Consider the following 144,179-nt stretch of genomic DNA (forward strand, 5'->3'; position numbering starts at 1 on the left):
GGCAGAGGGCTACCTTCACTTTGCCCAGCATGTCAACAGATACTTTGGAGCCAAAACCGTTACAGACGAAACTGAACTACCACCACCTCAAACAGAACATCTGGTTGCGGACCACATGCCAAACAGCAGGACGTATCAACAGCAGTGTTCTAAATCTTCTACCTCCAGACATGAACAATCAGCCACAGGGCTAAAGCAGGAAGATCCACCCATCCGTCCCAAATCCCTTTTCCACATCAGTAACATCACAACCAGTTTCGGTGAGAACTATGCATACATGGCTAATTACGTCAACAGCTATTTCAAAGGCAGCTATGATGCCGTGGAGGAGGAGGAGTTAGAAAGAGGTCCCATTGAGGAACGCAGGGGAGAATGGGAGATGGAGTATGGATCCGTTAGGGTCCCGAAACCACAGCCTGCTGTATCCTTCATGGAGTGCCTTCTCAATCCCAGTAGTGCCATCCCCAGCCTCCTGGGGGGGTATCTGGGTGGCTCCTGGGCTCAGAGCAACCAGGCCCATTCTGCCTCTATGCTCAGTGAGGCCACACTTAGAAGAATGGTGAGTCACCTTCAACACAACCAGGAAATGCAAATTATCTGTGTGCTTGCTTCTGCTTTTAGATGAATTTACATCAACCAGGTTAACATGAACATGTTTTTTCTATTGTAGAACCAGATACTGAAATATTGATATTACCACATTTTACCTGATTGAATTTAAAACTAACAGAGACCATATCATCCTTTAGCTCTCAATGTGATCATTCCTTTCTCAGGTGATGGGCAGGAGACAGGCAGAGGAGATGACCCGTGCTTTGGTGTCCAGTCTACAACAGGCCTTCTCTCCTGAGGCCATCACCGAAGTTGTCGATGAGCTCAACACACACCTTATCCGACACCCAGGATGCAAAGCAGTGGTCTGGCAGGTTTGTACCTCATTGAATGTCTTTACAAGACTAGGTACTTTAAGAGTTTGCTGATCATTAGGCTGATCATTAGGCTGTGGAGAAGCTGATCATTAGGCTGTGGAGAGGCTGATCATTAGGCCATGGAGAGGCTGATCATTAGGCCGTGGAGAGGCTGATCGTTAGGCCGTGGAGAGACTGATCGTTAGGCCGTGGAGAGACTGATCGTTAGGCCGTGGAGAGGCTGATCGTTAGGCCATGGAGAGGCTGATCGTTAGGCCATGGAGAGGCTGATCGTTAGGCGATGGAGAGGCTGATCGTTAGGCCGTGGAGAGGCTGATCGTTAGGCCGTGGAGAGACTGATCGTTAGGCCGTGGAGAGACTGATCATTAGGCCGTGGAGAGACTGATCGTTAGGCCGTGGAGAGGCTGATCGTTAGGCCGTGGAGAGGCTGATCGTTAGGCCGTGGAGAGGCTGATCGTTAGGCCGTGGAGAGACTGATCGTTAGGCTGTGGAGAGGCTGATCATTAGGCCGTGGAGAGGCTGATCGTTAGGCCGTGGAGAGACTGATCATTAGGCTGTGGAGAGGCTGATCGTTAGGCCATGGAGAGACTGATCATTAGGCTGTGGAGAGGCTGATCGTTAGGCCATGGAGAGACTGATCATTAGGCTGTGGAGAGGCTGATCGTTAGGCTGTGGAGAGGCTGATCGTTAGGCCATGGAGAGACTGATCATTAGGCTGTGGAGAGGCTGATCGTTAGGCCGTGGAAAGACTGATCATTAGGCTGTGGAGAGGCTGATCGTTAGGCCATGGAGAGACTGATCATTAGGCTGTGGAGAGGCTGATCGTTAGGCCATGGAGAGACTGATCATTAGGCTGTGGAGAGGCTGATCGTTAGGCCGTGGAGAGACTGATCATTAGGCTGTGGAGAGACTGATCGTTAGGCCGTGGAGAGACTGATCGTTAGCCCGTGGAGAGGCTGATCGTTAGGCCGTGGAGAGACTGATCATTAGGCTGTGGAGAGGCTGATCGTTAGGCCGTGGAGAGACGGATCATTAGGCCGTGGAGAGGCTGATCGTTAGGCCGTGGAGAGGCTGATCGTTAGGCCGTGGAGAGGCTGATCATTAGGCCGTGGAGAGACTGATCATTAGGCTGTGGAGAGGCTGATCGTTAGGCTGTGGAGAGGCTGATCGTTAGGCCGTGGAGAGACTGATCGTTAGGCCGTGGAGAGACTGATCGTTAGGCCGTGGAGAGACTGATCATTAGGCCGTGGAGAGACTGATCGTTAGGCCGTGGAGAGGCTGATCGTTAGGCCGTGGAGAGGCTGATCGTTAGGCCGTGGAGAGGCTGATCGTTAGGCCGTGGAGAGACTGATCGTTAGGCCGTGGAGAGGCTGATCATTAGGCCGTGGAGAGGCTGATCATTAGGCCGTGGAGAGGCTGATCATTAGGCCGTGGAGAGGCGGATCATTGGGCTGTGGAGAGGCTGATCTTTAGGCTACGGACAGACTGATCTTAAGGCATTAGGGCCGGCTATGAAGAGGTTGCCTCCATGTTCTTCTATTTTCTAATGGTTGTCAATTTCATCTTCATATCCTGTATCACAGCTGCCTCTATCTCCCCTTTAAAACTTTCCTCGCCAATTTATATTATAGACTACATTGACTAAGCATCATCCTATAATGTAGACAATTTTTTTTAAATCCTACAGAACGGATATTTAATACGTTTTTAAATACATTTTTGGGAAAGGACAATTGTTATTTGCTTATGTGTCTGAGTGAGATGCTGTCCGTTGATTGATGGATTCTTTTAGGTCGGTGGGTTGGTGTGCGTGTATGAGTTCACAAATTCTTTATGTCCATTCAGAAATGTTCCTAACATAGGCCTTCATCTCTTTAATCAGGAAAAAACCTGTCTTATTGCAGTGGTGACATTTGTGCGAAGAATAACAGCAGGTGGCAGTTTTGCGTTTCCTTTCTTATTAAATGTTGTGCAACTGAATGAAACTTAGCCAAGCTCCTTTCATGATTCATCGAACTGTATCGGATGCATAGTCTATATCTTCATATTTTCAATAGCATATTATTTTTCCAGTAGTATATGATTTTTCGCTCATTACTGTGTCCTCTCTAGCCACTTTGAACAACATTTTGCCACAGAGAATGACTGCAGCAGCATTGGTGACGTTGTACGAATTGTTCGGAGAAGTGGATGGAAAAAGGCATCAGACTTGGTGTGAATGGCTTAGTGGCTTTAGTGCGTCAAAATCGGAATCTGAATTTTCTTTCTCAGAATTCTTCTCCAATATGACATTGTAACCGAGACTAATATTTAGACCTAATAATAACTTGAATACTAATAATGAAATGCTACTGATAGTGACATAGTGTAATGGTAATAGTGAAGTTGCAGAGACAAGCCACGTGCCCCCCCCCCCCCCCACCCTCACAACCCAGAGAAAAATAATTCAAGAAGATTATAGATGATGATGCCTATGTTGTGATTTTTATCAGTCATGTACTACTTCAATCATCTCTAATCAAATAATATGCCTTTCATTCCAGGAGAAAGCTGCTGTTCAGCTCTTAAGACAGCGGCGTAGCCATAGAGAAGACCAGGAACTTCAGTGTGTCATTAGGGAAACCTTGGCTCTGATTGGCTATGTGGATCCAGTCAAAGGTCGTGGAATCCGAGTGCTCTCAATCGATGGTGGTGGCACAAGGTACCGATCCTTCTCCTCATGGTTAACCTACTGAAGTATTACAATGAACTGTAACTGCTATAAAGGCGTACAAGCACATTTTTCTCTTGAATCACTGTTTTCTCCCCCGTCTCTTTTCAGAGGGGTGGTGCCACTGCAGGTCCTCAAGCAGCTGGAAGCGGAAACAGGCAAGCAGGTTCACCAGCTGTTTGACTACATCTGTGGAGTGAGCACAGGTAAGACAAACCCTGACTCACCTACACATCGAGGACTCAACACCTGAGCTTGAATCATTTAACCATTGTTATGCAACTCATTTGTCCTTTCCTGTCTGTTTGTCCTTCTTTTGTGTGACAGGGGCAGTGTTGGCCTTCATGCTTGGCCTGGCCCGTTTCTCTCTAGAGGAGTGTGCAGATATGTACCGTCGTTTTGGCTCGGATGTGTTCCGTCAGAACCCCTTGGTGGGCACAGTGAAGATGGGCTGGAGTCACTCCTACTACAGCACCGAGACCTGGGAGATGATACTGAGGTATGACAGTTTTTACTGTTCAGTCAACCGTGCTTGAATCATAATGAAGAATTCCTGAATTCTTAAAATGTCAAACCATGGTTCTGCTCTCATCTGTGTACTGTTTGTATTTCATTGGACCTTCTACAGAGAGAAGATGGGCGACCAAGTTCTGATTAAAACAGCCAGGGATGAGTTGAGCCCCAAGGTAATGTCACTACTCACTCCGCCCTTTTTTGTGTTACCTATTCTTACATTTATATGGTGAAAATTGACCATGGTGTTTTTCTAAATGGTTGTTCAGGTGTCAGCGGTGAGCGCCGTGGTGAACTGGGGGACCAGTCCCAAGGCCTTTATCTTCAGGAACTACAACCACAGCCCAGGCCGTCTCAGCCGCTACGCAGGGGGGTCTGGGTACCAGATGTGGCAGGCGGTGAGAGCGTCGTCCGCTGCCCCGGGATACTTCCAGGAATTCCCTTTACACAGTGACATCCATCAGGTAAGACTTTATTGGCTTCTTCTGTCTGTTTCTGACAGCCTTTGCTGACTGAGACTGTGGTTCTATAGAGGTGAAATCAGCTATAAAATCACTGCACAGATCAAGCTAATGCCCGTACACTTTCTGTTGTTTGAGAGGGGTGTGGAATTCAGGACCCTTGATAGGAAAGATACGTGCAAAACTGTCATGTTTTTTCATTCAGAGTGAGATGCCCCATGTACAATAAAATTCATTGCATACCATGCGTACCAACAAATCCTGACTCAAAATGTATGTCCCTTTGTAGGATGGTGGCCTCATTCTAAACAACCCTTGTGCCCTCGCCGTCCACGAGAGCCGCCTCCTGTGGCCCAACCAGCCTTACCAGTGTGTCCTGTCGCTCGGCACCGGTCGCTATGACAATGCTAAGCGGAGCCCGGGCACCTCCACCAGCCTGCGTGCCAAGATCAACCACCTGATCTGCAGTGCCACCGACACCGAGGGGGTCCACACCCTCCTGGACGACTTGTTGGCCCCAAACGTCTACTTTAGGTTCAACCCCATGCTGAGTGCCGAGGTATCCCTGGATGAGAGCAGCGTCAGGGCCATGGAGCAGCTGCAGGCTGACACCCAGGTCTACCTGGACAGGAACAAGCCCAAGATGGCCAGGCTGTGTAAGGTGCTGGGGCAGGAGCGCACTGCGCTGAGCCACACAAAGGACTGGGTCAGTGAGAGAGCCTGGGAGGTGCAGCAGAGCTGGGTTTGAGGGTCCTAGGTCACATGTCACAGGTTAGGTTTTATTACTCAGTGCCTGTAGTTTTACCCTGTTTTTATTTTTAAAACGTTTTAGCAAACTCTTCCTTCCTCCCAAATGCTCACATACACCTTTCTGTTTAAATGACTGTGTAAGTACGTGTTTCTATATATGTACACCAAAATGAGGAAATACATAGTTGGAGCTCTGTTACTCCATGCAAAGGGCTCTGTCTGTCATGCATTTATGGATGCAAAATCAAAACTACATAGTAATTTATATATATATTCAGTACTGTATATGTATTGGTATGAATGAGGATGCACTCCTTTATGGAATATTGTTAAGTGTATTTGCACTTTCAGACCTGGGTTCTAATACTATTTAGGGTATTTCAATTACTTTTAAAGACATGTGGAAGTAAGTATTTCATTTTTTGTAAAAACAAATTTAAGACAATTTATTTGGAAATACACTTGGAAAGTATTTGAAAATACTCCCATTCATTTAACTGAGGTATTTGAAAATACTTTAAAGCAGAAGGATATTTATATGGAATAATTTGAAAAATAATTCCAATAGAAGTAGTTGATTCTGGCCACGTTATTTGAAAATACTCAAATACACAGAAAATAAGTATTTAAATCACATGTATTTGAACCCAGGTCTAGCACTGACCGTATATTGAAGATGTTTGCACTGAGGGAATTCGTGTAGCTGCTAGTGATATGTGTTATCTCATATTATTACAAAATATTTGTTAATGTTAAACCTATTTATATATTTTTAAAAACACATTATTATTAAAAAATGATATGCTGTGTTTTGTAAGATGCCTCTTAAAAGCTCTGAAGTGTACAGCAAACTTGTCCCTCACATAATTGTGAAATATCTGATGATGTGCTCAGCTGAGGCCTTTACATTCAAGTAGTAAAATATCTATCTTCTCAGACCCAGTAATTCCCCACCCAGATTTGGATTGGTGATGTAACAATTGAGCAATTAAAAAGCAGCTTGTCATGTGTAGTATTGACTTTGTACTGCTGGAGTTTGCGGGGTTAATGGCAGCCTGCCTGCATCTAGAGGCTGTACCCACCCTGGTCAGTCACTATAAAGGACACACTTTGTTTGGGACAGAAATGCTTTGTTAGTGAGAATGAGTGTGCATGTGCCAGCCAGAGAGAAGACACAAGTTCAGTAACCCCCAGCCTTTCACTCAACAAAAGCACAGATAACAAAAGAAATGATCATCTTCGATCTATGCCATATGATAGTCCTCTTCCCCATTTTGACTGATTGTTGTATGAAGAAATGACATGTTATGAAGACATTCTGCCTCTTTTTCAGCTGATGGTGACAGCTGATCTGTCACAATGGATGGAGATGACGTTATGTTTGTTGTATCCACATTACACAAAGGACATCAGATGGTGCCCATTTGACAAGTCGTGGGACCAGAACAGAGTTTGACCTGATTTTAACCTCTGAAGTCCTCATGAAATATTGACACGTGTCCTGAATGTGGTTGGAAAGAATGCCCGTTTTTCCTGATAACACACATTAAACCATAGAAGATCAGAGTCCACTGAGAAACCGATGGAGGAAAAGGGCTGTTCAATGTAAGAACTAAATCTGTCAAAAAGGAAAGAGAGATGACAGGAAATACCGCAGGTAACTTTGTTTTATTTCCTTGAATTTCATCTGATTCTTTTGAATGCAGAGAAATCTTGATGAAACCTGTCAAATGTTCTGCTGCTCATCGGTAACTAACTAATGTAATACCCCATTTTGAAGAATGTGGACCATGCCTTAACAAGCTCAGTACAACACTATTGTTTAGGTTTTTGTTGTACTTTGTAAAGAAACTATTTATAGCTTGAAGAAAAAGTAATGTTTGTCTCATGGAATGTCTTTACTTGACCAGTAGATACATGCAAGGCTATTGACATGTGCACATAAGTCCTACATGGACATTATGTAAAGTTCTTATTCTCTGACGAACACACCATGACAACTGTTTGTTTCTGACTGAGACCTCTTATAGCCATAGGCAGGGTCAAGCTTTAGAAGACCTCATCCACTTTGGAGAAGAGGGTGGGTCCATCTTCCACTGAATCAGCACTTTTGTATCAGACAAACGGAGTGAATATTTAGCATAGTTCCCACCATTCTCCGTGTAGGTCTAAGCTGTTGGCGTGCTGTCAGAATTTTGCCAATGGTCTTTTTCTCAAGGGAGCTGTACTCCTCATTTGCAGAGATATTTTCTTTTGATTTGAAGATTTGTACTTCAAATGGAAACATTACATGCTCTTTATAATTTATACTTAAACAGATTTGCATGGCACATGGAATGGTCCAATACTCGGCAGATCTAAACCTCCAGTTATGTAAATGTGCAGTGCTGAGAGTCATTGATACTGGCAGTTAAAAGCAGTAATTGATTATGTATTTAATATGGCAATGAAGAGATACAGTAATTTGTAATATAACATAAGTTCTTGATTTCTATGCACTGTTACAGAGTCCAAATGAGAATGAAGAGAAAAATAGAGCGATCCCTCTTAAGTGGAATTTCTCTCCTCCCAACCCCTACTTCCTGCTGATGATGCTGTGTATTGAGTGACGGGTTGCCTCTGTCTCCATTCCTGAACAGGCAGCTTGTGTAGAGATGGAGAAATCCTCCCACATGCCATCTGCTCCTAGCCAAGCCCTGGCCACACATGCCAAAGGGGACCCACGGGACATAGAGACCTTGTTGTCCTCACGGAGCTGTGCGTCTCTCGAGCCCTTCACACCGTGCAGTCTGGTGCATGGCACTGGTCAGACTGAAATCCTGCTCAGGTCAAATACATGGGAAGAAGAAATCCAAGTAGCTGAACATTTTTCGCTTTTCTTTCCTTTTTGAGGGGCCTCAACTTCTGTTCAATCACAATGATGTGGTGGGAAAGATGAGTCTGAGCCACACTCAAGTTCTGTTCTCATCCCTGTGACATTGTTATATCTCTGTCACTGCGAAAACCTCAATGGTTTATGTCAAGGTCATCGTCAGAGCTGATTGTGACCTGTGACTCCAAGCCCCCTTTGCAAAAGATCCTTTAAAACCCTTTAGCGTCCTTTTGCACAAACCTGCAGATATAATTTATTGGTTTTCATGTCACCCTAGCCATTTGTCATGGTCCATTCTAGCATAGAGTGCAGTATGCTGTATATTCATGCTTTAGTGCTGTGTCTGGATTCCTTGGCACCTACACAGATCAGAACTATGTGGAGAGGCTTGAGATGGCTTTTGTTTCCCACAAAGAGAGAGGCCTCTTCAAGGGTCCTGTGCTGTTTCTAGAAAAGAAAGCATTTAGTTTGCCTGAAGGGTCCTCGGCTGACGGGCTTTGACCTTTCCCCTTTTTGAAGATGTCAGTCTGAATGTTTTATCTCGCTTGGGTGTACTGTATCAGAGTGGTCCAGAATGGGAATAGAACATGCTGATTAGCTACATATTGGAAGGAGAAAATAGTGGGAAGATGGACGGAGTGCCAACAAGTGTTTATCGCACAAAAGGAAGTTTGTTTGTCTGTATGTTTAGATACCATAAAATCACATTCAACACAGTTCACAATCAGACAAAACAGACACAGCTTGTTACAAATACACCTCTGATTTGGCTGTAAATCAACATAGTTCATCCCCTGTAACAGCCTTTGTGATAAGGTCATATGCCAGAGTTTTTTTCTTGCATGTAAAATTCATGTAAAATAGTTTTCAGTAGCCAACAGTAAGGCCCACATCACTGACATCATCAAAAACTATAAGCATGCAAACTATGTGCATACTATGGGCTGGCTGGTGAGTTACAGAGTATTTTGGTGTAAATACTAATAAGCCCATAAGAAGCATGTGGAACTGCAATGGAGATAAAGCATTGTTGTTTACACAGCTTTGAGTTTAATACAAAATAGGATGTCTGGCTTCCCTCATACTTTCCTCCACATAGGCATCATCATATTGAGTCAGTATACAAGGTTGTGACCACAGACCATAGACGGGTTAGCTGGCAACGTCACAGAAACTATGCACACGCTTCAGTGGGGCAGAAATGTGTGTGCTGTGATTCTAGATGGCCAGAAAGCAGGCAACAATGACAAGACGTAAGTGACTTGTTTCAGCTAGTTTTATTTTTGTTCTTGATACCATGCCATGTTATGACTGATGTCATGTCTATGCTAATACATGAGAGAGAGAGAAGCAAAGAGAGAGCGAGAGAAGAGAGAGGCAGAGAGAGAGAGGCAGAGAGAGAGAGAGAGAGAGGCAGAGAGAGAGAGGCAGAGAGAGAGAGAGGCAGAGAGAGAGAGAGGCAGAGAGAGAGAGGCAGAGAGAGAGAGGCAGAGAGAGAGAGGCAGAGAGAGGAGAGAGAGAGAGAGAGAGAGAGAGAGAGAGAGAGAGAGGCAGAGAGAGAGGCAGAGAGAGGCAGAGAGAGAGAGAGAGGAGAGAGAGAGAGAGAGAGAGAGAGAGAGAGAGAGAGAGAGAGAGAGAGAGAGAGAGAGAGAGAGAGGCAGAGAGAGAGAGAGAGAGAGAGAGAGAGGCAGGGACAGAGATGTGGTTGGTGAGGGAGGTGTAGGGAGCTCATTCATGAGATGGGTGGGGAGAATGGCCATGGCACAGACAGAAGTCTGTCCACTATGCTCTGTCTCTCCAGAATCCTGCTGTTCGATTGACCAAGAAAATAGAATTGACTGATTGTGCGCCAAGGATTTTATCCGTTTACTGCACTAACTGGACACTGGAATTGTGGAGAAACTCAATGCATTGGAAAGTCTTGTAGACGATTGGGAAGAGGGAACCCTATGCGATTTCACTTGAAGGATTGTACTTATGAAAGGTAACACAGATCTAATGAGCTAACGAGAGGAGGAAAAGTTTTGATAAGGGTTGTTGATGAGTTGATCAATGAATCTGATCAATGATCTGTTTTGCCGCGCTTTATGTTGAACAGTAAAATAGTAGCGACATTACATGATAACAACGTTTGTATTTCTTTGGGATTCAAATAAATCTATACAGCAACAAACAAGAGCTTTATAATGTAGTCCTGTGGAGGCTGGTTTTTCAGAATGGCTTGAGACTGGAGTTGAGTCCTGGCCATGTGTTAGTAGGTGGATCTATTGTGCGACAAAGAGACTCTGTCAGAGAATGTGCCAGTGCTGACTGTTGAGTGAGACAGAAATAAAATATTGCTGTTTGGAAACTAAATATTATTTCATTTTATTTGGTTGTTTTGTGCTGGAAAATATTGTCTTAGAAAACAATTGGTCCTATAAATGTCACAATATTTCATTTAATTTGAATTCATGAAACTTAAATTGCTTAATCGGTCACTTATAAAACAGTTTATAGATAAGTGCATCTAGCAGTTCAACAGGATCTCTGGAGGCCATTCACTGTAGAGATGAGGGCGCTGGTCAGATCAACTCTATTACTGCTGTTATGGCAACGGCTGACTGCCATCGATGTCCCACTGGAAAGTAAGTCAACACAACCTATTGTGGCCCTGCTAGATGGTGATATACTGTAACAGTGTACAGTGCTGTATATTTAAGCAATAAGGCACGAGGGGGTGTGGTATATGGCTAATGTCAATTAGAAACTTGGTTATTTGAGCCCGAATGATGATTGGCTGAAAGCCATGGTACTGTATATCAGACCGTATACCACAGGTATGACAAAAAAATATATTTTGACTGTTTTAATTATGTTGGTATCTAGTTTATAATAGTAATAAGGCACCTCTGGGGTTTGTGGTATGTGGCCAAAATACCATAGCTAATGGCTGTGTCCAGGCACAGCCCTTAGAAGTGGTTTGTTGTCCATATACCATGCATTCGGAAAGTATTCAGACCCCTTGACTTTTTCCACATTTTATTACGTTACAGCCTTATTCTAAAATGTATTACATAAAACAAATTCCTCATCAATCTACACACAATACCAAAATGACAAAGCAAAAATTGGTTTTTAGATTTTTTTTGCAAATGTATAAACAATTTAAAAAAAACAGAAACCCCTTATTTGCATAAATATTCAGACTTGAAATTGAGCTCAGATGCATCCTGTTTCCATTGACCATCATTGAGATTGTTGTGTAAATTCTACATAGGGACACTCAAAGTCAATCTTAAATGAATCATTGTTTATTAACAGCATGCTGGAGAGGTCAGAGTCAAACTTAGATGCATTAAGTACCGGTCTGAAGTGAGCTCCACCGGGGTAGTCCCGTTAGTTCTCTTATACTGTATACTGTTTACACAGACAAGTTATATTTGCATGATTTAGCTTATTCATCATTCATAAATAATTCATCATTAACATGTGGTTCATGCATGTGACAGACCAATACCTCATGAGGCTTCTTCTCTCCAAGCTGAGACCTTGAAACTGAGAGATCCTTTTCGTTCTCAAAACAAGGTTCTGGGCATTCTGCCAAATTGCTCACTGATAGTGAGGATTCCTCCCAGGTACGCTCAATCAGTCACTTGCATGAACATAGAAATTGGTTATTAGAAAAGCACAAACAGAATGTTCCTACAACTTGATTGGAGTCCACCTGTGGTAAATTCAATTGATTGGACATGATTTGGAAAGGCACATACCTGTCTATATAAGGTCCCATAGTTGACAGTGCATGTCAGAGCAAAAACAAAGCCATGAGGTCGAAGGAATTGTCCTTAGAGCTCGAAGACAGGATTGTGTCAAGGCACAGATCTGGGGAAGGGTACCAAACATTTATGCAGCATTGGAGGTCCCCAAGAAAACAGTGGCCTCCATCATTCTTAAATTAAAGAAATTTGGAACCACCAAGACCCTTCTTAGAGGTGGCCGCCTGGCCAAACTGAGCAAACGGGAAAGAAGGGCCTTGGTCAGGGAGGTGACCAAGAACCCAATGGTCACTCTGACAGAATTCCAGAGTTCCTTTATGGAGATGGGAGTACCTTCCAGATGGGCAACCATCTCTGCAGCACTCCACCAATCAGGCCTTTATGATAGAGTGGACAGACGGAAGCCACTCCTCAGTAAAATGCACATGACAGCCCGCTTGGAATTTGCCAAAGGCACCTAAAGGACTCTCACACCATGAGAAACAAGATTCTCTGGTCGGATAAAACCAAGATTGAACTCTTTGGCATGATTTCCTAGGGTCGTGTCTGGAGGAAACCTGGCGCCATCCCTACGGTGAAGCATGGTGGTGGCAACATCATGCTGAGGGAATGTTTTTCAGCAGCAGTGACAGGGAGAATAGTCAGGATTGAGGGAAAGATGAACAGAGCAAAGTACAGAGAGATCCTTGATGAAAATCTGCTCCAGAGCGCTCAGGAACTCAGACTGGTGCGAAGGTTCACCTTCTAACAGGACAACAACTTTAAGCAGACAGCCAAGACAACGCATGAATGGCTTCGGGACAAGTCTCTGAATGTCCCCACATCTCTGGAGAGACCTGAAAATAGCTGTGCAGCGACACTCCCCATCCAACCTGACAGAGTTTGATAAGATCTGCAGAGAATAATGGGAGAAACTCCACAAAAACAGGTGTGCCAAGCTTGTAGCATCATACCCAAGAAGACTCATGGCTGTAATAATTGCCAAAGGTGCTTCAACAAAGTACTGAGTAAAGGGTCTGAATACTATTGTAAATGTGAAATTTTCACATTTTTTATGAATTTGCAAATATTTCTAAAAACCTGTTTTTGCTTTGTCATTATTGGGTATATTGTGTAGATTGATAAGAAGAATTGAATTGAATCCATTTAAAAATAAGGCTGTAACGTAACAAAATCAAAAAAGTCAAGGGGGTCTGAATACTTTCCGATTGCACTGTACCAAACCCCCTCATGCCTTATTGCTTAAATACAGTATCTCAATTAAGGTACAATCCTAATCAGGTCTTTAATTTTGACCTACAGTCAGACAGCCCCCCACCATTCTAAAACAGTCGTCGAAGGAACATGTCGTGGATCCTAGAAACAACATGGTCGTGGAGTGTGAAGCCAAAGGCACCCCCCACCCAATGTAAGAACTGACACATCCAAAACACTTTCTTAATAGGTCAAAACCATGTACAATTTGTGAGCAGCTGTTGTAGAACACCTTTATTTACCTGATCCAAAAGACTTGCCTTTATCCCTAAGTTTCTCATGGATGCGTAATGGGAAGTACTTCAACGTGGCAAAGGACCCTCAGGCCTCAATGAGGAGACGTTCGGGGACGCTGGACATCTATGCCTGGACTGACCCAGGGGCCTATGAGGGGGAGTACCAGTGTGTTGCCACCAATGAGTATGGCACTGCATACTCAAACAAGATCAACCTACACATCTCGAGTAAGCTGCCCTCCATTCAGGCTTTTGAATCCATTGTCACAGAGTACATTAGAAAAGCCAGTGCCTCAAACCGTGATAATGCTTAAACGTTTGTGGTAGAAACAAGCAAAGCCTAAAGGGACAAATTACTCAAGTCCAATTCTGTCAGCCGTTTTCAGACCTCAAAAATAGTTCTAACGTTAAGATAAGTCCATGTCCCAGCAAGATTCTGCTCCCTGTGTTAAATGTATGTTACATCATCCTCTTAACCCAATGTAAAAAAAATGACCCCTATGTGTCCATGTCAGAGGCCACTCTGTGGCCCAGAGAGGTGTTGGAGCCTGTAACAGTAAGTGTTGGTCTCCCTCTGGTCCTGGACTGCAGCCCTCCTCCAGGCCCTCCCAAACCTGAGATCTACTGGATGAGCAAGTGTGAGTAGGCCTACCTCCTTTTCTCAAATCAGAAGAACATTGTGTCTAGGATTTTTGTTTGTTTAACCAGGCAAGTCAGTTAATAACAAATTCTTATTTACAATGACAGCCTAGGAACAGTGTGTTAACTGCCTTGTTCAGAGGCAGAACAACACATTTTTACCATGTCAGCTCAGGGATTAAATCTTGCAACCTTTCGGTTACTGGCCCAACACTCTAACCACTAGGCGACCTGCAGCCTCTACACTCTAACCACTAGGCTACCTGCAGCCTCTACACTCTAACCACTAGGCTACCTGCAGCCTCTACACTCTAACCACTAGGCGACCTGCAGCCTCTACACTCTAACCACTAGGCTACCTGCAGCCTCTACACTCTAACCACTAGGCTACCTGCAGCCTCTACACTCTAACCACTAGGTTACCTGCCACCCCAGGAATTAAATGCTATATTTTATAACTAATGACAACCATCTGTCTCTCTTTCTGAACTGATGAGCTTCTTTCTTTAAACTTATTTTTGCATTCTGATACTTATCCCAAACATATTGACTCAAGATGACCTTACCAGGAAATGCATACATAACTTAATATTCAATTTCAGGTTCATCTGGTAGACCTTTCAACTGGCCTCACCAGCCCCACCCCCCAGTCATGCTGCCTATCAAACAGGACCGTAGAGTGTCTATGGGGGTGAATGGAGATCTCTACTTCTCTCATGTCTACGTCAATGACTCTGCCACCGACTACTGCTGCAACGCACGCTTCCCCTACAAAAACATCATCCAGCAGAAGATGCCTATTACCGTCAGAGTCCTTACAAGTTAGTATTGGTTATTGCATAACATGCATCAACAGTATGTGACACAAGGGTCCCACCATTTTATTTACTACCATGTACTAACTTACCTACCTCATTAAAGGTAGGTTAGCTTGGCTCACCGCTTGGCTCACTGCTGTACGATTTAAGTTGTATTGTGCCGCATACTTACAGATTCCACGTTGTTTATTTCAGTCTATCACCTAAAAGGATTTACCGTTCTCCTCTGATCTAAGTGCTCTGCTTTTTGTTGTTCATTTTTTTATTTATATATATACAATCAGAAATGAACAATCGCCTCATCTTAACACGATATAACATTCTAGAGCATTCTTCTATAACATTAACATGTCTTGAAATAGAGATCAGACAGTGTTGTTGTGGAGTGAAAATATCAAAAACATTGCATTTGCTCCCAGTGTGGGTCCCAATAGTCAATCCACAGCCGTAGTCCCTGCTGTCAATCCACAGCCGTAGTCCCTGCTGTCAATCCACAGCCGTAGTCCCTGCTGTCAATCCACAGCCGTAGTCCCTGCTGTCAATCCACAGCCGTAGTCCCTGCTGTCAATCCACAGCCGTAGTCCCTGCTGTCAATCCACAGCCGTAGTCCCTGCTGTCAATCCACAGCCGTAGTCCCTGCTGTCAATCCACAGCCGTAGTCCCTGCTGTCAATCCACAGCCGTAGTCCCTGCTGTCAATCCACAGCCGTAGTCCCTGCTGTCAATCCACAGCCGTAGTCCCTGCTGTCAATCCACAGCCGTAGTCCCTGCTGTCAATCCACAGCCGTAGTCCCTGCTGTCAATCCACAGCCGTAGTCCCTGCTGTCAATCCACAGCCGTAGTCCCTGCTGTCAATCCACAGCCGTAGTCCCTGCTGTCAATCCACAGCCGTAGTCCCTGCTGTCATGATGTTTGACAGTGGGAAAAGTCTTCACTCCTGGATAATTAAATCATGTGTTCCCCCCTCAGCGCGCATGGTGTCTGAGGCCGCCCCCACCTTCTTGTCTCCAGACGGAAGGTCCAGCTCCCAGACTGTCCTGCAGGGGGAGGAGCTGCTCCTCGAGTGCATCGCTGCTGGAGTGTGAGTGATCCTCTCAATCACAAACATGAGTGTTCATCGAGTGTTTATCAAATGTTACCATTGGGGTTAGTCATTGTATTACTATTACTCCGTGTACTGTATGTGAATGTAGTGTCAGGTTTCAAATGAAACTAGATGGTCATTTTACATGAAGTAAAATTGTGTTTCTTGCTTTGGCTCTTTAAAAGTATTTTTGTGGTAGTGGAAAAAGTGTTCTGATTTCAGATTTAAATAGCAGAGAAGTAGACACAGATTTCCTACTCTCTAACTTTTTGACTAAACGGTTTGGAAAGTGGTCAAAGTAGCTGATTTTGTGTCAAACAACAAAGTTACCTTGTTTACAGTGAATAGAATAGAATGTTGGAAGTCATGATCACAATGAGCCCTTTAGAATGTTGAGGAAATCCCATGAAATTGTATGGAGGACAAAAAATACAAGTTTTATAGTTTAAAAATGATAAAAGATATCAAAAAGTTGTATGGAAGCAAACTATTCCAGACGTGTCTACACATTTTAAAGTGAATTGCGTTTCTAGCTTAAATGGTTTAAGAGGAGTAGCATTCCAAAGAATAATAATAAAAAGTCTGAAATCATTTGGACACTATTTAGTGTGTCTGCTTTCACAAGCCACAGTAATAAATCACTTCATGAAATTTGTAACCTCGCCACTATGTATGTTTTTTTGCTCAGGCTGTTAACTTTTATAAGAACCCTCAAATATCACCCTGAATTGACCTATTTCTTTTTACCATATTTGGCCATAGTCCAACCCCTGTCATCACATGGACCAAAGATGGAGATGAACTGGACACAACCAACATTAAGGTGAAGAACTACAACAAGTTGTTGCAGATCCCCAAGGCCTCGTTTGAGGACGCTGGTGAATACACCTGCACAGCTACTAACATGATGGGTTACCTGGAACACACCATCGCTGTCCAGATCAAAGGTCAGACAACATCTTCGTACCTACAGTGTTCTCCACTATTGGCACTCTTGGTATGAGCAAAATGGGTTGTGAAAAAAATGTCTTTGTTGTTTTTCCTCTTGGAGAATGTTCACAAAAATCTACATTTTAATTGAAGTAAAATGATTTTTTAAAATAAATATGAAATAAATATTTTTCTCAGAATCATGTGTGCCAGAATTATTGGCACCCCTAGAAATTCTTATGAGTCCAATTACAAAAGTATATTCCCATTCATATTTTAGGTTTTTATGTTGAGTGATTAGGAACACTTAAGCCATGACTTCCTGTTTCACTGGGGTATAAATATGTGGTGACCAGTGGTAATTTTAGCATGTAAATCTTGGTGGGGCAAAATAAATAATAAAGTAGGATGTACACCAGCAAAGCCACAACACTAAACAATACATTAATAGCACTATAATGGTGACAAACAGTGCTCACAAACTGTTAGGGCCTACATAAAGCTGCCCCAACATCTTACCACTGCTACACCTCGCTATCAGCAAAGCCTTGTCTGGCAGCGAAACAGTTAATTCAGCTTCATTTACTGCCGTAATTTCGATTAAGACATTCATGAGTGAGCTAGGACAGACATGGTCAATGTAACTATTTGTTTAGCACTTTTGAAATGTACAGCGACAGAATTCAGAACATGGACTGTTCTTATAGTATTCTCCCTGTTCACCAAGTCAGAACCATAGGATAAATTAAGGGGACATATAAGTAGACAATGAAAGCTCTTACAAAATGTAATTATTACATTACCAGCTGTCAGAGCAGCTCACAGATCACTGCACCTGTACATAGCTCATCTGTAAATAGCCCATCCAATCTACCTCATCCCAATACTGTATGTATTTATTTATCTTGCTCCTTTGCACCCCAGTATCTCCACTTGCACATTAATCTTCTGCACATTCTACCATTCCAGTGTTTAATTGCTATATTGTAATTACTCTGCCACCATGGCCCATTTATTGCCTTACCTCTCTTATCCTACCTCATTTGCACATGCTGTATTATTGATTGTATGTTTGTTTATTCCATGTGTAACTATGTGCTATTGTATGTGTTGAACTGCTTTGCTTTATCTTGGCCAGGTCACAGTTGCAAATGAGAACTTGTCCTCAGCTAGCCTACCTGGTTAAATAAAGGTGAAATAAATAAAAAACATTTCTCTAAAACAGGTTATAGGCTACATGTGCACCACCAAGTCAGAACAGTCAAAGAACAGGCTCCCTGCCTGTGCCATTAAACCCCTACAACTCATCCAGAACGCCGCAGCCCGTCTAGTGTTCAACCTTCCCAAGTTCTCTCACGTCACCCCGCTCCTCCGCTCTCTCCACTGGCTTCCAGTTGAAGCTCGCATCCGCTACAAGACCATGGTGCTTGCCTACGGAGCTGTGAGGGGAACGGCACCTCAGTACCTCCAGGCTCTGATCAGGCCCTACACCCAAATAAGGGCACTGCGTTCATCCACCTCTGGCCTGCTCACCTCCCTACCACTGAGGAAGTACAGTTCCCGCTCAGCCCAGTCAAAACTGTTCGCTGCTCTGGCTCCCCAATGGTGGAACAAACTCCCTCACGACGCCAGGACAGCGGAGTCAATCACCACCTTCCGGAGACACCTGAAACCCCACCTCTTTAAGGAATACCTAGGATAGGATAAAGTAATCCTTCTCACCCCCCCCCTTTAAGATTTAGATGCACTATTGTAAAGTGACTGTTCCACTGGATGCCATAAGGTGAATGCACCAATTTGTAAGTCGCTCTGGATAAGAGCGTCTGCTAAATGACTTAAATGTAATGTAAATGTAACTGACACATCTATGCAAACTTCCTAAATATTGTCAAAAGAATCACTGGACAAGTTAATGGAAACATAGCTACTGTTTGATTTAGGAAATAGCTCATTTGGTAACACTTTCTATGAACCACTCATATCGCAAATGTTCACTGGTGTAGCTTAGATTATTATTTTTTTCTAAAATGCTGACCTGAGCCGTGTATTTAACAGCGGCTCCATTCTGGTTGGAGAAACCCGGTAACCTGGTTCTGGCCCCAGAGGAGAATGCACGTTTAGTGTGCCGCTCTGACGGCACCCCTCGGCCCAGTATCCGCTGGTTTATCAACGGAGATTCAATCGAAGGTAAGCACAGCCAGCTAACCTAAGAATCCAAGTGCACTTTTGAAAATGACTGCAGGAGGTGACACTCAAATTGCTCAATTACCTATTTTATGTATAAAATCCACTGTTTTTGTCACTTAACTGAAAAGACTTTATAGTAAAGTAACAAACTGTTCCATAACTGCAAGGACACAGTATTTTACTTATTTACTGTACTATATGCTTTTTCCAGATGCCACTCTGGTTCCAAACAGGCAGGTGTCAGGTGATACAATTACCTTCCATTCAGTCACTGTGGCGAACACGGGTGTTTACCAATGCAATGCTTCCAACCAGTATGGCTACCTGTTTGCCAATGCTTACATCAGTGTACTGAGTAAGATACCATATTAATTTGCAGAAAATAACCATAATCCTCTCTGTTTATTGAAATGCGTGTAAACATTAACAGAAATTACAGTAGATCATCATGGAAGCATTGGTACAGTCATATGTTCTGTTTCTGTAGATGCAACACCACGTATCCTCAGGCCAAGGACTGACCTGGTGAAGGTGATTGAGGGCAGCTGCGCCTGGCTAGACTGCCTCTATTTTGGCTCGCCCGTGCCCAATCTGCGCTGGTGAGAACATGTTTATGATGCTCTTCTCTCAGGTGTGTGTGTGCATGCATGTGTCTAACTGCCTACCTCTTTTTGTACAGGTCTAAGTATGGACTTGGAAATCTAGAGGGAAATCGCTTTAAAGTACACAGCAACGGGACCCTGCAGATCAGAGGCACCTGTATGGACGACCAGGGGACATACCTGTGTATTGTCAGCAACGCCGCCGGACAAGACGAAAACCGGGTCACATTAGAGGTCAAAGGTGAATACCCAATAATAGCTTAACTGTAACGCTTCTTCATGTGGTTCAATATACATTGTAGGTGTTCTCATGATCCGTATCCTCTTTCTCCAGAGTCCACCAAAATACTTAAATGGCCAGACAATATGAGAGTCCTCCGAGGGACTGATGTCCGGTTGGAGTGTAAGGCCGAACATGACCCCACAGTCACAGTCACCACAGCCTGGATGAAGAACAAACAGTTCCTCATCATAGGCTGGAGGTGGGCCTGACTATGACTACTCGTCCTTGTAACCATTGAAACCATAGGGTTTCTGTTGCCACCCTAACGTCCTAGTTATGGTGATAGCTAACTTCAAACTAACAGAGTTATCGTCTATATGAGTATAACTAAAAGCTAAATGGCAAATTGTTCAACTGAATTTGTCAAGATGACTTCCTAATGTCATCAGCATGTCCTGTTAATTATCCACAGGCTGTCACTGGATGATTCAACGCTGGTCATTACCAACGTCAACAGAAAAGACGAAGGCAACTACACCTGCATCATCAAGACTGAGATAGACAAGACCTCTATCTCCACCCGCCTGGTGGTGATGGGTAGGACTCTAACGTGACGCTTAGTAAACATACACACAGTGCTTTCAGAAAGTATTCACATCCCTTGACTTATTCCACATTTTGTTTTACAGCCTGATTTCAAAATGTATTAAATTAAATACAAATCTCACCCATATACACACAATGCCCCATAATGGCAAAGTGAAAACATGTTTTTAGAAATGTTTGCAAATGTATTGAAAATTTAAATGGAGAAATATGTCATTTACATACTGTAAGTATTCACACCTCTGAGTTTGTTAGAATCACCATTGGCAGCGATTAAAGCTGTGAGTCTGTCTGGGTAAGTCTTCTAAGAGCTTTGCACACCTGGATGGAGCACAATTCTTCAAGCTCTGTCAAGTTGTTTGTTGGTCATTGCAAGACCGCCATCTTGCCATAGATTTTCAAGACGATTTAAGTCAAAACTGTAACTGTCACTCAGGAACATTCAATGTCATCTTGGTTATCAACTCCAGTGTAGATTTGGCCTTGCATTTTAGGTTATTGTCCTGCTGAAAGGTGAATTAATCTCTCAGTGTCTGGAGGAAAACTGGCTGAACTAGGTTTGCCTCTAGGATTTTGACTATGCCTAGCTCCATTCTGTAAAAGTTTTTTTTTTGTCCTGAAACTCCCCAGTCTTTATTGATTTAAAAGCATTCCAATAACCTGATGCAGCTGCCATTATGCTCAAAAAATATGGAAAGTGATACTCAGTAATTTGTTGTATTGGATTTGACTCAAACCTTACACTTTGCGGTATTCATTTGTGACTTGCTGCAAACAATATGCATGTTTTGGAACATTTTTATTCTGTAAAGGCTTCCTCCTTTTCACTCTGTCAATTAGGTTCGTTTTGTGGAGTAAGTACAATGTTGATCCCATCCTCAGTTTCCTCCTATCGCAGCCATTAAACTCTGCAACTGTTTTAAAGTCACCGTTCGCATGAGAGGTTTCCTTCCTCTCAAAATCAAATCCAATTTTATTAGTCACATACACGTGTTTAGCAGATGTTATTGCGGGTGTAGCGAAATGCTTGTGCTTCTAGTTCCGACAGTGCAGCAATATCTAACAATTTCACAACATATACACACAAATCTAAGTAAAGGACTGGAATTAAGAATATATTATGGATATGACATGTTATGGAATGTTAATTACATTGTATTGTGTGATAGGAGTAGATAGACAGCATGTGGATGCTGTATATATTTTGAATTTTCCACACCAGTTTCCTTCCCTTCCTCCCAGATCGTCCAGACCCTCCTACAAACTTGAAGTTGTCGGACTCCTTTGAGCGCAGTGTCAGGCTTTCCTGGACCCCTGGAGATGGCAATCACAGCCCTATCAAAGGTAACAACTCTACCCTACTGTCTCCACCTCAGGAGCAGAACACCCAGAGTAAACGTAGTCCTGATGTCATGCCACATGTGCACCAGACTTTCTTTGAAATGGTCAGAGTTAACCAAAATCAACTGAAGTAATCAGTGTTTTTTTTTTCCTCTGGGCTTTACCTCCAGAATACCTGGTGCAGTATGATGATGACGACTGGTTACCTTACAACTGGAGAAACCTTTCCACATACCCTGGAAACCTCAACTCTGTCATTCTGCAACTGTCACCATTCATTATCTATGAGTTTAGGGTCATTGCTATCAATGATATTGGAATGAGTAAACCCAGTCGCTCGTCCGCCAACTTCCAGACTGGTGGAGCGCGTGAGTATTTCATGCTTGATGCGTGTGATGATGTGTTATGAATAAGGGATATCTACTGTCTTCATTAATTGTATTGAACAGGAATACAGCTGACAACAATTACCTTTCATATTCAAACCATTGGACAAAGAGCTTTCAAAATCATTTGTATACTTGCTATGCTTCTCAGCCCCAGACACCATCCCTAAAAATATCAAAGGAGTGAGCACATGGAGAAACAACATGGAGATCAGCTGGGAGGTGATACGTTCAAATATACACTACCATTCAAAAGTTTGAGGTCACTTAGAAATGTCCTTGTTTTTGAAAGAAAATAATCAAACAAAATTGTCCATTAAAATAACATCAAATTGATCAGAAATACAGTGTGCACATTGTTAATGTTGTATATGTATATATGTTGTGTATGTATATATGTTGTGTATGTATATATGTTGTGTATGTATATATGTTGTGTATGTATATATGAAAATAATTGACGTTAACGTTTATTCAATGAAGAATAACAACTTTTATTATGTACAATTAAACTTCCTTGTCTGGTATGGGGAAAAGGCACTGAACAACAGAGAGTGGAATGGGCCCCACCTAAAGTACTTGGTGTGGTGGAAACGGAGGGATTCCAGGGAGGAGTGGAAGAACGCTACCACTTGGTGGTGTAAATACTACATTTACGATGCAGACACCTTCACACCATACGAGATAAAGGTCCAAGCTGTCAATGACTTTGGGCTGGGCCCTGAGTCCCCTGTCATCATAGGCTACTCTGGAGAAGACCGTGAGTATCACCACACAATCCCTTCCTGCAGATACACAGAGACCCCTTTACGGGTAAATATAGACCATCCCTACTTGACACCTGGCAGTCAGCCACACCATAATGAATTGCAACTTCCTCTTGGTGTCTACCAGGTCCCACTGCTGCCCCCGTCAAACTGCGTGTGTCCAGGATAGAGGCCACCAAGGTCACCGTTCACTGGGACCCTGTGGCTCGCAGCAGCATCATGGGTGAACTGAAGGAGTACAAGGTCAGACTATTGGGAATAAGTGACTTGTTTAGTTTCTGGTTTTCAATTCCAAGTGTAACAAACTGTTATGAGATCCAGGCTACATTTAGTATGCATTAGGAAAGCAGTAGATGGAAACACATCGGCTGAATGAACAAATGAGGGACTGAACGAGGGAACAAACATACAAATGAACGCATGTGCTGTGTCCCCCTATCCCAGGTGTACTTCTGGCGAGACAGTAGCCAGCTGAGGTGGCTGAGTGTGAGCAGGGCCATGAAGTCTAAAGCCTTTCCAGCCAGCGGGCCGCGTCTCTCTGGTGTCCTGCCGGGACTCATCCCTTACAGCAACTACAAGATGTACATAGTGGTGGCCAACAACCGATACGAGGGACACCCCAGTAACACCATAGAGTTCTCCACTCCAGAGGGAAGTAAGGAAAAACATTGTGATGCTGTATTAGATGTGCCAGTTTTTCTGTCAGCTCTTTTCCTAATCATGTATTTTCCTTAGTTTATTCTCAGACTTGACCTTTGATCTATGTCACTCGCCTGTTCCCTTCCATACTGCAGAGATAGAATGGCGCCAGAGGAAATAGTGGTTGTTTTACGGGCTCCTGACCAATTGTGTTATTTTGAGTATCATTTTGACTGAAACTTACAGCTATCACTAACCTTAATTTGGACTTCAATGAGTCGGAGGCCAAATATATATTGATTATCTCGGACCAAGCCCAAAACCCGGACAATCGAAGGATGCTTATAAGAAATCCTACTATGCCCTCCGACAAACTATCAAACAGGCAAACCATCTATACAGGACCAAGATTGAAACCTACAACACCGGCTCTGATGCTCGTCGGATGTGGCAAGGCTTGCAAACTATCATGGATTACAAAGGGAAACACAGTCGTGAGCTGTCCAGTGACACAAGCCTACCAGATGAGCTAAATACCTTCTATGCTCGCTTTGAGACTAGCAACACTGAACCATGCATGAGAGCACCAGCTGTTCCTGACGACTGTGTGATCATGCTCTCAGTAGCCGATGTGAGGGTCATTTAAACAGGTTAACATTCACAAGGCTGCAGGGCCAGACGGATTGCCAGGACAGGTACTCTGAGCATGGGCTGACACCTGGCAAGTGTCTTCACTGAAATGTTTGCCCTCTTCCTGACCCAGTCTGTAATACCTACATGTTTTAAGCAGACCACCATAGTCTCTGTGCCCAAGAACACCAAAGTAACCTGTAGCAATGAAATGCGTTGAAAGGCTGGTCATGGCTTACATCAACACCGTCATCCCAGACACTCTGGATCTACTCCAATTCACATACCGCCCCAACAGATCCACAGATGACACAATCTCTTTTGCACTCCACACTGCCCTTTCCCACATGGACAAAAGGAACACATTTGTGAGAATGCTGTTCATTGAAAACAGCTCAGCGTCCAACACAATTGTGCCCTCCAAGCTCATCGCTAAGGACCCTGCAATTAAACACCTCCCTCTGCAACTGGATCCTAGACTTCCTGACGGGCCACCCCTAGGTGGTGAGGGTAGGCAACAACACATTCACCACGGTGACCCTCAATAAGAGGGCCCTTAATGGGTGAGTGCTTAGTCCCCTCCTGTACACCCTGTTCACCCATGACTGCGTTGCCACACATGACTCCAACAGCATCATTAAATTTGCAGACAACACAACGAGTAGGCCTGATCATGGACGACGATGAGACAGCCTACGTGGAGGAGGTCAGAGACCTGGCAGTGTAGTGCAAGGACAACAACCTCTCCCTCAATGTCAGCAAGACAAAGGAGCTGATAGTGGACTACAGGAAACGGAGGGGCCGAGCACGCCCCCATACACATCGACAGGGCTGTAGTGGAGCAGATTGAAAGCGTCATGTTTCTGTGTCCATAATCACTAAGGAATGATCATGATCCACAGACACCAACACATTCGTGAAGAGAGAACGACAATGCCTCTTGCCCCTCAGGAGGCTGGAAAGATTTGGCATGGGCCCTCAGATCCTCAAAGTTCTACAGCTGCACCATTGAGAGCATTTGACTGGCTGCATCCGACGCAAGGCGCTACAGAGGGCAGGGTGTACGGCCCAGTACATCACGGGCCGAGCTCCCTACTACCCAGGACCTCTATACCAGGCGGTGTCAGAGGAAGGCCCTAAAATTGTCAAAGACTTCAGCCACTCAAGTCATAGACTGTTCTGTACTGCCGCAAGACAAAAGGTAGAGATGTTCCAAGTTTTGAACCAACAGAACCCAAAACAGCTTCCACCCCCAAGCTATGAGACTGATTAACACTGGAACCATCATAGGGCAACGGCCACTGATGTTTGATTTTGTCAATTTAAAAAATCTGCAAAAAAAGCTTGTCCTACTCTTTCCCTGACTTTTCCTAAATGTTTGTAATTTACACTACTCATTTGTCAGCGTTCTGAAATCACAAACCCGAAAAGTATAGAGCCTTTTTACCTGATTTGTGACAATGTGCTGTAGGACATTGGTACCCAGCCAGGTGCTAATGCGTCTCTCTCGCCTCTCTGAATTAATGACAAATGGGTGAATGGACGATAATTGTGCACCGTACTTTACAATTTAATCTACATGAGGATGATGAGGGTGAAAAGGATGATTTAATTTAGAAAGGCAATAGTGTAATTATGAGTTTGTTATGCCTGTTTATCAGCAGCACATTTGGCCACGTGTCTTGCGGTTTGATACCATTCTCTTTTACATTTTACTTTGTTAAAAGAAGCTGTAAACGGAATGTTTTATTAACTGTAGCTCTATTACTAACCTCATTTATTCTAAGGGAAATGAAAACATGCTACGTGTTTATTTAAATATTATGTTGTCAATGGATGAAGGACCAATAGAAACCTGATACAAACTGATAATGCTGCATGGGACTTCAATGAACTGAATGATGACGAGGGTGATTGAATTTGATTGATCTGAATGACGAGGGTGAATAGGATGATTGAATTTAGAACAATAGTGTAATGATATTGAAGAATTGTGGGCATTGTGGGTGGTCTAATTATTTTATTATGAAAGACTGGAAACTGGAAAATGTCATATAATTTCCACTCTGATAGTGAAATCAGACACTAAGTACAACATACAATGTTTGAAGTTCACAATGGCAAGCCGAACCAAAAGAATGGAAGCATGCACTGACAGCATTGCAAATGCTGCAGAATTTACTGTAAGGGAGTTGGAGTTAGATGCAGGATCAGATATTCAGCTTTAAATCGACGTTGCTAATGAAGTCTTCATCTGATTCTAATGTTGACCTCGAGCCTCTGTCTCTGATGCCTGAGCCTCCCCCCCGAAAAACCAGAACAGAGCCAACTGAGACCGTGATCCCAGCTGCCACCCTGAGACAGGAGGAGTTTGGGAGGGATGCCACGGTTTGAGTAGAAAAGAGTGATGAGTTTATGTGACATACAGATGTTGCAGCACATCAGACATTGTACTGTTGCGCATGCACACAGAAAAATAAACAGTACGTGGTGTGGGACATGTCTATGGATGAACTCAAAGCATGTATTGCCCACTTTATTGCATATGGCGGCAAGACCATGGATGTGAAGTCATTTTTGGTCTGATAGGTAGGGAGTGGACTTTTTCCGAGAGACCATGCCATGCAACCGCTTCAGAAAGATTATACAACACCTGTGGTGCACACGAAACAAGGCCCATGAAAACTGTGTGCAATGCAACCTATTATTTTGTGGTGCTTGCTCACACACAGCCCCGAAAGCTGTGTGCTGACTGTGGACCCGAAGCATAAAGAGAAGAAGAGATTGATTCATGCGTAAAGGCACAGGTATAAGGTCACAATACAGTGTACGATACAATCAACAAATGACTGTTTTTATTTCTTGCTTTTGTTTAAGAATACGGTAAATGATTTCACCTGTGACCTGGCTGGTTATATTCATTTTAGCTTTTTCGTTTCAACTTTGTCAAAAGAATCTGTAACTGTACTTTATTAATTACTTATAACTATATTACTAAACTAATCTACAAATAAAATTGATCAAATGGAGTACTTTAATGTTTTTATCATAAGGGAAACAAAAATAGGATATAGTCCTACGTTTTTTTCTAGGACTTTGTACAATTATACAAAAAATATCCTTAACTCTTCTCTAAACAAATAACTTTTATTTTTTTAATGTATATATTTCTTCATGCAATTAATCCTTTACAATCGTCTAGGTACTATTTGTCAAGCGTTGGTGCTTATGTTTGCACACCTTGATATGCATATGCTTAAGAGACGCCCGGGAACGTTCTCTAGAGGGTACTTATAGGCTGAAACGACAGGTGGTGATAGTGTTAATATTTAGTCCGGGTAGCTATTGGTAAACTCTTTATCTGCATTGACCCTTTTTACACTAAATCTGTTGACACATCACATACACTGCTGCTACTGTTTATTATTTATCCCGTTGCCTAGTCACTTTATCCCTTCCTATACAGTGCATTCAGGACGTATTCAGACCTCATCCCTTTTTCCACATGTTGTTATGTCACAGCCTTATTCTAAAATGGATTAAATACACATTTTTCCTGATCCATCTATACACAATACCCCATAATGACAAAACGAAAACAGGTTTTTCGAGAGCAAAAAAAGAGCCATGAGTTCGAAGGATTTGTAAAGCTCCGAGGCACAGATATCGAGGCACAGATATGAAGAAGGGTACCAAAAACTGTATTCAGCATTGGAGGTTCCCAAGAAGACAGTGGCCATCATTCTGAAATGGAAGAAGTTTGGACCACCAAGATTCTTTCTAGAGATGGCGGCCCGTCCAAACTGATCAATCAGGGGAGAAGGGTCTTGGTTAGGCAGGTGACCAAGAATCCAATGGCCACTCAAACAGTGCTCCAGAGCTCCTCTGTGGAGATGGGTGGACCTTCCAGAAGGACAACCATCTCTGCAGCACTCCACCAATCAGGCCTTTATGGTAGAGTGGCCAGACGGAAGCCAATCCTCAGTGAAAGGCAAATGACAGCCCAAAGGACTCTCAGACCATGAGAAACACGATTCTCTGGTCTGATGAAACCAAGATTGAAGTATTTGGCCTGAATGCCAAGCATCACATCTGGAGGAAACCTGGCACCATCCCTACGGTGAAGCACGGTGGTGGCAGCATCATGCTGTGGAGATGTTTTTCACTGTTTTTCACTGTGAGACAAGTCAGGATCGAGGGAAAGATGAACGGAGCAAAGTACAGAGAGATCCTTGATGAAAACCTGCTCCAGAGCGCTCAGGACCTCAGACTGGGTCGAAGGTTATCTTCCAACAGGACATTGATCCTAAGCACACAGTCAAGACAATGCAGGAGTGGCTTCAGAACAAGTCTCTGAATGTCCTTGAGTGGCCCAGCCAGAGCCCGGACTTGAACCCGATCGAACATCTCTGGAGAGACCTGAAAATGGCTGTGCAGCGACGCTCCCCATCCAATCCAGACAGAGCTTGAAAGGATCTGCAGAGAAGAATGGGAGAAACTCCGCAAATACAGGTGTGCTAAGCTTGTAGCGTCATACCCAAGAAGACTTGAGGCTGTAAACGCTGCCAAAGGTGTTAACTTAAGTAAATTATATTTCAGTTATATATTTTTACATTTCCCTAAATTCTAAACACCTGTTTTTGCTCTGTCATTATGGGATATTGTGTGTAGATTGATGATAGATTGACGGGAAAAAAACGATTTAATCAATTTTAGAATAAGGCTGTAACATAACAAAATGTGGAGAAAGTCAAGTGGTCTGAATACTTTCTGAATACACTGTATGAACACACAGTATCTTCCTCAATTACCCTGTACCCCTGCAAATTGACCATGTACCCCTGCAAATTGACTCTGTAGCAAAGTTATTGTTACTCATTATGTATTTCTTTCTTGTGTAATGTTTTTATTATTTCTCTTTTTTCTCTCTGCATTGTTATGAAGGGCCCTTAAGTAAGCATTTGACTGTTAGTCTACACCTGTTTAGAAAGCATGTGACAAATAAAATGAAATGTAATTGTATTTGTCTCTAGCACCCTCTGCTCCAAGATTCTTCAGAATCCAGCAGAGACATCTGGACACTATCTGGGTGGACTGGGACACTCCTGCAGAGCCCAATGGCATCATCACTGGATACATACTGAAATATCAGACAGGTAGGAAGACTTACTCATCGTCAGTCAGGTGAACAAAGTGGGTACAGTAGGTAAAACGGGTCTCTAAATCAACTTCTCTTGGCTCCCTGGTGTGCTCTCCCTCCACAGTGAACACAACCCGGGAGGAGGAACTGCGTGTTGAGGAATTTCCCGCAAACACCACCAGTTTTACAGTGCGCCGATATGATCGCTACACCCGCTATAGATTCGCCATAGCAGCACAGACTAGAATTGGGGTAGGAGAGTGGTACACAGAGGAATCACCCCATTATACAACTGAAGGTAAAACACCACAGGTCAACCACAACACACAATTACAAGCCATTAAACATCCACACACCTACAGATTTTATCATGACAATTAAACGTGTGTGTGTGTGTGTGTGTGTGTGTGTGTGTGTGTGTGTGTGTGTGTGTGTGTGTGTGTGTGTGTGTGTGTGTGTGTGTGTGTGTGTGTGTGTGTGTGTGTGTGTGTGTGTGTGTGTGTGTGTGTGTGTGTGTGTGTGTGTGTGTGTGTGTGTGTGTGTGTGTGTGTGTGTGTGTGTGTGTGGTGTTTACATACAGCTAATGCACGGGAGCAGGTGGACCTCTCCACTCAGGGCTGGGTCATTGGTGTGATGTCTGCTGCGGCCCTCTTCGTGCTCATCCTGCTGGTCGTCTGCTTTATCAAGAGGAGCCGAGGGGGGAAATACCCAGGTACTGTAGCAATACTGTAGTCCACAAGACTTCTCCATTAGAGGAGGAACATTCTTAGCTGGAGCGACAGATCCAACAGACCTAGTACTATAGTTCATTCACTAGCATAAAGCTTCTAATCTCACGATTGTGCTAACTTAGCTAATGGATAGGATATATTTACCCTAAGTATGCAGTGCTTATATAATATTTGGTCAGAGTAACAAGACAGAGATCTTTTTATTTTCAGTACGGGACAAGAAAGAAGTGACATTGGAGCCAATGGATGATAACGATCAGGAGGGATCATTTGACTATCGGTAGGCAATATAAAAGAACTGGCTGAAAATCAACTGAGAACCTTGAGTTGAGATAAGTATCAATATTTGTGTAGGTCAAAGTTAATCACGTACATCATGTTTAATCATTTTGTGAGGTAGTGCTGATCGTGTCAGTTTCCCTTCAAGCCAACTATGGTATCTAAAACCTTCCACATGAACAGCAATCTACAGTCATATGAAAATATATTCGGGTCTTTCTATAAATAAATGGGCCAATGTGTGACATCAGGGTCAACATTTCAAAATAGTTTGATATACATTTAAACGTGATTTTCTTGCACCTTCACATGTATAATTACAGGAATAAGAGTCTAGATGGGCACAATGAGACCATAACTCCTAGCAACAATAAAACATCTACATGTCATTCAAAATGTCACATGAAACATGGACACTGCATGTTTCTTTGTCATGCCTAGTAGCCAGGTCTGTTTGGGCTTTAGCCAGGTCTGTTTGGGCTTTAGCCGGATCTGTTTGGGCTTTAGCCGGGTCTGTTTGGGCTTTAGCCGGGTCTGTTTGGGCTTTAGCCGGGTCTGTTTGGGCTTTAGCCGGGTCTGTTTGGGCTTTAGCCGGGTCTGTTTGGTTTGGGCTTTAGCCGGGTCTGTTTGGGCTTTAGCCGGGTCTGTTTGGGCTTTAGCCGGGCCTGTTTGGGCTTTAGCCGGGCCTGTTTGTGCTTTAGCCGGGTCTGTGTTTGCTTTAGCCAGGTCTGTTTGTGCTTTAGTCAAATTCTCTATCATTTAAAGCCATGCTAAACATTCCAGAAAATTAAAAAGATAAACAGCATTTCTATATTTTTTTTAACAATAATGTAATATGTGTTTTGTCAGAAATCATTGACAATAATAATAACCAATAATCATAAAGTATTGGTGAAATCATTACAATTTTTAAGGTGTGTGTGTGTGTGTGTGTGTGTGTGTGTGTGTGTGTGTGTGTGTGTGTGTGTGTGTGTGTGTGTGTGTGTGTGTGTGTGTGTGTGTGTGTGTGTGTGTGTGTGTGTGTGTGTGTGTGTGTGTGTGTGTGTGTGTGTGTGTGTGTGTGTGTAAACAAACACAAATTTGACCGTGTTAGTCCCCAAGAGGTCAAATGCTATTTCTATGGGGTTTAGGGTTAAGGTTAGAATTAGTGTCAGGATTAGAATTACGTAAAGGGTTCGGGTTAGGGAATATAGTGTCCCTCCACAAGGTTAGCTGTACAAGACAGTGGGTGTGGGTGAAAACTAGACATCACATTCTTGCTTCCTCTGCCCTTGTTTCCTCCACTCCTTGCCTCTCCTTGAAAGTACATTGGAGGAAACGGGGAGAATCTCGATTGCATTTCCTTCATTCCTCATGTCCTCTCTCCCCGCCTCCTTAAAACCCATTAGATAAGAAGGTGAGAGAGGAGGGAACTCTGACGTTCTTGTCCAATGGGTTTTGAGAAGAAGCTGAGGAGAGAGGATGCAACAAATCAAGGAAATGTAATTGAGATTCTCCCAAGGATACAGGAAGCAAGCATTTGACAGTTATTACATTTTTTTTGATAGTGCCAGACTGACTGAGCTACCATAATACCCATGGTCCAGAAATAACCCCTAGCCCCTACTGCCCAGAGTCTAGACACATGTGGAGATCTGAGGGGGATGGATGGAGACATGGTGAGAGCGCCACCTTACCCTCTGATAGGCTTGGAGGAATTTTGATGGTATTGGGTACACCTGTCCAATCCTCTCAGACTCCACAAGTGTCTAGGGCTAGAGGCTAGGGGTAGTTTCTGGACAGGACGCCACAACCCTTTGGGTGAGTGGTGGATCTACAGCACGACACTTGGGGCATTGGCTGGATGTTTAATTCCATTGCTATACACACAGGCTGGACACACCCACGGCACCCTATCAGTCTGATCAGACAGGTCTGGGTAGCTAGAGACCTGCTGTAAACAGTGAAAGAACATATTTGCATGCCTACTATTCACACGCTTGCTTAATTTCAGCTAGTTAGATGTGCAACCATTGACTAACTATAGCTAGGGCATACCTCTAGTCTAGCAATAGGTACTGTTTTGGTTGTTTTGCATCATTTAAGATTACCAATGGTTAGCTAGGTAGCTAGGATATATCAGTCAGCTAACCATTTACAGTAACAGCAGTTCATAAGTCAATACACATTAAATCTTATGCAGAAATCAAGAAATCTTACTTTATCTTGGCACTGTGGCACGGTATGGGCAGCTATTAAGAAATTAATAGAATGGTGTTAGAAGGGTGACCTCTTCGGCCATGAAGTGTTGGCTCTGCACTTGATCCAGCATTTCATATTTAACCCCACACACATTTGAACATCAAAATATCATTTTTTTTTTAGTTTTACATGCAATTGTATCCGTTTTCTCTGTATTACCTAGGAAAATTAACTTTTTTTAAATATATGGACCGTAATCTTACCTCAGGAATATTGATTTAATGTTGTCCACGAAGTAGGCTAACAACATAGACATCAATTGTTCTGTCAATCCTACAGTTAATTCCCGCACTTTGGCTGTTAAGTCACGTGCAGTTTCACACAAGCTCTTATCATTTGACAGTCATTCAGAAAATTCATGAATCAGCTGATGTTGCGGAATTTGTCCAGGAATTTCACAGGATCAAGGTCAATGTAATTCAATTGTTAAATGCTTAGTATATGATACAAACTGTATCATAAATGTAAGGAAAGAAAGGTATTGTTATGTCACATGATTTTTGCCAAATCTGTGAAGACTCCAAACACAAAAAAAGGGTTTAAACGTTTGTTTTTAAACATTCGTTTTGATTCAAATCATGAATTATATAGAATGCATCTATGTTCCCCCTTCATTTATCCACATGAAAATAAAAGTGATGAATTTCTCTGTAACGGCTCCAAACAGTTGTACACTGCAGGGATTGCACACTGGTACCCTAGTTTACAGAAATACCCTTCCATACTATAATATGGTGTGGTAATAATAGTCAACAGTGAAACAAATCATTCAATTTCCTAACAATATTGTACCATCCAGTGTTGTCATTATTTCAGAACAATGTATTTTTCCTGATAACTCCCCCATCCTTAGAAATGATCTCTTTATTCTGACTACTAATGTTTTCACATTTTTCCTTTGGACTACTGAAGGTCTCTGGAAAGGTATGATAATATGAACACTAACACAAGTCTACACCATGTACACTATTTCTACTTTATTATTTTACTTATATATTGACTGTATTTTGTATTTATAACCAATAAATTGGAACTAAAAATAAATGTTTAGGTAGTCTGCATTTCAACATGCCATCGCTGTTGAAACAAGTTAATGGTTTAAGTGACGTGATTAAAATATCCTAAACATTGATAATTCATAGAAATGTTCTTCAAAAATGTAGCTCTCAACACAAATTATAACCAATAATTTTTGAACATTTCAGGATAAGCTGTGTCACCACCATTCCCTACTCTGCCCAACGGTAAGTGTTACAACCAGACAGTCTGTTTTTAATGTCTAGAACTGTATGGTGAAAGCTGGGAGCCATAACACAGCCTCTAATATTTTCACTTTTCTTCCAGGGAAAATGAGACTAAAGTCAGGAGGTGTCAAACGACAGTCGACACCATGATGAAATGAACAGAGAGTGGCGACAGTCTGGTGGAGTACGGTGATGGACGGGAGATTGAGTTCAACGAGGACGGCTCCTTCATTGGCCAGTACACTGGACACAAGGAGAGGGATGGCAGAGACCCAGCATTTAGGGAGAGTAGGAGCCAGGAGGCCCTCTCCCCCATGAGCACCATCTACTCATTTGCATAAGGAAACAGGACTTACAATGTGTGCTGTGGTGACCTGTCATTCAGGGCAGGTGGGGCAGAGCCTGTTTTGCATGTTATTTTGGCCTTAATACGTGTCACATTAGTTTGCAAACAAAGTTACAAAAAAAATTGTTAATAAAGCTGCATACAAACATGGTCTCTTTTTTGCTTTCTTGAGTAAGGCAGCTCCAAAATGCAGGTGTGTCAGCCTAGCTCAGTGCTTTCTGTGGTGGTGGGGCATTCAGCAGAAAACACGAAGCTTAGGGGTTGATAATGTTCTCTAGTTGCGCCATGATTGGCTCAGTATTCTGTCGCTCATGGGGACACAAAGTCACAGTGAAATCTACAGGGAGAGCTCGAAAATTCAAGCCCCCTGGGTGCTGCCATAGAGTTACATTTAGAAGTGGCCATCCAAGAAGACTCAAGGTTATTGGCCACAGTTAAAATGACATCAATTCATGTTATATCTACAGTAGCCTTGATTGGACTGATCATGTCAAAATCATACTTTCAAAATCTTAGCTAGCAAGCTAATAGTCATCATCATCAATCAAGTCTACAATCTACTGGCAAATCATTTTCAATCCTTGTCATATGAAGTGAAATTATAGATAAAAGGTATCAGTGCTCATTGGACATAAACATTACACAACAAGTTGGAAATCACAAATTAAACAATGGTTTGGAAGAAATCAGTGGCTAACTGCAAGCATTGCAAATCCATCACTAACCTGCTATTCAGTGGAGTGGATGTGTGGTCTAAGTCTGGGTTTAAGGGTCTCTTTTCCAAGCTTAAAATGATAAACATTCAGCATTGGTCATGCAGTCAATCCAGCATGACTTCTGCCACTTTAAAAACAACTGGAAACTCGCAACTGGGAAATCTCAGACTTTACTGGAAACTCTGATAAAAAAATAACTCAGACTGGGGAAATGCGTTTTCAACGATCATGCAACTCGGATTTTGAAGTCCGGAACTCAGGCCTCTTTCTAGAGCTCCAACCTAAAGATCAGTAACATCATCATTCGACCTTGTTTTTTTCTGAGTTCCCAGTTGTCTTGAAATCACCATAAATTCAGAGAATGCCAGATTTTGATGACACAATTTGCCCACGAAGGACCCCGCCACACCACCTTCCTGTTCAAGTGACCACAGCACAACAAGGTGAGTCCAGAAATGTATTGTATGTTGCTGCATAAATTATGTAATATGCCAGAAAGATATGTACAATGCATTCAGAAAGTATTCAGACCCCTTGACTTTTTCCACATTTTGTTACATTCCAGTCTCATTCTAAAATGTATTAAATATATTTTTCCCTCATCAATCTACACATAATACCCCATAAATACAAAGCAAGAAACAGTTGAAAAACTATTGCAAATGTATATTTAAAAAAAATATATATATATATATATACATCACATTTACATAAGTATTTGACCCTTTACTCAGTACTTTGTTGAAGCACCTTGGCAGCGATTACAGCCTCGAGTGTTCTTGGGTATGACGCTACAAGCTTGGCACACCTGTATTTAAGGGGTTTCTCCCAAGCGCCGCTGCACAGCTATTTTCAGGTCTTTCCAGAGATGTTCGCTCGGGTTCAAGTCCAGGCTCTGGCTGGGCCACTCAAGGACATTCAGAGACTTGTCCCGAAACCACTCCTGAGTTGTCTTGGCTGTGTGCTTAGGGTCATTGTCCTGTTGGAAGGTGAACCTTCGGCCCAGTCTGAGGTACTAAGCACTATGGAGCAGGTTTACATCAAGGATCTCTTTATACTTTGCTCCATTTATCTTTCCCTTGATCCTGACGAGTCTCCTAGTCCCTGCCACTGAAAAACAACTCCACAGCATGATGCTGCAACCACCATGCTTCAGCATAGGGATGGTGCCAGTTTTCCTCGACATGATGCTTGGCATTCAGGCCATAGAGTTAAATCTTGGTTTCATCAGACCAGAGAATCTTGTTTCTCATGGTCTGAGAGTCTTTCGGTACCTTTTGGCAAACTCCAAGCGAGCTGTCATGTGCCTTTTACTGAGGAGTGGCTTCCGTCTGGCCACTATACCATAAAGACCTGATTGGTGGAGTGCTGCAGAGATGGTTGTCCTTCTGGAAGGTCTCCCATCTCCACAGAGGAACTCTGGAGCTCTGTCAGATTGACCATCAGGTTCTTGATTACTTAACTGACCAAGGCCCTTCTCTCCCGATTGCTTCGTTTGGCCAGGCAGCAAGCTCTAGGAAAAGTCTTGGTGGTTCCAAACTTGATGGAGACAACTGTGTTCTTGGGGACCTTCAATGAGGCAGAAATGTGTTGCATACCCTTCCCCCAGATCTGTGCCTGATACAATCCTGTCTTGGAGCTCTTATGGAAAATTCTTTCAACCTCAAGGCTTGGTTTTTGCTCTTATGTAGACAGGTGTGTGCCCTTCCAAATCATGTCGAATCAATTTAATTTACCACAGGTGGAAATAAATAAAGTTGTAGAAACATCTCAAGGATGATCAATGGAAACAGGATGCACCTGAGCTCAATTTCGAGTCTCACAGCAAAGGGTCTGTATACTTGGGTAAATAAGGTATTTCTGTAATTTTCTTATTTTTATAAATTTGCTACAATTTCAAAAAACAGTTTTCACTTTGTCATTATGGGGTATTGTGTATAGATTAATGAGGATTTTATTTTATTTAATCCACTTTATAATAAGGCTGTAATGTAACAAAATGTGGAAAAAGTCAAGGGGTCTGAAAACTTCCCAAATGCACTGTATAATGTAGCTACGAAAGCAATACTAAGTGTATGTTGTGTAGTAAGGTGTTAGTAGCCCATGTGCCTCACCCTAATAATTTAGTCGCATTTCCCCTCATAATTTAGCCTACTGTTCTGACTTGTTGGTGCACATGTAGCCTGTTTTAGAGAAGTGTAAAAGCTTCCAATGTCTGCTTCTATGCCCCCTTAATTTATCCCATGGTTCTGACTTGGTGTACAGGGAGAATACTGTAAGGACAGTTCATGTTCTGAATTATGTCGCTGTACATTTCAAAAGTGCTGAACAAATAGTTATATTGACTATGTCCTTCCTAGCTCGCTCATTAATGTCTTAATTACGGATTACCTCTTATACGCTCGTCGTCCCTTTATGCTATATTTTGTACATCTCAATTGTCAATAGAAACCACATTTGTTTAAGCAAGTCGGCCATGTCAGCTATGTTTTTTTAAAGACATTAAATTAGCCTGAATAAACTGTTTCGCTGCCAAACGAGGCTCCCCTGATAGCCAGGTTTAACAGTGGTAAGTTGTTGGGACTGCTGTTGGGACTCTGCTGTTGGGACAGCTTTATGTAGGCCCTAACAGTTTGTGGGAACCGTTATAGTCCAATTAATGTATTGTTTAGTGTTGTGTTGTGGCTTTGCTGGCATGCATCTAAAAGAAAATTGGGGGAGTTTGCCCCACCAAGATTTACATACTAAAATCGCCACTGAATGGGTGCAATACTCAACTAGCGCCTCTATAAACAGTTGTATACGAGACTGACTGAGTCCGGAATGCCCACTGCCCACTAACTGGGGGACACAGGTGTTCCCAAGCAAATCCACCACCTTTTCTTAATTCCAGGCACACAAGATGATGTGGTTGGAGTCTGATAGTGTTCCTCTATTCTCATGCTCTGTATTGACACTGGGTTGGTACAGCATTTTAACAAGAAAATGAAGGTTACAGCCTGTGGTATTTATGATGTGGTGAAAAGTATATAATTTTCAAGTGGGTGTGGAAGTGTGTGCGCACGTGCATACATGTTGATGTGGGTGTGTAATATTTCTACTAAGGGAGAGATATTGACTGGATGGAGGAATACACTGATACGTTTATCATGTTGATAAAAGCAGTGACACCTGGTAGAGGAACTATTTATATGATGACAAGCGTAGAAAAACCTTAATGAATGATTCTTTGCTAAATCACTGGTTTAGGCCTGGTAGGATTGCTATGTAGATTTGAGCTCTTTATCTCTACCTGATGGCAGTATATCATAGTACCATCTTCAGGGCACTGTACCCTTGACTTGTTTGTCTGTTGCTTTGTCTCAACATTGATCTGTGAATCTTAGCTGATGTACATTGTATACCTACCTTTCAGGACTGTGGGCTGCTTCAACGTTCTTCAGAGAATGGCAGATTTCATCTTTAGCCTTTAACATGTCTAAAACACAGACCTAAACACCCCCCTAATCGATGTCTCTGGGACCATACTGTACCTACCTTATTTCCCCTTGTGCACCTTTATTGTTATATGTTGATCTATGGTTTATAGAATATGGGTTTTCAATTCTATGAAGAAGGCTAATGTTTGCACTTTGTACACTAGCATGACAAGCAAAGTAAGAATGACGTTTTGCTTACTAGAACTACAATGTGCATTCTTATGGCATCCAGTCATTTCTGTCTCTTTTGCTAATCATTAATGTACCTTGTGATTTTTGACAATATTAACCGATAGAGATGTACTTTGTACTTACGGTCCTCTAATGGATTGACTCTAGTCTCCAGACATGCTCATGTTACTGACAACATTGCAACTCAATAATCCCTGACTGGGAGGTTCATTACAGTATGCTGTGTGCACCATTTAATTGAGAAAATTATGATACTGTACTTTACACACTTAACTATGATGGACATATGCTGCTGACTTTAAGCATTGCCTGTCATTACAGTAACTTTCATGGTCGGAATATTATTATGATTATGACAGTGTGATATCATTATGGTACAACAATTTGAAAAAATCTTATGTCCTTTCTAATAAGCTCCTCGGTGTAGTTAATGTGAAATGTTTAAATCCTGACAGCCTGATAACAGAGCACATTAGAACAGTGTTTTAATCCAGGGAGGGGGAGAATACTGTAGGTTCTGAGTAGTTTGTTGCTGCCCGGTGATTCAGGGCTGTAACAGAAGCCTTATCTCAGCCATAAAGAATAGAGTTTTCACTGGGTTTTCATTCCCTTTAATATCCCGGCACTTGTAAATTTCTCTAATCTTACAGTCTGTGGAGTCTTCTGTGTATGGAGTCTATTGTGTGTGACTGTTTGCTGACCTTTAGAGACAGGAAGCTGACTGACATTCAAGATCACTCACAATCATTCACACATGCTCAACCTGGATGGTCAGTCCGCTTCATGTATGGCAAACATGTATGGCAAATTTGCTACTATACTGAACAAAAATATAAATCATCATGCAACAATTTCAATGGTTTTACTGAGTAATATGTTCATATAAGGAAATCAGTCAATTGAAATAAATAAATTAGGCCCTAATCTATGGTTTTCACATGACTGGGTAGGGGTACCAGGCCCACCCACTGGGGAGCCAGGCCCCCCACAACATTTTAGAGAAGTAAGCTTTTTGTACATATGGAAACATTCCGGGATCTTTTATTTCAGCACATGAAACATGGGACCAACACTTTACATGTTGCGTTTTTCAGTGTAGACTTGAATAAATAAAATGTAAACGTAAGCAATGTCTTTTCTAATCTCCGGAGTGATTGGGTTATATTACATAGACTACAAGCACTTTATTCATGTAGCAACACTTATGATGCCATGACAACATAATCAGACCTCTATGAACTAAATAAACAAATTGTTACATAAAGATGAGAGAAATTTACAAGAGCCGGGATATTAAAGGGAGTGAAAACCCAGTGAAAACTCTATTCTTTATGGCTGAGATAAGGCTTCTGTACAGCCCTGAATCACCGGGCAGCTTGAGCTCTTGCTCCCATGAACAAACTACTCCGAACCTACAGTATTCTCCCCCTCCCTGTGTTCATTGCATTGGCTGTATTGTTCTGTGTTATGTGACCTCAATTAGTAAACCAAGGACCAACCTTCCCAGTTTCAACAAAAGAAGCAAAGGTAATCTTATCTTAAAACCAATCAATACTAGCATTTTTATGACAGTTTATATTGCCGTGTCTCTCGTAATATGGCCTGGAGCTTGCATAATGTTTGTTCTAAGATTTTGAGCCTTTTCTGTACATTTATGTTTTCTTTGTTTATGGCGTGAACTTCACATCAAAGATATCCAAGAGAAAGGCCTACAGGAAGCTATTATGTGTGAATGAAAGAGAACTACTACAATAGGTCCAGTTTGTGGAATATTTATATTCAAACTAAAACCTCTTAACTAGTTAAAGAAGATTGAAAGGTATTTGCTGACTGAATGTTCCAATTCCACATTGCTAATGCAGAGGATAGAGATGGTTCATTTCACCCTCAATATCAATCATCCATGGTTGTTTATCTGACCATAAAGATAGGTCTATCTCTCATACAATTCAGACAGGTTATATCCTTAAATGAAACTAGCATAAACGATGACACTGATTAATCCCGATCAAGAGCAAACAATCTCCCCCAGGTTGCCACTTCCTGATACGCCTGGGCCAAAGGCTACATACCTGTATCAGAACGATATAAAAGGTAAGCTGTATTGTCTTTCAGACACTGATCCAGTGTCTCACTGAGGACCAGGTAGGACTTGTGCTATATGTTTTTATTAACATTATTATTGCATTATAGTTTTACTATCACCCGACCATCAGTTACAACCTTTTAGGTACAATAATTGCAACACATTAAACTTGAAGCTGGACAGTGCAGACGCACTCGGGCAACCCTAGCCACACACAACATTCTAACCACCATGGTTTGTTCTATTAAATGAAAATGCTTATTTTTTCCAGGTGCCTCTTCGGTTTTGTAAGGAGAAGCCGTGTAACTACAAACTCATCATGGCCCAACTAACACTTCTCGTTGGTAAGTCAAATTCTGGCAATGGAATATTTTATACATTTTCAGTGGTGTAAAGTACTTAAGTAAAAATACTTTAAAGCACTATTTAAGTCATTTTATGGGTTATCTGTACTTTACTATTTATATTTTTGACAACTTTTACTTTTACTCCACAACATTCCTGAAGAAAATAATGTACTTTCTACTCCATACATTTTCCCTGACACCAAAAAGTACTTGTTAAATTTTGAATGCATAGCAGGACGCGAAAATAGACCAGTTCAAGCACCTAAAGAGACAATCCCTGGTCATACCTACTGCCTCTGATCTGACGTACTCACTAAATACAAATCGTTTGTTTGTAAATTATGTCTGAGTGTTGGAGCGTGCCCCTGGCTATCTGTAAATACTTTTTTGACTTTTACTCAAGCAGGATTTTACTGGGTGACTTCACTTGAGTCATTTTCCTTTTACTCAAGGAAAAGCTAGAGCTGTCCCGGTCAACTGTAAGTGCTGTTATTGTGAAGTGGAAATGTCTAGGAGCAACAACGGCTCAGCCGCGAAATGGTAGGCCACAAAAGCTCACAGAACAGGACTGTGGAGTGCTGAAGCGCGTAAAAACTGTCTGTCCTCGGTTCAAAATTGCCTCTTGAAGCATGGTCAGCACAATAACTGTTTGTCGGGAGCTTCATGAAATGGCCTTCCATGGCCGAGCAGCCGCACACAAGCCTAAGATCACCATACGCGATGCCATGCGTTGGCTGGAGTGGTGTAAAGCTCACAGCCATTGGACTCTGGAGTAGTGGAAATGTGTTCTCTGGAGTGATGAATCACGCTTCACCGTCTGGCAATCCGATGGACGAATCTGGGTTTGGCGGTTTTTTATTTTACCGCTTTTTCTCCCCAATTTCGTGGTATCCAATTGTTTAGTAGCTACTATCTTGTCTCATCGCTACAACTACCGTACGGGCTCGGGAGAGACGAAGGTTGAAAGTCATGTGTTCTCCGATACACAACCCAACCATGCCGCACTGCTTCTTAACACAGTGCCATCCAACCCGGAAGCCAGCTGCACCAATGTGTCGGAGGAAACACCGTGCACCTGGCAACCTTGGTTAGCGCGCAGCCGGTTACAACAGAGCCTGGGCGCGAACCCAGAGTCTCTGGTGGCGCAGTTGTTAAGGGCGCTGTACTGCAGCGCCAGCTGCGCCACCAGAGACTCTGGGTTCGCGCCCAGGCTCTGTTGTAACCGGCTGCGACCGGGAGGTCCGTGGGGCGACGCACAATTGGCCTAGCGTCGTCCGGGTTAGGGAGGGTTTGGCCGGTAGGGAAATCCTTGTCTCATCGCGCACCAGCGAGAACGCTAGGTCAACTGTAAAGTTCGGTGGAGGAGGAATTAAGGTCTAGGGCTGTATTTCATGGTTCGGGCTAGGCTCTTTCGTTCCAGTGACATTTTAACGCTACATTCTAGACGATTCTGTGCTTCCAACTTTGTGGCAACAGTTAGGGGAAGGTCCTTTCCTGTTTCAGCATGACAATGCCCCTCTGCACAAAGCGAGGTCCATACAGAAATGGTTTGTTGAGATCGGTGTGGAAGAGCTTGACTGGCCTGCACAGAAGCCTGATCTCAACCCCATCAAACACCTTTGGGATGAATTGTAAAGCCGACTGCGAGCCAGGCCTAATCGCACAACATTATTGCCCGACCTCACTAATGCTCTTTTGGCTGAATGGAAGCAAGTCCACGCAGCAATGTCCCAACATTTAGTGGAAAGCCTTCCCAGAAGAGTGTAGGCTGTTATAGCAGAAAAGTGGGGAATAACTTTATATTAATGCCCATGATTTTGGAATGAGATGTTCGACAAGCATGTGTCCACATACTTTTGGTCATGTAGGGTACTTTGTTAACTGCAAGCAAATAAGCTTGTTTGATTAGTCTAATGAACAAATGTTTCATTTCTGTTTCAGGACTGTCCGTTTTGATGTGTCTTCAAATGGGTAAGTTTTGTAGTTCTTACAGCATTACTCTTGCTGTCTATCCAAACTTAATTGTACTGTAGCTACCACAAATAGGATATCGTTAAGTAACATTCATAGGGAGAAAATAAATAACTTACTGTTGAATAACATTGCTCAGTACATAGCATACAACATTGATACAATCCTAGACAAAGTCACTGTCAACGTCTCTGTCTATCACTTTGTTCTGATGGGAGACTGATACTAGTATTTTAAATCCTCAACAGTGTCATCAACCAAACTGGTGTGCTACTTCACCAACTGGTCCCAGTACAGACCAGGCACTGGGAAATATCTGCCGGCCAATGTGGACCCCAACCTCTGCACTCATCTGATCTATGCCTTCTCAATGATCAACCACAACAACGAGCTAGTCACCTACGAGTGGAACGATGATGTTCTCTACCAGTCCTTCAATGGGCTGAAGAAGCAGTGAGGTTTAGCTGCTGAGCTATATGATGTCTTATGTTCTCAATCAGCACTTTGTGCATTTACAATCATTATTACATATTCACATTTCTCTTTAAAAGCATTGAAATTGAATGTGTTGATGAATCTTTCTTGTCTTGGAAAGAAATCCTGCACTGAAGACCCTGTTGGCAGTTGGTGGATGGAACTTCGGGTCCAGCCAGTGAGTATTGTTGTCATATAGCCATGATTAAGTTGTACATGTTTCAAAGTATTTTACTGAAAGAAATAAACATGTTCTTAAGTATCTATCGGTCATTATGCTTTTCCAATGAATAATAACAATTACAAGTATTATGATTACTGACACTGAATAACTTTTCAGGTTCACCATCATGGTGTCAACACCTGCCAATCGCCAGAAGTTCATCCAGTCATCCATCAGTTTCCTGAGAATGTACGGCTTTGATGGCCTGGACCTGGACTGGGAGTACCCTGGAGCACGAGGGAGCCCCCCAGAGGACAAGAAAAGGTTTACACTGCTGTGCAGGGTCAGTTTGACATTCACAGCCACAGTAGTAATAATCAAACATCTGGAAAACATTATATTTGGATCCTGAGTGACAGTTTTAATGGGGCACCATAATAATTATGTTCAACTTTAACTGATCCAGCACAATGTCGTCGTAATATTATTTCATACCATTAATAAAATACACTGTCTCATTTGGTTCTGGGGTCCAGGAGTTGCTCAACGCATTTGAGAAGGAAGCCGCTGACACCAGCAGACCAAGGCTGCTGGTCACAGCTGCAGTGGCTGCTGGGAAGGGAAACATTGATAACGGTTATGAAATTGCAGAGGTTGCAAAGTGAGTTCAAAGGTTAAAACAGAGGGCATTCATTCACCATAGGTGATTGGTATAGTAATAATTATTGTGAAGGTTCATCATTTACCAGTTGGTGTTTTCCATGTTACATTTTGTGACCTTTGGCCTTGTGTGACTGTGTAACAGGTACTTGGACTTCATCAATGTGATGTCCTATGACATGGGTGGAGCCTGGGACCCATTCACACGCCACAACAGTCCCCTTTACCGCGGTGCTTCAGATGCAGAGGAAGGAGAGCACAAGTATTTCAACGTTGTGAGTAAAAAATATTTACTTTACAATATTTTTAAAACTATTTTGAAACCATAAATAATTTAGAAACCATTTTAGAAACCGTTAACTATTTGTCAAACAGTTGTTGAATGTTTACTCCTTTTCCAAAGGACTTTGCCATGAAGTACTGGAGGGACCAGGGCACCCCTGTTGAGAAGCTGATGATGGGTTTCGCCACCTATGGGCGCACATTCCGCACTGTCTCTGGAGACAATGGTGTCGGAGCCAGAACGAGTGGACCAGCCTCTGCTGGACCCTATACCCGCGAGGCCGGCTTCTGGTCCTATTATGAGGTCAGGGAGAGAGGTCAAAGTTCAAAACTACAAATACAGTTGTCTCTAGTGGAGCGATCTACCAATGTGGAGTTAATTAACATGATATGTTTTGGAACCAGGGAGATTGTGAAACACTTGTAGGATGTAAAAAATAGATTAACACAATACATCAATGCACACTTTCAGTATACTGTACTCAGGGCCAATTCAAAACAAAGGTATTCTTTATGTAAAGAATACTCATGTTTATTGATCTTTTCCACCAGATCTGTACTTTCCTGAATGGAGCAACTGTTGAGTTGATTGAGGATCAGATGGTTCCCTTTGCCACCAAAGGAAATGAGTGGGTGGGATATGACAACCGGGAAAGCTTTGAAATAAAGGTATGGTATCGTATTACTTAATACACTGCCAAAAGGAAACTCCTTTCAGCTGATTGCTGTAAATTCTAGCAGTCGAATGTCTATTGCTCATTTCAACCCTAATATCTTTGTTATTGATTACATGGTGGTTGGTAGAAGGCTATATGGTTTTGGGAAATAAAATATTTGGTCATTTTATAGGCACGCTATCTAAAAGACAACAAGTTTGGAGGGGCCATGATCTGGGCTCTGGATCTGGATGACTTTGCTGGACAATTCTGTGGGCAGGGCAACTATCCCCTGATCAGCCATCTGCGTTATCTTCTGGCCTCAGGTACGCAGCCATTACTAGAGCACTGAGGTGTATGTCTCATAAGAGGTTTGGTTGGTATAACAATGACATTGTATCATTCCACGCTTGACAATAACACACTGTGTTTTATAGATTTGCCACCCCTTCCTTCCACAACACGTCCGCCACCCCTTCCTTCCACAACACGTCCGCCACCCCTGCCAGGAACTACCACCAGCAGTGTGCCCGCCACCACCTCCACTCCTCTGCCCGGCAGTGGCTTCTGTGGGGGGAAAGCTGACGGCCTGTACTGTAACAAGGAAGACCCTAATGCCTTCTACCAGTGCGCCAGTGGACGCACCTACCTCCAGAAGTGCGCCGCTAACCTTATCTTCAACGAGAAATGCAAGTGCTGTGACTGGAAATTGCATAACACAAGCCCGGCATAGGTGTTTTCTGTTAATGTACACATTGTAGCCTGAGTAACTGATATACTGTATACTGTTGACCTCAGTTTCATGGTACCAAGGCTAGTGTAGACTTAAATGATAAAATATCCACTCCAATTACAATGGAATAATACAAAGAATAAAGTATTTGTAATGTTTTTATGTAATGGTTATTGATGCTGCTTATTGTGACTCGATTCCCAGAGATTGTAATATCTTCCTTTCATTTGAAATGTTTGAAACCTTTGTTTGTTGTTACACCGTTAATCCAACTGTAAAGTACTTCCAAGTAGTTAGTATAAGTCACTCGTCAAACTCATTCCACAGGGTGTCTTCAGGTTTTCGCTCCTCCCTTGTACTTGATTGATGAATTCAATCAATCAAATGTATTTATAAAGCCCTTTTTATATCAGCTGATGTCACAGAGCTGTACAGAAACCCAGCCTAAAACCCCAAACAGCAAGCAATACAGGTGTAGAAGCACGGTGGCTAGGAAAAACTCCCTAAAAAGAAACCAGGCTACGAGGGGTGGCCAGTCCTCTTCTGGCTGTGCCGGGTGGAGATTATAACAGAACATGGCCAAGATGTTCAAATGTTCATAGGTGACCAGCAAGGTCAAATACTAATAATCACAATGGTTGTAGGGGTGGAACAGGTCAGCACCTCAGGAGTAAATGTCAGTTGGCTTTTTTATTTTTTATTTTACACCGTTTTCTCTCCAATTTTGTGGTTTCCAATTGTTAGTAGTTACTATCTTGTCTCATCACTACAACTCCCGTATGGGCTCAGGAGAGACGAAGGTCGAAAGCCATGCGTCCTCCGAAACACAGCCCAACCAAGCCGCACTGCTTCTTAACACAGCGCGCATCCAACCCGGAAGCCAGCAGCACCAATGTGTCGGAGGAAACACAGTGCAACTGGCGCCCTGGTTAGTGTGCACTGCGCCCGGCCCGCCACAGGAGTCGATGACTCGTCGATGAGACAAGGATATCCCTACCGGCCAAACCCTCCCTAACCTGGACGACGCTAGGCCAATTGTGCGTCGCTCCATGGACCTCCTGGTCGCGGCCGGCTTGAACCCAGAGTCTCTGGTGGCACAGCTAGCACGTTTCTGAATGACATCACCAAGAGGTAAAATATATAGTGAAAACAATAGTGGTCCTAAAACGGAGCCTTGAGGAACACCGAAATTTACAGTTGATTTGTCAGAGGACAAACCATCTACAGAGACAGACTGATATCTGTCCGACAGATAAGATCAAAACCAGGCCAGAACCTGTCCGTGTAGAACAATTTGGGTTTCCAATCTCTCCAAAAGAATGTGGTGATCAATGGTATCAAAAGCAGCACTAAGGTCTAGGAGCGCGAGGCAAGATGCAGAGCCTCGGTCTGACGCCATTAAAAGGTAATTTACCACCTTCCCAAGTGCAGTGTCAGTGCTATGATGGGGTCTAAAACCAGACTGAAGCGTTTCGTATACATTGTTTGTCTTCAGGAAGGCAGTGAGTTGCTGCGCAACAGCTTTTCAATTTTTTTGAGAGGAATGGGAGATTTGATATAGGCCGATAGTTTTTTATATATTCTGGGTCAAGGTTCGGCTTTCTCAAGAGAGGCTTTATTACTGCCACTTTTAGTGAGTTTGGTACACATCCGGTGGATAGGGAGCCATTTATTTTCAACATAGGAAATAGGAGTTTAACATAGGACGGCCAAGCACAGGAAGCAGCTCTTTCAGTAGTTTAGTTGGAATAGGGTCCAGTATGCAGCTTGAAGGTTTAGAGATCATGACTATTTTCATCAATGTGTCAAGAGATATAGTATTAAAAAACTTGAGTGTCTCTTGATCCTAGGTCCTGGCAGCGTTGTACAGACTCAGGACAACTGAGCTTTGGAGAAATACGCAGATTTAAAGAGGAATCTGTATGATCTAATGATCATGATCTTTTCTTCAAAGAAGTTCATGAATTTATCACTGCTGAAGTGAAAGCCATCCTCTCTTGGGGAATGCTTCTTTTTAGTTAGCTTTGCGAGTGTCAGTAATAAATGTTGGATTCTTCTTATTTTCCTCAATTACGTTGGAAAAATAGGATGATCGAGCAGCAGTGGGGGCTCTTCGATACTGCACGGTACTGTCTTTCCAAGCAAGTCGGAAGAGTTCCAGCTTGGTGTAGCGCCATTTTCGTTCCAATTTTCTGGAAGCTTGCTTCAGGGCTTAGGTATTTTCTGTATACCAGGGAGCTAGTTTCTTATGACAAATATTTTTTGTTTTTAGGGGTGCGACTGCATCTAGGGTATTACGCAAGAGGAGAGCATCCCTCCAGCTAGGATGGAGTCCGTCACTCCTCAGCAGGCCAGGCTTGGTCCTGTTAATCTACAAATTCTATATTTTGCGAGGTGCAGAAAACTGTTTTCAACCAGCGATTGAGTTGTGAGACTCTGCTGTAGAGCTCATCACTTCCCTTATCTGGAAGGGGGCCAGAGATAATTACTCGATGCTGACATCTTTCTAGCTGATTTACACGCTGAAGCTATGTTGCGCTTGGTGACTGATTCATCCTAACATTTTTGGTGCCGACGTGGATAACAATATCCCTATACTTTATACTCGCCAGTTTCAGCCTTAGCCTGCACCATCTTCAGATTAGCTTTAACGTTGGTAGCCCTCCCCCTGTAAAACAGTATATGATCGCTGGATGATTCATTTAAAGTCTAATACTGCGGATAATGGAGTTTTCAATTTGTCAGAACTATTGGTGGGAGGCTTCAGCGTCTCAGACCCAGTAACGGGAGGAGAGACCAGAGAGACACGGACCCTAAACTCGCTGCTTAATGGAGAGAACAGGTTGAAAATTTCTGTCGGTTGAATGAGCGATACCGGTTGAGCATTCCTACAGTATTTCTTTCCAGACACAATGAGAAAATTATCTGCCAGTGGGGACTGTGCAGGGGATTTATACTAACTACATATTGGTGGCACAGATGCGGTTTCATCCTTTCCTACACCTAAATTACCCTTGCCTAACGATTTTGTCTTAAACTGGGCTTGCAGCAGGGCTATCCTCGCCATAAGGCGATTGTTCTCCTGTATATTATGAGTACAACGACTGCAATTAGAAGTCTTAATGTTAATGTTACTACTTTGCGTCGGCAGGTGGATGTCCAGATGAAGCGTCCGGGATGAAAAAGTTGAATGAAAAAAGTTGAGCAAGGGAAAAAATAAAAATATAAAACGGTAATTAAAAAGTAAAAACCGTAAAGTTGGCAGGTAGCAAAGTAAGGTAAGCAACAAACCGCACAGCACGTAAACAAGTCTACAAGTTGTGACCGGAAATTTTGCGAAAAAGGTCACAAATTAGTAAAGAACTCCCCTCACCCAGTGTTGCCAACTACTCAGTAAGGAAAGTAGCTATTGGCTGTCCTAAAAGTTGCTAGAAACGTCATCGCCTAATTTGCATAATTGGCCATGTGCATGTAATTGTGATGGACGCTGTAGAAGAGAGGAATAACGTTGTGGGAGAGACAAAAAGTGAGTAACAAAACACCCGAAATATGTTTAGAACTATAAATGAACTTCTGTTGATTCTTGTTTTTTTTAATGTCACAATTCCAACTCTCCTCCTTTATCCTGGCTTGGGACCGGCAAAAGTGGCCCAAAAGAGACACTTGGCGGAGTTACTTATTTTTAAATTAATTTTTAATTTACTTTTTTTTTCTTAATTTGGTTTGGTTTTTAACCTTATGGTCCACTTAGGAGCCTACAACAAGTCACAGTAAAACATGAACATTTTTAACCATAATTGTTTTTGTATAAATATCTACATTAACAATCTAAATTGACCAAAAAGACACAATAGAAAACTGTCAATGGCAATGTGAGAAAATTATGGTAACTAGTCTGGCCCTAATTCAGGTTAATTGTTTGTTTTTTCCAGACCCCCCTCCACACCTAGAGTAAATTTGTTAACCATAAATGGCAGCTTGTTTTGGGTGGAACTGTTACAAGGCTTTGCCTTTTGAGTATGTTTGAGTTGTCATGTTTTTTTGTTTTTTACATCACTAAGTTTGGTGTAGAAATCAGCCTTACAATACAGGCAGTATGCCCATGTATCATCTCCAATAAACGACTTCAACCAACCTTTGAATTCAGGGTTTGATTCCCACTCCTTTCTGTATTTTTGAGTGTACAGGTTAGACATGATGAGCTAACCAACTAGATGTTTAGCTTATGTCACAGAGGCACACATACAGTGGACAAGGTGAGTAAGTGACTGAGGCTGTGTGAGTCAAATGCAGTGATTTATTTTTGTGCAGTGATTTTATTTTAGACAAAGAACATTTGACATTTACATCCCACCCTGAATGTAAGCCAGGGCGGGATCAGCCAGCGGCGGCTTTCCGCATGAGCGATTCATTTGCAGTCTGGATGCTCTCCTGCTCTGACTGCAGCTGGGAGGGACTGCTGCGTGAGGATTGGGCCCCCTGTGAGTGCTTTGGGACAGTGGTGGGGCCCACGGCAACACCCGCTGCTTGTTAAGAAGAGTAAGAACGATACGTGCTTTCACATCAGTCTTCAAGTCTCCAATAAACACCAGAAATAGTCGATTTTTAAAAAATGTGTCGCTAGAGGAGTCTGAATACTCACTAAATATAGCAATAAAGTCGCTAATTTGACAACACTGCCCTCAACTGGTTGTCTAGGACTTAATTGAAAGGAAAACCCAAGGAACAAACACTGACAACCTTGGTATAGCTGAAAAGAACTATTGTAAAGCTCATTGTTAATGGTTTGGAATGACATTAGAGCTACTGTCTGAACACTTCTAAAATAATGTCTGACTGTACATTGTAACAATTTGGACACATCAACTGGAAACAAAGATGGCCATCACCACAGTGCATCATATTTATTAACCATTATGTTCACCACTCACCCACATCAATGATATCTTCAGCTTTATTGGCCCAGTACCTTGCACACTGGGCAGCAGTATTTCAAGACATTTTTTAAGAATTTCACTTCTCAAACATAAATCAAGTACTGCACCTCAATTAACCTGTATTAAATATTCACACAAAAAAACTCAAGTAACTCATAGAAATCAGCAAGTAAGATATCAGGCTTACTCAATTATAGCAATTTCAAGTTTCATACCATTAATGTGCATTGAAAATAAATTATTTATATAATATCTTTATATTTGTTTAGAAACCATTCCACAGGGAGGAAATTTGTCCAGTAGCTCTCACAGCACACTGCATACACTTCACCCATCACAATGATTTCCAATTCAAGTTTCACGTCAATGACCAATAACAAAATAGTAACATATTACATAGATTTATTTATACCCATTAACTTTATGGCGATAATAAAAATCTAACTCCATCTCTCTTATGCAATACAGTCACCAGTGTTTGTTTTTTTAACAACACAGAGATCAAAATCTCCATGCTACATGTCTGTTCCTCGTGAGAGCCTGCCCCCTTTTGATGCCTGAGTAACATTATATATATAAACAAGCATCACCAAGAGAGGTCTGTACTTCATCCAAAACAAAGGAGGGACCCAACCTGAAGGGGTAAATAGAATCTAACAACAAACTCATTTTTATCTAGATTATGAATGTAATAGTGGCCCCCAAATACCCTACTGCTTTAGAGCTCATGGCCAGCACTGTGGGGAGAAGGGAGCTCCTTGATGTCACAGTTCTGGATCAGATTGAAATAAAAGACCACCAGTTCCTCATAGTTCTTCTTAGAAATCCTCTCGTTAATACCATGGAACCTGGAAATGTAGAGAATGCATAAACAGTGGAACGATAGCAAGCAAACTACAGTGTTAGTAAGGTGAGACTTTATCCTGTTTGTTCAATGCAAACAGAGGGCATTGTTAAACCTTCCTTGTCAAGACGCTGTGCATGTAGGGCTGACATACATTTTATGGTTCAACCGTGTCACATGGCTAGATCATAAGACTGGAGTTTTAGTCTCCCAGTCAACAAAAGGGCAGTGTTAGAACAATCTCCTCAACCCCAACGGGCTATTGAAAGATACAGTATGTTGTACAGTACTATCCAGTTACTATAGACTACATTCAACACCTGATAAAGAGAGCCCTTCTCTACAGAATATCCAGTGCTCCAGCTACAATGAGTCGTACCTCTGGGTGTCCCCTGGTCTGATCCAGGTAGGTGCAAAGCGATAGATGTCCTTGGCCAGGTCAGTGTAGTGGCGGCTGTCTGTGTTCCCGATGCAGACACCTGCACGTTGGAATATGATACATTTGTATGCTGAATACTATGCCATGAAAATGTGAACATGTTACCTAAAAAAATAATACCAAAAACAGGATCCCCCCCTTTCCCCAACATCACAGTGGGCAAATCAAACAAATACCACTCCCTCTTCTATTCCTTCTTTCTTACCAGGCGCAACAGTAACTTGTGGGAACTGGTCCAGCAGGGTCTTCTTGATGGTCTGGAACCCAAAGGATGTTTCATCATACGAGCTGACAGGCAGTGGGTCAAAACCATTCACCAGCTCCATCTTCACTCTCTCATCTCCCACTGTGGATTGGATGAACTCTAGAACCTGACAGGAAGACACAAACACTATACATTTTGAACTGTACTTCAAAGTTGCCAGCATGACTAAATAGTTTATAAATTCAGTGTCACGGTTTTGTGAGATGGTCCTACGATTTTAGCTTTACAGTATAATAGAACATGAATTTTGAATATAACATGCTGTTGAACCATATATGTAGATGTATAAAATGCTAATCCCCACCTCTTCTACGGTCTGTGCTGGATGTATCCGCAGATTCACATAGGCCTCAGCAAGGGAGGGAAGGACATTCACCTTTGAAGAATAGAAACATCCAAGTATTGTATTTGCTTAATAGATGCAGCCCAAGACTATGTAACATAAAACAATTGGAATTATGAACATATACAACATTCTTTCAAAGAACATATCACAAATGTATGACGTATTACAACAATTTCAAAGACCCCGTATTGAAAGTGCTCTCAAGACAAACAACTGCTGAAACTATAGAAAACCTCAGGAGCATCACTTTAACAAAACACCTTCATACACTATAACTCATTTATTGTAACAAGATATTGTACCTTAACACCTGAGTTGAACATGGTGACTGCAGTTGTGGTTCTCAAAAAAGCATTTGTGTCAGGACTTCTTTCCATTACTCTGTAACATAAATACATGTTATTTAGGTTTTATAACTCAATCAAGTATGATCTGCAATTATTTCAAATGTAATTGAAATAGTCAAGGTGGAACAAACCAGAGAAATTCAGTGAGGGAAATTACCTGCCAATAAGTGGAGAGAACAGCCACATATTTGACATGACAAACTTAATTGGGAGTCCAAACTGTAAGACAAAGACATTTCAAAATGATTTAAAAAGCTGTGTACTTATTTTAAAATTATGTTAAGACTAGTACTAAACACTACACTCTATATCTCAGAATATCCCATAGGATAATTAAAGCCAATATAGGACAGAGGTTAGAAACACAGCATTACCCTGTGAGCTAAGTGTTCAAAGGTCCTGCGCTCAGGGCCTTCACCAAACAATATGGGCATAGGGTTGTCCTCCAACCTGACAAAACAGATTACGTGTGCCTAGAGAATGTGGGCTTAGGTTCACAACATGACACAATATACTCTATGATGCAGACGTAAAACAATGTATAACTAGCCGATTAAGAAATGTCCTCCCTCAACTCAGAGGTGTATACAACTTTCTTACTTTCTCGTGTTCTTCTTATTTCTATTTCTTGTGTGTTTTTGTACTACTTTACATTATAGTACTATGGATATTGATTATTGCATTGTTGGGATAGCGCTTGCAAGCAAGGCATTTCACTCCACTTATGTGCGTGACAATAAAAACTGAACCTTGGGCCTTATAAAATATTTGTCTCAGGCTCTATAATGTTCATGGCTGACCAAGCAAGGAAAGTGGAATTCCCCTTCATTGAACTGTATCTGTAGGTTTTAAGCAATGGCTATACATAGAAGACCCATCTAGTCCGTGATGAGTGTGATTCCCAAATCCCCTTTCACCTTTTGACAGCTCCAGCCAGGATGCCGATGCTGCTCTCTCTGGGAGGCATGGAGGAGTGACCCGGGGCCTTGAAGACACTCAGTTTCACCGTGGCTTGTCCCTTCTCACTGATCCCAATCCTGACACATATACACACAGGAAGGCCCACACACGTTTAACAAACAGTGAGTGCAACCTATGGCGTAAACCTTATAAGTAGCACTTAATAAAATGCATTTATAAAGGCCTTTTTACATCAGCAGACTGTCACAAAGTGCTATAGAGCCTAACATATGAGACAAGAGTTAATGAATGAAGGCTTACAGAGCAGCAGGCCCCTGCAGACCACTGATGACTCCATCCAGCACAGCCAGACCCTCATCCAGTATGAACGCCAGCTGCACCCCTTTCTACTTCAGCACCTTCACTATGTTCATGGCCCCCTGCCAGCCACCCACCTACAGTACAAAGAGAAGATCATGCTTCTGAATTCTGTCCCTTTCGGTTTCTGAAATAAAATACCTCTACTAAATTCAAACCTCTTCATCATGACCCAGACCAATGAAGAATCCCCTTTGCGGAGAATAACCTCTTATCAACAGGTACTCCAGCGCCTGGAGGATTCCCTACAGTGAAAAAAATAGGCTGTTTAAATTCTGACAATATGAAATCGTATCACAGTAAACACATTGTTAAATCAGGCCCTTGGCTTAAATCAGGGATGGGTGTCCCCGCTCGTCAGCACAGATAATTTTTTACATTTTTAGAGTTCATTTCAGTGAATTCTTCACATTTTGCCACAGGGTGTAGAGAAAATGTTGCAGTTTTAAGCAAGTTTGCTCCAATTATGCAATTCTACTCATTTTTCCATGGGTTGGATTTTTTGTTGTTGTTGCTGTTTACAGCTTATTTCATGCAATTCCACCCATTTTGCCGTAGAATGGAGAAATGTTTGCAGTTTAATATATCTGAGTGAGACTGACTAACAAAATCAATGGGAGCCCCCCCCCCCTGACCATGACAACAAGTTTAGATTGCTAAATTTGTTTCGCTAAATTAGTTTTGCAGCCAGCTATCTAAAATAATGTAGCTGACATGGGCTAATTGACTGACTATCAGTGACTCACATAAAAAGTGAAACTGATGTACAACAAAATTTAAAAATTGCACCTTGTGTATTCTACTACTTCTAACTCGCAATAGTAAATTGAGACCCCAACTGAGTTCCCAAAATTGACCAGAGCGCCTTGGGAAGTCCCATAAACCTCTACCTATGGTCAACACTCACCATGACGGACTACTTGTTATCGATGGTCCCTCTACCATAGATGTGTGGTCCTTCTGTAGCTCAGTTGGTAGAGCATGGCGCTTGTAACGCCAGGGTAGTGGGTTTGATCCCCGGGACCACCCATACGTAGAATGTATGCACACATGACTGTAAGTCGCTTTGGATAAAAGCGTCTGCTAAATGGAATATATACACATATATATATGAATCCATCTATCTCCTTTGCAGAGAATGGTGGGACCTCCCATCCATCATTCTCTTCAGCAGGCACCACATCTATGTGGGCAAGCAGCATGTAGGGGACCAGGGCCAGGTCAGAGCCAGGCACCCAGAACAGGTGGCTGTAGTTGGCCACAACCTCATGCTGGACCAGGTGGGAAGAGAAAACTGTAGGGAAAACTGGAAGAGGGAAAATATGTGTTTAGTGTAGGGCAGTGGTTCCCAAACTCTTTTGGCCCACGACCCCAACCATGTGAAAATAAAAATTCTGTAATTAACAGCCAATGGTAACTTTTTTATTTGGAGCTATGGCAGTCTTCTCAACTCACCATTGCTTACTTTTAACGTGGGGCTCTGAAGTTCAACCTGGATCAACATTTGGGTTTTAATGCAGACGAGAGCACTGAATCCAACTTCACAGTTATGAGTTGGCGATGAGCACCATGAGTTCTATGGTGCTTTCAAGACAACGAGGTCAAATCATGACATCAATGATCTTCAGGTCGGAGCTCAAGAAAGAGGCTGTGCCTGGTTCGCTTTTAAAATATATATATATTTTTTTAGTTTAACACATTTTTTGGTTACTATATGATTCCATGTGTCATTTCATAGTTTATAAAATTTTAGATTCTTCAAAGTAGCCACCCTTTCCTTGACAACAGCTTTGCACACTCTTGGCATTCTCTCAACCAGCTTCAACTGGAATGCATTTCAATTAACAGGTGTGCCTTGTTAAAAGTTCATTTGTGGAATTTATTTTCCTTCTTAATGCTTTTGAGCCAATCAGTTGTGTTGTGACAAGGTAGGGGTGGTATACAGAAAATAACCCTATTTGGTAAAAGACCAAGTCCATTTTATGGCAAGAACAACTCAAGAAAGCAAAGAGAAACGACAGTACATCATTACTTTAAGACATGAAGGTCAATCAATCCAGAAAACGTCAGACTTTAAAAGTCCTCAAGTGCAGTCACAAAAACCATCAAGGGCTATGATGAAACTGGCTCTCCACATCAGCCTCAGAAAGTGCAGCCCAAATAAATGCTTCACAGAGTTCAAGAAACATCTCAACAGTTCAGAGGAAACTGTGAATCAGGCCTTCATGGTCAAATTTCTGCAAAAACAAAATCACTACTAGAAGGACACCAATAAGAAGAAGAGACTTGCTTGGGCCAAGAAACAAGAGCCATGTTCATTAGACCAGTGGAAATATGTCCTTTGGTCTGGAGTCCAAATTTGAGATTTTTGGTTCCAACCGCCATGTCTTTGTGAGACGCAGAGTAGGTGAACAGATTATCTCTGCATGTGTGGTTGACACCGTGAAGCATGGAGGTGGTGGTGTGATGGCGCTTTATTTAGAATGCAAGGCACACTTAACAAGCATGGCTCCCACAGCATTCTGCAGCGATACGCCATCCCAGCTGGTTTGCGCTTTGTTTTTCAACAGGACAATGACCCAACACACCTCCAGGCTGTGCAAGGGCTATTTAACCAAGGAGAGTGATGGAGTGCTGCATCAGATGACCTGGCCTCCACAATCACCTGACAACCCAATTTAGATGGTTTGGGATGAGTTGGACTGCAGAGTGAAGGAAAAGCATCCAACAAGGTTTCAGCACTCCTTCAAGACTGTTGGAAAAGCATTCCATGTGAAACTGGTTGAGTGGTTGCCAAGCGTGTGCAAAGCTGTCATCAAGGCAAAGGGTGGCTACTTTGAAGAATCTCAAATATAAAATGTATTTGTTTAACAATGTTTTGGTTACTACATGATTCCATGTGTTATTTCATAGTTTTGATGTCTTCACAATATCGAAAATAGTAAAATAAAAACCCTTGAATGAGTAGGTGCCCAGACTTTCGACTGGTACTGCATATATAATTACTTTTCACAATCCCTAGTGTTGAGTGTTAGGGGGGTAAAATGAACATTGCTTTTAGAGCTGAAATGATATAACATAATCCCAGAAGCACAGCACACTTGGTTTTAATGTCAGTAAGCCTTACCATTACTGAGATATTCCAATTTGTGCCTAAATTGTGGGTCAAAAAGGTCACAGGAGATAATGCACAGGTCAATGGCAAAGCCATTGCCAAAAATTGCACCAAAATGTTACAAATTAGCTGTTGAAATTTGTGCATAAATTGCTGTTCACAATAAATCTGATAAACTAGCATTTTCCCAACTGAGTTATTTATTTTAAACGACTAATGCATTTAATCACATGCTACTGAACTAACCAGAAGTAATACTTTTAGGGTTTTAGTGTGCTTATAACAGCAACACTTACAGTGGGGAAAACAAGTATTTGATACACTGCCAATTTTGCAGGTTTGCCTACTTACACAGTCTGTAATTTTTTATCATAGGTACAATTCAAATTAATTACTTAAAAATCATAGTGATTTTCTGGATTTTTGTTTTAGATTCCATCACTCACAGTTGAAGTGTACCTATGATAAAAATGACAGACCTCTACATGCTTTGTAAGTAGGAAAACCTGCCAAATCGGCAGTGTTTCAAATACTTGTTCTCCCCACTATATGTAATTCGAATAGACACTCATTTTTTTCTGCACACTCCGCTCTAAAACCTGAGCTAGAGAAACTGATCTAACAAACTGCTTCAGACTAGATTACCTGAGAAAATATATTTGTGTGTTTGGTGGCAGCTAACCTTCCTGAGCTACTCTAGCAGAGGTGAGATTGTAAGTGTTCATAAATGTGTGCACAACAAACCATTTTCCAAACAGATTATTGGCCAATTTATTAGTAGCAAAGAAAATATTCCATACAGGCAGATGTCATTACACTAGGTGCATATCTTAAGTTCCTTAGTTCATAGTGAACATGCAAAAGAAAAGGTCAACCAATAAACTGTGTGCACGGAAGACAAACAAAACAAAAAATAAAGAAATAAAAGAAAAAAAGATTACATTTGATGGTTAAAATGTAGACTGTCATGAGAGTTTAAGCTCTGAGCATAATGATCATGGGCTCACACATTACCTTGACATCTGTCCAGGGTTTCCTTTATGAAAATGTGGCTCCGGACATTTGACCTTAACAGACATTTGAGAAATTTTGCAGACCAATATGCATTTGGTGCGTAACCTGATTGGAGAATTCATCCACAGTGCTGAGATTGAAATAAATCACATTTAGATTATGGTAATTAGTCTTAGCAGAAAATGCAAGCCAAGGATGCATTGACGCGTATCGACGTTGTCGTCTAAACTGGAGGAGGAAACTGACCCAACAATGATAAAGTGAATATCACCGGGGATACGGCCGATGCTCTCCGCTGGTGCCAATAAGATAGGCCTATAGCCTATGGTTGTTAGCTCAATTAAGTTGAGGATTTATACAACTAAAAAAGACTGATTTGAGTCTTTGTCTTCTCTTTACAGCAATACCATTTGCTTTCTGTTTTCACGCAATTATATTTCGAAATATTGTGATATGCCTGGCTGGGCCCCCTCTACTTTCCACAGACAGTATCAACTCAATAATCATCTACGGTATTTGCTACGCACGCTGCCCAAATTGCACACACTGCCTTTGCTTCCAACTGTAGGCTATGCCATTTAAAACAATCCACAACTTGTTTTTTCTTTTAAGGCTTGGGGAATCTAAATGTTCCTCTGTGGCCAAATCATGCTTTAGTAACCCATTTTGAATGATTTGATTTATTTCTGTATAAAGTGGAGTAGGCTAATTAGGCTGTATAATTTTAGCAATTCATTTATATTTACTTAGTCTTATGGACGCACCACCTACGAGCATATGTCAATCTACTATCCACCAAAGTAGAAAAGTTGACCTATTCGATTGGTCAGCTTGTTGAGAAAGAAATAGCCAAAAAAAGACTCTGGGACAGGTATAGGACAATAGATCCCAAATTAATTAATTTATCTGGTTATTTTACCAGGTAAGTTGACTGAGAGCACGTTCTCATTTGCAGCAACGACCTGGGGAATAGTTACAGGGGAAAGGGTGATGAATGTGCCAATTGAAAACTGGGGATTATTAGGTGACCGTGATGGTATGAGGGCCAGATTAGGAATTTAGCCAGGGGGTTAACACCCCTACTCTTACGATAAGTGCAATGGGATCTTTAATGACCTCAGAGAGTCAGGACACCCATTTAACGTCCCATCCGAAAGACGGCACCCTACACAGGGCAGTGTCCCCAATCACTGCCCTGGGGCATTGGGATATTATTCTTTTTTTAGACCAGAGGAAAGAGTGCCTTCTACTGGCCCTCCAACACCACCTTCAGCAGCATCTGGTCTCCCATCCAGGAACTGACCAGGTCCAACCCTGATTAGCTTCAGAAGCAAGCCAGCAGTGGAATGCTGCGTGGTATGCTTCTGAATTGATCCCAAATTCATACAACCATCTGTCCGACAGCGCCAATTAAATTTCACTAAATTACCCCATAGACCAATAAGCATTAAGCATGACTGGTCAAATGTATTTAGATCAACTGTTAGTTCCATCAATGAATAGGCTAAATATCATTATTTCTCAATGGGAATTTTTCACCTTTTCCAAATTGTATTTCTCTCTATTCATTTATTTACGGCCAAAAGCCGGCTATTGGAAACCTTGCATCTGTCCCACCTTTTACCCCACCCTCACAGACTGTGTGTACTTACATTATTCAAACTACTTGGTCAGAAGAGGCCATCCTGACGAGAAATATATCTGTTAAACATGGGACGAATACAAGCCTATTAATATCAAATAAACCAAAACAGAATGAGCATCTTTAATTTCATACAAATATGTAGTTGTCTGGCAGTCCTTGCGAAGGGCCTCTCTCCCTCGACAGGTGACAAGCAACATTCCTTTCTCCAACTAATAGCAGACCTGCTAGAAAACAGAAATTGTCACCTCTGTGGTCTCACTTGCTGCATATCAAATTGTTTCTAAGAATTAGAGGTCGACCGATTAATCGGAATGGCCGATTAATTAGGGCCGATTAAGTTTTCGTAACAATCGGAAATCGGTATTTTTGGACACCGATTTGGTCGATTTAAAAATGTTTATTTATTTATTTTACACCTTTATTTAACTAGGCAAGTCAGTTAAGAACACATTCTTATTTTCAATGACGGCCTAGGAACGGTGGGTTAACTGCCTTGTTCAGGGGCAGAACGACAGATTTATACCTTGTCAGCTCGGGGATTCATTTTTGCAACCTTCCGGTTACTAGTCCAACGCTCTAACCACCTGTCTTACATTGCACTCCATGAGGAGCCTGCGTGGCAGGCTGACTACCTGTTACGTGAGGGCAGCAAGAAGCCAAGGTAAGTGGCTAGCTAGCATTAAACTTATAAAAAACAATCAATCTTCACATAACCACTAGTTAACTACACATGGTTGATGATATTACTAGTTTATCTAGCGTGTCCTGTGTTGCATATAATCGATGCGGTGCCTGATGATTTCTCATAGAATCACAGCCTACTGGGCCAAACGGGTGATGATTTAGCACTGTCGTTGCACCAAACCTAACCATAAATATCAATGCCTTTCTTTAAAATCAATACACAAGTATATATTTTTAAACCTGCATATTTAGTTAATATTGCCTGCTAACATTAATTTCTTATAATTAGAAAAATTGTCACTTCTCTTGAGTTCCATGCATGCAGTCAGGGTATATGCAGCAGTTTGGGCCGCCTGGCTCGTTGCGAACTGTGTGAAGTCCATTTATTCCTAACAAAGACCGTAATTAATTTGCCAGAATTGTACATAATTATGACATAACATTGAAGGTTGTACAATGTAACAGCAATGTTTTGACTTAGGGATGCCACCCGTTAGATAAAATACGGAACGGTTTCGTATTTCACTGAAAGAATAAACGCTTTGTTTTTTCAAAATGACCATTTTTGGATTTGGCCATATTAATGACCAAAGGGCTCGTATTTCTGTGTGTTATGTTATAATTAAGTCTATGATTTGATATTTGATAGAGCAGTCTGACTGAGCCTGCTACGCATTCACTCAAACGCACTTGCGTGTGTTTTGCCAGCAGCTCTTAACAATGCTTCAAGCATTGGGCTGTTTATGACTTCAAACCTATCAACTCCCGGGATTAGGCTGGTGTAACCGATGTGAAGGCTAGCTAGTTAGCGGGGTGAGCACTAATAGCGTTTCAATCGGTGACGTCACTCGCTCTGAGACTTGGAGTAGTTGTTCCCCTTGCTCTGCAAGGGCCGCAGATTTTGTGGATCAAAGGGTAACGATGCTTCAAGGGTGGCAGTTGTCGATGTGTTCCTGGTTCGAGCCCAGGTAGGGGCGAGGAGAGGGACGGAAGCTATACTGTTACACTGGCAATACTAAAGTGCCTATAAGAATATCCAATAGTCAAAGGTATATGAAATACAAATGGTAGAGAGAGAAATAGTCCTATAATAACTACAACCTAAAACTTCTCACCTGGGAATATTGAAGACTCATTTTAAAAAGGAACCACCAGCTTTCATATGTTCTCATGTTCTGAGCAAGGAACTTAAACGTTAGCTTTTTTACATGGCACATATTGCACTTTTACTTTCTTCTCCAACACTTTGTTCTTGCATTATTTAAACCAAATTGAACATGTTTCATTATTTATTTGAGGCTAAATGGATTTTATTGATGTATTATATTAAGTTATAATAAGTGTTCAGGCCCTTAACCGGGTGACACAGTGGTTAAGGGCGCTGTTCTGAGCTTCGGATGTTTCACTCACGAGACTCCCAGTTAGACAGCAAATGTTCCTTTTGTTCCATAAAGATATTTTTTATATCCAAATACCTCCGTTAGTTTGATGCATTATGCCTAGGAATCCACCGGAAATAGCGGTCACGACAACGCAGACAAAAATTCCAAATGATATCCATAATATCGATAGAAACATGGCAAATGTTTTTATAATCAATCCTTAAGGTGTTTTTCAAATATCTATTCGATAATATATCAACCGGGACAGTTGGCTTTTCACTAGGACCGGGAGGAAAAATGGCTACCTTTCTGTGTTGTGCAAAAATCACACTGAGAGCCAACAACAGACCACTTACGCAATGTGGACATTTACGCTCATTCTTCAAAACAAAGGCCTGAAACTACATCTAAAAGCTGTAGACACCTTAGGGAAGCCACAGAAAAAAAGCTATCTGGTTGATATCCCTTTCAATGGGCAATAGGGATGCATAGAAAGACAGGGGTTTCAAAATAAGAGTCACTTCCTGATTGGATTTTTCTCAGGATTTCACCTGCATTATCAGTTCTGTTATACTCACAGACAATATTTTTTACAGTTTTGGAAACTATAGTGTTTTCTATCCTAAGTTGTCATTTATATGCATATTCTAGCATCTGGTCCTGAGAAATAGGCAGTTTACTTTGGGAACGTTATTTTTCCAAAAATAAAAATAGTGCCCCCTAGCTTCAAGAGGTTTTAAGAAGCAGAAAGGCTTGGTTGGGTGGTGTATCAGAGGATGCATGACTTTCAACCTTCGTCTCATAAGGGAGTTGTAGCGATGAGACAAGATAGCAGCTTCTAACAATTGGATACCACGAAATTGGTGAGAAAAAGGGGTAAATTAAAAATGTAATAGTGTTCATTCAGTATTGTTGTAATTGTCATTATTACAAATAAATAAAAATAATAAAATAAATCGGTTTCGGATTTTTTTTGGTCCTCCAATAATCGGTATCAGCGTTGAAAAAGGTCGACCTCTACTAAGAATCTGAGGTTTGTTTCACCAAATCGAGAGAGACAGGGTGCGAGGGGAGAAAACCTCTTAACCATTGCGAGCCAAACAGAACGCCCCACCCTCCCCAACAGTAAGCAGAGACAAATGTTAGCTAGCTAGGTGCTGTAGCTATCTAGCCAAACAGCTTGTCAGCCAACTCCTCGCAGTAAATCTACAATCGCGTCAGCATGAAAGCAACATTATCCCATTAACCGTATCTTTGTAGTGGTACGTAAATGTTGCGTGAAAAGGGGTCAGAAGAGTCAACCGCTCTGGTCCACTGAGTCAGGGTAAACTCACACGTTGAAAGGCTTTTATGAACGTTTAAAAACAGACATCGACACACAAAGTAAAATGTCAAAATATTTAACAGTTTATCAAAGTGATTTATAGCACCAGCGCCAAACATCCATTTTTTTTCACGTGATATCATTTCTAGTGGAGTAAACGGATGCATTTCTGCTTGAGTATCATAAAACAGTGTCGAAATGCTAATTGCGAACTGTGTGCTCAGTGAAAACATGTTTCCTAAATTAACCGTCTGCCTATGGAATGGATCATCGTATACTCCCAGGACCTAAACAAAGTTACCTCTCCTCAGGAGGCTGTCGAACTCGCCCAGTGCGGTGATGTTGACACCGTGGGAATCTGGATCGCCTCTGCATACAAAACAAGCCGGTGGCGTTGACCAAATTTAGTGTGCATGTTATAGCGATTATTCACACAACATAGGCTGTCAAATTTGCTCAGTTTGATGAAGGTAGGCCGGATCTCACCTCTGAAATGAGCATGAAGCTCCTTTCGCTGGTGCTGGTTTATGTCAGACGCAATGTTGTTCGTCTTTTCCCAGTGTGCAAGTTGAAGTCCTGAATTCACGTCAAACGTCAGAGTCCTTAAAGTGGCTGCAACAAAACATACTATAACAACGAATAATAAGCTGAGAGACAATTTTAACTAACTTCATAATATTAAATTTCCCACTGCGGTCAGTCATTTTTACTATTTGACAGTACACACACAGCGTGTTAATGCAGCTACTCGTGACGTTTTTATATATGATCATTAGAGCGTCATGTGCTGGGCTTGAAATAGGGTACCCACCCTTTAAGTTAACATTTGAAATGGAAAGAGTTAAAGTTCGAGTATGGTCATCACAAGGATCCAAGATAGCACTGACATATGTCTCCAGATAACCAGCATACTGACTAACTGTTCAACTAAATATGCACATGCATGCAGTTTGAATCAAAATGTCATACAGCATGTGTTATTCATTTGGGACCATGTCCAAATGAAACAAATCTCTTTATTCAAAATAACTCAAACACAAAAGCAACTCTTGAAAAAAAACACTGAATTCCCTAACATTTTTTGTTTAAAGTAGCTATTGCACACCCAAAATAGAAACAGAAAAATTACAGATGGATTTGAAAAGGTAATGAGTATTCACAAAATATATTTTTTTATATTGCTTATTAGTTTGACATTTCAGTGCCCAAAAACTGTACTGAATAAAGATACATTTACAAAACCTTTAAAACAAGAGAATACTGTCCCTGATCACATCTTTGATGAACTCTGACACAGATTGGACTTTGATAACCCCAACTGAACCAATGTGTAAATTGTAGCCGTAACGCCATTCAGTTCTCCTTGATACATACTTTTAATTAAATACATCTTCCATTCAGTTACAAATCTCAAAATTGTATTATTTCTCTAAATTAGGCCTAATAACTTTATTTTCTGCACTTCCACCATCACTGTATATATTTGAACAGTAGTTTCATCTGAACATTTTCCAAACCACAAGGTTATAATGGCGACCTTGCTTGGTTAAGAGTGGCATCATCCAAAGTGTAAAGGTGAATTACAGTGACCAAATGAAGTTCCTCACAACAACTGTAAACCAATTTGTGGAGCATCCTTCCTTAACCCCCAAGTGTGCACTACTTCTCATCATGGATTTTAAAGTTTAGGATTGGTATAAGCATTGGCTGGATGAAGTTTTATCCACTATTAAATTCATGCATAAAATGATTTCTCCCTTTAGGAGAAGGGTGGAGAGTCAGTACACAGACCTAGAGCAGGGGAGTTACTCCTCCCTAGAGAGGGTGTACAGATGAGTCCTAAGGGTCATCCTGGAGCGACAGTCCCTCAGTCGCTGTCCCCATACTGAGGTTGTCCAGCAATGCCACAAAAGGATGGTCCGAGCTGTGCTCCATGGCAGAGTAGATGAGTTTGAGGAGGCAAGTCAAGATGAGGAAGACCCGGATCTGGGCCCACAGAGGCACCAGGCAGCGCTCCAATACCAGTCTTTGTAGGGTCATGGGACTGGCAGGCAGGTCTGGGTATTTACACTGGACTGGTTGCCCCTCTGCACCCTTGATTGACCTCCGCCAGGTGGCAGTGGAAGAAAGAGTATAATTGACCACATAAAAAAGGTAGAAAAATAAGTAGGATAATATGGAATCAAGGTAGCCTCAGTAAGCAGTAACCATAAAGTCTCTGGGACATAACCTTATTTAACCTGAGAGATAGCTACCTTACAAATGGTGACCATTCCCTAATTGACATGGCTTCTGTATGTGTAGTGTTGTTTTATGGAAACTGGACTTACACATTGCCAGTGTGTATAGATTCGGTCTCTAGGAACTCCATCAGGACATCTGAGACCGGCTCCTGAAGAAGTGAAACCAATCTGACTGTCTGACCCAAACAGATGAGAGGAAAGAGAAACAGCCACACTACCAGTGTCCCTCACCATCTTAAATCAGATCGGGTGGAATGGCAAAGAGATAAAAGGTTAGGGGAAAGTCATAAAGCCACTTGTGGTTATTGTGCAAGACCTTAGGTTCAAAGTCGTGAGGTAAAAGTACAGTGAACAAGACATTTCCCCCAAACCTTTTCTTAGTAAAACATTATTTTCGGTATGAATGAGCACTTTGATTCATGCACTAGCTTGGTTATATACATGAACAACCCAATCAAAATCACAGTGATGGTAAAACCATTAACAGGATAATAAAGTATACCGTGTAGACCTGCATATACACCGTAGCTCTAGTGTATGAACTGTTGAAAGAGTGGAAAGATGGGAATGAATCTGAAAGACAACTAAACATGCTAATGTAGGTGCCTTGATATGCTGTTAGAAAAAGGAGGTCTTTGGGGTGACGCAAGGTGATCGGTTAGCCGTGGTATGCTTGTCCACCATCGCCATGTCCTGCTACAAGAAGTGAGAAAAATAATAATTAAAAGTATATTCCACATTCCCTCTACTGACTATGTTAACCGCAGCCCAGTGAATCACCTTGATGGGTTCTGAATTCTAAAGTTGAAATATAAACAAGGATACTGAGGGAGAGAGGGGAATGCAGAACGTTTACATTGTCAGAACATGTTACTGTTAGACATCAGGTATCCTGTGGAAATGAGAAAGGCCACAGTCTGGTACAAGTCAACAGGACAGCCATGAGTTGGGGAGGAGTGAGGAATTTGGGCCAAGGTCAGATCAGATGAAGTGAGAAAGAACTGGAATCACTAAAGTCCTGTCTAGCAACCAATATGCATTGGCTGTCCATATGTATAAGGAGGATGCTTGTGTGAATATGTCTTTGTCATCATTTGGTGAAAACTTGGTTTGAGCTTTTCATAGTTGTCTGAGTTTTTACTCTTGTTTATTTAGAACCTAACAACATCCACCCAGTAACCACCAACAACAGCTTGTCACAGATAAGATTACTGAAATGTTTGTGATTACTACTGACCCGGTGGGGCCTTGGCCAAGGTCCCAGAATATTACTCTCAGTGTGCTTCTGTGTTCTACTACTGGAGAGAGGGCTTTGAATCTCAATCTGTGATTCCAGAGGAAAACGTAAATACAGAATATCACTCATTGGTCATCACTTTAGTGGGGATTAGATATTTAGGTTGATGTGATTGTCAAGATTAGATAAAAACCTGATCAAAACAAACTTCCCTCCTCTACAATCTCAGTAATGCTGAAGCTCTGAGAAAAGGAATAGAAGGAATCATTACGACCACCACCCAGAGATACTGATGGAGGCTACACCTGCATGGGTTAAGTTAAGTTGTTTAGAGCCACAGCCCAATAACAGGACATCCAAAAATATGCTCCAACGGCTTGCTTGATCCCTTAAATTGTCCCTTAAAACCCAAAATATGCACCAGCTTTGGAGTGTGAGAAGAGTGCATAATGTGCAGATTCAAGATGAAAAAAAATGCAAAAGCAGAGATCCCATTCCCTTTGAAGAGTTAATGAGTGAATTCTAAAAGGGTTACTGATCCTGTGGTATGTCCTAGCAGAGAGGATGTTCTGCTCCGCCCAACTCCATGCCCAGGTGTAACAGACGATGGGGGAACTGCTCCGGGTGCCCCCCCCCCCCCAATTTCTCCAGCCCCATCACGCAGCTTTTTAGATTTTTTGTTTCAACTGCTGATTGCCACTTTAATGTGTAGTATTTAGTAGTCTCACCTACAATGGCTCCAACTTTGACTCCATATTTAAGCAGTGTGGCCTTGAGTTCATCTTCCGTAAGTCAACAGGGGTCAGTCATCTCTGGATCTTCCTTATTTTCTTCTTCCTGTGGGGACAGGAAATGACCAGGTATGATGACTCACAGAAATCCCTTGACACAACTTAGAAGTGTCTTTTAAAAAATGAATTTCAGACCACTGATCAGGGCTAACTGAACAAGGTAAACAGTCCTGTTGATTATAATGCTAGACACAATCATGACTAATGTAATGAAAACAAGGACAATTGAATGCTGATCAAAACATCTAAATAATAAGCTAGCTGCTACAGCAAAACATTAAAAATCAATATAAGAGCAAGTGGCACAAAGTACTGGTGTTACAGCATTTCAAATTCCACCTCCTATAGAAGACACCCAGATTGTCTACAATCCAACTATTTATTTTTATTTTACTAGGCAAGTCAGTTAAGAAAACATTCTTATTTTCAATGACGGCCTAGGAACAGTGGGTTAACTGACTGTTCAGGGGCAGAACGACAGATTTGTACCTTGTCAGCTCGGGGATTCGAACTTGCAACCTTTCGGTTACTAGTCCAACGCTCTAACCACTAGGCTACCCTTACGCTACCAAGTATAAGGCTTGGTGCTAGCCCTTATTCAGGAAATAATTCAGTGTTCATGTACATTCATTGACAGGCTAGCTGACATATTGTTAGTTGCAAAAACTATATACTAGCTATAAACTGGCTATATAAAAGTAGGCAGACAGGCGTCGAGGAATTCCGTTACTGTTAAATTAAACGTTAGGATGGGCAAAACGAGTGACTTAAGCGACTGAGTGTGGTATGATCGTCGGTGCCAGGCGCACCAGATCCAGTATTTCAAAAATAGCCGCCCTCCTGGGCTTTTGACGCACGACAGTGTCTAGGGCTTACCGAGAATGGTGCCACAAACAAAAAACATCCAGTCAGCGGCAGTCCTGTGAGCGAAAACAGCTCGTTGATGAGAGAGGTCGAAGGAAAATGGCAAGAATCGTGCAAGCTAATGGACAAATAACGGCACCGTACAACAGTGGTGTGTAGAACGGACAATTGAGAAGTGAAAAACCATTGCCTGGAACATGACAGCTAGTTCATTTAACTTGAGTGACCTGGTCAGTCCCCAGACCTCAACCCAATAGAGCTTCTTTGGGATGAGATGGAACGGGCTGTTCACAGCATGAAATCTACCGCCGTCCAATCTGCAGCAACTGCGTAATGCATCGCGTAAGCATGGACCAACATCCCTGTGGAACATTTCCGACACCTTGTAAAATGTCCGGAAGAATTCAGGCTGTTCTGCAGGCAAAGGGAGGTCCGACCAGGTACTAGTTGGGTGGGCTACCTACAACTGATCAATGAGTGTATATAAGCAATAAATTCATTAAAAATCCTACAATGTGATTTTCTGGATTTTTTTCCCATTGTCTGTCATAGTTGAAGTGTACCTATGATAAATTACAGGCCTCTCTCAACTTTAAGTGGGAGAACTTGCACAATTGGTGGCTGACAAAATACTTCCCCCCCCCACTGTAACTCTTATGTGGTTATAGTGCCCCATCAATTAAAAATGTTTAGGGGAAAGATTGTAGTGGCAGAAAGTCTCAAACGTTAAATGTTTGATTATTTTGACCTGTCCTTTTGGTCTGTTTTGCCCTATAGTCGCTGCCAGTTTGGAAGTCTTTGTTGAGGCCTCTATAAGTGCAAGTGATATAAAAACACCAAATAGTTATTAATATGCTGTAATTTATAAACACTCTACCAAGCAGCCAACCTGCTTCCACCAATCCCTTGTAATTACAGTAAAATACAAAACCCTCTCCTCAATAAATGTCATTAATTCATGCTGATTACAGTTTTGATTGACATTTTACAGTATAATACAGTATTGTAGGTCTACTGTTTGTCATTACACAGTACTTGCTTTGATACCATATTTATATTACAGGAACTATACTGTAATATGAAATACAGAATTTTACTTGCCATCGAGCTGCTTGTAGTTAATATGAAATTCATGGCAACCACTTAACAGGAAAGTAATCAAAAAGTAACTGAAAGTAATCAGATTATGTTACTGAGTTTGAATAATCCAAACGTTACTGCTGAAAATTTGATAGCTAACTAGTAACGGATTACATTTAGAAAGTAACCTACCCAACCCTGCACGCTAGATTGCCACCTGTGCTAGTTAGCTATCTATAGCTGTGTTTTGCTGTAAAAGTATTTGTTTAATGAATGTTTAATGTTGAATGAATGTTGAAACAAATGTTGTTTTTTAATTATGCAATGTATTAAAGTAATTACTTTTCAAATAAGTTACGTTATGTTGGCTAACAATTTGTTAGTTACGCTGTCCTTACGTACCATAGCTTATCATTACAGCAGTATGTACTGGTATGTTAGCTAGCTACTTATACATCAAACATGCCAGTATATTAACTAAAAGGCTATCCAACTTGTAAGTTTGAAAATAAAAGAGAGCCGCACACTCTAGGAGCTCAGATGCAAAAATGTAATTACCAACGTTTCGACAGCCAAGCTGTCTTCATCAGGGTATAATCACAAACACTGCGGAATTACTTGTTTATATAGTGTCAAAAGACAGGTGTCTGTAATCATGGCCAAGAGTGGCCTAATATCATTGGTTAATTCTCAAATATTAAAATGGCATACAAAGAACAGCATACAAACAACAAATGGATATCATACGATCATAGATTCATTTTAGACTACACAAGCTTACAAACAATTACAATGGCAAAGTCACAATAATCACAAGAATGCTTCAGATCAAGGTCTACGTTGAGACCGAAGGGTGCAGGGGTCTTTAAATGAAAGATCCAGGCAGCCTCTCGTTTTAACAATAAATTATCAAGGTCACCCCCATTCTCCTAGGGAGGGTGACATATTCGATGCCAATATAACGCAGAGACGAAATAAATGTAACGAAATTGAGTTGGCCTGCTTCCAAAATGTGGGCCGCAACTGGGTAAGTTTTTGCACCTAATGGTCTGAGATACGTACTTTTAATTCGCGCTTTGTTTTACCTACATAATTTTTACCACAAGGACAAGTTATAAGATAAATAACTGCCTTAGTGAAGCACGTAATAACAACTTTGATTGGGATCGATTTCCCTGTTGTGGGTGTTTGAAGGATCTACATTTATAAGTGCCATTGCATTGAGCACAGCTATTACATTTGTAATTTCCATCCAGTAGGGGCGCAAATAGACGCTGTTCGGGGAATATTTTGGGATGGTAAATCAGTGTACCAACTGGTCTCTGAGATTTCTGTCCCGCCAGAATACGACCAAGGAAAGGTCCGAAAACACATTACGGAGACTATCATTGGATTTTAGGTTGTGCCAATGTTTGTGAACAATTTCCTTAATTTGTTCAGAACGCTTTGGATAGTGGGTAGTTAGAACACAAGAATGAGTCTTTTTGCGAGACTGACCTTGAAAAAGGTCATGTCTCGTTTTGTTTAGAATTTTCTCAATGGCAATAATAATCTGATCATTTTTGTAGCCCCTCTTCTTGAACTTTCTTTGCGTCTCAGCCAAATTTCTGTCGAAATCTGATTGTTTTTTTGCAAATTCTTTTGATTCGACAGAAATGGCTGTAGGGCAAACTATTTTTCAAGGGAAGTGGGTGACAACTATCAGCCCTCAAAAATATGTTACGATCAGTAAGCCTCCTGTAAAGATCAGAACATTATCTTCACAAAAGATCATAAGATCAAGAAAACTGATTTGACGTGTATCAGATTGCATAGTAAATCTCAAATGATCCATAGAACAAAAATATCAATATACCGTTTCCAAATAATGATGTTAGGCAAGAAAACATTTTTGAGAGGATTGAAAATAGACTGTTTCTCCATGTAACCCACATACAAATTAGCATAGTTAGGAGCCATGGGAGATCCCATAGCAGTACCCTTCGTCTGAATAAAGAAATCATTTAGAAACATGAAATAGTTATGTGTGACTACTATTTCAGCCAATGTTATAATGCAGCACTGGAAGGTAGTTCATTAGGGTCACGTTGCAGAAGAAAATGTTCCATAGCTTCAATACCGCCCTCGTGTGGAATATTTGTGTATAACGACTCAACATCAAAAGTAACTAACAAGGTATTCTCAGGGAGAGGATCAAGAGATTCAATGATAGAGATCATACTGCTGGTGTCCTTTACAAAGGAGGGGAGCTGTTCTGCTAGTGGTCTAATAAAAAAGTCAACAAAAGTAGATAGAGTGCGTTACTGCATCAATGCCCGCTACAATAGGGGCTGTTACTGCATCAATGCCCGCTACAATAGGGGCCGTTACTGCATCAATGCCCGCTACAATAGGGGCCGTTACTGCATCAGTGCCCGCTACAGTAGGGGCTGTTACTGCATCAATGCCCGCTACAATAGGGGCTGTTACTGCATCAATGCCCGCTACAATAGGGGCTGTTACTGCATCAATGCCCGCTACAATAGGGGCCGTTACTGCATCAATGCCCGCTACAATAGGGGCTGTTACTGCATCAATGCCCGCTACAATAGGGGCTGTTACTGCATCAATGCCCGCTACAATAGGGGCTGTTACTGCATCAATGCCCGCTACAATAGGGGCCGTTACTGCATCAATGCCCGCTACAATAGGGGCTGTTACTGCATCAATGCCCGCTACAATAGGGGCTGTTACTGCATCAATGCCCGCTACAATAGGGGCTGTTACTGCATCAATGCCCGCTACAATAGGGGCCGTTACTGCATCAATGCCCGCTACAATAGGGGCTGTTACTGCATCAATGCCCGCTACAATAGGGGCTGTTACTGCATCAATGCCCGCTACAATAGGGGCCGTTACTGCATCAATGCCCGCTACAATAGGGGCTGTTACTGCATCAATGCCCGCTACAACAGGGCGCCCTGGAGGTTTTGTAACATTCTTGTGTAATTTCGGCAAAGTATAGAAAGTGGCAATTTTAGGGTGTTGAATAGCCAAAAAGTAATGTTATTTTTTGGTTATCTGACCAGAACTTAAATACTCATCTCGGACAGTAAAGAGAGTATTCTGAAATTGGGTAGTAGGGTCACTTCTGGGTTTCTTGTAAAAGGTGTTGTCAAGCAGCTGTCTATGACACTCATTTACATAAGCTTCCCTATCCATGAGTACAACCGACCCACCCTTATCAGCAGGACGAATAAGGACTGAGGTATCGGATTGTAAATCAGGCAAAGCTTGTTTTTCATCCCTAAGTAAATTATGGAAAGATTTGGACTCCTGTTTGTTCTTAAGGAGAAGTCCAACATCTTTTTCCACAAGTCTGCAATATGTCTCGATAGAGTGATTGCGATTGGCTGGAGGTATAGAATAACTCGTGCTTCTAAAAGGAGTCGGAGTATGTGCAGGAGAGCAACCTACTGGTTCAATAGAAGTGTCAGAATGAGGGGAGCTAAAGTATTCCATTAAACGGATGTTTCTAAAAAAACTTAAACATGTCTACCTTAACATCACAATCGTTGCACTGGGTTGTAGGCACAAAATAGAACCCTTTATTAAGCAGAGAGAAATGGGCAGGGCTCAATATCTTGCTTGATAAATTAAAGACACTCAGTCCGGTGGGTTCTGGGACCGTGTGAACGGTCTCCTCTGCCTCTGATAGTCGTTTCTTCTCACCCCGTCCGGTGCGGCATCTCGTCGATGCGCGTGCCTGCGGCCACCTCCGCCCTTCGGTCGGTCCAGTCTCTCGTTGAATATAAAACTACCACTGGAAGCCGATGAGGCGCCGGTTGTAGAGTGTTGATCAAACGGGGGTGGATCGAAGTAAGCGGCGTCCCTCCTGCGCCTGTCATGGGGGGGGGGGGCAGGACTTCCCTTGTCAGGGTTTCTCCAGAAGTAGACTTTATCCTCGGCCTTATCTTTTTTGTCTTGGTTCAATTTCTTGATTTTAAGTTCCTTTATTTCTATAGTCAAGTTGTTCTGTAGCGCTTGGTTAGTTTTCATCCGTTCATTGTATATGCCATCATAATTAACAGCTATTTGTAGAGCTGTGCGTATGTCTTTAATCGTGTTATCCATTTCAATAAAATCCTTTTTCAACTGGTCAACAATTAATGTCATTAAACCAATAGAGCATTTGTTCAGGATGGCACACCAGCGCTCACAGAAATCATCTGTGCGCTGTCCCATAGATGGTTCTTTTTGCCACCTGAGTCCCCATGGAATAATGCCTTGACGGACATAATCACTAAGAGTGACGAAATGTAGATGCGTTCTCGTCTGGCGTTTAGATAAATGTAACACTTCTTTCGAGAGGTCAGAATTGCCTCCCGGCATGTCAAAAAGGGACTCCGACACAGTGATCTTATTTTAATTATATGTATTTCACCTTTATTTAACCAGGTAGGCAAGTTGAAAACAAGTTCTCATTTACAATTGCGACCTGGCCAAGATAAAGCAAAGGAGTTCGACACATATAACAACACAGAGTTACATATGGAGTAAAACAAACATACAGTCAGTAATACAGTAGAAACAAGTCTATATAGGATGTGAGCAAATGAGTTGAGATAAGGGAGGTAAAGGCAAAAAAAGGCCATGGTGGCAAAGTAAATACAATATAGCAAGTAAAACACTGGAATGGTAGATTTGCAGTGGAAAAATGTGCAAAGTAGAAATAAAAAATATAATGGGGTGCAAAGGAGCTAATTAAATAAGATAAATACAGTAGGGAAAAAGGTAGTTGTTTGGGCTAAATTATAGATGGGCTATGTACAGGTGCAGTAATCTGTAAGATGCTCTGACAGCTGGTGCTTAAAGCTAGTGAGGGAGATAACTGGAAACACTTTCAGAGATTTTTGTAGTTCGTTCCAGTCATTGGCAGCAGAGAACTGGAAGGAGAGGCAGCCAAAGAAAGAATTGATTTTGGGGGTGACCAGAGAGATATACCTGCTGGAGCGCATGCTACAGGTGGGTGACGCTATGGTGACCAGCGAGCTGAGATAAGGGGGGACTTTACCTAGCAGAGTCTTGTAGATGACCTGGAGCCAGTGGGTATGGCGACGAGTATGAAGCAAGGGCCAAGCAATGAGAGCGTACAGGTCGCAGTGGTGGTAGACTGTGATAGACTGCATCCAATTTGTTGAGTAGGATATTGGTGGCTATTTTGTAATAGACATCGCAGAAGTCGAGGATTGGTAGGATGGTCAGTTTTTACAAAGGTATGTTTGGCAGCATGAGTGAAGGATGCTTTGATGCTTTGAAATAGGAAGCCAATTCTAGATTTAACTTTGGATTGGAGATGTTTGATGTGGGTCTGGAAGTTGTCCACATATTCTAAGTCAGTTGTATGGCATTGAAGCTTGCCTGGAGGGTTGTTAACACAGTGTCCAAAGAAGGGCCAGAAGTATACAGAATGGTGTCGTCTGCGTAGAGGTGGATCAGAGACTCACCAGCAGCAAGAGTGACATCATTGATGTATACAGAGAAGAGAATCGGTCCAAGAATTGAACCCTGTGGCACCCCCATAGAGACTGCCAGAGGTCTGGACAACAGACCCTCCGATTTGACACACTGAACTCTATCAGAGAAGTAGTTGGTGAACCAGGCGAGGCAATCATTTGAGAAACCAAGGCTGTCAAGTCTGCTGATGAGGATGTGGTGATTGACAGAGTCAAAAGCCTTGGCCAGATCAATGAATACGGCTGCACAGTAATGTTTCTTATCGATGGCGGTTAAGATATCGTTTAGGACCTTGAGCGTGGCTGAGGTGCACCCATGACCAGCTCTGAAACCAGATTGCATAGCAGAGAGGGTATGGTGAGATTCGAAATGGTCGGTAATCTGTTTGTTGACTTGGCTTTCGAAGACCTTAGAAAGACAGGGTAGGATAGATATAGGTCTATAGCAGTTTGGGTCAAGAGTGTCCCCCCCTTTGAAGAGGGGGATGACTGCAGATGCTTTCCAATCTTTGGGAATCTCAGACAACACGAAAGAGAGGTTGAACAGGCTAGTAGGGGTGGCAACAATTTCGTCAGATAATTTTAGATAGAAAGGGTCCAGATTGTCTAGCCCGGCTGATTTGTAGGGGTCCATATTTTGCAGCTCTTTCAGAACATCAGCTGACTGGATTTGGGAGAAGTAGAAATGGGGAAGGCTTGGGCGAGTTGCTGTGGGGGGTGCAGTGCTGTTGACCGGGGTAGGGGTAGCCAGGTGGAAAGCATGGCCAGCCGTAGAAAAATGCTTATTGAAATTCTCAATTATAGTGGATTTATCAGTGGTGACCCTATCTTCAGTGCCGTGGGCAGCTGGGAGGAGGTGTTCTTATTCTCCATGGACACTTTACAGTGTCCCAGAACATTTTTGAGTTAGTGTTGCAGGAAGCAAATTTTTGTTTGAAAAAGCTAGCCTTGGCTTTTTTAACTGCCTGTGTATATTGGTTTCTAGCTTCCCTGAAAATCTGCATATCACAGGGGCTGTTCGATGCTAATGCAGAACGCCATAGGATTTTTTTGTGTTGGTTAAGGGCAGTCAGGTCTGGGGAGAACTAAGGGCTATATCTGTTCCTGGTTCTACATTTCTTGAATGGGGCATGCTTATTTAAGATGGTCAGGAAGGAATTTAAAAAAAATAACCAGGCATCCTCTACTGACGGGATGAGATCAATATACTTCCAGGATACCCCAACCAGGTCGATTAGAAAGGCCTGCTCGCTGAAGTGTTTCAGGGAGCGTTTGACAGTGATGAGTGGAGGTCGTTTGACCGCTGACCCATTACGGATGCAGGCAATGAGGCAGTGATCGCTGAGATGTTGGTTGAAGACAGCAGAGGTGTATTTAGAGGGGAAGTTGGTTAGGATGATATCTATGAGGGTGCCCGTGTTTAAGGCTTTGGGGAGGTACCTGGTAGGTTCATTGATAATTTGTGTGAGATTGAGGGCATCAAGCTTAGATTGTAGGATGGCTGGGGTGTTAAGCATGTTCCAGTTTAGGTCGCCTAGCAGTACGAGCTCTGAAAATAGATGGGAGGCAATCAGTTGGTAGGTATGGTAGGATGTGAATACAGTGGAGGTAAACCTAGGTATTGAGTGATGATGAGAGAGATATTGTCTCTAGAAACATTATTGAAACCAGGAGATGTCATCGCATGTGTGGGTGGTGGAACTAATAGGTTGGATAAGGTATAGTGAGCAGGACTAGAGGCTCTACAGTGAAATAAGCCAATGAACACTAACCAGAACAGCAATGGACAAGGCATATTTACATTAAGGAGAGGCATGCTTAGTCAAGTGATCAAAAGGGTCCAGTGAGTAGTGAGGTTGGTTGGGGTCACGGCGATTCAGACAGCTAGCCGGGCCATCGGTAGCAAGCTAGCATAGGATGGAGGTCTGTTTTTAGTCACCTCGTGCGTTTCCGTCGGTAGGATTAGTGAGGGGATCAATCCAATTTACAAAAAAAATAGATATAGTTATAGAGGCCCAAGAATAAAAAAATAACTGTCTGATAGATCTATAAGACAGCTAACGATTAGCGGGCCGCAGATGGGCGCTCAGGTAACGTCGCGACGGAGGAGCCAGCTGGATAACTCCCTCGGGCAGATAAAGTCGGTAGTCCAGTTGTGAAGGCCTGGTGGGGCTCTTATCACGCTCCCTTTGGCTATATTCAAAGTAATCTTGTATGGGGCTATGACCAGTGTCAGGAAAAGAATTATAATTCGGCATCGTTTAAGAGCTTTTTTTGTCTGTAGAGTGCTGTTTACTGGGTAACAGAACAATATAGAAGAAAAAGTAACGTACACCTATTTAGACGAGGTGCTGGCTAGCGGAGTAGAAAACTTGAAAATAAAAGAGAGCCGCACACTCTAGGAGCTCAGATGCAAAAATGTAATTACCAACGTTGAGACAGCCAAGCTGTCTTCATCAGGGTATAATCACAAACACTGCAAAATGACTAGTTTCTTCTAGATTATTTTGTAAGGTCAGAACCCTCAAATCAACGCTACTCATCGGAACCGACCAAAATAAACACCAAGCAATATGCCAACTTGTTTACAAGGTACTCAAGTAGAAGACGTCCAATGTCAATGATCCAGCAATAGTTGCTAGCTACATCGCCTACCCTGCTGGTAAACCAACAATACACTAGTTACTTGATATGCCAGCTAACACAATCAAGAAAGCAGTTGCAACAGTAGGCGCAAGCTGCATGATTAGCTATCTAAGCTAATTTAATCAGTGAGCATAGTCATGATTCAAATCAAATCAAATGTTATTTGATTCCCTGGCATTTAACGTTGATAGTATTAAATTACTTTTATTGTTGATACTGTTTTATGCTTAATTTAGAGCTTAAAGTTGTACCTTTATTTAAATTAGCTGGTGCACGGTCTTGGTCGTTCCATGTGCTGATTTTGTTCCAAATTGCATGCACAGCATCTTAATTGGATGCTTTTCACATCACGCGTGCTTTTAGAAACGTCAAGTCACCTTGACTAGTCTACTTTTACTTGTGAGGCTGGCTGGGACATCATTTGGGAAAGAAGGTATATTTAATTTCCACACATTGGGGACAAAATTAAAATAAAGAAGCTTCTACTTGACCAGGTTTGGGCTATTGGTATAAACAATGAGATGTAGAGATGTTTCATTCTTAGCATAAACTTTAACATGCCAATACCAATGATGTTCACAGCAGGCGCGTACACGTATAGGGCTCTACATGTGCAGAGCACATGCCCTTTTGCCCTTTCAGTCTCCAAAGTGGCCTTTTGGGTGGTGGTATAATTTCCAAAATAGTTTTTGTGTAATTGTTTTGTCATTGCTGTTCGGAACCCACTGCCCACAGGAAGTTCGCCACCCCGTTCGTCTGTTGGTTGCCCCTGTTGATATGCCCTGTACAGAGCCTGCGCCACAACAGGTTGCGCCTTTTTCCCTTGTCTGCCCTGTCTCCAAACATGCATGGCTTGACAGACGCGGTCATCGGTCGAGTGTGTGTAGCTAGCTACATGGTTTAAATATCAACAGTACTGCCACATCAGCATGACATTTGATTAACACTTGATTTAGCCTACATCATCAATATTAGGTCTGGTTGGCTAATATACGAAGCAGAGAGAGCCGGAAAGAAAGACTGGTAGCTAACCTGTTAGGAATTTTATGAATAATGACTAAACAATATCCCCATTTTAAATAGAACTGTATCTAAGTAAACTTATACTCTGTTTTATTATATCTGATTAACAATATGAATTCATAAGTGAGGGATTGTGGAGCATATAACAGGGGGGGTAATTACATTAAATAAATACCATTCCAGCCAGGTTGGAGAAGATTGGAAGTGTTTTTTTAAGTAAGCAGAAAGGGTCGAACCGACTGTTCAGATAAGGCAGTGTGTGTTTTCTTAGGTTTTCCATTAGCTGGAACTGTCTGCTGAATGGTGATGGATGAAAACTTCAGAAGGTTTATCTCATTTAACTGTGTATCTGGAGGGAGTGAGCAAAGGGGTGGGAATAAACTTTTTGAACTGTTGGGAGAAAGAATGTTTTATAACCTATGATGTCATATTTTGTATATAAACTGTTGTTCGTGGTTACATGGCAGCGCGCTCCGAGAATAAATACTCTCTTTTTTTCTTCTTTTTCTCCCCAATTTTGTGGTATCCAATTGTTTAGTAGTTACTATCTTATCTCATCACTATAACTCCCGTACGGGCTCGAGAGAGACGAAGGTTGAAAGTCATAGGATTGAGGTCAGGGCTTTGTGATGGCCACTCCAACACCTTGACTTTGTTGTCTCTAAGCCATTTTGCCACAACTTTGGAAGTATACTTGGGGTCATTGTCTATTTGGAAGACCCATTTGCGACCAAGCTTTAACTTCCTGACAGATGTCTTGAGATGTTGCTTCATTATATCCACGTAATTCTCCATCCTCACGATGCCATCTATTTTGTGAAGTGCACCAATCCCTCCTGCAGCAAAGCACCCCCACAACATGATGCTGCCACCCCGTGCTTCACGGTTGGGAGGGTGTTCTTCGGCTTGCAAGCCTCCCCCTTTTTCCTCCAAACATAACAATGGTCATTATGGCCAAACAGTTGTATTTTTCTTTCATCAGACCAGAGGACATTTCTCCAAAAATTACAGTCTTTGTTCCCATGTGCTTTTGCAAACCATAGTCTGGCTTTTATATGGCGGTTTTGGAGCAGTGGCTTCTTCAAGGCTGAGCGGCCTTTCAGGTTATGTCAATATAGGACTCGTTTTACTGTGGATATAGGTACTTTTATACCTGTTTCCTCCAGCATCTTCACAGGGTCCTTTGCTGTTGTTCTGGGATTGATTTGCACTTTTCGCACCAAAGTACATTCATCTCTAGGAGACAGAATGGGTCTCCTTCCTAAGCGGTATAACGGCTGCGTGGTCCCATGGTGTTTATACTTGCGTACTATTGTTTGTACAGATGAACGTGGTACCTTCAGGCATTTGGAAATTGCCTGTGCCAGACCTGTGGAGGTCTACAATTTCTGAGGTCTTGGCTGATTTCTTTTGATTTTCCCATGATGTCAAGCAGAGAGGCACTGAGTTTGAAGGTAGGCTTTGAAATGCATCCACAGGTACACCCACAATTGACTCAAATGATGTCAATTAGCCTATCAGAAGTTTCTAAAGCTGTGATATAATTTTCTGGAATTTTCCAAGCTGTTTAAAGGCACAGTCAACTTGAGCGCCAAATCTAGGACCAAAAGTCTCCTTAACAGCTTCTACCCCCAAGCCATAAGACTGCTGAACAATTAATCAAACGGCCACCAGACTATTTATATTGACCCCCCCTCCATTTGTTTTGTACACTGCTGCTACTCGCTGTTTATTATCTATGCATAGTCACTTCACCCCTACCTACATGTACACTGCTGCTACTCGCTGTTTATTATTTATGCATAGTCACTTCACCCCTACCTACATGTACAAATTACTTTACTGACTTTATTGTCAGTAAAGTGATTGCCCCCCCTTGTTAAATCATGAATTTACTGTGGTTAATCACATTTTTTGGGAAGTTCAGTTCGATTTCACTAGCCACACCCAGGCCTGAATACTGCCAGACCTGTTGAATCAAGAAATCACTTAAATAGAACCTGTATGACAAAATGAAGTAGGCCAAAATATCTGGAAAAAAAGACATCATGCTGCGATCCAAAGAAATTCAGGAACAGATGAGAAACAAAGTAATTGACATCTATCAGTCTGGAAAGGGTTACAAAGCCATTTCTAAAGCTTTGGGACTCCAGCGAACCACGGTGAGAGCCATTATCCACAAATGGAGAAAATTTGGAACATTGGTGAAACTTCCCAGAAGTGGCCGGCCTACCAAAATTACCCCAAGAGCGCAGCGACGACTCATCCAAGAGGTCACAAAATAACACACAACAACATCTAAAGAACTGCAGGCCTCACTTGCCTCAGTTAAGGTCAGTGTTCATAACTCAACCATAAGAAAGAGACTGGGCAAAAATGGCATCCATGGCAGAGTTCCAAGGCGAAAACCACTGCTGAAAATATAACGTAAAGGCTCGTCAAAAAGAACGTAAAGGCTCGTCTCACTTTTGGCAAAAAACATCTTGTCACGTCCTGACCATAGAGCCCTTATTGTCTATGGTGGAGTAGGTTAGGGCATGACTGGGGGTTTAGTCTAGTTTATTATTTCTATGTGGGGTTCTAGTTTTGTTTTTCTATGTTGGTGATTTTGTATGATTTCCAATTAGAGGCAGCTGGTAATCGTTGTCTCTAATTGGGGATCATATTTAAGTAGCATTTTTTCCACCTGTGTTTTGTGGGATATTGTTTGTGTAGTTGCATGTTAGCACTCCATTGTCGTCACATTTCCTTGATTCATTTGTTGTGTGGTTCACTTACTTTAAATAAAAAGATGTGGAATCCAGATCACGCTGCACGTTGGTCCGAGTATGCTTCCAATGATCGTAACACATCTTGATGATCCCCAAGACTTTTTGGAAAATATTCTGTGGACTGATGAGACAACAGTTTAACTTTTTGGAAGGTGTGCGTCCCGTTACAGCTGACGTAAAAGTAACAGCATTTCAGAAAAAGAACATCATACCAACAGTCAAATATGGTGGTGGTAGTATGATGGTCTGGGGCTGCTTCAGGACCTGGACAACATGCTGTGATTGATGGAACCATGAATTCTGATCTCTACCAAAAAATCCTGAAGGAGAATATCCGGCCATTAGTTTGTGACCTCAAGCTGAAGCGCACTTGGGTTCTGCAGCAGGACAATGATCCGAAACACAACAGCAAGTCCACCTCTGAATGGTTTAAACAAAATTAAGGTTTTGGAGTGGCCTAGTCAAAGTACGGACTTGAATCCAATTGAGATGCTGTGGCGTGACCTTAAAAAGGCGATTCATGCTCGAAAACCCTCCAATGTGGCTGAATTAAAATGATTCTGCAAAGAAGAGTGAGCCAAAATTCCTCCACAGCGATGTGAAAGACTCATTGCTAGTTATCACAACGGCTTGATTGCATTTGTTGCTGCTGAGGGTGGCACAAACCGTTATTAGGTTTAGGGGGCAATTACTTTTTCACATAGGGCCATGAAGGTTCGGATAGCTTTTTTCCCTTAATAAATGAAATCATCACTTAACTGCATTTTGTGTTTACTTGGGTTATCTTTGTGTAATGTTTAAATTTGTTTGATCTGAAACATTTAAGTGTGACAAATGTGCAAAAAAATAAGAAATCGGGAAGGAGGTAAATACTTTTTCACAGCACTTGTTCATAAATGATGGACAGCTGATTAGTTTCATTTTCAGACAGGACATTTGGACTTTTCAGTTCATTGATGATGAGCCTGTTGTTGATTTTGAGACATTATTTTGTGATATAAATAAAGTACAATAATAAACAGGGCTATGAATTCCTGCAAGTGATAGGGGAAAAGTGATATTCCTTCATCATGGTCTATGTTTAGGATACAGTCAGTACCCTTGTTGCATTTCCACTCTGTACCCAATGGCTTTAAACCCTACATGACATACCAGAGAGAAATCACATAGGAATAGAAAGCCATAGAACACAGGCATGGCCAAGTATCAGAGAAAACATCAAACTACTAAATAATCCCAATATGCTTATTTTGTTTATTAGCTTCCCAAATGATATGCAGCAATATGTTCAATGCCGTGTGGCACAATTATGATTTTGATATCACAAGCTAAAAAAGAGGAATAATCAGGGCAGGTTACAGGGAGGCAGTGCTCAGGATTTAAAACTCACATCTCCATGAATAATTAACCAAAGGAACTGAACTGGTAGTATTCAACTGGGGCCTCGGAGGAATTAAATGATAGTATCTTATTATGTTTTTCTTTTTTCAACTGATCCCTCAGTGAACAAATGAGAATTGTGTTTGACAGAGCTATCCCTATTCAATGCTTTAGTCTAAAATATCCTCCTATCTCAAACATTTAATTCCCAAGGGTAATTACAGACAATAATCTTTGATGAAAAAAACCACTGCTTTCAGTCAATGTCTGAAGGGAAAAGGTAGAACGTTAATCAAAAGGGGGTTTGTGGTTTAAAGGGAAGCAGTGAATACAAGAAGGTTTACGTAAACAGTCCTTTCTGTTCAGTGGCAGGCCTCTTCCTGACTTTTGGAACCACTGACAAAGGATTAGAAAATGACCTCAGCATTGATTCATTCATGACTGAGACACAGAGAACTAAGCAGATTTGGGCAATTAACTAAATCTTTGTGCAAACAGATAGAGGTCGTATTTGGGATTGGGAACAGGACGATAAGCTTTAGTTGCATGGACATAATTCTGCCCGTTTAAGTTACAGTGTCTTCAGAAAGTATTCACACCCCTTTGACTTTTTCCGCATTTTGTTGTTACAGCCTGACTTTAACATGGATTAAATTTAGATTTTGTGTCATTGGCCTGCACACAATATCCCATAATGTCAATGTGGAATTATGTTCTCAGACAATTTTACAAATTAATAAAAAATGAAAAGCTGAAATGTCCCGAGTCAACAAGTATTCAACCCCTTTGTTATGGCAAGCCTAAATAAATTCAGGAGTAAAAATTGACTTAAGTCAAATAACAAGTTGCATGGACTCCCTCTGTGTGCAATAATAGTGTTTAATATTATTTTTAATTACTACCTCATGTACTCCACACATACAATTATCTGTAAGGTCCCTCAGTCAAGCAGTGAATTTCAAACCCAGATGCAACCACAAAGACCAGGGGAGGTTTTCCAATGCCTCGCAATTAAGAACACCTATTGGTAGATGGGTAAATAAAGTAAAAAAGCAGACATCCAATATCCCTTTGAGTATGGTGGTTATTAAGAACTCTTTGTGTATAGACACACCCAGTCACTACAAAGATACAGGTGTCCTTCCTAACTCAGTTGCCGGAGAGGAAGGAAACTGCTCAGGGATTCACCATGAGGCCACTGGTGACTTTAAAACAGTTGCGGAGTAGGCTGTGATAGAAGAAAACTGAGGATGGATCAACAACATTGTAGTTACTCCACAAAACTAACCTAAATTAAGGAAGCTTGTACAGAATAAAAATATTCCAAAACATGCCTCCTGTTTACAATAAGACGCTATTTAATTTTTTTTAAAGTAAAGTCAAACTGCAAAAAATACAGCAAATAAATTATTAACTTTGTTCTGAATATAAAGCATTATGTTTGTGGCAAATCCAATACAACATATCACTGAGTACCACTCTTCATATTTTCAAGCATGGTGGTGGCTGCATCATGTTATGGGTATGCTTGTCATCAGCAAAGTCTAGGGAGATTTTGGGGATAAAAATAAACGGAATAGAGCTAATTCACCTTTCAGCAGGACAATAACCTAAAATACAAGACCAAATATACACAGGAGTTGCTTACCAAGATGACATTGAATGTTCCAGTGTCACCTACTTAGATGGCAAGAATTGGAAATGGCTGTTTAGCAATGATCGACAACCAACTTGACAGAGCTTGAAGAATTTAACAAAGAATGTGCAAATATTGTACACTCTGGGTGTGCAAAGCTCTTTGATACTTACCCAGAAAGACTCACAGCTATAATCACTGCCAGAGGTGATTTTAGTTTGTATTGACTTAGGGGGTTGAATACTTATATAATCAAGATATATTACGATTTGTTCATATTTGTTTTGCAAATGTTATATTTTGTCTTCCACTTTGACATTACAGAGTATTTTGTGTATATTATTGATAAAAAAATACAATTAAATCCTTTTTAATCCCACCTTAAAACAAAATGTGCACTGTATGTAAGGCACTGTATGCTATTTTCTGAGACTCTTGGCCTTGTTCAATCAAAGATGGTAGCCTAACTGGGTCTTCCAGGATAGGTCCAATACAGCAATATCCCCACTCAGTGAGAAAATATTTGCACACAAAATTATTTTAAAAACTATGCAATCGAAAGGATTTTGCTTCATTTACAAACCAATTCCCTATACCGCATACCCAAAATACATAGAAATAAACATCTGAACACATTATTTAACAAAGGGGCCAACTATACTTACCATTAGTGCGATGTCTTCTGTGCAGCTCTTCTGGCTGAAACGCATACAAAATCACTGTTAACTCTCCCCTTCTCCCCATGTTTCTATTGGTCTGTACCAGTCAGAAACTTCCCATGTACACTTTTTTGGGGGTTAATCAAGCTGGCCATCTCTGCTGAGGGAAAAGTACAAAACATAAAAATCCTGGAGATCTAGTCTAGCTCAGAGAAGAAAATGGGCAACTGAGGAGGACAGAGGCAGTATTTGTTGACATTGTATCGAGTGGCATTTGAGGCACAGGGGGGCCAGGTATTTGTCAGTCAGTGTTCAGGGTTTCTGGTGCTTGCTGTGTCTCCAACTCAAACAACAAAAGACCCATTGAGGCAAACAGTTTTTTTTCTTCTTCTCTGAACTCAAAGCTTCCTGTAGGGCTGTGACTGTCCACTGCAGAGCAGGGCTTATGTGTTAGCCAGTCTCAAGTTATTCAGACAAAACACAAAAAGGGTATGACGTTTATAGACTGCCAAGCAGTTTTGTTCTTTGACCATATGGGGGGTGTATATGGCTGTATTATAGTTGCAAAACAGTCGGGCCATCTTAAGACAGGAAGTGTACAGAGTACAGGCCAATATGCAACAGAGCTAAGGCTACAGTACATTCAGAGCTTTCCTTGTCATATGTTCCTGGATTTAATTATTTAGATATGAAGACCCTACAGTACCTAACATTCTATAATAATGTTCTTCTGGCCAGGTAACTTACCATCTTGCCTGCCATTGTCTCACTGTCCCACCATCTCATTATTATTCTGTTCTAATAGTCTCCCTGCCAGCCTGGTTGAACATTTCATTTGGCCCGCAGACATTAGATGGCTATTATTGGCGAGAATATTCCCTGCTCACTTTATTGGAAATCAGTGAGCTCTCACAACCCTAACGCCTGCTTTCCCCAGACACCCAATTCAAACCCTGAGTTGACAGGCCCCTCTGGCCCCCTCCGTCCTCCAGATCCCTTAACTCCAGGGAGCCTACTGATGCATGTCTTGGCATAAATTAGCAAGGCCTCTGCTCTGTTTTGCTGTGTGTGTCAGACACTGGCCAGAAGATAAGGTGAATCTCAGGAAGGAGGATTAGCACTAATCCCAAACATCCTACAACGTTTAATCTCTACTGGGAGCCAATTGGAGTAATTGTCACACTGTCTCACACACCAGATGTGCATGTCTGTGTGTTTGTAATCACATACCAGGTGTGTATCTGTCTATAGAGTAATGGACTAAACAACATAGAACATAGAAAAAGAGACATCTAAGTGCAGAGGTTCTGGGTTGCATTTAATGGGGCCCTTCACTATTTCAATGCAGGATAAGATACAATCCACCATTTGCAGTTGTGTTTTAAACTCTGTGATTTAAACCGAAACCATCTCACAGAGGTTTTTACTTGTTTCCCCCATTACACAGGAATAAAGCACAGCACCCAAATGTCCAGCCAGTCACATAACAACCCACTATTCATTCAATACACATGCACCTACTACTGTCAGCCTACACAGTCACTATCACAGGCAAACAGTGCATTCTGTAAGCAGCAGAACAACTGTAAGATCCTCTTGTTTGAAACTGCATTTAATTCAGAAAACAATTACCAATGAATGTAGAATTAGTTTATACGTACAGTTAAAATACCAAATTAATGGCATAGCCCATAGTTTACAGATTTATTCTTTGTAATAAATCTCTCACTTACCTCCATTTCCTCCTCCTCTGGCTGTGTCCACCTAGAGCGAGAATGGCATCCCTTCACTGACACTGTATAGAGAGACAATGGGTAATGGGGGGAGGAGTTCATGTGTGAGCTGGAGGAGAAAGTGGTAGAGGGAGTAAAGCAGAATGAAAACGGAAAGAGAGAGAGCTTTGCAGGATCAATTGCAGCAAATACTTACAAATTCATAAATCTGACAAAACGCTGCTGGAGTGGCAATTTTAGAAATCCCAGTTGCGGTGTCGGAGAATAATCAAGCAAAATTCGCTCTTCTCATGGGGATATGAAAGGGGGAAAATACAAGGAGACTGGGAGAGAGAAAGGGTCCTGGCTTTAAACAAATCCCCTTCTTAAGGGGGGTTCTTTTGAATGAGAGTTCTTAAGATTCCGAGTTGGCAGTGTGCCCATGTGTGTTGGATGGTGAGGATAAAAGAGAGGGTTGTAGGGGGGCATCTATTGTGTGAGTCCACTTCCTTTCAACCCTGGAACTCCAGTTGATCTTTGCAGGTGGCGGATGGCTGCTGAATCTTCCCAAAGATTCATTGTTTATCAACCTCTGGGTTGGAAGTTTTTTTTTTGGTACATTTGGTTTCATCTGTTACATTGTAACTGCCGACATTGACATGAACTTTGATATCTTCTCCCAGCACAGAAAAGTAGTGGATTGACATGGAAGAAAAGGGCAGGCAAATGGAACATGTCTGAGAGAAGCAGTGGGACTCAAATCGATGGTATCCTCATTGCTCAGAGAGCTTTTTCACCATTCTTTGTTCAGGCCGTCTTTCTTCCTTCTTTGTCCTCTTTAAGAGTCCTCATCACTGGCAGAGGGAGAATGCCGCGTGCGGTGCAGGGATGAAGACAGCAGGCGCTGTGCCCCGCTCTTAGCCACATTCTCTCTCTACCTCACCTTTCTCCTCCTCCTTCCACCCGCTTCCCCTGTTAACACATTCCCCTCCGCTTTTAAAAAACTGGGCGAAGAGGGCAGTAATGAATCTGTTTCCCCTCGCTCTGCATCCCCACTCTACTCCCTGTCTGCCTGCATCCCCACTCTACTCCCTGTCTGCCTGGGGGGTAGAAAATGAGCTACTCTATAAGTAAGAACAAGAGGAGAGAAATAAAGTGGAAGAAACCAGAGGGAGAATAAAAATTGAATTGTTAAAGATTTAATGAGTGAAAAGGTTTAGGACATGATGTCATGACAACTTGTTCCCCGCTGTAGATATTCTGATGAGAAAAAAATAAGTAAAATAGAGTAGGTTGGAGAATGGTTAGAGGGCAGTAATGAATCTGTTTCCCCTCGCTCTGCATCCCCACTCTACTCCCTGTCTGCCTGCATCCCCACTCTACTCCCTGTCTGCCTGCATCCCCACTCTACTCCCTGTCTGCCTGCATCCCCACTCTACTCCCTGTCTGCCTGCATCCTGCACAGCTTGTACTGCATCAGTGCTTCTAGAAAAGCCCGCACTCAGTATCCCCGCCGCCACCCCCCCGGCCCCCACTCTACACTCTCTCTCTCTTCTCACATTCCCTCAAATAGATGCACAGGCTCAGTTCATTACTGCTCACCAGGTCTCCCTGAGACGCGCTTCACTGCTCTACTCACTATGGCTGAGTGCAGGGGAGGAGAGGGAAGGGTGGAGGTAGAGAGGGAAAGAAATGTTGTAATAGAGGAGAATAAATCACAATATACTTATCTCTGTCCAGATGTCTGTAAAAAACACTTCCTAGACTGTAGTGTGTGATGCCTCATCTGGTGGTTTGTTTTTCTGTTGTGTGACCACATATACAGTTTCCAGGTAAACAACAATGCTAGTTTTATCCTAATCAGCACCACCCCTATTATCTCTGTGTCTGGCAAATGCAGCCAGCTAATGGAGTTTTCTGCTGTTTGGATTGAATCTCCACTGCTACTGCACATTACAGATGTATATGTTCATGCATGGACATTGTTAAAACGCTTAGGCCTTTTGTGCATGATATGCATAAATACTTGACACATCAATCTAGTCTAGTGTTACATCCATTTAGGGACATCTCCCCTTCCACATAAACTAATCCTCTGTTATGTGTCACCCTTACTTTTTTCTCTTCCACCATTTTGTTTTATCAGTGTAAGGAGGAGAGCTTTAGATTTTGTAGCCCTTTCAAAATGGAATCCCACGAAAACTAGAGTTCACTAGGTATGAACTCTTAAAAGATACCGGGAAAAATACCTTTGACATAAGTGCGCTTTGTCAAGAACAATTGTAATATTATGGCTTTTCAAAAACATTAACAAACAGTATGTCTTAAAGAGGATCTTGATATGATGATGCAGTGAGCTCCAAAAGTTTTGGGACAGTGACACATTTTTTTTGGGGGGGCTTTGTACTCCAGCACTTTGGATTTGAAATGACACAATGACTATGAGGTTAATGTGCAGACTGTCATCTTTAATTTGAGGGTATTTACATCCATGTCGGGTTAACCTTTTAGAAATTACAGCACTTTTTGTAAATAGTCCCCCCATTGTAGGGGACCAAAAGTATTGGGACAAAGGTACTTATGCATTTTAAAGTAGTCAAAAGTGTAGTATTTGGTCCCATAGTCCTAGCATGCAATGATTACATTAAGCTTGTGACTTTTGCTGTTTGTTTTGATTACGTTTCAGATTATTTTGTGCCCAATAGAAATTAATGTTAAATCATGTTTTTTGTCATTTTGGAGTCACTTTTATTGTAAATAAGAATAATATATTTCTAAACACTTCTACATTAATGCGGATGCTACCATGATTACCGATTAGTCCTGAATGAATCGCGATGAATGATGAGTGAAAAAGTTACAGATGCACAAATATCATACTCCCCCAAAAATGCTAACCTCCCCAGTTATTGAAATGATGAGGTTAGCATGTCTTGGGGGTATGATATTTGTGCGTCTGTAACATTCTCACTCATCATTAAATATAATTATTCAGGAGATGGGAGGGAGAGGAGGCCTGAGACACTTATCTGTAGTTTATGCCATCTACAGTAACTTTGACGTTGATGTGGCCAGCATACCAAATGTCCGAAGGCTTCAAGGAGGGGGTTGTATGCCAATGCGACAGACCGAGACAAAAGAGAGGTTGACGGGGAGAAAATAAATTAGAGGTTGACTCATGGGCATTAATCCTGAGAGAAAATGAAAAACTGTCTGCCAGTACAGTTTTTCATTTAATCTGATCAATAATGTATGGATCAAGATACGTGACAGAGACTTTGTCTGCTATTTAGAGTGTAAAGGTGTTAATCAGTGAAACGTTCAGTATTAGAGACATCTGATTTGCAATCAGCATATTTTCTTTTAGCGAAATCTATTTACAGAAAATCTACTATGTCTAAATGAATCGTGCTGTGTCATAAATATTATTTCATTTCTACATTCGGTCACCAATTGAATTCAGAATGGCCCGTCTTGATGTTGAGGGAACACCACGTGTGTGTACCATCAAGTTTTGAAAGTCATTAATCTCTACCCCACAACTCTACTATAATCAGAGCTTTAGTGGACAAGTGGCACTTTGTTAGACCTGCTGTTTTGATGATGTAGTGGATGGTAACTCTGGGATATAATAAATACAAATATTTACACTTAAAATGATACTTCAGGATTTTGGCAATGATGCCCTTTATTCCCCGGAGTCCGATTAACCTGTAAATTGAATTTTATGTCTCTGCGTGCAGTTTGAAGGAGGTAGCTAACTAGCGTTATGACTGGAAGTCTATGGTAACTGCTAGCATGCTACTAGATACCATAGACTTCTAGTAATTGCGCCAATGCTAGATAGCATTGGTTTGTGAAACTACCTCTAACTTCCTTCATACTGGATGCAGAGACATAAAAAGGGTATCCATTCATTTGTATGTCACAGGGAAGTAGAGACAAATCCCGAGGTTTCCCTTTAATTAAAAAATATACACTTTTCTTAACAATAGAGTATGTAAAGTATAAAGTATGTAGCAAAAATGGTCAAATCAAATGTATTGGTCACATATTTAGCAGATGTTATTGCGGGTGTAGCAAAATGTGTGTGTTTATAGCTCCAACAGTGCAGTAATATCTAACAATTCACAACAATACACACATCTAAAAGTAAAACAATGGAATTAAGAAATATATAAATATTATATTGAGCAATGTCAAAGTGGCCATGACTAAATACAGTAGAATAGAATACAGTATAACATATAAGATTAGTAAAGCAGTATGTAAACATTATTTAAACATTATTAAAGTGACTCGTGTTCCATTATTAAAATGTATTGTAATGAAAATATAATGAAGTTCTAATTACATCCCTCAATTAATGTTAATAAATTTCCCTTGGTGATCAATAAAGGGTTCTATCTATCATTTGCATTACCAGATTGATCATGAGCAGTCGAATGGGCTGGAAGCGCACAGTGAGAGGGATGGACACCAGACATCCTGCAGTGATGGCTGCCACCGAGATACTAAATGAAATCTAATGTTATTGATCACATACACATGTTTAGCAGATGTTATTGCAGGTGTAGCGAAATACTTGTACTAGCCAGGTATCCCGCGGTCTTATTTGGTAGAGACATGGGGGACCGGAGACACTGCATATGTGTACACAAAGCCTGCATATGCACCCTGGGAATAGAACGTGGAAGTCCACAGATTAATCCATTGCTTTATACATACACTAATATGGACCAGGCTGCATAGTTTTAACAGAACAAGGCAATCGGTCATGAACAGGACCATTCAGTGTGTTCCTAAAGTGGTGCATGATCTCTATCACATTCTCTGTCATGTTCCCAATCCTGCAGCCTGTCCTGGACAGGGAGGGATCCACAATCAGAGGGCTCACCAGCGCCCCAAACACAATGAAGAAGTGTAGGGCCTGCAAAAACAAGAAATTGTGATGTACGGGAAAAAAATGTACTCAAAATACTCAACTGAACTGGGCATAGTTACTTCTCTCACCTGGCGAAAGACAGCCGAGTCCGTCTGATAGATGGCGACAACCTGGATATTGCCATTGGTGTCAATGATGCACATGGCCAGACCGGACACAGCCATGGCAACATCCAACAACAGCATATTATGGCAGAAGGGGGATGATGGCAAATATTACAGAGATAAGTAGCAAGGACAAAAACAGGGCAGCTAGAGTACTGAACAAACAACCTTTGTTGCGAGGGGGGGCGCTATTATCTTACTAGAGATAACATACACACATACTATAGGTTTGAATGGATCAAACATTGAACACGATGTTAGCCAACACTATGATTGAATTGTGCAAAGTATGCTGACTAGGGCCTCAATATGAATACAATAGGCTACAGAGGTAATTCCCAAATATTCTGATGCACTCCCTGAGCTTCAATCTCAAATAACAGCCATATTTTTTGTGAGAATTTTTTGAGAGAATTCAACTAGCACAGTTGTGCCCAAGTCCTTGTCAAGATGACTACTGTGTGAGCAGAAATAGGCTCTTCTTGTATAATCTAAGATGTATTCACCGGGCTGGATCTCCATAAAATGCTTCACACAGGGATCAGAGGACTGTTTCAATAGTCACTCACGTTTTCTTGAAGACCCGTCCGATAGAGCTGCCGATGAGCAGGCAGAACTGCTGGGAGAAGAACACCAAGGCGATCTGACTCAGTGTAGACTGTGTTTGACATTGCATGTACAATATGGTGGGTCCCAGGAAGGCTATACAGAGTCCAAAACTGAAGTCCACACTCCAGTATGTACAGGTGTGGTGTAAGTTCCTTTTTAAAAAGTATTTGAATCCGCTCCATTAAAAACATGATAGTTTTTGTATTTGTATGTATTTTGGATCCCCAATAGGTGCTGCCAGGCATCAGGCAACTGTTCCTGGGGTCCAGCAAAATTATTACAATACATTCACAACATATTTCACAACACAGTAAGTGTTTGCCCTCAGGCCCCTACTCCACTACCACATATCTACAACACAAAATCCATGTGTACGTCTATGTATGTATGCATGTGTCTGTGCCTATGTTTGTGTTGCTTCACAGTCCCCGCTGGTCCATAAGGTCTATTTTTATCTGTTTTTTAAATCAAATGTTATTGCTTGCATCAGTTACTTGATGTGGAATAGATTTCCATGTAGTCATGGCTCTTTGTAGTATTGTGTGCCTCCCATAGTCTGTTCTGGACTTGGGGGCTGTGAAGAGACCCCTGGTGGCATGTCTTGTGGGGTATGCATGGGTGTCCGAGCTGTCCGAACAGTGTGTGAAAACCTTGTGAAGACTTACAGAAAACCTTTGACCTCTGTCATTGCAAATAAAGGGTATATAACAAAGTACTGAGAAACTTTTGTTGTTGACCAAATACTTATTTTCCACCATAATTTGCAAATAAATGGATATTTTTTCTCTCATTTTGTCTGTCATAGTTGAAGTGTACCTATGATGCAAATTACAGGCCTCTCTCATATTTTTTATTGGTGGCTGACTAAATACTTTTTTGCCCCACTGTATCTCCCTCACTAGCTCTAAGCACCAGCTGTCAGAGCGGTTTACAGATTACTGCACCTGTACATAGCCCATCTATAATTTAGCCCAAACAACTACCCCTTCCCCTACTGTATTTATTTATTTATTATTTATATTTCTACTTTGCACATTCTTCCACTGCAAGTCTACCATTCCAGTGTTTTACTTGCTATATTGTATTTACTTCGCCACCATGGCCTTTTTTTGCCTTTACCTCCCTTACATCATTTGCTCACATTGTATATAGCCTTATTTTTCTACTGTATGTTTGTTTTACTCCATGTGTAACTCTGTGTTGTTGTATGTGTCAAACTGCTTTGCTTTATCTTGGCCAAGTCGCAATTGTAAATGAGAACTTGTTCTCAACTTGCCTACCTGTGACTTCCGGCGCCGACAGAGATGGCCGCCTCGCTTCACGTTCCTAGGAAACTATGCAGTTTTTTGTTTTTTTTACGTGTTTTTCTTACATTAGTACCCCAGGTCATCTTAGGTTTCATTACATACAGTCGAGAAGAACTACTGAATATAAGATCAGCGTCAACTCACCATCAGTACGACCAAGAATATGTTTTCCGCGACGCGGATCCTGTGTTCTGCCTTACAAACAGGCCAACGGAATTGATTCCATGCAGCGACCCCCCCAAAAAAACGACTTCGTAAAAGAGGGAAACGTAGCGGTCTTCTGGTCAGACTCCGGACATGGGCACATCGCGCACCACTCCCTAGCATTCTTCTTGCCAATGTCCAGTCTCTTGACAACAAGGTTGATGAAATCCGAGCAAGGGTAGCATTCCAGAGGGACATCAGAGACTGCAACGTTCTCTGCTTCACGGAAACATGGCTCACTGGGAAGACTCTATCCGGGGCGGTGCAGCCAACGGGTTTCTCCACGCATCGCGCCGACAGAAACAAACATCTTTCTGGTAAGAAGAGTGGCGGGGGCGTATGCCACATGACTAACGAGACATGGTGTGATGAAAGAAACATACAGGAACTCAAATCCTTCTGTTCACCTGATTTAGAATTCCTCACAATCAAATGTAGACCGCATTATCTACCAAGAGAATTCTCTTCGATTATAATCACAGCCGTATATATCCCCCCCCAAGCAGACACATCGATGGCTCTGAACGAGCTTTATTTAACTCTTTGCAAACTGGAAACCATTTATCCGGAGGCTGCATTCATTGTAGCTGGGGATTTTAACAAAGCTAATCTGAAAACAAGACTCCCTAAATTTTATCAGCATATCGATTGCGCAACCAGGGGTGGTAAAACCTTGGATCATTGTTACTCTAACTTCCGCGACGCATATAAGGCCCTGCCACGCCCACCTTTCGGAAAAGCTGACCACGACTCCATTTTGTTGATCCCTGCCTACAGACAGAAACTTAAACAAGAGGCTCCCACGCTGAGGTCTGTCCAACGGTGGACTGGGACATGTTTCGTATTGCGTCAGATAAAAATATTGACGAATACACTGATTCGGTGTGCGAGTTCAGTAGAACGTGCGTTGAAGATGTCGTTCCCATAGCAACGATAAAAACATTCCCTAACCAGAAACCATGGATTGATGGCAGCATTCGCGTGAAACTGAAAGCGCGAACCACTGCTTTTAATCAGGGCAAGGTGTCTGGCAACATGACCGAATACAAACAGTGCAGCTATTCCCTCCGCAAGGCTATTAAACAAGCTAAGCGTCAGTACAGAGACAAAGTAGAATCTCAATTCAACGGCTCAGACACAAGAGGCATGTGGCAGGGTCTACAGTCAATCACGGACTACAAGAAGAAACCCAGCCCAGTCACGGACCAGGATGTCTTGCTCCCAGGCAGACTAAATAACTTTTTTGCCCGCTTTGAGGACAATACAGTGCCACTGACACGGCCTGCAACGAAAACATGCGGTCTCTCCTTCACTGCAGCCGAGGTGAGTAAGACATTTAAACGTGTTAACCCTCGCAAGGCTGCAGGCCCAGACGGCATCCCCAGCCGCGCCCTCAGAGCATGCGCAGATCAGCTGGCCGGTGTGTTTACGGACATATTCAATCAATCCCTATACCAGTCTGCTGTTCCCACATGCTTCAAGAGGGCCACCATTGTTCCTGTTCCCAAGAAAGCTAAGGTAACTGAGCTAAACGACTACCGCCCGTAGCACTCACTTCCGTCATCATGAAGTGCTTTGAGAGACTAGTCAAGGACCATATCACCTCCACCCTACCTGACACCCTAGACCCACTCCAATTTGCTTACCGCCCAAATAGGTCCACAGACGATGCAATCTCAACCACACTGCACACTGCCCTAACCCATCTGGACAAGAGGAATACCTATGTGAGAATGCTGTTCATCTACTACAGCTCGGCATTCAACACCATAGTACCCTCCAAGCTCGTCATCAAGCTCGAGACCCTGGGTCTCGACCCCGCCCTGTGCAACTGGGTACTGGACTTCCTGACGGGCCGCCCCCAGGTGGTGAGGGTAGGCAACAACATCTCCTCCCCGCTGATCCTCAACACGGGGGCCCCACAAGGGTGCGTTCTGAGCCCTCTCCTGTACTCCCTGTTCACCCACGACTGCGTGGCCACGCACGCCTCCAACTCAGTCATCAAGTTTGCGGACGACACAACAGTGGTAGGCTTGATTTACCAACAACGACGAGATGGCCTACAGGGAGGAGGTGAGGGCCCTCTGAGTGTGGTGTCAGGAAAATAACCTCACACTCAACGTCAACAAAACTAAGGAGATGATTGTGGAATTCAGGAAACAGCAGAGGGAACACCCCCCTATCCACATCGATGGAACAGTAGTGGAGAGGGTAGCAAGTTTTAAGTTCCTCGGCATACACATCACAGACAAACTGAATTGGTCCACTCACACTGACAGCGTCGTGAAGAAGGCGCAGCAGCGCCTCTTCAACCTCAGGAGGCTGAAGAAATTTGGCTTGTCACCAAAAGCACTCACAAACTTCTACAGATGCACAATCGAGAGCATCCTGGCGGGCTGTATCACCGCCTGGTACGGCAACTGCTCCGCCCTCAACCGTAAGGCTCTCCAGAGGGTAGTGAGGTCTGCACAACGCATCACCGGGGGCAAACTACCTGCCCTCCAGGACACCTACACCACCCGATGTTACAGGAAGGCCATAAAGATCATCAAGGACATCAACCACCTGAGCCACTGCCTGTTCACCCCGCTATCATCCAGAAGGCGAGGTCAGTACAGGTGCATCAAAGCTGGGACCGAGAGACTGAAAAACAGCTTCTATCTCAAGGCCATCAGACTGTTAAACAGCCACCACTAACATTGAGTGGCTGCTGCCAACACACTGTCATTGACACTGACCCAACTCCAGCCACTTTAATAATGGGAATTGATGGGAAATGATGTAAATATATCACTAGCCACTTTAAACAATGCTACCATATATAATGTTACTTACCCTACATTATTAATCTCATATGCATACGTATATACTGTACTCTATATCATCGACTGCATCCTTATGTAATACATGTATCACTAGCCACTTTAACTATGCCACTTTGTTTACTTTGTCTACATACTCATCTCATATGTATACACTGTACTCGATACCATCTACTGTATGCTGCCCTGTACCATCACTCATTCATATATCCTTATGTACATATTCTTTATCCCCTTACACTGTGTATAAGACAGTAGTTTTGGAATTGTTAGTTAGATTACTTGTTGGTTATCACTGCATTGTCGGAACTAGAAGCACAAGCATTTCTCTACACTCGCATTAACACCTGCTAACCATGTGTATGTGACAAATACAATTTGATTTGATTTGAAATAAAGTTGAAATAAAAAAAATACATAAAAAATATGTATGTGTACATCCAATATGTGTACATCCAATGGCCAGCCGTGCTGCCCTTTACTGAGCCAATTGGTATTTTTTGGTCAGCTGACCACACGACTGAACAATAGTCCAGGTGCGACCAAACTAGGGCCTGTAGGACCTGCCTTGTACATAGTGCTGTTAAGAAGGTAGAGAAGCACTTTATTATGGACAGACTTCTCCCCATCTTAGCTACCGTTGTATCAATATGTTTTCACAATGATAGTTTACAATTCAGGGTTACTCCAAGCAGTTTAGTCACCTCAAATTGCTCAATTTCCACATTTAATACAAGATTTAGTTGAGATTTAGTGAATGATTTGTCCCATATACAATGCTTTTAGTTTTTGAAATATTTAGGGCTCACTTATTCCTTGCCACCCATTCTGAAACGAGCTGCAGCTCTTTGTTAAATGTTAGCTGATGTGTATAGTGTTGAGTCATCCACACATGGATTTACTCAAAGCCAGTGGCATATCGTTTGTATAGATTGAAAAAAGTAATGGGCCTAGACAGCTGCCTTGGGGAATTCCTGATACTACCTAGATTATGTTGGAGAGGCTTTCATTAAAGAAGACCCTCTGTGTTATGTTAGAAAGGTAACTCTTTATCCAAATATAGCAGGGGGTGTAAAGCCATAACACGTGTTCTTCCAGCAGTAGACTATGATCAATAATGTCAAAAGCAGCACTGAAGTCTAACAAAACAACATTGTTTAAAATTTTCAGTAATAGACCTAACTAGCCTTTTGTTATTTGGTGCCCAGTCTACAGTATGGTAACTACTCTGTCTCTATCTGCTGTAGGTCTTGTAGTATAATATTTGCTATCTTAAGGGATTCACTCTCATTTAAAGCTTTTAAGATAGTTTCCCCCTGAATGACATAACTGAAAGGATGTCCTTTGTAGTTCATGGGAGATTCATGAACATTGGATCTATTTCAAGTGTCAATGGTTTGCTTGTAGGAGCCAAATTGTGTCTAAATTATATTTTAAAGCTAAATGTCCTTTCTGTAATAGGTTGCAGTCGCTCTCCATTCACAGTTTAGGTCAGGAAATTATTCAAGATGACAGGGTGCTTAGCTTCCTTTGGTGCGACCATGAAGTTGCATCATGTTGTAACGAGAGCCCACGAAGTAACCATGCACCTTTGTTTGTGGGTGAGTCCACATTCCAGGCCTGTTAGTGATGGCATCCTCCTTTACAAGCCATCATGAGAGCAAACAAACTGCTCTTCCTTTCGCCTTTTACGACTCTGAGATGGCCCTGGGGGGGTCAGCAGACAGAAAACAGACACCTTCGGCAAGTCAGCAGACCATTGTGTGATCTGCATGTGGTACTGAGTAAACGACCAGCCAGGTTTTTGAGTACTGGGGATGTGTATCTCAAGAGGATAGAAGTCAGGAACGGTTTTTTCCTACTCTTTATAACAAAGAGAAAATGTCACCAATAGCGCAAAGGACATTAAAACATGTTTTCCAGACAATGTTTCAAACTGAAGGACTGTGACATGTTGATATAACCTTGAATCATCCAGTGATATTTTCCTTCTCCTTTCCTATGACATTAAAATGGGTATAATGGTATTTTGCTGTAACATCAAATGTATGGATTTTACCCAAATTATGTTTGGCACCTACAGGCTCATATTACATCGTCAGGACTGTTTAACTGTTTTTGTACAGAAGGAACATTCTGTAAACACTTACGGTGAAATCTCAGATTTATCTCACTGAACCTACATGTGGTGAATTCTTAGAACCAACAGGGTTCCGTGATGCCCTGTCCAGCCAGATGTCAGATCAAGTTTCTTTGCGGTGTGGCCACACCAAGTTGAACTGAGTGATCCAATCTGCTTGGCAACCGAACACCGATCAACTTTTCCAAATTTTATTGCCTTCAAGACCAACTGAGTTCGCAATCTATCTATCTGAGACCAAAGGAAGGATTCATTGCACGGAAGCAACTCTAATAGACTTTACTAAGGATAGAGAGAGAGAAGAAGTGGGTATCGCTCTTTCGGCTGTGAACTGCTCCTTCGGCTGTGAACTACTCCTGCCCGCTGTCCTCGGCTCCAATGACAAAAGATACTGGGACAACCATCCTCCAACCACTCATCCCATTCTAACGGAATCCCACTGAGGCAACAACAACATACAAGTAATTTGCCCTGTTACATTATTCAAATCCTATGAAAGTGGTGATGTGTGTAACGTGATGGAAGTCATTGAGAAAATGTAAGACGGCAAGTCTAATCTACAAGCCCATGGTCAATACTGTCCCGGCACTGTCTACATTTGAATGCTAACTGATAGTCACTGGCTATTACATTTACATTTAACATTTAAGTCATTTAGCAGACGCTCTTATCCAGAGCGACTTACAAATTGGTGCATTCACCTTATGACATCCAGTGGAACAGTCACTTTACAATAGTGCATCTAAATCTTAAAGGGGGGGGGTGAGAAGGATTACTTATCCTATCCTAGGTATTCCTTGAAGAGGTGGGGTTTCAGGTGTCTCCGGAAGGTGGTGATTGACTCCGCTGTCCTGGCGTTGTGAGGGAGTTTGTTCCACCATTGGGGGGCCAGAGCAGTGAACAGTTTTGACTGGGCTGAGTGGGAACTGTACTTCCTCAGTGGTAGGGAGGCGAGCAGGCCAGAGGTGGATGAACGCAGTGCCCTTGTTTGGGTGTAGGGCCTGATCAGAGCCTGGAGGTACTGAGGTGCCGTTCCCCTCACAGCTCCGTAGGCAAGCACCATGGTCTTGTAGCGGATGCGAGCTTCAACTGGAAGCCAGTGGAGAGAGCGGAGGAGCGGGGTGACGTGAGAGAACTTGGGATGGTTGAACACCAGACGGGCTGCGGCGTTCTGGATGAGTTGTAGGGGTTTAATGGCACAGGCAGGGAGCCCAGCCAACAGCGAGTTGCAGTAATCCAGATGGGAGATGACAAGTGCCTGGATTAGGACCTGCGCCGCTTCCTGTGTGAGGCAGGGTCGTACTCTGCGGATGTGGTAGAGCATGAACCTACAGGAACGGGCCACCGCCTTGATGTTAGTTGAGAACTATTCCTGGTTGGTGAAGCTCTCTATAATTTTGCAGTTGTGAAACCTGTGTCAGTGTAGCCTCTCAAATCTTCCTCTTTCAATTAATATTATTCTCAAAGTCCTGTAAATGTGTTGTTGTAATACCCACGTGTCGGACATACGCACCACCAACACAGGCTCTCCTCAGTGATGCGTTTTGTCCCCACTCCTGTACATCTTATGGTTGTACTAGTTCCCATCCCGACAGACACCTCGTTTCAGTTCGCTGATGACACTGCCTTTATCAGCCTGTTGCATGATGACGAGGAACATCATGGCCCGGTCCTAAATTACTTTGTAGAGCTTGTAGAGTGGTGTGACGAATCACACTTGGTCCTCAAATACTAATAAGACCAAAGAGATGTGCATAGACTTCAGGAAGTGTTCAACACCTACCTCTGAAACATCTATCAGATGTCAGAACATAGAGATTGTAGAGGAATACAAATATCTGGGTGTTCTCTTGGACAATAATCTTCAGTAGAGTAAATGTACAGACCTGATCTACAAAAATAGTCAACAGAGACTGTACTTTCTCAAAAGGCTGGGATCTTTTCATGTTAATTGTACTGACTCTGTTTTACAAATCTTTCAATGAGAGTATTTTAACTTTTTGTGTTGTTTGCAATGCCACTGTCAGCCAGAGAAATATGCTGAGAAGGATTATCAGCAAGCAAGGTACTTGGAATCAAACAGACAGGCCTTAATGAGATCTTTAAGGTCAGGGCCCTCCACAAGGCTCACAAAATAATTTTAGACCCAAGCCACCCCCTTTATCCGGACTTTGAACTACTCCCCTCTGGGCGCAGGTATAGGGCACCCATCGGCAGGAAAAACAGAACCAGACAATCATTTGTACCAGGTGTGATATCCCTCCTAAATAGCTCGGATTAATGTTCCTATCGACCCAGTAAGGCCAGCAGGCCAGTCTCTTTTTATGGGTATGTAACTGTTGTGAAAATTGTATTGTCAATTTGTTTTCCATTTAAATGCCATTTTAAACGTGTACATGACACTGCAACAACATTTCCCCATGGGGACAATAAAGTCAGTAAAGTAATTTGTACATGTAGGTAGGGGTGAAGTGACTATGCATAAATAATTAACAGCGAGTAGCAGCAGTGTACATGTAGGTAGGGGTGAAGTGACTATGCATAGATAATAAACAGCGAGTAGCAGCAGTGTACATGTAGGTAGGGGTGAAGTGACTATGCATAAATAATAAACAGCGAGTAGCAGCAGTGTACATGTAGGTAGGGGTGAAGTGACTATGCATAAATAATAAACAGCGAGTAGCAGCAGTGTACATGTAGGTAGGGGTGAAGTGACTATGCATAGATAATAAACAGCGAGTAGCAGCAGTGTACATGTAGGTAGGGGTGAAGTGACTATGCATAGATAATAAACAGCGAGTAGCAGCAGTGTACATGTAGGTAGGGGTGAAGTGACTATGCATAGATAATAAACAGCGAGTAGCAGCAGTGTACATGTAGGTAGGGGTGAAGTGACTATGCATAGATAATAAACAGCGAGTAGCAGCAGTGTACAAAACAAATGGAGGGGAAAGTGTCAATGTAAATAGTCCGGTGGCCATTTGATTAATTGTTCAGCAGTCTTATGGCTTGGGGTTAGAAGCTGTTAAGGAGCCTTTTGGTCCTAGATTTGGCGCTTCGGTACGACTTGCCATGCGGTAGCAGAGAAAACAGTCTATAACTTGGGTGACTGGAGTCTTTGACAATTTTATGGGCTTCCCTCTGACACCGCCTATTATATAGGTCCTGGATGGCAGGAGGCTTGGCCCCAGTGATGTACTGGGCAGTACGCACTACCCTCTGCAGCACCTAACAGTCAGATGCCGAGCAGTTGCCATACCAGGCGGTGATGCAACCGCTCCTCCTTTTCCTGTAGTCTACAATCATCTCCTTTGTCTTGATCACATTGAGGGATAGGTTGTTGTCCTTGCACCACACGGTCAGGTTTCCGACCTCCTATAGGCTGTCACATCGTTGTCGGTGATCAGGCCTACCACTGTTGTGTCATCAGCAATCTTAATGATGGTGTTGGAGTTGTGTTTGGCCACGCAGTTGTCGGTGAACAGGGAGTACTGGAGGGGCTAAGTACACACCCCTGAGGGGCCCCCGTGTTGAGGATCTGTCATGTTTTGTCATTAATTATCATGCCTTGTCCCTGTTCTTCTCCTTCTATTCGTTTCCCTCTGCTGGTCTTATTAGGTTCTTTCCCTCTTTCTATCCCTCTCTCTCCCCCTCCCTCTCTCACTCTCCCGCTCTCTCTTCTCTCTATCGTTCCGTTCCTGCTCCCAGCTGTTCCTATTCCCCTAATCAATCATTTAGTCTTCCCACACCTGTTCCCGATCCTTTTCCCTGATTAGAGTCCCTATTTCTCTCCTTGTTATTCGTTTCTGCCCTGTCGGTTCCTTGTTTAGAATTCACCGTGCTGTGTTTGTGTATCGCCCTGTCGTGTCGTGTTTTCCTCAGATGCTGCGTGGTGAGCAGGTGTCTGAGTCTGTCTGGTTCAAGTGCCTTCCCGAGGCAACCTGCTGTTCACCTGCTGTTCAAGATCGAGTCTCCAGTTTGTCCTCGTCATTTCGAGTGAAAGTTGTGTTTTTTTGATTGTATTTACTTTACTGGATTAAAGACTCAGTTTTCGCCAAGTCGCTTTTGGGTCCTCTTTCACCTGCATGACAGAAGGAACCGACCAAGGAATGGACCCAGCGACTTCAGACGCTCGTTACACTGCCGTCGAGATCCAAGGAACCATGCTCGGCAGACACGAGCAGGAATTGTCTGCTGCTCGCCATGCCGTGGAGAACCTGGCCGCTCAGGTTTCCGACCTCTCTGGACAGTTCCAGAGTCTACGTCTCGTGCCACCTGTTACTTCCTGGCCTGCCGAGCCTCCAGAACCTAGGGTTAATAACCCACCTTCCTACTCCGGGCAGCCCACTGAGTGCCGCTCCTTTCTCACGCAGTGTGAGATTGTGTTCTCTCTCCAACCCAACACATACTCTAGAGAGAGAGCTCGGGTTGCTTACGTCATTTCACTCCTTACTGGCCGGGCTCGAGAATGGGGCACAGCTATCTGGGAGGCAAGGGCTGATTGCTCTAACAAGTTCCAGAACTTTAAAGAGGAGATGATTCGGGTTTTTGACCGTTCAGTTTTTGGTAGGGAGGCTTCTAGGGCCCTGGCTTCCTTATGCCAAGGTGAACGGTCCATAACGGATTATTCTATTGAGTTTCGCACTCTAGCTGCCTCTAGTGAGTGGAACGAGCCGGCGCTGCTCGCTCGTTTTCTGGAGGGACTCCACGCAGTGGTTAAGGATGAGATTCTCTCCCGGGAGGTTCCTTCAGATGTGGACTCTTTGATTGCTCTCGCCATCCGCATAGAACGACGGGTAGATCTTCGTCACCGGGCTCGTGGAAGAGAGCTCGCATCAACGTTGTTTCCCTGCTCCGCATCGCAACCATCTCCCTCCTCTGGCTCAGAGACTGAGCCCATGCAGCTGGGAGGGATTCGCATCTCGACTAAGGAGAGGGAACGGAGGATCACCAACCACCTGTGCCTCTATTGCGGAGTTGCTGGACATTTTGTTAATTCATGTCCAGTAAAGCCAGAGCTCATCTGTAAGCGGAGGGCTACAGGTGAGCGCAACTACTCAAGTCTCTCCATCAAAGTCCTGTACTACTTTGTCGGTCCATCTACGCTGGACCGGTTCGGGTGCTACATGTAGTGCCTTGATAGACTCTGGGGCTGAGGGTTGTTTCATGGACGAAGCATGGGTTCGGAAACATGACATTCCTTTCAGAGAGTTAGAGAAGCCTACGCCCATGTTCGCCTTAGATGGTAGTCATCTTCCCAGTATCAGATTTGAGACACTACCTTTAACCCTCACAGTATCTGGTAACCACAGTGAGACTATTTCTTTTTTGATTTTCCGTTCACCGTTTACACCTGTTGTTTTGGGTCATCCCTGGCTAGTATGTCATAATCCTTGTATTAATTGGTCTAGTAATTCTATCCTATCCTGGAACGTTTCTTGTCATGTGAAGTGTTTAATGTCTGCCATCCCTCCCGTTTCTTCTGTCCCTACTTCTCAGGAGGAACCTGGCGATTTGACAGGAGTGCCGGAGGAATATCATGATCTGCGCACGGTCTTCAGTCGGTCCCGAGCCAACTCCCTTCCTCCTCACCGGTCGTATGATTGTAGTATTGATCTCCTTCCGGGGACCACTCCTCCTCGGGGTAGACTATACTCTCTGTCGGCTCCCGAACGTAAGGCTCTCGAGGATTATTTGTCTGTGTCTCTTGACGCCGGTACCATAGTGCCTTCTTCCTCTCCGGCCGGGGCGGGGTTCTTTTTGTTAAGAAGAAGGACGGTACTCTGCGCCCCTGCGTGGATTATCGAGGGCTGAATGACATAACGGTTAAGAATCGTTATCCGCTTCCCCTTATGTCATCAGCCTTCGAGATTCTGCAGGGAGCCAGGTGCTTTACTAAGTTGGACCTTCGTAACGCTTACCATCCCGTGCGCATCAGAGAGGGGGACGAGTGGAAAACGGCGTTTAACACTCCGTTAGGGCATTTTGAGTACCGGGTTCTGCCGTTCGGTCTCGCCAATGCGCCAGCTGTTTTTCAGGCATTAGTTAATGATGTTCTGAGAGACATGCTGAACATCTATGTTTTTGTCTATCTTGACGATATCCTGATTTTTTCTCCGTCACTCGAGATTCATGTTCAGCACGTTCGACGTGTTCTACAGCGCCTTTTAGAGAATTGTCTCTACGTAAAGGCTGAGAAGTGCTCTTTTCATGTCTCCTCCGTTACTTTTCTCGGTTCCGTTATTTCCGCTGAAGGCATTCAGATGGATTCCGCTAAGGTCCAAGCTGTCAGTGATTGGCCCGTTCCAAGGTCACGTGTCGAGTTGCAGCGCTTTTTAGGTTTCGCTAATTTCTATCGGCGTTTCATTCGTAATTTCGGTCAAGTTGCTGCCCCTCTCACAGCTCTTACTTCTGTCAAGACGTGTTTTAAGTGGTCCGGTTCCGCCCAGGGAGCTTTTGATCTTCTAAAAGAACGTTTTACGTCCGCTCCTATCCTCGTTACTCCTGACGTCACTAGACAATTCATTGTCGAGGTTGACGCTTCAGAGGTAGGCGTGGGAGCCATTCTATCCCAGCGCTTCCAGTCTGACGATAAGGTTCATCCTTGCGCTTATTTTTCTCATCGCCTGTCGCCATCTGAGCGCAACTATGATGTGGGTAACCGTGAACTGCTCGCCATCCGCTTAGCCCTAGGCGAATGGCGACAGTGGTTGGAGGGGGCGACCGTTCCTTTTGTCGTTTGGACAGACCATAAGAACCTTGAGTACATCCGTTCTGCCAAACGACTTAATGCCCGTCAAGCTCGTTGGGCGTTGTTTTTCGCTCGTTTCGAGTTTGTGATTTCTTACCGTCCGGGTAGCAAGAACACCAAGCCTGATGCCTTATCCCGTCTGTTTAGTTCTTCTGTGGCTTCTACTGATCCCGAGGGGATTCTTCCTTATGGGCGTGTTGTCGGGTTAACAGTCTGGGGAATTGAAAGACAGGTTAAGCAAGCACTCACGCACACTGCGTCGCCGCGCGCTTGTCCTAGTAACCTCCTTTTCGTTCCTGTTTCCACTCGTCTGGCTGTTCTTCAGTGGGCTCACTCTGCCAAGTTAGCTGGTCATCCCGGTGTTCGAGGCACTCTTGCGTCTATTCGCCAGCGCTTTTGGTGGCCGACTCAGGAGCGTGACACGCGCCGTTTCGTGGCTGCTTGTTCGGACTGCGCGCAGACTAAGTCGGGTAACTCTCCTCCTGCCGGTCGTCTCAGACCGCTCCCCATTCCTTCTCGACCATGGTCTCACATCGCCCTAGACTTCATTACCGGTCTGCCTTTGTCTGCGGGGAAGACTGTGATTCTTACGGTTGTCGATAGGTTCTCTAAGGCGGCACATTTCATTCCCCTCGCTAAACTTCCTTCCGCTAAGGAGACGGCACAAATCATTATCGAGAATGTATTCAGAATTCATGGCCTCCCGTTAGACGCCGTTTCAGACAGAGGCCCGCAATTCACGTCACAGTTTTGGAGGGAGTTCTGTCGTTTGATTGGTGCGTCCGTCAGTCTCTCTTCCGGGTTTCATCCCCAGTCTAACGGTCAAGCAGAGAGGGCCAATCAGACGATTGGTCGCATATACGCAGCCTTTCTTTCAGAAACCCTGCGTCTTGGGCAGAACAGCTCCCCTGGGCAGAATACGCTCACAATTCGCTTCTTTCGTCTGCTACCGGGTTATCTCCGTTTCAGAGTAGTCTGGGTTACCAGCCTCCTCTGTTCTCATCCCAGCTTGCCGAGTCCAGCGTTCCCTCCGCTCAAGCGCTTGTCCAACGTTGTGAGCGCACCTGGAGGAGGGTGAGGTCTGCACTTTTCCGTTACAGGGCACAGACTGTGAGAGCCGCCAATAAACGCAGGATTAAGAGTCCAAGGTATTGTTGCGGCCAGAGAGTGTGGCTTTCCACTCGCAACCTTCCTCTTACGACAGCTTCTCGTAAGTTGACTCCGCGGTTCATTGGTCCGTTCCGTGTCTCCCAGGTCGTCAATCCTGTCGCTGTGCGACTGCTTCTTCCGCGACATCTTCGTCGCGTCCATCCTGTCTTCCATGTCTCCTGTGTCAAGCCCTTTCTTCGCACTCCCGTTCGTCTTCCCTCCCCCCTCCCGTCCTTGTCGAGAGCGCACCTATTTACAAGGTACATAAGATCATGGACATGCGTTCTCGGGGACGGGGTCACCAATACTTAGTGGATTGGGAGGGTTACGGTCCTGAGGAGAGGAGTTGGGTTCCGTCTCGGGACGTGCTGGACCGTTCACTCATTGATGATTTCCTCCGTTCCCGCCAGGATTCCTCCTCGAGTGCGCCAGGAGGCGCTCGGTGAGTGGGGGGGTACTGTCATGTTTTGTCATTAATTATCATGCCTTGTCCCTGTTCTTCTCCTTCTATTCGTTTCCCTCTGCTGGTCTTATTAGGTTCTTTCCCTCTTTCTATCCCTCTCTCTCCCCCTCCCTCTCTCACTCTCCCGCTCTCTCTTCTCTCTATCGTTCCGTTCCTGCTCCCAGCTGTTCCTATTCCCCTAATCAATCATTTAGTCTTCCCACACCTGTTCCCGATCCTTTTCCCTGATTAGAGTCCCTATTTCTCTCCTTGTTATTCGTTTCTGCCCTGTCGGTTCCTTGTTTAGAATTCACCGTGCTGTGTTTGTGTATCGCCCTGTCGTGTCGTGTTTTCCTCAGATGCTGCGTGGTGAGCAGGTGTCTGAGTCTGTCTGGTTCAAGTGCCTTCCCGAGGCAACCTGCTGTTCACCTGCTGTTCAAGATCGAGTCTCCAGTTTGTCCTCGTCATTTCGAGTGAAAGTTGTGTTTTTTTGATTGTATTTACTTTACTGGATTAAAGACTCAGTTTTCGCCAAGTCGCTTTTGGGTCCTCTTTCACCTGCATGACAGGATCAGCGTGGCAGACGTGTTGTTGCCTACCCTTACCACCAGTTGGCCACGCAGTGGTGGTGGCTCGTCAGGAAGTCTAGGATCCAGTTGCAGAGGGAGATGTTTAGTCCCAGGGTTGAACGCTGAGCTGTAGTCAATGAACAGCATTCTCACATAGGTGTTCCTTTTGTCCATGTGGGAAAGGGCAGTGTGGAGTGTGATTGAGATTGTGTCATTGTTACGCCCCTGAAAACAGGGGAGAAATAATCACGAGAGTGATATGGTGTTGTATTCTCAATTCAACGTTTAGTTAAATCATTTCACAAAAGTAACACATTACAAAACAACAGAAAACCCATTATACAAATAACACAGCAAAATGTCTTTTTAACAATGCGCATGTTCATTCACAATCGACATAAAATGGCAGCTACTCTCAGTACGATGCTATTCTTCACTTCAACTGAGCAGGGCTAATATTACTCTCTTCAAACTTAACTCTAACATCCTCAAGACGTTACTAAAACACACCTTAAACACTCTTGACATGTTAGCGAGTTATAACATTTAAATTACTAATTTTATCATCAATAAAGTACCTGAAATCAGGGGAGAAATAATCACGAGAGTGATATGGTGTTGTATTCTCAATTCAAAGTTTAGTTCAATAAGACCGCGATTTCCCCCCAGGAATATGGGTGGAGACCAGAGCAATCGATCTCCGGCTCATAGATTAAGAGCATTTCGTAGATCACAGATGAACACTTTTAGGCACTACAAAATAAAGTAATCAATATAACGTTTACACATTACTCTCACAATTCGTACCCTTTGACAGATTTTAACTTTAACACAATTATATGAATGTTATCAATCTCTATCAACTAATACTGAATGCATCTTTTTAACCTTAGATGTTTTAAGATCCTCACATACTATGAACTTACTAATACTTTTTAATGTATAACAGGCTATGAATATTTCCTTTAACCTGTCACACTCTCCCCGACAAAATAAATGTTGTCCCAACATTACCAACATTGTCTTCTTCAACAGTCCGTATGCACTGGACCTAGAAAATCCTCTTCTGTAAGGTAGTACTTGAGCAGAGGTCAAGGGTCACAGTTCAAATATAACTAACAAGTTATATTCACAGTCCATATCTGTTGACCAGCTATATAACATATGCAGTATTTTATCATACTATTGATCAACAGTCCATCAATGTTAATGATCTATATGCATAGTCTGCAAATTGTCAATTTTGACAGTTTGTGAAATCAGACGGTAGTCCATGGTCAAACATGTCAACTCTGTAGCCTCATGTTTGCTGAAGCCCATACATGTAAGGTGGCTGAAAGTAACATTGCTGTAGTGATGGCAGCCATTGAACCAGTCCTGGTGCAGAGTAGACAGGGAACAACTGTGGCTGTGGCTGTATACTGTAGCAGGAAGGGATACCAAGCTGATCATAGGTGATACGTCTTGTAGGGTATCTCTCTTTTTGTGGCAGCTGGTAGGCTGGTTCCTCAAGTTCAGCAGCATCAGTATATGAAGAAAAGGCACTTGGTGGACGATCATCAGGCAAATTTTCAGCAGGCAAGTTAATCTCTTCAGCAGGCAGGTCTTTAACTGTTGTTGTCTCCTCCAGCCGCTTTTCAACAAGAGGCTGTGCTGGTAGCGTATCAGGGACTGGCACTGCAACTGTCTGTTTCACTGTTGGGGGCCTGTGTTCCCACTCTCTCGCTGGTTCAGCATTCCTCTCCTCAGGTACTGTAGGAGATGTGGGAACCTGTAGCGGCTGATGATGAAGGTCATATTAATCCCCACTGTCTTCGTCAGAATCTAGAGTCTGTGATGCAGGCTGGTGTCTCCTCGTTTTCTGACTTTTGTCCACTTTGGTCATTTCTGGTTGTGTCTCAAAAGGTAAGTGGTCACAGGACATGAGCAGGTTTCTGTGCAGGACCCTGGAGCGTCCCCTACCCTTTTCTGGTCTCAATTCATAAATCGGCAGGTCTGAACCCATTTGTCTCACCACTGTGTGAATTGTATCTTCCCAATAGTTACAGAGTTTTCCTGGTCCTCCTCTTGGTGTCAGGTTTTTAATCAGAACTCGCTCGCCAGGCTGTAGCTCTGAACTCCTAACATTAGTGTCATAGTACCACAGACAAACCACAGGTTCGGAAATGCATCATTCAACACAGACCAAAAGCATACTCTATACCTACGTTTTTAGACAAGTTCTTATTATTTGTACAGGAGATAACTGAGAACTGACTTTTTCCACAATTTGTTATGTTTCAGCCATATTCTAAAATGGATTAAATATATATTTTTTAAATCATCAATCTACACACAATACTCCATAATGACAAAGCAAAAACAGGTTTTCGAAATGTTTGCAAAAGTAACAAATATAAAACACACAATACTTATTTACATAAGTTTTCAGACGTTTTGCTATGAGACTCCGGTGCATCCTGTTTCCATTGATCATCCTTGAGATGTTTCTACAACTTGAAATTCTATTGATTGGACATGATTTGGAGAGGCACACAGCTGTCTATATAAGGTCCCACAGTTGATAGTGCATGTCAGAAACTCCCCAAATAAAGGTGTGCCAAGCTTATAGAATCATACCCAAGTCTGTAATCGTTGCCAAAGGTGCTTCAACAAAGTACTGAGTAAAGGGTCTAAATACTTCTCTAAATGTGATATTTTTTTATTTATTTTTTATACATTTGCAAACATTTCTAAATTTTGTTTGTTTGTTTTGTCATTATGGGGCATTGGTGAGGGGAAAAAACGATGTAAACAATTTTAGTATAAGGCTGTAACGTAACGAAATGTGGAAAAAGTCCAGGGCTCTGAATGCACTGTAAAAGCATACATTTACTAGTCTCTCACAATACACAACTTTAGGGTGTCATTTGTTTGTATATTATTTTACAGGTTGTTGTTATTGAAAATGAGCACACATATGCAAACGATGGTAAATCCAAGGCACAGATGATTGATGACCACTTAACTTACAGTAACCTGACCATCCTAAGGGCTCACACCAAACCATCACCAGCCACAGAGATGACTGAATATGCCAGTATTAGAATCCGCAATTGTGATGTTTTAAATGTATAATAATGCAGAAACGTGCATATCTTCATAATGCTCTAAAGTCACAGGAGTGGGAAGGCAGCTCAGCATTGGAATCTTTACCTTTATTTTGTATGATTTTGATGGGGTTACTAAACACGTAACATGTGATTTTGATTGCAATGTCTATTCAATGCAATTATGTTTTGTATCATATATGTTTAATTTATTGTTATTTATCATTTTGTATATTTTTTTATCATGATATTAAAGTAGCATATAGAGAAAAATAAACTGCATTACATATATTTGGTGGTTTTCTCACAAAATGACCATTTAATCCACTGTTTCTGATTTTGTTTTAAATGTCAACATACAAGTAAAGAAAACCTAATTCTTTATGGGGACACCTAGGATCTGGTGTCAATCATTGGCACTTAAATAAAAAACTAACTTCAAATGGAGGCCTTTACTGCCCCCCCAAATCCTGTAATTCTACCCTTTTTGCCATGGGGCAGGGATGTTTTTATTCTGTTTGATATCATCTCATGCTGTTGTTCACATTTTGTCATGAGGCTGGGAGAACATTTTGTAGTTTTAAGCAAATTTCTTGCAATTCTACAAATGTTTCTATCATATGCTACCAGGATAGATGTATAGCCATCTCCTGCCAGTGTAATCCTTACTATAGGCAGAACACAAAGTAGTGGTGTAAGGGACCTATTTTAGATCATTGTCAGATTGTGGTGAAGACCAGCAAGCTCAGAGTTACAGAAAGGAGCTACATCATGAAGGGTACGAATGCTGGGGTCTTCACTGTCACAATGAGTGCACTGAGGCAATGTGAGGAGGGAGGTACTGGTGTGTCATCTCCAGACCTGGGAGGAATGTCTAAAGCTACATGTCCTCTGCACATGTAATGCCACTCAGATTGTCCTGCTGGAACATCAGAATGTTTCACCCACATTGTTGTGAAACCATGCAAAAAGACAGCCTATGATTGTTGAAGTGTAGCATTTCATTTAAGATCAACTATTGTGTTCCTTCCACATGGCTTTCTGTAGAAAATGAGAATATGAAAACAATGTACAGTGTATGTCCTTGATCATATTGTAAATTATAATATGACATTAACATGTATTTTTCCAGGCATATCTTTTTCAGCTGCTGCCACTGCATCTATCGATTCAACAACATTAGTGCAGGAGGAAAGTGCAACATGGCAAGTCCTAAAAAAATAATATTTTCAAAGGGTAGAATGTTTAGTTTATAGGGGAGGGGGTCTGTGTCAGCCATAGTAGTACGGCACCCCTGGAGAAAATTAGGACTAAGTGGCTCAATTGGACACATTGACAGATTTTTCACCAACAACAATATACAATATCTAAATAAATAGGCTACATGTTATGCGTGAGTATAATTTCAGGAGATACAAGAACCATTTGAACAGTTTGCCACTAAAGGAGCGGAAACAGCGTGGAGATGTGTAAATAGACAGCGAGGAAGAAGGAAAGGTGCTGAGTGTAGAGGGAAGCGGTGTGGGGAGGAAGATTGGCGTCACCGGGAGCTTAGAAATTCAACCTGATGAGAGTAAGGAAGGATTACCTGCAGAGGCAGGTGTGGTGAAGACCTGCTGAGGTCGAGCCTCGTCCCGATTATAAAAATGATTCTTTCCCAGTGGTAGTGAGATTTTTTTTGGAGAGAATGGATACTTGCATTCTGGCTGATCCATATGTGGTTGGGTAGAGAAGAGTTTAGGAACTGAAATGTAAAATTCTCTGTGTTTGTGACACCTACCGTTTGGTGCAACGCAGACCCGGTGGACAGTGCAGTGAAACAGATAAGACATTTTCTGTCCTGCTGAGTTTTGATGGACTCTTTACCAGATAAAGTAAAGTTAGGATGTGTCAGTTATCCTGTTAGAGCTTTAGTCCTGAGCTAATTCCAGTATTTTCTGTATCAAGCTTATGGTCATGTTGCAGCAGTGTGTAGGAGGGAGATTGCTAGATATAAGAAGTGTGCAGGAGGGCATGAGACAAAGGAATGTGTAGTATCGGTGGGAAAAGCTGTGTTAACTGTAGGCGTACCCATGTTGCCGGAGATCAGAAGTGTCCGGTGAGAGAAAGGCAGGTCGAGGTTGCCAGGGTCAGAGGAGTACAGAAGGTGTCTGAGGTAGTGAAGAGAGTAGTAGAGGAAGATGGTTCCAGGGAGAGGGATCCTAAGAGGATCCCTGTGAGTAGGCTGAGGCCAATAAAGAGTGCTAGGAATAGCATGTGCTTCAGTAAGGTTGGCTTCTTAGCATTAATAGCCATTGTTATCAGTTGTACTGCAGAAATAGAATGTAAAACACCGAAAATAGATGTCATGGTGGCAGCTGCAGAGAAGTAATATATATAATAATAATAATATATGCCATTTGCTTTTAAAACACTTACAGTCATGTGTGCAAATAGATGTCACCCTGGTGCGCATGCTCTACCAACTGAGCTACAGAAGGACCAAGTACTTGGGTGTATGATATTTTACTGCAGAGGAGTTACATGGTGTGTTAAATGATTAGTGTCCTAAGTAGTGGAATAGTGGTGAGGTTTTAATGGGTGTAGGTTTAGCTGGTAGGGCCATTTTTCTTCCCTTTTCCCTTCCTCTTTTGTGTCACAACGTGCAATGAATTCACACTCCATAACAGGGCAAGATAAAAAAAAAATACCATAGACTAATAGAGGCGGGTCTCACAATCCAGTACAGTAGATGGCAGTGTATGCACTTTTCAGTTGGTTGTGATCCACCAATACAAATCAGAGAGGAAGAGGCGAAGTGAGAGCCATAACTAGGTCCAAAATCTGTCTTTTCCTATAGGTGGCGTTTTTTGCTCATCGAGCGAGGAGTTTTTGTATGGAGGTCAATAAGAGAGCGAATTTGGTTAACACACCATGTAATGGCTTATTTGCTACGGGGGCTAATAAAATCAAATTGAATTTTCGTAATGCGTAGGTTGTCACGAGTGCACTGATATAAGTAGGACACGTGACACCCGGGCAACTTTGAGAAAAAAACACTATATCGGAGCCTGTTGTTCATACGCGTATCTGTCCTCTCATTGGCTAGAATGCCCCCCCCTGATCTTGCCTCCCCCTACTGCCTTCCATTTTATAAGACATTTATTTGAATTGTTAGAGCGGCCAGTTGAGTATCTGGTGATCAATATAATTGATCGTCTGTGGTTTTATAGCTCCAGAGCCATATCCGCCCGAAGTTTACCTCCACATTATTTGCTATCGTGCACCCCCTACTGGTGTTGACTGGGATCACACGCACTGGCACAAGCAGCAGAGAGCCAAGCAGCTGCCAACGCCCGGTGAAGTAAATACCAGATTCAGTGAGGAAAAGGTAGGAAAATCACCGAAATACATTTATCCTCATCAATACTTTACATGTACAGCAATACCAAAGCGATTATTTAAGGTGTTTTAGCAATAGGCTTGTCATTCATTGTTAGGAAAAATAAAATGAATAGGAAATTGAGAATGAGCTCGCCAGGTAGCCAGTTAGCTGCTAACACCGACTCAGCTAGCTAGCTAACGTTAACTGCGTCCGTTTAAATGAGCTACAACCAAGTAGCTAGTTAGATCTGTATAGAGTCTGTACAACGAAGTCCATAATGTAGCTAGATGGTTGTTGCTAGCTACAATATTTCCATTTAGACCTGGTTTGCTAGCGAACAAACCCATTTCAGACGCCAGCTAGTTAGCTAGTCGGATAACAACAGCTGGTGGTGGTGGTGGATACTCCCTGCCACTCATCTGAAGTCTTGTATCTAACTTTCACTTGTCTTTTTCAGACAAAAGTAGACAGCACAAATATGCAGACGATTAAATGTGTTGTGGTTGGTGATGGAGCGGTGGGAAAAACCTGCCTTTTGATTTCATACACAACCAACAAATTCCCCTCTGAATATGTACCAACAGTAAGTACATCTAATTTATACGTTGGATTTCTCTCGGATTATTGATCTAGTAATTGTTTCACACTGACTCTAACAGAAGCGACTTGGGTCTTCTCAATAACTACCATTCTGAATAATCATGGAACAGGACAGATGCCTCATTCTCTTTTCATTTTCTCATCACAGGTGTTTGATAACTATGCAGTAACTGTCATGATTGGCGGTGAGCCGTACACCCTAGGATTATTTGATACTGCAGGTAAGAGTGGATCCTTTTCAAGGACATGGTCTTCAGTTCCCAACTTTAATAAAGAACATGTTGGTTGATTGCTATTCACATTTAATCAACGCTTTATACCCGTCTCCACAGGTCAGGAGGATTATGACAGGTTACGACCTTTGAGCTATCCCCAGACGGATGTTTTTCTAGTTTGTTTCTCTAGTGTTTCACCCTCTTCATTTGAGAATGTTAAAGAAAAGGTGAGTACAATGCCAAGCCCATGAAGCATACAATGCACATTTTTGAATAAAGGAATATTGAGTTAAAATACATTATTTCTAGTAGGTTAAATGTAATGTCAAATTGGCAACAAAATGAAGTGATGGGAAAGATACTAGTTATGGTGTCGTTGACTAGCTGACTGACTGACCATTCTGAGTGTTAGGAAACATTGTTTTCAATCTTGCAGTGGGTACCCGAAATCACTCACCACTGTCCCAAGACACCATTCCTGCTCGTTGGAACTCAGATTGATCTGAGAGATGACCCTTCCACAGTAGAGAAGCTGGCCAAGAACAAACAGAAGCCCATCAGCCCTGAGATGGCCGAGAAGCTCGCCCGTGACCTGAAGGCAGTCAAATATGTTGAGTGCTCTGCCCTGACACAGGTGAGATGTTCTAAAGCATAAACAAAACCGGTAATACTTGTGACCTGCATGATAACAACCTATTGTGTTAGATGTACACGTTGCTCTGTCGTTTTTGTGCTCAGCTTGACGTTTCATTCTGTTAGTGGTGGCCTAGAACTGCATGGAAACCCATCCATACAATGCTCTTTAATCTTGTCTGTGCTAACTAACCTCTCTCTAATGCTAGTCATATTTCCCTTTTTCTTCCCCTCTCTAGCGAGGTCTGAAGAATGTATTTGATGAAGCTATCCTAGCAGCTCTAGAACCTCCTGAAACCCAGCGAAAGAGAAAGTGCTGTCTGTTCTGATGATAAGCGTCTTTTAAAATCTTGCTTTGCCTCTGATCGTCTGCTGCTTCTTTAATGTCAAGAAATTACTGTCTGTCAAGTAACTAACCAAGTTGCTCTTTTAAAACGTGTGCCCATTAACTTTCATTTCAATGTCTGATTTTGTTTTGACTTACCCTAATCACAATAGACTATACTGCCTTGGCCTTCATGGCAAGGATGCCAACACTTTCATTTTAGTACTTAATGTGCAAGTTTACATTAGGCTGTAGCTGACTTTGTGTTCCTTTTAAAATATATTACCTCAGTATTTATATGCTTCGGTTCCATTCAACCCTTCCAGGAAACATTTCTGTGCTGTGTAAACAAGTATTATGAGCTTCAACTAACTTAATGTTTTTCTATCACATCAATGTATTTTTTTTCTACTACTATATCAAAGACCGTAACTAAACATTATTGAAAGTTTAAGTTTTCCATTGGAGGTTAAGATCTTTGCAATCTTGAATGACTAAAACCTGTTATGATATATGAATAAAGGATAGTTTAAATTACAACTCTCTCCCAGTTCAGTCAAATTTGTTTTTACATTCAATCAATTACAATAGTTGTGGTTACACACTGCAAGGTTGAAATGTGTATTTGGTACATTCATGTTTTGTGTTTGCAGAAAGGTCTAAAGAATGTGTTTGATGAGGCAATACTGGCTGCCCTGGAGCCTCCGGAACCCAAGAAGAGGCGCAAATGTGTGCTGCTCTGAGGATTTCCTCTCCTATTGGTTAGAGTATTTTAACAACATTACTTGGACAAAAGCAAACAATTGTTGCACAGGAGTACTTCAATCCTATTGGTAACTGATACAAATACTTTAAAAATGTTTGCAAAGTAGTGTGTGTGTGTTGACTTAATTGATCTCTACTAGATCCTGTGATAATTAACCTCTTATAAAATAATAAACTTCTTTCCTAGAGCCATCGCAGTATTTTTAAGTTAAACATATTGGTGGCTTCAGTCTTGTTCAAGGGTCACAGACGCAAAGCTGATGATTGGGATCAGTGACAACAGAACAAAACCCTTTTATGTTGAATAGTGTCAGGGCAGCGTTGCCAGTGATTTATAAAGAATTCACGTTTTTAGGTGTATAATGCCTTTGAACACCTGATGTAAACATAAATCCCCCTTCAACTGGGAAAGTTATGGCTTCGGGAAGTCTGTATTGAACAATATATACAGAATGTCAGGGCTGTATAGTTTTTATTTTATTAAATGCCTTGTCTGTCACATTGTACGGTTTCTGCATTCCAGGCACTAGTCTTAACGCAAATTGTCGCAGTGTAAATTGTTCCTCTGACAGGAACTACACCTTACAGTATATTTATTTGTTTTATACAAAAAAACTCTTAATGTTGACAATGTGAGAAGTGCATTTCTTTAAATGTATCAACATAATAAAGCTTAGAATTCTCAAGCATTCTTTTCAGATTCATTCTCAGAGTAGGAGTGCAGATATGGCCCACGATGCAACCATGGGGTCTCAGTATATTGATGTAGTGCCTGTATTGTTGATTAAAATCACCCTACAGTAGTTGACGATACAATAAGGACAGTACATTTAAATTTATTATCTCGAGACAAAGCATGAGAAGTAATTTCCACATGATAGCAGTACATAACCAAATTGGCGTACTTTATATTAATGTATTACAGGTTCAAACACTTAATAATCTTAATGCATTTGGAAAGTAATCAGACCCCTTGACTTTCCACATTGTTACGTTACAGCCTTATTCTAAAATGGTTTAAATCGTCCCAGTCCCCCCTTTCAATCTACACACAATACCCCCAAATTACAAATGAAAAATGGGTTTTTAGAAAATGTATTACAAATAAAAAATATCACATTTACATAATTATTCAGACACTTTACTCAGTACTTTGTTGAAACACCTTTGGCAGCGATTACAGCCTTGAGTCTTCATGGGTATGACAAGCTTGGCACATCTGTATTTGGGGAGTTTCTCCCATTCTTCTCTGCAGATCCTGTCAGGTTGGATGGAGAGCATCGCTGCACAACGATTTTATGATCTCTCCAGAGATGTTCAATTGGGTTCAAGTCCAGGCTCTGGCTGGGCCGTTCAAGGACATTCAGAGACTTGTCACAAAGCCACTCCTGCGTTGTTTTGGTTGTCTTCGCCCCCCAGTCTGAGGTCCTGAGCAGGTTTTCATCAAGGATCTCTCTGTACTATTGCATTTAAGAATGGAGGCCACTGTTCTTGAGGACCTTCAATGCTGCAGAAATGTTTTGGTACCCTTCCCCAGATCTGTGCCATGACACGATCCCGTCTCGGAGCTCTACATTCAATTCCTTCGACCTTATGTCTTGGGTTTTTGCTCTGACATGCACTGTCAACTGTGGGACCTTATATAGATAGGCGTGTGCCTTTCCAAATCATGTCCAATCAATTGAATTTACCACAGGTGGACTCCAATCAAGTTGTAGAAACATCTCAAGGATGATCACTGGAAACAGGATGCACCTGAGCTCAATTTTGAACATCATAGCAAAATGTCTCAATACTTATTTACATAAGGTATGTTGAAAAAAAAATCTACATTTGGAAACATTTCTAAAATGTCTGAATACTTTCCAAATGCACTGTATATCCTTATCCTTATGCAGTGCACCATGTAATCTGTGTATTCTCTCAATATACAGTAGCAGTCAAGGTTTGTTTTTAATTTTCTACATTGTAGATTAATAGTGAAGACATCAACACTATGAAAATATGGAATCATGTGATAACCCAAAAAAATGTTAAACAAAGCTAAATATATTTTATATTCTTCAAAAGTAGCCACCCTTTACTTTAACAGCTTTGTGCACTCTTGGCATTCTCTCAACCAGCTTCACCTGGAATGCTTTTCCAACAGTGTTGGTGTTCCCACATATGTTGAGCACTTGTTGGCTGCTTTTCCAACTCATCCCAAACCATCTCAATTGGGAGGAGGGCAGGTCATCTGATGCAGCATTCCATCACTCTCCTTCTTGGTCAAGTAGCCCTTACACAGCCTGGAGGTGTGTTGAGTCATTGTCCTGTTGATAAACAAATTATAGTTTGCGTATCACTGCAGAATGCTGTGGTAGCCATGCTGGTTAAGTGTGCCTTGAATTCTAAATAAATCACAGTGTCACCAGCAAAGCACCTCCACCCCTCCTCCATGCTTCACTGTGGGAACCACACATGCAGATATCACCCGTTCACCTACTCTGAGTCTCACACAGTAGTTGGAACCAAAAATCACAAGTAATGATGGACTGGAGTTACTCTTTGCTTATTTGAACTGTTCTTTCCATAATATGGACTTGGGCTTTTACAACACAGCACAACTAATTGTCTCAAACGCATTATGGAAAGAAATTCCACAAATTAACTTTTTTATTTTATACCCCCTTTTCTCGTGGTATCAATTGTTAGTAACTACTATCTTGTCTCATCGCTACAACTCCTGTATGGGCTCGGGAGAGACAAAGGTCGAAAGCCACGCGTCCTCCGAAACAACCCAACCAAGCCGCATTGCTTCTTAACACAGCGCACATCCAACCCGAAAGGAAAGAAGAAACACCGTGCACCTGGAGACCTGGTTAGCGTGCACTGTGCCCAGCCCGCCACAGGTGTTGCTAGTGCGCGATGAGACAAGGATATCCCTACCGGCCAAACCCTCACTAACCCGGACGACACTAGGCCAAACGTGCGTCGCCCCAAAGACCTCCCGGTCGCGGCCGGCTGCGGCAGAGCCAGGGCGCGAACCCAGAGTCTCTGGTGGCACAGCGCCACCTGGGAGGCCCTTACAAATTAACAAGGCACACCTGTTAATTGAAATGCATGAAGCTGGTTGAGAGAATTCCAAGAGTGTGCAGAGCTGTCTTCAAGGCAAAGGGTGGCTACTTTGAAGAATCTCAAATATATTTAGATTTAGTTTACACATTTTTTGGTTGTTACATGATTCCATATGTGCGATTTCATAGTTTGATGTCTTCACTATTATTCAACAACGTACAAAATAATAAACGCTGGAATGAGTAGGTGTGTCCAAACTTTTGACTGGCACTGTACATGTTAACAATTACATTCTTATACATGTTAAGAAAAGTAGGTGAGTTCAACAAAAAGATAGCAAACGTTTAGTGTGGCATTTGTCAAAGTGGGTCAGACGTTTATATACATACAAAATTACATTCAAGTTAGCACTATCCTTTCTCTCCTTGGTCTGTCTGTCTTTGTTTATGGCTTCAATGTATTACAGGCATATACAGTGCATATACAGTGCATATTTGTATTGGTCTGTACAATTCAGAGATGGACACAAATGATATATTCTACAGCCAAAATAGTCTATATTCACAGAGAAACATCATATTGCCTAAGACAGAAAAACTGGAACAAGGTATACACAAAATTATTCTAAGGGAGATTTCAGATGCTAAAGTAAAGCTTTCAAGTAGGCACAACGTTCACATGTAACCTCTTGAGAGGTTGGCAACACCCCGAAAGCTATCTGTCCACTGATGGGCAGATCTCAACGCTACTGTTGGTGACCCTTATTCCATACCAGCCGGCCCAGAACTGAGTGTCCTTTCCCCCATGAATGAATCGGATGTATCGCACTCCTGGTCCATAATTCTTGAACACATGAGTCATCTGAAACATTGAAGAGGTCATAACTTGCAATCACTAACAATGTATATCCCATCCCACATAACATCTTAGAAGAACACAAAACAAGAATTCACATTGTTTACTCAACTCACAGAGCCATGTATATTGATGATTATCTTATACTTTAATGTTTACATACTGTTTTACCCAGTTCATATGTATATACTAGTCAAGGCTTTCCTACTTAACTATTGCTGTACATATATACTATACATTACATTACATTACATACATACATACATACCAGTTGAAGTCGGAAGTCTACATACACTTAGGTTGGAGTCATTAAATTTTTTTTTTAACCACTCCACAAATTTCTTGTTAACAAACTATAGTTTTGGCAAGTCGGTTAGGACATATACTTTGTGCATGACGCAAGTCATTTTCCCAACAACTGTTTAGACAGATTATTTCACTGTATCACAATTCCAGTGGGTCAGAAGTTCAAATATACTAAGTTGACTGTGCCTTTAAACAGCTTGGAAAATTCCAGAAAATGTCATGGCTTTAGAAACTACTGATAGGCTAATTGACATCATGAGTCAAATGGAGGTGTACCTGTGGATGTATTTCATGGCCTATCTTCAAACTCAGTGCCTCTTTGTTTGACATCATGGGAAAAAAACACAAAAAAATCAGCCAAGACCTCATAAAAATTATTGTAGACCTCCACAAGTCTGGTTCATCCTTGGGAGCAATTTCCAAAATGCCTGAAGGTACCACGTTCATCTGTACAAACAATAGTACGCAAGATTGAACACCATGGGACCACGCAGTCGTCATACCGTTCAGGAAGGAGACGCGTTCTGTCTCCTAGAGATGAACGTACTTTGGTGCGAAAAGTGCAAATCAATCCCAGAACAACTGCAAAGGACCTTGTGAAGATGCTGGAGGAAACAGGTACAAAAGTATCTATATCCACAGAAAAACGAGTCCTATATCGACATAATCTGAAAGGCCACTCAGCAAGGATGAAGCCACTGCTCCAAAACCGCCTTAGAAAAGCCAGTCTACGGTTTGCAACTGCACATGGGGACAAAGATCGTACTTTTTGGAGAAATGTCCTCTGGTCTGATGAAACAAAAATAGTGATGGTCATTATGGCCAAACTGTTCTATGTTTGGAGGAAAAAGGGAGAGGCTTGCAAGCCAAAGAACATCATCCCAACCCTGAAGCACGGGTTGGCAGCATCATGTTGTGGGGGTGCATTGCTGCAGGACGGACTGGTGCAATTCACAAAATAAATGTCATCATGAGGAAAGGAAAATTATGTGGATATATTGAAGCAACATCAAGACTTCAGTCAGGAAGTTAAAGCTTGGTCGCAAATGTGTCTTCCAAATGAACAATGACCCCAAGTATACTTCCAAAGTTGTGGCAAAATGGCTTAAGGACAACAAAGTCAAGGTATTGGAGTGGCCATCACAAAGCCCTGACCCTATCCAATAGAAAAAGCGTATGCGAGCAAAGAGGCCTACAAACCTGATTCAGTTACACCAGCTCGGTCAGGAGGAATGGGCCAAAATTCACCCAACTTATTGTGGGAAGCTTGTGTATGTACATACATACACACACCCTACATTACTGGTCCTAATAGTTCTATATTTCTTAATTCCATTCTTTAACTTTTTAGATTGTTGTGTATTGTTAGATATTACTGCACTGTTGGAGCTAGGAACACAAGCATTGCTACATCCGCAAAAACATCTGCTAAATATGTGTATGCGACCAATAAAACGTTATTTTACTTATAGTCTGACGGTTTTACCTGATTCCATTTCTGATCATTCCACTGTTGAAAGATGACAGCATCTGGACTAAACTTCCTAATTGGCTTCTTCTTTTGATTTAGCAACTCAACACAGATCTCATATTCAGAGCCACAGTCCCGGCGTGGAGCATACCTGATATGGACACACAAACATACAAGTTGTACAGTACTATTCCTCTGACAAGCAGAGTAGCGGACAGTGAACAGCAATATTGTAATATTCTTCTCACCAGTCAGATATTACTATGGCAGGCTGAAAGGCATCCATGAAAGAAGGCCTGTAACCCTCTTCCTCCAAGTCAATCAGCTGAGACTTCATGCAGGTCCTGAGATGAACCAAAGACAACAGGACACACAGCCAATCCATTTTACCATGAATGATAGTAAGTAACTAGGGCTGGGAATGCATATAGAATCGTAACACATATTGTATTACGATTCGATACTGTGATTTTATTGAGATTTAATGTTCCAAAAATATTGTTCACTGTTATGTCTGCTACAAAAGAGAAGAGAGCATGAGAAAAGTGCTGAAAAAAAGTTGGCTCACTTTAAAAAAAGATGGATAACAAGCAATAGGATGAAGAATACTGGATTTCTGGTACAGGTACAGCCAACCAGCGTTAGCTAACACTACTGTACCTAACCCAAAAAATAAGTTTCAAAATCGATACTTGGGAGTCAAGGTATCGATATAATAAGTACTATCCTTTAGAAGTCAATAATCATCACTTTCAAACCGGTTTTCGAAACATGCCCCCTTGGTGCGCTGAGCACGCTAGATAGCTAAGTAAACCAGGTGGCAGTCCGATTTCCCTCTATATTCCATAAACAAGTGATGTAACATGGAGATTTGGCTGTGTGAGAACACTAACTCTATACCTGTAGAAAAGGTGTGTAGTAAATCAACTTATTTATTTTGTAAATTATTTCTCATTGATATGAAAGATAAGGAACCTGTGTTTCCAAAAATGTACCGCAAGCAGGGCCGGCATTATGGGCAAGCCCTAGGAGGCCTGGTCCACCCTACCATACCTCCTTGCCCATTCAAATAAAAGATTGATCATTTATTTGACAGAGACGTGCGCTGACAGAAAGATGCATCTGAGTGACAGATTTTGGTGAGAGTGAGCCTTCTCGCTTCGCCTCTTCCTCTCTGAAACCATCAAGCGAAACAGCGCCCCTCTCTCTCTGTATTTGTAGACCATGTATGTATCTGATGCTCTGGACAAAAGGAGTATGGCATGTCATACTTTGTCTGGCCAGACAGCATCACATACATGGGCAACATATAGTAAAACATAGGGGCGCCGTTTCAGCAGAGAGGAAGAGGCGAAGCGAGAGAACTCACTATTGCCGTAATCTGTCCTGAATAAAGCCAATGTATTTCTATCGGCATAATATGCAGACCGAAGCGTGTCGCCTGCATTCCTGCCTTTGGGACAATGAATTCCATTGTTAGGGCGTAGACATGAGCATCTCGCCAATATATACAGATCTCTGGTTTCAAGGAAAGTTGGCGATTGCACAGTTCACTGTCCGGATGCTGGCTTAACCTAAATTATATAATTACTCTTATCTAAATAAAATACTTCACCACAGAGCTTGACGTCGCCACAGATGATCATTAGCTCAGAGTTTTTTTTTTTTTTTTTTTAAATAGCTGTGGAGTGTTTCAAATCACAAGTGCCATAGGCCTATGCCTATTTTGGATGCCAGCAATTTGGACAGAGCGCATGGCAATAGGTCTAGCTGATTATTGAGTTGCAGATGTCAGCGAAAAGCATCTAAAATGTGAAGATAATGCATCTCGAGTAGAATTTAAAATGTTGAGACAAGAAGAAGGGGAGGGGTCAGTGGCGAAGATATAGACATCCCTCTCCAGAATGCCTGCACTCGGCTCTCCAGAATGCCTGCACTCGGTTCTCCAGAATGCCTGCACTCGGCTCTCCAGAATGCCTGCACTCGGCTCTCCAGAATGCCTGCACTCGGCTCTCCAGAATGCCTGCACTCGGCTCTCCAGAATGCCTGCACTCGGCTCTCCAGAATGCCTGCACTCGGCTCTCCAGAATGCCTGCACTCGGCTCTCCAGAATGCCTGCACTCGGCTCTCCAGAATGCCTGCACTCGGCTCTCCAGAATGCCTGCACTCGGCTCTCCAGAATGCCTGCACTCGGCTCTCCAGAATGCCTGCACTCGGCTCTCCAGAAAGTGCTCCACTGTCTCCCTCCAATTCTCGCATATTCATTGTGTGAATCGTTTGCCCTTTAATTGTTTATTTTTCTAGAATTCCCCATTGCATACTGTACAGTGCATTCAGAAAGTATTCAGACCTTCACTTTTTCCACATTGTTACATTACAGCCTTACTCAATTTTAGAATACGTATATTTTTTCCTCAATCTACACAATACCCCATAATGACAAAGTGAAAACAGGTTTGTAGAAATTGCTATGAGACCCGAAATTGAGCTTAGGTGCATCTTGTTTCCATTGATCATCCTTGAGATGTTTCTATAACTTGGAGTCCACCTGTGGTAAATTAAATTGATTGGACATGACTTGGAAAGGCATACCTGTCTATATAAGGTCCCACAGTTGACAGTGCATGGCAGAGCAAGAACCAAGCCATGATGCCGAAGGAACTGTCCGCAGAACTCCGAGACAGGATTTTGTCGAGGCACAGATCTGGGAAGGGTACAAAAACATGTCTGCAGCATTGAAGGTCCCCAGAGCACAATGGCCTCCATCATTCTTTAATGGAAGAATTTTGGAACCATCGCCCAGCCAAACTGAGCAATTGGGGGAGAAGAACCTTGGTCACTCTGACAGAGCTCCAAAATTCCTCTGTGGAGATGGGAGAACCTTCCAGAAGGACAACCATCTCTGCAGCACTCCAGCAAATCAGGCCTATATGGTAGAGTGGCCAGACGGAAGCCACTCCTCAGTAAAAAGACACATGTAGTTTGCCAAAAGGCACCTAAAGGACTCTAACCATGAGAAACAAGATTCTCTGGTCTTATGAAATCAAGATTAAACTGTTTCGCCTGAATGCCAACCGTCATGTCTGGAGGAAACCAGGCACCACTCACCACCTTACCAATACCATCCCTACGGTATAGCATGGTGGAAGCAGCATCATGCTGTAGGGATGTTAAGTTTCAGGGATCAAGGCAAAGATGAAAGGAGCAAAGCACAGAGAGATCCTTCGATGAGAACCTAAGCATCCCTAAAACACACAACCAATACAACGCAGGAGTGGCTTCGGGACAAGTCTCTGAATGTCCTTGAGTGGCCCAGCAAGGGCCCGGACTTGAACCCTATCGAACATCTCTGGAGAGACCTGAAAAAAGCTGTGCAGCGACACTCCTCATCTAACCTGGCAGAGCTTGAGAGGCTCTGCAGAGAAGAATGGGAGAAACTCCCCAAATACAGATGTGCCAAGCTTGTAGTGTCATACCCAAGAAGACTCAAGGCTGTAATTGCTGCCAAAGGTGCTTCGAGCAAGTACTGAGTAAAGTGTCTGAATACTAATGTAAATGTGATGTGTTTTTTTATTTTAATAAATTTGCAAAAAAAAAAAAAAAAAAATCTGTTTTTGCTTTTTCATTATGGGGTATTGTGTATAGATTGCCTACACATAATATCCCATAATGTTAAAGTAGAATATTTTTTTTATTTCACATATTAATACAAAGCTGAAATGTCCTGAGTAAATAAATATTAAACCCCTTTGTCATGGCAAGCCTAAATATGTTCAGGAGTAAAAATCCGATTAAACAGTCGCATAAACAAGTTGCATGGACTTATTCTGTATGCAATAAGTGTTCAACATGAATTTTGTGAATGACTCGCTCATCACTATACCACACACATACAAATATTTGTAATGCCCTTCAGTTGAGCAGTGAATTTCAAATACAGATTCAACCACAAAGACCAGGGTATTCCAATATGCCTTGCAAATCAGGGCACCTATTGGTAGATTGTATTGGTAAATATAAGCAGACATTGAATATCCCTTTGAGTATGGTGAAGTTATTAATTACACTTTGGACGGTGTATCAATACACCCAGCCAATACAAAGATAAAGGCGTCCTTCATAACTCAGTTGCTGGAGAGGAACTCTGGGATTTCCCCATGAAGTCAATGGTGAATTTAAAACAGTTAAGAGTGTAATGGCTGTGATAGGAGAAAACTGAAGATGGATCAACAACATTGTAGTTACTCAACAATACTAGAAATGTAATGGAGATAAGCACAGGCAAAATCATAGCGGCAAACCTGGTTCACTGCTTTCCTCCAGACACTGGGAGATTAATTCACCTTTCAGCAGGAGAATAACCTAAAATACAAGGCCGAATCTACACTGGAGTTTCTTACCAAGAAGACAGTGAGTCTTATGGAGTGGCCAAGTTACAGTTTTGACTTAAATCTGCTTGAAAATCTATGGCAAGACATGAAAATGGTGATCTAGCAATGATCAACAAACAATTTGACAGAGCTTGAAGACATTTCGAAAGAATAGTGGGTAAATATTTTACAATCCAGGTGTGCAAAGCTCTTACCCAGAAAGACTCACTGCTGTAACCACAGCCAAAGGTGATTCAAACATGTATTGACTCAGGGGTGTGAATACATATGTAAATTAGATTTCGGTATTTCATCTTCAATACATTTGCAAAAATGTCTAAAAACAAGTTTTCACTTTGTCATTAAAGGGTATTGTTTGTAGCTGGGTGAGATATATTTTATTTATTTAATCCATATTGAATTCCAGCTGTAACACAACAAAATGTGCAATAAGTCAAGGGGTAAGAATACCTTCTGAAGGCACTGTAAGGTCCTTGGACGTGAATGACTAACAATGTGGTAGTGAAACAAAGTGGGGCCAAGTCAAGGTCTTCTCACCATAATTGTGATCTTACTTTACCATATACTCACGCGTAAGAAGTCACAAAGTATTTTGTGGCCGTGTTATTAAGGTCCCCTGACTCTATGTTCCATTGATCCCCTCCATTCTTCATGATCTGCCAGCCATTGAATTTATCTGGAGAAAAGAGGGGATTTGAATGGTTGGTTCTGGAGTTCACGACAGGATCCCCACCCCAACGTAGAGAATTTAGAATGTATTTGTCTGGTCTCGACTCTTACCCTCTGCTCCGGGGTTTTTGATAAGATTACGTCTCTTCTTACACAAGAAGTAAAATAAACGCCAGTCTTCAGGTAGTTTAGTGGCATCATGTGTTTGGTATCCCTCTCTTCGGCACCTCTCTCTCCAAAGAGAATCACTGTCTACTACTTCTTTCCACTCATGACAGACCAGTCGACAGACACACACCACCTGGTGTGGATGTACATTCAGCAGTATCTCCTCCAGGACCTCCAGAGGGAGCATAGGTAGCTTGCCATTGAACTGGAGAAGAGAATGGATGTTTTTGTTGACATGGGAGACTTTAGACAAATGATGTACAAACAGGTTTGGTGTCAATTCCAATTGAATTGGAAATTCCAATTCAATTCTTGAATTCAATTAAAAATGTCAACAATCTTTAAAAAGTTATAAAATTGGAATTAAATTAGAATTAGACCATTTAAAAAACATTAAACCTTGGGAATCAACTTTAAATTCAGTATTTAAAAATGTCCCAGTTAAGGGAATTAATGCACATAGTATCAAACAGACTGCAGGATTTTCAATCATTTCAACTTGTATTTCTATATTTCCAGGATTGCTAAGCTGTCTGAACAGTGACATAGTCAGCCTGAAAGCTGGAGGGAATTCATTGAATCGTTAGGGATAATGTTGAATTGGGAATTAAATTATTGGAATGTACAAGGAGAGAGAATTTAATTTGTGCAATTAACCCCAACCCTGCAGGAGCCTAGATAGGTACACTTGCCCTACTAAGCCCACTTCCATCTTTGGAATCAAATAACAGGCAAAAAATAATTACATTTTCTGCTATTTAAAGGGAAACTCAAAACAAAAACGAATTCAAGTACCCAAAATGTTTTGCATGTCAGCAGTCAAGTTTTCAAGATATTGGACTTTCAAGAAGCAAAGCGTCACTTGCCACATCATTATGAATCATAAGTGTACCTATCTAGGCCTACTAGAGTTGGCCGATTAATTAGGGCCGATTTCAAATCTTCATAACAATCGGTATTCTGCATTTTTGGACGCTGATTACATTGCACTCCACGAGGAGACTGCGTGGCAGGCTGACCACCTGTTACGCGAGTGCAGCAAGGAGCCACGGTAAGTTGCTAGCTTGCATTAAACTTATCTTATAAAAAAAACCATCTTTAAACTATTAATATCATCAACCATGTGTAGTTATCTAGCTTGTCCTGCGTTGCATATTATCAATGCGGTCTCTGTTAATTTATCATCGAATCACAGCCTACGTCGCAAACGGGTTTAACAAGTGAAATTCGCGAAAAAAAAGCAATGTACCTAACCATAAACATCAATGCCTTTCTTAAAATCAATACACACATTTTTTTTTATGAACCTGCATATTTATTTAATATTGCCTACTAACATGAATTTCTTTTAACTAGGGAAATTGTGTCCCTTCTCTTGCGTTCTGTGCAAGCAAAGTAAGGGTGTATGCAGCAGTTTGGAACGCCTGGCTGTTGCGAATTGTGTGAAGACCATTTCTTCCTAACAAAGACTGTAATTCATTTGCCAGAATGTTACACAATTATGACATAACATTGAAGGATGTGTAATGTAACAGCAATATTTAGACATATGGATGGATGCCACCTGTTCGATAAAATACGTAACAGTTCCTTCCATATTTCGGTGAAAGAATAAACGTTTTGTTTTCGAAATCATAGTTTCCGGATTTGACCATATTAATGACATAAGGCTCGTATTTGTGTTTATTACATTATAATTAAGTCTATGATTTGATAGAGCAGTCTGAGCGGTGGTAGGCAGCAGCAGGCTCGTAAGCATTCATTCAAACAGCACTTTCCTGCGTTTGCCAGCAGCTCTTCGCTGTGTCTCAGGCATTGCACTGTTTATGACTCCTGAGATTAGCCTGGCACAACTAAAGTACCTAATAGAACATCCAATAGTCAAAGGTATATGAAATACAAATGGTATAGAGAGAAATAGTCCTATAATAACTACAACCTAAAACTTCTTACCTGGGAATATTGAAGACTCATGTTAATTAAAAGGAACCACCAGCTTTCATAAGTTCTCATGTTCTGCGCAAGGAACTTAAACGTTAGCTTTTTGACACGGCACATATTGCACTTTTACTTTCTTCTCCAACACTTTGTTTTTGCATTATTTAAACCAAATTGAACATTTCATTATTTATTTGAGACTAAATTGATTTTTATTTATGTATTACATTAAGTTAAAATAAAAAGTGTTCATTCAGTATTGTTGTATTTGTCATCATTACAAATATATATATTTAAATGTATTTAAATCGGCATCGGCTTTTTTTGGTCCGCCAATAAATCGTTATCGCTGTTGAAAAATCGTAATCGGTTGACCTCTAAATTATGATGATGCAAAATTCATAATGAAAAAAAGACATTTGTTTGAGTGGATTTTTCCTTTAATGGTTTCAACCAGTTCATATCTCCATTCCAGTTTTTATTTTAAGCCAATTAGATGTTTTATTATTAGTTTGTTACTGTAGGCTATCGGTTGCAGCGTGAGCATGTGTAGCGCGCATGGAACAGTGGTTATTATTTTAAAAACTGCTTATAACACAAATTATGTTTATGATATAGAAATAATTACAACACATGTAGGTTAAATGGAACAGATGGGTATTTAACTTAAAAAATGGCTCACTCGGGTCATCTAGTGTTCAATAGCACAGAATGGCAATTAATATGGATCAATACAAATATTGTAGTATATAGTGTATATTTATACCACAGACCATTGGTTTCCAAATACTTGAGTAAATGTTGCTATTCTCTTTTTCACCATAAATCACTTCTGTAACATTAAGCCCATTATGCATTGGAACACATGGGGATAGTGTGTTGATATCCCTAACATTAAAAAATAAAAATAAACAGAGCATAATTATAATTTTTCTTCAGATTTAAGTTGATTTAAAATAAAATACTCAAACTATAGTTCTGCATCTGTCCAAGATGAAAAACAATTAAAAACCTCCGTACTCTCCAAGATATTTGGAGTGGACATGTAGACATTCATGCAGAGAGAGAAGAGGATCCGGGTTGAAGGATATCAGGAATAGAAGACCTTAAAAGTAATGAACAAAAATGGAAAAAAAATGTGGGACAAGATGACTATTGGACAACTACTCATTCACAGCCGGGGCATTGTCATATTGTTGTCCCTCGTTCATACAGGAGTTTCTAATTGTTGTTTCACCACATGTACCTTTGTAATATAGAGAGGGATTTTAAAATGTTTTCAGACAGGCTTTAGGAAGACGAGTTGAACTAATGAACAAGAATAATGGTACAGAAAATGTGAACCAGCTTTCAGATAATTAATTAAAAGTTGTGTGATATGGTCTTTGTGCAGATTTGATTAGTCTTCAAATCAAGCATTATTTATACAGTACAGACATGGAATGCAACACAATGCACTTCACTAAATATTTACTACACAAGGAGAGAAAACAAAAGAACAATAAAAACGGAATGACTAAAAAGGACAAACAAACTAAAAAGCTGTGAATTAAGATCTGTTTTAAATATGTCCACAGTTTCGGCCCCCCACAGGTTCTCTGGGTGACTATTCCAGAGGCTGGGGTATAATAACTAAAGACTGCCTCTCCATGCCTTGATTGAAGTCTGCAATGAGATTAATCAGGTGTCTACTGGTTGGCAAGAACAAAAGCCTGGGCCCAAATTGATCTCTGCGGATACGATTGGTCACCCCCTGTTATGAATGCCACAGTAATGATCAATAGATTTTTATAACCTTAGGGGAGATGATTAGAATTTAAGCTTACATAAGACATGTCAGTTTACACATTTTCAACATTAGGAAATGAATTAAAATGGATTATTTAAGAGGTGGGCTTATTTGGAATCTCCATGGGCTAAAAGGGTACATTCAGTACCCATTAAGCCCAGTCTGGACTTTTCATAGAAATATTTGATACAATTTATCTTACATTAGAAAATTGTGTAAGTAAGGTGATAAAACTACACAAGAGATTCATCTTTCATTTCCACCTCTTTACAAAAAAATGAGGGCTGTACACTGCAAAAAGTGAAATCTAAGCAAGGCTAAATATCTTATATTGAATGATATTTCACTTTAAAAAAAATCTTACCAAGCTAAGTTACTCATTGGCAGATCATTAGGCTTATATTAACACAAAAAATACACGTTGGTTTTTCTTTTATTTTGTCAGTTACTTATATCTTGTAATAAGACAAATTACTTGTAGTAAGTCGTTTTTAGATTAAAATAAGAAAAGTTATGTGCCAATGACGTTCGAAAATTTAACTTGGTAAGAAAAACAAAACAATTAAGTGAATCATCACTCAAATCTAAGTCACGGTTTAGGCTTGCTTAGATTTCACTTACTGTAGTACACACGTTAAAAATGTCTAAACAAATGATGGTGAGTTTAATTAGGTACACTTACCCTAGCTCTGGTTTAGATCCCTGTAATATGGATATCTTACTATGCTAACCTAGATGTAAACTCTAGCAACAAATTGACAGGTGGAGGATATAAACTAAGCAAAAAAAGAAACGTCCTGTTTTCAGGACCCTGTCTTTCAAAGATAATTTGTAAAAATCCAAATAACTTCACAGCTCTTCATTGTAAAGAGTTTAAACACGGTTTCCCATGCTTGTTCTATGAACCATAAACAATTAATGAACATACACCTGTGGAACGGTCGTTAAGACACTAACAGCTTACAGACTGTAGGCAATTAAGGTCACAGTTATGAAAACTTAGGACACTAAAGAGGCCTTACTACTGACTCTGAAAAACACCAAAAGAAAATATGCCCAGGGTCCCTGCTCATCTGCATGAATGTGCTTCAGGCATGCTTTAGGCATTCAAGGAGGCATGACGACTGCAGATGTGGCCCTGGCAATAAATTGCATTGTCCTTGTAGTGGCAGACCACATGTAACAACACCTGTACAGGATTGGTACATCCAAACTTCACACCTTTGGGACAGGTACAGGATGGCAACAACAACTGTCCGAGTTACACCAGGAACGCACAATCCCTCCATCAGTGCTCATACTGTCCTCAATAGGCTGAGAGAGGCTGGACTAAGGGCTTGCGGGCCTGTTGTAAGGCAGGTCCTCACCAGACATCACCGGCAACAACGTTGCCTATGGGCACAAACCCACCATCGCTGGACCAGACAGGACTGGCAAAAAGTGCTCTTCACTGAAGAGTCGCGGTTCTGTCTCACCAGGGGTGATGGTCGGATTCGCGTTTATCGTCGAGGAATGCGCGTTACACCGAGGCCTGTACTCTGGAGCGGGATCGATTTGGAGATGGAGGGTCCGTTATGGTCTGGGGAGGTGTGTCACAGCATCATCAGACTGCCTGCAATGACAACAAGCTCAATCTCAACGCTGTGTGTTACAGGGAATACATCCTCCTCCCTCATGTGGTACCCTTCCTGACATGACCCTCCAGCATGACAATGCCACCAGCCATACTGCTCGTTCTGAGCGTGATTTCATGCAAGACAGGAATGTCAGTGTTCTGGATCTCAATCCCATTGAGCACGTCTGGGACCTGTTGGATCGGAGGGTGAGGGCTAGGGCCATTCCCCCCAGAAATGTCCGGGACCTTGCAGGTGCCTTGGTGCAAGAGTGGGGTAACATCTCACAGCAAGAACTGGCAAATATGGTGCAGTCCATGAGGAGAAGATGCACTACAGTACTTAATGCAGCTGGTAGCCACACCAGAAACTGACAGTTACTATTGATCCCCCCTTCATTCAGGGACACATGATTCAATTTCTGTTAGTCACATTTCTGTGGAACTTGTTCAGTCTAGGTCTCAGTTGTTCAATCTTATGTTCTTACAAATATTTACACATGTTAAGTTTGCTGAAAGTAAACAGAGTTGACAGTGAGAGGACGTCTGTTTTTTTTGCTGAGTTAGCTCGCTCCAGTGGTTAGAATGTGACAGTAGAACGTCTCTTCCTCAACATTTGATTCTGTCTATAGACAGTTTTGTTCTCAAATGTCCTAGCTAGCTGGATAATGCTTCGTCCCGCAATGAGCAATTGTTTACGGATAGCTTGTTGTGGAGGCTTCTGTAGCCTGGTGCCCTTGATCAACCAAACAACTTCAGAGGCAGATCCAATATCTCTCGGAACAATAGTTATGATTTGTTGAGTTGAATGTTTCACTCGCTATCCAATAAGCATTTAAAACACGTTTTTATCCAGGGTCTCACATTTTCTACAATGGCAGCCCACAGACGGAAAATGGGAGACCCTGGACAAAAACATGTTTTAAACACTTATTTGACAGCGAACGATACATTCAAACCAATGAATTGTAAGTAATGTTCTTAGAGATCTTGGATACGCCTCTGTTGATGGGAAACATTATTTTGGTGAAAGTAAATAGTTTAGTGTTGGATGATCAAGGATGCTAGGGGTGTATTCATTACACCGATTCTGTTGCAAAATGTTTTGCAAAAGAAACCGTTTACTCCAAACTCTGAGTTGTTTTGTTCTTTTTAACTTATAAAAATAAAATTTTTACCCCCTTTTTCTTGATATCCAAATTGATAGTTACAATCTTGTCCCATCGCTGCAACTCCCATACACACTCGGGAGAGGAGAAGGTCAAGAGTCATGCATCCCCCGAAACATGACCCTGCCAAACCGCACTGGTTCTTGACACATCGCTCGCTTAACCCAGCCGCACCAACGTGTCGGAGGAAACACAGTACAACTGATGACAAAGTCAGTGTGCATGTACCCGTCCCGCCACAAGGAGTCAATTGAGCGCGATGGGACAAGGACATCCCGGCCAGCCAAACCCTGGCCTGAACCCGTAAGACGTTGGGCTTCGTTGGCCACAGAGCAGAGCCGCGGACTGTCAACCTCCCGCCTAGTCCTTTCTTTGGATTGGTGGATAGATCTCGTTATTGTAATTTATTTGTATATATATTTGATGAGGGGTGTTGACGTCAACCGTCTGTATTCAATGGCGATAGATGCTACGCTAGCCTCATGTCATGAATTAGAGACAACTCCAAAATAAAATGTGTTTTCTCAAAGTTGCTGGTATGTCACGTGTTCTTATATCAACACACTCATAACCTAAACCGTACGAAACTTCTATTTGCCCCAGTCATCCCTCTTGCTTCGCACACAATTAGTACCACTTCCTTTTTAAACTACGAGGAACGAACAGGACAAAACGAAAAATAACACAACGTTGAGTTGCCTATGTAGCCGTTGGTTGTTGAGTCATTCTGGCGCAAAAGCCTCAAAGTTCCCAACAATATAGTGTCACCTGTTCTGGTGGTCCTAGTAAAATGGGTGCTTTCCAGAGCAACGGCAACGTGATTGTAATCGATGAGCACTTTGGATTCTGCGCTCTCTAATCTGAAATATCATGTTTAATCAATATGCTATTACCAGTGTTGGGCGTACATTTTTAATCTTTGGTCTTGGAGACACACTCATTTAATCAATACATTATTCAAACAGAGATGGTCTAAAGGGGTACGAGATGGGACGAATAGACCTTGCATATTACGACATATGATCAGAGACATAAGAGGAAGCGAGACATCCCACTCATTTTTTTCTGGTTCATATACATTAGACCAGATCACAGTTTATTGTAGTAGGATGTCCCTTGGGGTACCCGTCCCTATGTAGGACATGCGATGGTTAGGTTAATAAACAGTCTGGAGCTAGAACGTTGTCGCGCGTCTTTATTTTAGATCATACTACATGGTGTCAGAAGTGGTTTTAAATTTCACATCAACGTGAAGGAGGTACCAAGTAAATCATACATTCAGGCTGTTTCAAAGCAGGGAGGGAGGGCACAGTGTTGGAGATAAAACAGCACATATCATTATTTTGCTAGCTAACGAGCAAGGACTAAGTTACTGCTAAGCAACATATTGCAAGAGGAAGAAGCTGGCGGGATTTCTGGGTTTGCGACTCCCAAGTTCAACGGGCTCTGGCGCAAACGCGGACAGGCCAGTGGCTAGTGCTGACGGATTTCGCATTAGTTCCTCGGATAATTATGTTTGTATGGACATTCAAAAATGCCCGAAATGGATCAGGTCCTTTGAAAGGTACAGGGTAGCATCAGGCTTAAACGTAGAAAATGAGGCATTTCAAGTTAATACACTGATCTACTCTATGGGTGATGAAGCCGAGGATATATTAAATGCTTCAACGTTGACCGAGGAAGAGAAACTTAACTACAGTGCCGTTAAAGACTGTTTTGAAACGCATTTTGTAGGGAGACACAACATTATTTTTGAGAGAGCTAGGTTTAATATGCGCAAACAGGAGCAGGGTGAAACCACCGGCAGTTTTATTACAGCTGTTCACAAACTAGCAGAACATTGTCAGTTTGGCGCGCTCAGGGAAGAGCTGATCCGAGATCGGATTGTAGTCGGAATAAGAAATATCACTTTCTGAAAAGTTACAGTTGGATTCCCAGCTTACCTTGTCCAAAGCTGTAAACCAGGTTAGGCAGAGTGAGACAGTATAAAGACAGCAGACGATACTGCGCGACAGCAGCTCATTGCAGAACGAAGAGAGTGAGGAAATACATGCATTTTCATACAGAGCTAAAACAACGGAGGGGAACACAGAACAGAGACAGACGTGGAGAAAACAATCACAGACAGCATCAGTAACTAGTTCAAATGTTTGTGGCAAATGTGGGAAATCCCCTTTCCACAGATGGAAAGATTGACCAGCAAAGCATGTGGAATGCAGGAAATGTCACAGGAGAGGACACTTTTCAGCTTTCTGTCGATTAAAGCAAATGCATGAGGTTTCAGAGGAGGTACAGCAGGACAGCATCTTGCTGGGAGAAGAAGTAAAGGGAAACAATACTGGCTGGCAATCAGACAAACTCAAGGGGGAGGTTGTGTCATTTAAACTAGACACTGGGGCAGCAGTGACAGCTATCCCAACTAGGCTGTATAGCTAGTATATAGAGATGGCCCTTTGCTCTCTACAAACAAAAAACTGTACGGGCCCAGTAATAACATTTTACCAGTGGTAGGGCACTTGGTGATTAAACTGGAGAGTAAAGACAAAAAGTGCCATCCAGCCCGTCTTCGTTATTGACTCTCTAGCCAGACCGTTGCTGGGGCTGCCAGCAATTGAAGCATTGAAACTCATTGAGAGAGTGAGCGAACTGGAGGACCCAGGTGAGGTTTTCAAAAAGAAATTCCCAAAAGTGTTTTCTGGTCTAGGAAGGATAGAAGGTGACTACAAAATCCACCTGAAAGGTCATGCTGTCCCCTATGCCCTTACCACACCCCGCCATGTGCCTGTCCCTTTATTGGCCAGAGTAAAGGAAGAGTTGGGGAGGATGGAAGAAATTGGGGCTGTGTCTAAAATAGAGTCCCACAGTCTGGTGTGCAGGGATGGTGGTGGTCCCAAAAGCCAATGGGGAAATAAGGATCTGTGTGGACATGACTAAATTGAATGAGGCATTCTGCAGAGAGAGACACATCTTACCATCAGTGGAGCAGTCACTGGCTCAGTTGGGTGGCTCACAAGCCTTCACAAAGCTGGATGCCCGCTCAGGTTTCTGGCAGATACCGCTGTCATCAGAGAGTAGGGCCCTCACAACGTTTATAACACCGTTTGGCCGTTACTGTTTTAATGTTTTTCCATTTGGAATCGCTTCCGGTCCTGAGCATTTCCAAAGACACATGTCCCAGCTGTTGGAGGGGCTGAGTGGGTCATAGTCCACACGGACAATGTGCTCGTGTGCGGAAGGGACAGAGCAGAACATGATGTAAGGCTCACAGCAATTCTGACCCGACTCCAGGAGACTGTCCTGACACTCAATGAAAAATGCACTTTTGCACAGTCAGAGGTCTTGTTCTTGGGACACAAAATCAGTGCAGCTGGAATAGAGCCGGACCCAGAGAAGATCAGCGCCATCACAGATATGCCCAGACCCTAGAATGTGGCTGAAGGCAGGACCTTTTAGGCATGGCCACATATGTGGGTAAGTTCCTCCCACAGTTCTCAGATACAACCAAACCTCTGAGAGACTAACTAGCCAAAGAGAATGACTGGTCATGGGGTCACATGCAACAGGTAGCGTTTGACAAAATCAAAGGAGATCTGGCCTCGCAGAGAGTGCTGGCCCAGTACCGTCCCCACGCTAAGACAAAAGTATCAGCAGATGCATCATCCTTTGGGCTAGGGGCGGTCCTCACACAGATGCAGGACAACACGGAGTGGCGTCCAATAGCATACATCTCCCGAAGCTTATCTGACACAGAGCAAAGATATGCTCAAGTGGAGGAGGCTTCGGCGTTGGCTATCACATGGGCATGTGAAAGGCTCAGCCAATACCATATTGGCCTGCAGTTTACAGCAGAGACTGACCACAAACCACTGTTGGCTCTTTTAGGAAAAAAAGCACTGGACGACTTGCCTCCCAGAGTTCTGCGCTTCCGCCTCAGATTACTGAGGTTCACTTACAAGATGGTGTATGTGCCAGGGAAGGCACTGATCACAGCAGATGCACTCTCCAGGGCCCCAATTAAACATCCATTATCAGAGGAGGAGCAATGTCTAGAGGGTGAGGTACAGGTGTCCATTAATGCAATAAGGGACAGTCTACCTGCATCACAGACCAAACTGCAGCAGATTGCAGAGGAGCAACAACGAGACCACATCTACGAGACCACAGGAGGAACTGCCTCAGCTGCTGAAGCCCTATTGGGTGCACCAAAGTGACTTCCACTGTAATGGAGACCTTCTCATGAAAGGACAACGGATAGTTATCCCAGAGACTCTACAACCAGAAATGCTAGACAGAGTGCATGATGGACACATGGGGATAACCAAATGCAGACTGAGGGCTCAACAGTCAGTGTGGTGGCTTGGTCTGAGTACTCAGATTGCCAAGCTAGTGGCCCAGTGTGAGGTCTGTACAAAATGTCAACCTTGTCATCCAGAGGCAATGATGGCAACAAAGCTGCCAAAACGGCCATGTCAAAAGGTAGGGGCGGATATGTTCTATTGGAAAAATTACACTTATCTGCTAGTGGTAGATCACTACTCAAGATACATTGAAATAGCAAAGACACCCATAACCACATCAGCTGGTGTTATCAATGGATTAAAGTAATTTTTCTCCAGGCAAGGGGTCACTGAGATCCTGGTTACAGATAACGCTCCCCAGTTCTCTGCGAGCTCCTTTTCTGCTTTTGCCACAGAATATGACTTCATACATGTGACCAGTAGCCCCTACCATGCACAGAGTAATGGTGAGGCAGAGAGAGCTGTGAAAACAGTCAAGGGACTAATGAAAAAGAACAGGGATCCATACAGGGCTCTGTTATCTTACAGAGTTACACCACTGCATGATGGGCCGTCGCCTGCCGAGCTCCTGATGGGCAGGAGGCTGCGTTGCCCATTGCGTGTCTCGCCGGCTCAGCTTAAACCCCGATGGCCTAACAGGAAGGCCTTCGCTGAGAGGGACAAACGGCTGAAACAAACGCAAACTGGAGACTTTAATCGGAGACACCGTGCTAAGCAGAGGCCAGAGCTGACCGAAGGTCAACGTGTGTGGATTACAAACTCAAAGACACCAGCAATAGTGCTGAGGAAAGCGGATGCCCCACGCTCCTATGTGGTGGACACAGGCTTTTAACGCAACGTAACGTAAACAACACTACTAGCTAGCCCCCCGAATAGCAGCACTGTAGAAACTATTACACTCAACGGCACGACTTGATTAGTGTAGTGTCAACAACGCACCCACTGCCAGCTAGCCTACTTCAGCAGTACTGTATCATTTTAATCATTTTAGTCAATAAGATTATTGCTACGTAGCTTAACTTTCTGAACATTCGAGACGTGTAGTCCACTTGTCATTCCAATCTCCTTTGCATTAGCGTAGCCTCTTCTGTAGCCTGTTAACTATGTGTCTGTTTATCCCTGTTCTCTCCTCTCTGCACAGACCATACAAACGCTCCACACCGCGTGGCCGCGGCCACCCTAATCTGGTGGTCCCAGCGCGCATGACCCACGTGGAGTTCCAGGTCTCCGGTAGCCTCTGGAATTGCCGATCTGCGTTCAACAAGGCAGAGTTCATCTCAGCCTATGCCTCCCTCCAGTCCCTCGACTTCTTGGCACTAACGGAAACATGGATCACCACAGACAACACTGCTACTCCTACTGCTCTCTCTTCGTCCGCCCACGTGTTCTCGCACACCCCGAGAGCTTCTGGTCAGCGGGGTGGTGGCACCGGGATCCTCATCTCTCCCAAGTGGTCATTCTCTCTTTCTCCCCTTACCCATCTGTCTATCGCCTCCTTTGAATTCCATGCTGTCACAGTTACCAGCCCTTTCAAGCTTAACATCCTTATCATTTATCGCCCTCCAGGTTCCCTCGGAGAGTTCATCAATGAGCTTGATGCCTTGATAAGCTCCTTTCCTGAGGACGGCTCACCTCTCACAGTTCTGGGCGACTTTAACCTCCCCACGTCTACCTTTGACTCATTCCTCTCTGCCTCCTTCTTTCCACTCCTCTCCTCTTTTGACCTCACCCTCTCACCTCCCCCCTACTCACAAGGCAGGCAATACGCTCGACCTCATCTTTACTAGATGCTGTTCTTCCACTAACCTCATTGCAACTCCCCTCCAAGTCTCCGACCACTACCTTGTATCCTTTTCCCTCTCGCTCTCATCCAACACCTCCCACACTGCCCCTACTCGGATGGTATCGCGCCGTCCCAACCTTCTCTCTCCCCCGCTACTCTCTCCTCTTCCATCCTATCATCTCTTCCCTCCGCTCAAACCTTCTCCAACCTATCTCCTGATTCTGCCTCCTCTCCTCCCTCTCTGCATCCTTTGACTCTCTATGTCCCCTATCCTCCAGGCCGGCTCGGTCCTCCCCTCCCGCTCCGTGGCTCGATGACTCATTTACGAGCTCACAGAACAGGGCTCCGGGCAGCCGAGCGGAAATGGAGGAAAACTCGCCTCCCTGCGGACCTGGCATCCTTTCACTCCCTCCTCTCTACATTTTCCTCCTCTGTCTCTGCTGCTAAAGCCACTTTCTACCACGCTAAATTCCAAGCATCTGCCTCTAACCCTAGGAAGCTCTTTGCCACCTTCTCCTCCCTCCTGAATCCTCCTCCCCCTCCCCCCTCCTCCCTCTCTGCAGACGACTTCGTCAACCATTTTGGAAAGAAGGTCGACGACATCCGATCCTCGTTTGCTAAGTCAAACGACACCGCTGGTTCTGCTCACACTGCCCTACCCTGTGCTCTGACCTCTTTCTCCCCTCTCTCTCCAGATGAAATCTCGCGTCTTGTGACGGCCGGCCGCCCAACAACCTGCCCGCTTGACCCTATCCCCTCCCCTCTTCTCCAGACCATTTCCGGAGACCTTCTCCCTTACCTCACCTCGCTCATCAACTCATCACTGACCGCTGGCTACGTCCCTTCCGTCTTCAAGAGAGCGAGAGTTGCACCCCTTCTGAAAAAACCTACACTCGATCCCTCCGATGTCAACAATTACAGACCAGTATCCCTTCTTTCTTTTCTCTCCAAAACTCTTGAACGTGCCGTCCTTGGCCAGCTCTCCCGCTATCTCTCTCTGAATGACCTTCTTGATCCAAATCAGTCAGGTTTCAAGACTAGTCATTCAACTGAGACTGCTCTCCTCTGTATCACGGAGGTGCTCCGCACTGCTAAAGCTAACTCTCGCTCCTCTGCTCTCATCCTTCTAGATCTATCGGCTGCCTTCGATACTGTGAACCATCAGATCCTCCTCTCCACCCTCTCCGAGTTGGGCATCTCCGGTGCGGCCCACGCTTGGATTGCGTCCTACCTGACAGGTCGCTCCTACCAGGTGGCGTGGCGAGAATCTGTCTCCTCACCACGCGCTCTCACCACTGGTGTCCCCCAGGGCTCTGTTCTAGGCCCTCTCCTATTCTCGCTATACACCAAGTCACTTGGCTCTGTCATAACCTCACATGGTCTCTCCTATCATTGCTATGCAGACGACACACAACTAATCTTCTCCTTTCCCCCTTCTGATGACCAGGTGGCGAATCGCATCTCTGCATGTCTGGCAGACATATCAGTGTGGATGACGGATCACCACCTCAAGCTGAACCTCGGCAAGACGGAGCTGCTCTTCCTCCCGGGGAAGGACTGCCCGTTCCATGATCTCGCCATCACGGTTGACAACTCCATTGTGTCCTCCTCCCAGAGCGCTAAGAACCTTGGTGTGATCCTGGACAACACCCTGTCGTTCTCAACCAACATCAAGGCGGTGGCCCGTTCCTGTAGGTTCATGCTCTACAACATCCGCAGAGTACGACCCTGCCTCACACAGGAAGCGGCGCAGGTCCTAATCCAGGCACTTGTCATCTCCCGTCTGGATTACTGCAACTCGCTGTTGGCTGGGCTCCCTGCCTGTGCCATTAAACCCCTTCAACTCATCCAGAACGCCGCAGCCCGTCTGGTGTTCAACCTTCCCAAGTTCTCTCACGTCACCCCGCTCCTCCGTTCTCTCCACTAGCTTCCAGTTGAAGCTCGCATCCGCTACAAGACCATGGTGCTTGCCTACGGAGCTGTGAGGGGAACGGCACCTCAGTACCTCCAGGCTCTGATCAGGCCCTACACCCAAACAAGGGCACTGCGTTCATCCACCTCTGGCCTGCTCGCCTCCCTACCACTGAGGAAGTACAGCTCCCGCTCAGCCCAGTCAAAACTGTTCGCTGCTCTGGCCCCCCAATGGTGGAACAAACTCCCTCACGACGCCAGGACAGCGGAGTCAATCACCACTCTTCCGGAGACACCTGAAACCCCACCTCTTTAAGGAATACCTAGGATAGGATAAGTATTCCCCCCCCCTCTTTAAGATTTAGATGCACTATTGTAAAGTGACTGTACCACTGGATGTCATAAGGTGAATGCACCAATTTGTAAGTCGCTCTGGATAAGAGCGTCTGCTAAATGACTTAAATGTAAATGTAAATGTAGGTACGAAGGAACAAAACACACCTCAGAGCTCTTCCAGATCTACCAGCCACACAGACTGAGGCCACAGAAAATGCACAAAAAGAGGGTGAAGGAGAGAGAATGCTCACAGAGCTACAAGCGCGCCCAAAAAGGGATGTGAAGCCACCAGAGTGGCTGAAAGACTATGTTATGTGAAGAGAAAACATACTGTGGGGGACCATACCCAGCAAAAAGAGACTGTACCTAAGTTAATGTTCATACTGTGTGATTTAATGCTTTCATACGGTTTCAGGATGGGAAGTAGCATGCTAGAGAATAATACTAGTTTCCAAATTGCATTTCAGTTATGCTTCAGTGGTTATGCATGTTGAGTTCTTGTTCATGGGAGGGGAAGATGTAGTAGGATGTCCCTTGGGGGTATCCGTACCTATGTAGGACATTCGAGGGTTAGGTTAATAAACAGGCTGGAGCTAGAACCTCGTCGCGCGTCTTTAAATTGCTGGTATGTCACGTGTCCTTATATCAACAAAAAAAAAACCTCACGTAGCAAATAATCCCGTACATTTTTGTTGACCACTTTTGACACTCGTTGACCTAGCGAAAGAAACCAAATAACGCTGCCGGGTGAGAAGACAGATTTTTGCCCCAGTCATCCCTCTCGCTTCGCCTCTTCCTCTCTGACGGATGCAAAAATGGGTATATTATGTTGAAAACGGTCGGACATATCGGACAGTCTCCAGTTATTTTATATATCAGTGACGTAATGAAAGACGGACGCGTTGTCACAACAAAATACGTTCGGCTACATATATTGTGAAATTATTTTGATGTAATATAAAAGTATAAGGTTTTGTTGCTAGAACCGTACCGTATTTGGCTGTCAGTGTCAGAGCCAATTCGTCTCTAAACAGAACATGTAGTTAACTAAGGTTCTTTGAATATAGAAGGATTAACGTTAGGCTCCTTTAGTCCATTATTGTGCTAGGGTTTACTTACGTTTTCCAGGACCGAACTTGAGTCCGAATCGTTGCGTGTTTTA

General features: G+C 42.5%; 6 protein-coding genes, 1 long non-coding RNA gene and 1 pseudogene across 11 annotated transcripts in view; 5 read left to right on the top strand and 3 right to left on the bottom strand.

The window, feature by feature from the left end:
• The window catches only part of LOC124045896 (calcium-independent phospholipase A2-gamma-like), a 10,928-nt gene extending 4,539 nt beyond the window's left edge, over positions 1 to 6,389 (top strand). The window contains exons 2-9 of the mRNA XM_046365677.1: positions 1 to 559; positions 777 to 926; positions 3,473 to 3,630; positions 3,751 to 3,845; positions 3,967 to 4,138; positions 4,268 to 4,325; positions 4,422 to 4,616; positions 4,903 to 6,389. The exon at positions 1 to 559 is cut by the window's left edge and continues 1,171 nt beyond it. Coding sequence (XP_046221633.1) covers positions 1 to 559; positions 777 to 926; positions 3,473 to 3,630; positions 3,751 to 3,845; positions 3,967 to 4,138; positions 4,268 to 4,325; positions 4,422 to 4,616; positions 4,903 to 5,361 — 1,846 coding nt within the window. The 3' untranslated portion in view covers positions 5,362 to 6,389. The remainder of the gene's footprint in view (positions 560 to 776; positions 927 to 3,472; positions 3,631 to 3,750; positions 3,846 to 3,966; positions 4,139 to 4,267; positions 4,326 to 4,421; positions 4,617 to 4,902) is intronic.
• A 3,564-nt stretch (positions 6,390 to 9,953) lies between these two features.
• On the top strand, positions 9,954 to 34,457 carry LOC124045898 (neurofascin-like). Its single transcript, XM_046365678.1, has 27 exons — positions 9,954 to 10,219; positions 10,749 to 10,862; positions 13,296 to 13,401; positions 13,521 to 13,711; positions 13,999 to 14,121; positions 14,725 to 14,943; positions 15,909 to 16,020; positions 16,786 to 16,970; positions 19,009 to 19,140; positions 19,352 to 19,495; positions 19,628 to 19,739; positions 19,820 to 19,983; positions 20,077 to 20,224; positions 20,438 to 20,562; positions 21,814 to 21,915; positions 22,083 to 22,280; positions 22,450 to 22,520; positions 22,836 to 23,058; positions 23,193 to 23,308; positions 23,510 to 23,720; positions 29,368 to 29,490; positions 29,599 to 29,772; positions 30,055 to 30,186; positions 30,416 to 30,485; positions 33,638 to 33,649; positions 33,931 to 33,969; positions 34,070 to 34,457. The coding sequence occupies exons 1-27, from the start codon at positions 10,213 to 10,215 to the stop codon at positions 34,125 to 34,127; spliced, it is 3,411 nt and encodes a 1,136-aa protein (XP_046221634.1). The 5' UTR covers positions 9,954 to 10,212; the 3' UTR covers positions 34,128 to 34,457.
• A 6,328-nt stretch (positions 34,458 to 40,785) lies between these two features.
• LOC124045899 (acidic mammalian chitinase-like) lies at positions 40,786 to 46,232 on the top strand. Of its 2 annotated transcripts, XM_046365680.1 has the most exons (12): positions 40,786 to 40,847; positions 41,060 to 41,132; positions 43,077 to 43,106; positions 43,355 to 43,559; positions 43,702 to 43,758; positions 43,921 to 44,086; positions 44,280 to 44,404; positions 44,549 to 44,678; positions 44,807 to 44,989; positions 45,238 to 45,354; positions 45,535 to 45,667; positions 45,779 to 46,232. In XM_046365680.1, the coding sequence occupies exons 2-12, from the start codon at positions 41,108 to 41,110 to the stop codon at positions 46,072 to 46,074; spliced, it is 1,467 nt and encodes a 488-aa protein (XP_046221636.1). In that variant the 5' UTR covers positions 40,786 to 40,847; positions 41,060 to 41,107; the 3' UTR covers positions 46,075 to 46,232. The 2 variants fall into 2 exon arrangements, with proteins under 2 accessions (XP_046221636.1, XP_046221635.1); XM_046365679.1 differs by lacking the exons at positions 40,786 to 40,847; positions 41,060 to 41,132 and having other exon boundaries at positions 43,034 to 43,106.
• A 4,731-nt stretch (positions 46,233 to 50,963) lies between these two features.
• On the bottom strand, positions 50,964 to 55,843 carry LOC124046873 (annotated as a pseudogene).
• A 4,038-nt stretch (positions 55,844 to 59,881) lies between these two features.
• LOC124045900 lies at positions 59,882 to 88,212 on the bottom strand. 3 transcript variants are annotated; one of them, XR_006840921.1, is made up of 8 exons: positions 87,449 to 88,212; positions 87,253 to 87,314; positions 85,526 to 85,559; positions 81,852 to 81,965; positions 67,907 to 68,011; positions 64,181 to 66,633; positions 63,996 to 64,063; positions 59,882 to 60,360 (listed from the first exon to the last, which is right to left on the bottom strand). It is a non-coding gene; the product is annotated as an uncharacterized LOC124045900 (long non-coding RNA). The 3 variants fall into 3 exon arrangements; XR_006840922.1 differs by having other exon boundaries at positions 64,181 to 66,171; positions 67,903 to 68,011; XR_006840920.1 differs by having other exon boundaries at positions 67,903 to 68,011.
• A 26,303-nt stretch (positions 88,213 to 114,515) lies between these two features.
• Positions 114,516 to 117,953, top strand: LOC124045901 (cell division control protein 42 homolog). 2 transcript variants are annotated; one of them, XM_046365683.1, is made up of 6 exons: positions 114,516 to 114,732; positions 115,184 to 115,309; positions 115,475 to 115,547; positions 115,659 to 115,768; positions 115,978 to 116,175; positions 117,153 to 117,953. In XM_046365683.1, exons 2-6 carry the CDS (start codon positions 115,205 to 115,207, stop codon positions 117,240 to 117,242), a joined length of 576 nt encoding a protein of 191 aa, XP_046221639.1. In that variant the 5' UTR covers positions 114,516 to 114,732; positions 115,184 to 115,204; the 3' UTR covers positions 117,243 to 117,953. The 2 variants fall into 2 exon arrangements, with proteins under 2 accessions (XP_046221639.1, XP_046221638.1); XM_046365682.1 differs by lacking the exon at positions 117,153 to 117,953 and adding an exon at positions 116,414 to 117,036 and having other exon boundaries at positions 114,521 to 114,732.
• Positions 117,954 to 120,377: 2,424 nt separating this feature from the next.
• LOC124045903 (F-box only protein 6-like) overlaps positions 120,378 to 144,179 on the bottom strand; it is a 24,127-nt gene continuing 325 nt past the window's right edge. Inside the window, exons 1-6 of the mRNA XM_046365687.1 lie at positions 144,137 to 144,179; positions 128,125 to 128,386; positions 127,915 to 128,020; positions 123,202 to 123,297; positions 122,969 to 123,104; positions 120,378 to 121,182 (exon numbers count right to left, since the gene is read on the bottom strand). The exon at positions 144,137 to 144,179 is cut by the window's right edge and continues 325 nt beyond it. Coding sequence (XP_046221643.1) covers positions 121,036 to 121,182; positions 122,969 to 123,104; positions 123,202 to 123,297; positions 127,915 to 128,020; positions 128,125 to 128,386; positions 144,137 to 144,179 — 790 coding nt within the window. The 3' untranslated portion in view covers positions 120,378 to 121,035. The remainder of the gene's footprint in view (positions 121,183 to 122,968; positions 123,105 to 123,201; positions 123,298 to 127,914; positions 128,021 to 128,124; positions 128,387 to 144,136) is intronic.
• thap3 (THAP domain containing, apoptosis associated protein 3) overlaps positions 143,847 to 144,179 on the top strand; it is a 10,502-nt gene continuing 10,169 nt past the window's right edge. Inside the window, exon 1 of the mRNA XM_046367658.1 lies at positions 143,847 to 144,179. This exon is cut by the window's right edge and continues 800 nt beyond it. The gene's annotated coding sequence lies outside the window, so the exon portion shown is untranslated.

This window comes from Oncorhynchus gorbuscha, linkage group LG10 (genome assembly GCF_021184085.1).
Source record: "Oncorhynchus gorbuscha isolate QuinsamMale2020 ecotype Even-year linkage group LG10, OgorEven_v1.0, whole genome shotgun sequence".
NCBI lineage: Eukaryota > Metazoa > Chordata > Actinopteri > Salmoniformes > Salmonidae > Oncorhynchus > Oncorhynchus gorbuscha.

Excerpts from the sequence above, each read along its gene's own strand:
- LOC124045898 (XM_046365678.1), top strand. Across the intron at positions 13,712-13,998 it reads GATCAACCTACACATCTCGA|AGGCCACTCTGTGGCCCAGA; the intron begins GTAAGCTGCCCT and ends TGTCCATGTCAG. Across the intron at positions 14,122-14,724 it reads GATCTACTGGATGAGCAAGT|GTTCATCTGGTAGACCTTTC; the intron begins GTGAGTAGGCCT and ends ATTCAATTTCAG.
- LOC124045899 (XM_046365679.1), top strand. The coding sequence starts at position 43,049 with ATGAACAAATGTTTCATTTCTGTTTCAGGACTGTCCGTTTTGATGTGT. Across the intron at positions 44,405-44,548 it reads GAAATTGCAGAGGTTGCAAA|GTACTTGGACTTCATCAATG; the intron begins GTGAGTTCAAAG and ends ACTGTGTAACAG. Across the intron at positions 45,668-45,778 it reads GCGTTATCTTCTGGCCTCAG|ATTTGCCACCCCTTCCTTCC; the intron begins GTACGCAGCCAT and ends TGTGTTTTATAG.
- LOC124045901 (XM_046365683.1), top strand. The coding sequence starts at position 115,205 with ATGCAGACGATTAAATGTGTTGTGGTTGGTGATGGAGCGGTGGGAAAA. Across the intron at positions 115,310-115,474 it reads CCTCTGAATATGTACCAACA|GTGTTTGATAACTATGCAGT; the intron begins GTAAGTACATCT and ends TTCTCATCACAG. Across the intron at positions 116,176-117,152 it reads AGTGCTCTGCCCTGACACAG|AAAGGTCTAAAGAATGTGTT; the intron begins GTGAGATGTTCT and ends TTGTGTTTGCAG.